Source organism: Gopherus evgoodei, chromosome 5, assembly GCF_007399415.2.
Source record: "Gopherus evgoodei ecotype Sinaloan lineage chromosome 5, rGopEvg1_v1.p, whole genome shotgun sequence".
In the NCBI taxonomy this organism is placed as follows: Eukaryota; Metazoa; Chordata; order Testudines; family Testudinidae; genus Gopherus; species Gopherus evgoodei.
The window spans coordinates 77,113,591-77,257,769 of NC_044326.1; the positions used below are offsets into that span (position 1 = coordinate 77,113,591).

At 41.3% G+C, this 144,179-nt stretch overlaps 1 protein-coding gene across 1 annotated transcript; it reads left to right on the forward strand.

The window, feature by feature from the left end:
• The first annotated feature begins 32,103 nt into the window (after positions 1–32,103).
• Positions 32,104–98,200, forward strand: NAF1 (nuclear assembly factor 1 ribonucleoprotein). The gene is made up of 9 exons (XM_030564273.1): positions 32,104–32,294; positions 32,508–32,597; positions 38,405–38,546; positions 52,735–52,831; positions 68,777–68,859; positions 74,542–74,702; positions 84,984–85,035; positions 92,474–92,579; positions 97,420–98,200. Exons 1-9 carry the CDS (start codon positions 32,176–32,178, stop codon positions 97,872–97,874), a joined length of 1,305 nt encoding a protein of 434 aa, XP_030420133.1. The 5' UTR covers positions 32,104–32,175; the 3' UTR covers positions 97,875–98,200.
• Positions 98,201–144,179: the final 45,979 nt, after the last annotated feature.

Sequence of the window (144,179 nt, forward strand, 5' to 3'; positions counted from 1 at the left end):
TTCCCTTGTGTGTTCCTGCCCTAGGTGCCTCTGTCTGTGGAGTATGAAACTGGAGGGTGGAAGTGATTTTTCTCTCCCTACTTAACTTTGCTTTTTGAATAGCTAACACTTGTCTAAAATTCTAAGTTTTCTGTGTGTAATTGAATCTTCTTCTTCTTCTGTAAACAGCATTTGAATTAAGAGTGAGAATTTATTCTTCCATGGTACATTAACCTCATTCGTTTTCCACTAATCCATTAGCAATAAAGCACCCTATCAGTATTTGAACTTAGTTATTTCTATACTCAAACTGGCTGTGTTACAGGCAGGGTAGGCAGTCTTTACTCAATTACTGTAAATACTCTTCTGATGTTAAATTTGCCACCAGTAACTAGCTGACCTCATCAGGAAAGGTATTGCTCAAATATATTTCCACTGAGTAAGCAACTAGATGAAGCTGTTAAACAAAAGCAATCACATTCATTTTATTTTAGGGTTCTTTAAAATAAAGATGTTTCGTATATGGGAAATGTCAAAATGTTGTAAAAGCTCCTAAGCACACATTAAAACAATGAAGAGATAAAAACAAGGGTGAAAATATTGCCTGACTCATTAAAAAAAAAAACAAAACAAGCCTAAAATAGGTGTTAAGATGTATGATTAACTTGTTTACAGCTAATTTAGACATTACATTGTTTCTGCCATTTTAATATCATCTCATAATTTGGTTCAAAGCTTTTCTGTAAGTTGATTTTGGACATCCAGGGAAAAAAAATATAACAAAAGTAACACTAGCTAAGACATTTCTGAGAAACATGAACATCTAAACATTCATCCAGGGAAACAAGACTTCAGTGTCTCCAAATGCAACACAAGTGTTTTATACAAAATAAACTGTGCTGTTGTGCCTTCTACACTATAAAGGAAATGATGATGGTTATGGCAACAGGCTACACCATTTTTCATAAATGAAGGCTAAGATCCTTGGGTGGTGTAAATGGTTGATTTATACCAGCTGAAGATCAGGCCCTAAATACCTAGACATTTTAGGGGCATTACCACTGGTGATACTTCACAAGTTCAAAGATGCAGTTGGAAATTCAAATCCCAACAGGAAATGGCTTCCAGCAACATTTGTTGTGCACTAACTATTATATTAAGAGTCTGGAATTCCAGAGACCACCCAATATCAAAGATAAATTTACATAATAGGCCAAAGGTGTAACGCAAAAGGGATAATATGTGGTTTATAGTTATAAAGAAATAATGCCATAAATAATACATTTGGTCATACTGTTCTTATCATGTATTTTCTTTATCCAACTGTAGATTAATATAGCCAATACATGCTTTAAATTCACTGCTCCTGATTCCTGTATTTTTGTTTCTCTCTCCTTTCACTCGCTTTTTAAAAATCATTCTTTTCTCTTTTAGTAAATGACTATCAGTTCAGATGTTTTTGCGTCTCTTCCTGTTATTGTAACTTCAACAAGAAACAATCCTTCCAGCAATATGATATTGTCGTAGAAATTGAATACAATGATATTTTCCTGGTATATAAATACAAAGGAAATTATATACAATTATATATGATTCAATATTCTGGAATATATCAGAAAAATAGGTTCAATAATTCAAAATATTGGCTGCAGCAATTTCTTGTCAACACAGAAATAGTACATTATATTTTAACAATATTAAATAGAAAGGTTTTTATTTTTTTAAATTTGTGGAAGATTTGACATTTCTGTCCCATCTATTAAGAAATGAAAAAGATCTCAGTCTGCTTTTCTGAGTCCTTTAGAGAGGCCTGTGTGTAAATCATCAGCATACATGTGGTAGTTAAAATCATAAAAGCACTCCAGCCTAGTATATATACAAAGATAAGAGAAACAGACTGAATGCAACTTGCTAGCACAAATGTGGCTCTTCATTGCCCTCTAGGGGTTAGACTGAATTTAAAATGTTGTGAGGCCACAACTGCCTCTATCTAGAGCAGGGGTTCTCAAACTTCATTGCACCGTGACCCACTTCTGACAAAAAAAATTACTACATGACCTGGAGGAGGGAGGGTGACACTGAAGCCTGACCCTGCCTAAGCCATGCTGCTCTGGGTGGTGGGGCCAAAGCCCCAATGCCCTGGGCAGGGGGGCCAAAGCCTAAGCCCAAGGGCTTCAGCCCCAGGCAAGGGGCCTGTAACCTGAGCCCCTCCACCCAGGCTGAAGCCCTCAGGCTTTGGCTTCAGCCTTGGGTGGTGAAGTTTGGGCTTCAGCTTTGGCCCCGGGACCCAAGAAGTCTAAGCCAGCCCTGGTGACACCATTAAGATGTGATCATGACCCACTTTAGGAGCAGGGCATCTGGGATTTCTGTGGGTATCCGGTGATTCTGGGTTGGCTATCACAGGAGGACACTTTGAATGGACTTAGGGGTGCATTTACTCTCAACCGTCAGGGGTGGTATAGCACCACGAAGAGTGCTTGAGTGTCTGACAGGCTGGGCTGGCTGAACTAGTGAGCTAACACCCAGTTTGCCCAGGCAAGACTCCTTCACGCAGGAGGCAAGTGGCAACAAGGAGACTCTCAGCCATGGGTGCCCTGAGAATCAACACAGAACTGCCCCCCTTTTCCTCCCCCCAAAAGACAACAACAAATCACACTACCAAAAGAAGACACTCTGCTGCACACCCTTCTCCCCCTTGGCAGAGAATGAGAGAACAAACTCATCACTTCAGTTTTGCCAACCTCAATAGATCAAAAATCATAGACTCATAGACTTTAAGGTCAGAAGGGACCATTATGATGATCTAGTCTGACCCCCTGCACAATGCAGGCCACATAATCTCACCTACCCACTCTTTTAGCAACCCCCTAACCTATGTCTGAGTTATGAAGTCCTCAAATCATGGTTTAAAGACTTCAAGATGCAGAGAATCCTCCAGTAAGTGACCCGTGCCCCAAGTGAGACCAGTCCAAACCTAGTGAGACTTTTCTTAAAGTCTCATTTATGTTTTTTGGTACTAAGTGGTTAATATTCCTTTTTTACTAAAAAAATTCATTTCCCTCATCTCTAAATCATTGCCCTCTAGGCCTCATCCTCACCATTGATAAACATAGACCTGACTATTTTAACAGTGTAATAATGAAGGGCCCTTGAGAGAGCAGTCCTGGAATGAAAGTGACATCCTTCAGTGTGACTTCAAGCTGTGGTGTCATTATCTCAGGAAAGTGAGGAGATAGAAACTTCCCCTAAAAGAACAAAAGAGTCCCAAGGACAAAAGGTAGGAAAGTCATTTACACAACTGCACAGAATTCCATTTTCACCTATGTCACTTGCATATAGACTCCATCAGTGAAAGACATCACAGCTTTCCGTGTCCAACAAGATGTTGAAGTAATGAAAGCAAAGGAAAAAATTCACCTCCTTCTGAGGTTTTTCACTCAATGCTCAAATTGAGCAATACTTCCAGATAGAAATTTGTTCCTACTTGCAGATCCCCTAGCTGAAGAGGATAAACAATGCCACCTAATTTTTGAAGCATTTAAAGATGTGTTAAGTGTTGTAAGATTGTGATTTAACCTCTGTACAGTATATACTGTACAAATCCTGACAAAGGCAAATGCCAGACTATTGCAGAATCCATTAGTGGGCTACAAAAAAATTCATAGCTGATAGCACCCTGAAAAGAAGGGTCTTCATTTATGTGGATAAGACAATCAGTCAGTGCTAGCCTGAATATCTTGGGTCAAGAAGTACTTGATTTCCTCAGTTTCCACAAAAAAAAAACATGAAAATGCCACTGAGAATATATATGCAGAAAACAAGTGAAATCTGTAGGCATGGTAATGAGACCCAATGCCCTGCCCTCACAGAGAGGAGGAGTTGAGGTGATGCAACTGAACACCCTTCACCAACCTTACAGGGCTAAGTGATATTGTAAAGATATACACTTTTTTTCTGTTATTTCGGGACTGGATCATTGGATCCTGATCATTGTGACACTGAGCATCAGAACACTCACCTTGCAGGTGCCTAGACAAATCTCTGGAACAGTATTGGGATTAACAAAGCCTGAGTTAGGTACATAGGCTCCTAAGACAATGAAGAGGGAAAGGCAGGCATGTAAAAATGTGATCCCCAGAGCACACATCTGAAAGATTGCTATTCAAATCCTCTCTCCTCATCAGACAGAGGGGGAAATTGAAGTGGGGTTCTTTCACCTCCTGAGTACCCTAATCACTAGGCTAAAGGTTATAAGGGAACTCATCCTCCTCTGGCTGTTTTGGGAGGAGTTAAGTGTCCTCTGAGCACACCTAATAGATCAGGTCCCACATCCCACATGAGATAGGTGGAGGAGTGCTTATTTCCCCCCATTCCTGAATCTTGCTGGGGCTTTAGGCTCCTGGATGCCTAGTCAGAGAACAGTGTACATGCCTAGAGGCAGAAACATAGGTGCCAAGGGAACTTTTCCAGTGAAATACATTGAGTGAGTTCAGGTGCCTACAGGGTTAGGTGGCAGCCAAGCAAGGGTTTTGTGGATTGTAGTGGTTCCTACATCTGGTGTTTAGGCATCTAAGTACCTAGGTGGATCCAGGTCAATGTCACAAGACCCTTGAATGAGTTATGAGACCAAAATCAGAAATGGAATTGGAAAACAAAACAAGAGGAGAGGCTCAGTAATGTCCCCTCATTTTGCATACCCATACGGCACACATGTTTTTCCTTGAAATTGAGTAATCTGAAGAATTAGTATGGGGCTACATAAAAGAATCATACAAATATGTGATTGGTTGTTCTATCAAAAGCCTCAGTGATGTTGACAAGATGTACTCAAGGTTGTGATAAAGTGTTAGACTATACTCTCCGGGTGCTTCAATTCTGTGAACATTTATTGGAGACAGGAAACCATAACTGACTCCTTCCACAGCCCATATCTTATTTAATGAGCCAAGAAATCAAACATGACAGATGTCAAGTAACTAAATTACAGCATCGACCTTTGCAATACAAAGGCTTCCTGTCAAAGTTTAATAGGCTATTAATCCAAGAAAATTCATCCTTCAGGAAGTGACTGCCTTGACCCCCAGTTCAATAAAATATTGTGCAGAGCCCTTGTCCACAGCAACTATGGACAGCAACTATGGATATCATACACATTGCAGAAGTCAACAGACATCAGTTTGATGAAGAAAGCTTTCAGCCACTGTCATAGTTATTTGCTGCTGATTACAGTCATAAAATGGATTCTTTCAGTTTCTGATTTTTCAAAATGGGGACAGGGAGAAAGTATGGAAATACTTCTTGGCCTTAGGGAGAGAATGATACCTGAAATTTTCTTTGATGCTGAATGGTTATTAGAGCTATATATCCTCAATTAACATGAGTCATACTGCTTGAGATCATTATAGAGAGAGAGAGACATGAACGTTTCATTTTACCTTTTCTTAGATAGCTAGAGAGTCATGTGTGGATATCACTTTTACTTATCTGCTGGGTAGTCATGACTGATCTGAAGAGGAACATACCTAGAAAATCATTACACCAGCTGTCAAGCATTTGAAGAAAAGTGTTTCAGCAAAGGAAATATATAATGACCAGAAATTTACTCTGCAAGAAAGTAAGACTGGAGATAGCTGTTCATTACAAAACCAGCAAACTTTCTAAAAGATCCAAAAGTGTGTGTTGGATTGAGCTATTACTTTCTGGGATACTATACTGGCATTTCTCTGATGGCCCAGATTAGTTTCTGCAAAATATAAACTTACTTACCTGGTTTGAGATATAGAAATGAAAAAGTGCTATATAAGCTAAATATTATTAAATTGATATATTATGTTTCTAACTCTTATAATTTCAGACACAGTACTCTGAATGCAGACCACTAAGGTGTTTTTACAGGCGAATGCAACACCCCCTGAGATCAAAGATTGGGACTATGCCAACTCTGCACAGCCAGACAGAAACAATGAGTGAAATCTCAATTCCCACTCACTTCAATAGGGCTAGCATTTCACTTAATAGCTGTATATGTGGAAAGTCCCGTTACTGACAGTAAACCTAAGAACACAGGCTTTATGGAAGGGACTGAATCAGTGTTTTGGGAACACGAACTCCTCCCACACCAACCTGGAGCCACTTGCAGGCACCTGAAGCACCTTCTCAGGCAGTCCACAGCTATAGGCTAGATATGACAGAACAGCTTCATCCTGGTTTACCAGCATGAAGGTGGCTGCCAAGTCCTCTTGCCTAGCCTTTCCATAAATGGTCCCATTTGTGCAGCAGAACTACAGTGATATCAGTAAAGTATAGGCCTGGATGGAACAAACACTTGCATACACCAAGAAACAGTACAAGTTTCAATAAGTAGTATTGCCTATTTTTTGTCTTCCTTGAACAGAAATGTCCAAGAAGCACAGTATTTGAAAACATTAAAATACTGTATATAAATACTGCCTTACTCCAAAATTGAGATTCAGTGGTGTAAATTCATATAGCTTCTAAATTAATTAACTTGAGTTCAGGAAAACTCAGCATTTTATCTGTGAAGATAAGAAACATTAGTAGTAATTGGTGAAATTATGTTCTCAACATGCTTCACATATGACTTCACCACTTGGATTATTAGTCTGAAGAAATGCCAAATGTTCACTGTTGAATCTGACATTTCTGGAATGGAAAACTGAATCTATCCTCTATATTCATTCTTTCCACATTTCTGAGTACCATATTAGTGCATTTTAATGTAAAAAAGAAAAGAATGTCTGAAAAAAAAATCCAGTTCTTACTAACTGTGAGATGTAAATAAAAGATATAGTAGCATAAAATTAAAAATCAGCTAGGAGTACCTCGGTAAGGAATTGTTGCATTGGCTAACCAACTGTTTGCAAAACAGCAAATGGCGTTGGTAATACTGCCAAATTATTTTATCCTAGTCAGTGTCATCAAAGAAATAAACACACACACACAACTTTGTACTGATTTATTAAAAGTATAAATCGAAAAGTACATTTATTATACCATGTAATACCAGATGATAAAAATAAATTTAATACAGCAATGATTAAACAGAAGTGGCAATAAAGAGATAAATCAAACAAATTATTTGCTTTTTGTTATTGGTTACCCTGATTATCCTTCAGCAGTCTTTCTGGCATTTGATTTCTGTGCTCTGTGCATGAAGGCTACAAAGATTAAGCAGAACATAAATTAAGAAAAAGATAGGTATGCAAATAATATGGTTGCAGATAGAAGTAACAGCAAGAGAAAATACCTGCTTTGTAGTCATATTCCAAATTTTCTCAACCGTTTTTTCTCCTTTATTAAACTACCTTTTTTATTTTATATTTCAGTGGCTATTATACACTGTAAAGACAATTCTATTGCTTGATTATATTTCCATTTTGTATAACATCTGTAGGGACCTGTCCTGCTTTCCTTGATTTTAGTGGTATAGGATCAAGGCATAGAATAATTGAGTAATAGTAACACTCAATCTACTACAGTAATATGGGATATTGGACTGATTTTTCTCTCTCGCAAGAGTGAGTAGAATTTCCAGGATGCTAAATTTTTATTTGAGTCACTTTTCAGGTAGAATCACATTTTAATGAAAATGTATTTAATTTAAATGTAACTGTATTAGAAATACAATTTCATCTGAACTATTCTAAAAGACTCTTCTGATAGGCCCATATATAACTCTTTGGCCTAAGTATCTGGGGCTTTCTTTCTTTTTCTTTTTTGCATGTGATACTAGATGGAATTAAGGTGCTGCATTTTGATCATTTGTTGGTGATCTGAATCAATGTTCCCTCTAACTTTTCAGGTAGCTGATCAAGCCTTCATGCCCTCAGAGACATAATTTTACTGAACAACCATGAAAACAAATCACAAAAAATGAATGGGCAAAATTTGTAAATATTACTAGTACTTTTCTGAGCTATATTTTTTTTATTAATCAGTTGGATTTGGCTTTTACTATGACCACAGGGAATGGTTTCATATGTCAGCATCCCTATTAAACTAACATTTAAATCATCTACATTGCCCACTACTCCAATGTCACTGCTTCTCCCTCATCACATCTCCTCTTAATAGCCACAATCCAGTAATTTACTATTTCTTCCTCCAAATATTATCAGTCTCTGCCTCATGTCATATTTTGCTGTCACTTCTCTTTGTCTCCCCCGACCCATTTCCCTTTCGCCGATGGTTCATTTTCTCTCCATCTGCTGCAATCAATGCCTCCCCCCTTCTTGTCAGTCACTTATGCCTCATTGCCCTGTGGAAGTTCCCCCAGTTCCAACCTGTACTGACAGAATTGATTCTCTGTAAGAGAATGAGATTTCCAATCTTTCATCCTTTATTCTTCCAGTCATTGCTAAGAGCTTTTCTAAGCAGTACTCCCTGTCTACTTGCTATAGAGAAAAGAAGTAACTAATACCTATAAAGAGCTAGAGGTGGTCTATATATAAAGTTTGATAGTACTGAAGGCTGGGAAGTCGGATCAAGGATACTGCTTGCCTACAAAACAAGGTCAGTGCAGGCTGAAGATACAAGGAAGGGGAGTTTCAGACAGTGGCTCTGCTTGTGTACTTGGAGCAGCAGATAGCATCCCAGGCTTCTTGTTCTTCAAGAAGTCTTCCATCTCTAAAGCTCTTCTTCTGCCCTGGAGCTGCAGAAATAGTGCAGATATGCATGCTGCCTTCATGTGTGTGTAAGTAACTATTGTGAGTATACCCTGTTTCCACCCCATAAACATTTGTGGAAATGAGGTGCTGAAACTCTCCCAATGAACAAAAATTCCCAAGTGGACTGAAAATGAATGAGCTACTCTGGATTATGTTTCCCTTTAATATATTGAATTACTTCAGTAAGTAAACCAAATTAAGAAAATTATAGGCATCGTTCAGTTTTTCCAGTGACATTAATGAGTTTTAAAGTTCAGGGTATCTTTGTCTTGCCATAAAATAAATAATGCCTTTTCCCTTGATGAAATTAAATTCAACTTGATTACCAAAGGGGTCAGCAGTGGTGGCAAAATCCATTGCCTCCACTTTTTTTTTGTTTTCTATTTGCAGCTTCTGATTCTTTAAAGTGTCTTGCTTTTCAGACACTTCCCCCCTCCCTCCAAAAACAAAAGAAATTAAGTGTTCTGGTGCCACTGGGGATCAGAGGATTTATTATAGTTATTACTATAACTGTTTTGAAGAGCAAATGGCATGCTGTATCCTCAGCCAGTTGTAGATTCTGTAAGTTTGGCAGTTGCATTCTTAGGTACAGAAAACTCCAGTAATCAAATCTGAAAGTCAGCTGGGCATGGATCTCTGAGCTTAAGTCTGAAAACAGAAAGGGCACAATCTTCTTGTCAGACATAGATTGGAAAAGACAGGGTGTTTTTTTGTGACCATGGCTGTTTGGGTTTTCAGAAACATTGCACAGGACAAGTGAACATACATAAAACTCAAGAGACCAGGATGAAGTTATAATGGACCCAGATGACAATCAATTAAAAAAATGTTGCAGTGTGGTCAGTTGTCTGATCAATTACAGGTCCCAGCATGACACCTAATGATCATGTTCACATACTACCATACTCCAGTGCATTTAGTGTGTGCTAACTATAGCATTTAATCCGATGTGAGAGTGAGATCACATGTCTCTTATGTTACAGAGCTAGCTGTATTTCTGTCCCCCTCTAGTCTCTCTGTATGATTCCCTCAGGTGTGTCAGGCCTCAGCTTTTTCCTTATGTTGGGTGTAATTACACAATTATCCCACTCTGAGTGGGCCACTGGACTAAAGTACCCTGTGTATCAACTGTGCTTACCCAGATGATCCAACTGGATTTGATATCAACCGTTCTTCCCTACGGGAGTATACAGTAGTTAAATAGATTTCTTAAAACAAAGTATATTTATTTTAACAGTAGGAACAAAGCATTTTAGAGAGAAAAGATATTAAAACAACAGTTTATATGCATGACTATCTTACCTAATGGCTTATCATGCTCTAATGATAACCTAGGCAAGCCTTACTTCTTTAGGTACCATAATGGGTGCGTGAACCTTAGTCTCGTTTCCATGAACAACCCTTCCCTTCTTTTGAGAAAGAGAGAGACCCTTTTTAAACCGCTGTAGTCCTTTTATTCTATGTTCCCAGGCAGTGGCCCTTCTGGACAAAATTAGTTTAGCAAGTGGGCTGAGAAGGAGGTAAAATTCTTACAGCACCCCAACTACAGAGCTCTGAATCTCTAATCCAAACTGTGGCAATTAACTTTTATAGCTCTAGAGATCCCCCATTCGATTCCTGATGTGTTGGCCAAGAGGGCAGCAGTCACACTAACAGTCTAGGCATTGTCCCTTAACAGCCCTCAAGTTTTTGGGGAGAAGAGGCTTTTCTCAAACCATTATGTTTTATTACTGTTGTTTTTTCTTACATCTCCCTATTAAATTAAACCAATATGCTCATACAATAAACATCCAGTTATTAATTGGATCAACATAGTATTCAGACATTAGTACAGAGAACCTCTGATTCTAGCACACCCTATGTTACTGAGCCAGATCCATCCCAGTGAGTGCAGTAAGATGCAAACTGCAACTCCCTATGCCAGCAAGACACAATGCTCTCCAGTGGAAATTTGTTCATAGAGGGCAGAAGGTATTTCTAGCCTCTGGGGTTAGATTGGAGAAGCAGTATTAATTTGGGACAAAGCTCCATAGGATCTCACTAGTAAAGGCTGCTGAAGAGGTTCACTAAATCACAGCATCTCCCCAACTGCCTTGTCCAGCTGTCCCAGCCTAACACAGCACAGTTTTGAGCTGTGCTTGAATCCCTTCACGCCCTGGCAGAGAGTAGATTATGGCTGTTTTATGTGGATGCAAAGTCCTTTGCACAACTTTCCAGTGATGGGGTCCTGCATCCTGATTTATATCAGCAGAAGTGAGCATAAACTGGGGAGAATCCAATCAGCTGTAGTGCAGAAAGCTGTGTGATATGGTGCTAAATCAGAAGCAGTCTCTTTTTGACATTATGAATATCCTCCTTCATTAGTAGTAAAAGATCCTTGCCACTCTCTCAGTGGATCAGTTTTTATCAATGATAGGTAATTTTGTCAATTTCATCAAAGGTCTCTGAAGCAGTTTTTAATTATTCATAATTTATGCAGAGATGATGTGAGAGGCCTTGAGACCTGGAATACAATTTGATATTTTGTATTGCATGATGTAAGTGTGAACAAACAAGAAATAAACTCATTTCTATAAGCATTCTGTTATTGAAGAATGCTGTGTTTAGAACAGTGAACTGTGTTCAAAAAAAACGGCCTTCCATATGAACAAATCTGAACTCCAAAACTATACTGACAGTTTCTTGTTCAGTTTATGCATGGTTTTTGTCAGTTATATTCAATGTTGTCAATGGAAAAGGAATTTGGTTTCTTGTCCCCATTTGGAAGTACAAAACTGATGCTTGCTTCAAAACTATAAGCAGAGTATCACGGGAGAAATGTATTTGAAATCCTAGATCAAAACAAATCAGTTCACTTTAACAACAGCCCTGCTTGTTTAAACATACCATACTGTTTCACACTCTTGTCCACCTCTGCTGTAATCATGGCATACATGATAGGCAGGTTTTTCAAGGATTGCCATGTTGAAGAATACCCAGAAATAATCTTAGTTACAGTCTTGTGCTGAGGATTCCAAAATTGCATCTATCGTAATTGGCAAGGAATTAGGGAGATAATGCTTTTGTGGTTAAGGAACTGGCCAGGAGCTAGGAAACTTGATTTCTACTACCATTCTTCCAGGGATATCTTGTGTGACCTAGTGTGAGTCATTTAACTTTTCTGTGCCAAAGTTTCCTAATTTGTATGGGGATAATACTCAATTATCTCCTTGGATAAAAGAATTGTATATCCACACAAGTGAACTCCTATCCATATCGATGAAATCTGTTTTGTTTCCAGAGTCAATCTCAGCTTGGTTTGTCTCTTTTATTTGTCGTGGCAGCTCTTTTCAGTGTAAGTTTGCCATTCTGCTCTTAACAATACTGACTTTTTCATATCAACTAAAGAGAGAGGGTTAGATTTTTCAAATGGCAGCCTCCATTTGTGCATGCACAATTTTGAAAGAGGAAATCCAAGGTTAAATTTGACATTCTGGGTCTCATTTTCAATGGGACAGGACTGACATTTGTGGTTTCATGACTTTGAAGACTCTCATACCTACATGTGCACTTTCTGTGCACAGTCCTCTGTATACACACACAATGAGATTTGTGCAGGCAAAAAATTTGTCATCTGAAAGTGTAAGGGAGTGCAAGGGAGTGTACAGAAACATGCATACTGGAATATGTATATGCAAACCCAGGGTAGAGAACAGGGTGAAACACAGCCACCCTCCCTTTAAAAATTAGAGCTAGGGAATGTCAGATATAACCTTGGAGTTCCTATTTTGTTGCTTTTTATGCTCCAGAATCTTAATATTAAAAAAGAGGGTTTAAAATATATAAATGATGTACAAGTACAAGATGAGGGGAATGGGCTGGCAAGAACCTATCACACTTGTATAGGGAGGCAGAAAGTTAAGTAGGTAGTCAAGTCTGTAATCTGTGTTCAATTTCCAGCTCTATCAGAGACTTTAGACCATGTCCAGCCTCTGTTCTGCCTACCTCCATTCTCCTATAACTCTTCTCCTGGCCAGGGCAAACCCACTAACCACAGCCACTTCCCTCTATCTCTCCTATGCTATCTTATCTGTGGAGTGGTCTTTCTGTCATTGTTTGATGGGGTCTGCAGGTGTGTGGCATATATCTGAGCTAATGAGTGTCATTGAGCTAAATCTAATAATTTCTGTCTATTGAGTTAGATACGTCTGAGGCACGACTAAGGGTATTTCTTTGGTGCAGTTAGCTCTAGTTATCTACATTTGAGTTATCATCTTGAGTTAGCCTTGCCCCAGTGTGAGCAGTCACATTGTAAACTAACACTTGAGCTGCACAGATTGTTGGCGTTAGCAACACACAGCAGCTGCAGCCCCACCATATTATTAGCTCAAGAATCAGCAGCATTACATATCAACCCGTGCCCCCAACAGGCTAGCTAGTGCAAGTTTAAAGCATCAATTAATATGAGCTAGAGACTCTTGTGTCTGGACAGGAGTCAGGTTAGGGGCAACACTGCAGTGCAGAAAGCTCTTAAGCAGCAGCACCTACTGAGGACATGGTACCTTCGTTAGGATATTTGAAAGTGCCAGGTCAGCAGCAAGGCCCTTAAACATAGACTCATAGACTCATAGACTTTAGGACTGGAAGGGACCTCGAGAGGTCATCGAGTCCAGTCCCCTGCCCTCTTGGCAGGACCAAATACTGTCTAGACCATCCCTAATAGACATTTATCTAACCTACTCTTAAATATCTCCAGCGATGGAGATTCCACAACTTCCCTAGGCAATCTATTCCAGTGTTTAACTACCCTGACAGTTAGGAACTTTTTCCTAATGTCCAACCTAAATCTCCCTTGCTGCAGTTTAAGCCCATTGCTTCTTGTTCTATCATTGGAGGCTAAGGTGAACAAGTTTTCTCCCTCCTCCTGATGACACCCTTTTAGATACCTGAAAACTGATATCAGGTCCCCTCTCAGTCTTCTCTTTTCCAAACTAAATAAACCCAATTCCTTCAGCCTTCCTTCATAGGTCATGTTCTCAAGACCTTTAATCATTCTTGTTGCTCTTCTCTGGACCCTCTCCAATTTCTCCACATCTTTCTTGAAATGCGGTGCCCAGAACTGGACACAATACTCCAGTTGAGGCCTAACCAGCGCAGAGTAAAGCGGAAGAATGACTTCTCGTGTCTTGTTTACAACACACCTGTTAATGCATCCCAGAATCACGTTTGCTTTATTTGCAACAGTATCACACTGTTCACTCATATTAAGCTTGTGGTCCACTATGACCCCTAGATCTCTTTCTGCCATACTCCTTCCTAGACAGTCTCTTCCCATTCTGTATGTGTGAAACTGATTGTTCCTTCCTAAGTGGAGCACTTTGCATTTATCTTTATTGAACTTCGTCCTGTTTACCTCAGACCATTTCTCCAATTTGTCCAGATCATTTTGAATTTTGACCCTGTCCTCCAGAGCAGTTGCAATCCCTCCCAGTTTGGTATCGTCCGCAAACTTAATAAGCGTACTTTCTATGCCAACATCTAAATCGTTGATGAAGATATTGAACAGAACCGGTCCCAAAACAGACCCCTGCGGAACCCCACTTGTTATACCTTTCCAGCAGGATTGGGAGCCATTAACAACTACTCTCTGAGTACGGTTATCCAGCCAGTTATGCTGGATAGTAGCCCCATCTAAATTGTACTTTCCTAGCTTATCTATAAGAATATCATGCGAAACTGTATCAAATGCCTTACTAAAGTCTAGGTATATCACATCCACCGCTTCTCCCTTATCCACAAGGCTCGTTATCCTATCAAAGAACGTTATCAGATTAGTTTGACACGATTTGTTCTTTACAAATCCATGCTGGCTATTCCCTATCACCTTACCACCTTCCAAGTGTTTGCAGATGATTTCTTTGATTACCTGCTCCATTATCTTCCCTGGCACAGAAGTTAAACTAACTGGTCTGTAGTTTCCTGGGTTGTTTTTATTTCCCTTTTTATAGATGGGCACTATATTTGCCCCCTTCCAGTCTTCTGGAATCTCCCCCGTCTCCCATGATTTCCCAAAGATAATAGCTAGAGGCTCAGATACCTCCTCTATTAACTCCTTGAGTATTCTAGGATGCATTTCATCAGGCCCTGGTGACTTACAGGCATCTAACTTTTCTAAGTGCTTTTTTACTTGCTCTTTCCTTATTTTCTCTTCTAAACCTACCCTCTTCCCGTAAGCATTCACTATACTAGACATTCCTTCAGACTTCTCAGTGAAGACCGAAACAAAGAAGTCATTAAGCATCTCTGCCATTTCCAAGTCTCCCGTTACTGTTACCCCCTCCTCATTGAGCAGTGGGCCTACCCTGTCCTTAGTCTTCCTCTTGCTTCTAATGTATTGATAAAAAGTCTTCTTGTTTCCCTTTATTCCCATAGCTAGTTTGAGTTCATTCTGTGCCTTTGCTTTTCTAATCTTGCCTCTGCATTCCTGTGTTATTTGCCTATATTCATCTTTCGTGATCTGACCTAGTTTCCATTTTTGATATGCCGCCTTTTTATTTTGTAGGTCACGCAAGATCTCAAGGGTAAGCCAAGGTCGTCTTTTGCCACATTTTCTATCTTTCCTAACCATCGGAATAACTTGCTTCTGGGCCCTTAATAGCGTCCCTTTGAAAAACTGCCAACTTTCCTCAGTTGTTTTTCCCCTCAGTCTTAATTCCCATGGGACCTTGCCTATCAGCTCTTTGAGCTTACCAAAATCCGCCTTCCTGAAATCCATTGTCTCTATTCTGCTGTACTCCTTTCTACCCTTCCTTAGAATTGCAAATTCTATGATTTCATGATCACTTTCACCCAAGCTTCCTTCTACTTTTAAATTCTCAACAAGTTCCTCCCTGTTGGTTAAAATCAAGTCTAGAACAGCTTCCCCCCTAGTAGCTTTTTCAATTTTCTGAAATAAAAAGTTGTCTGCAATGCAGTCCAGGAACTTATTGGATAGTCTGTGCCCCGCGGTGTTATTTTCCCAACATATATCTGGATAGTTGAAGTCCCCCATCACCACCAAATCTTGGGCTTTGGATGATTTTGTTAGTTGTTTGAAAAAAGCCTCATCCACCTCTTCCGCCTGATTAGGTGGCCTGTAGTAGACTCCCAGCACGACATCACCTGTGTTTTTTACCCCTTTTAGCCTAACCCAGAGACTCTCCACCCTTCCGTCTCCTATGTCCATCTCCACCTCAGTCCAAGTGTGTACATTTTTAATATATAAGGCAACACCTCCTCCCTTTTTCCCCTGTCTATCCTTCCTGAGCAAACTATACCCATCCACACCAACATTCCAGTCGTGTGTATTATCCCACCAAGTTTCAGTAATGCCAATAATGTCATAGTTGTATTTATTTATTAGCACTTCCAGTTCTTCCTGCTTATTACCCATACTTCTTGCATTTGTATAAAGGCATCTAAGATACTGGTTTGATCTTGCCTCCCAGCTTCGCCCTGACCCTCCTTCCTCTCTGCCATTATAGCCCGTGCTCCCTCCTGTTTCCAACCCATCTCCCAGGTCTTGTTCCCCACTTACCTGTGGGCTTTGCTCACCTGTCCCCGTCGAACCTAGTTTAAAGCCCTCCTTACTAGGTTAGCCAGTCTGTGCGCAAATAAGGCCTTTCCCCGCTTCGAAAGGTGAACGCCATCTGTTCCTAGCAGTCCTTCCTCAAATAGCATCCCGTGGTCGAGGAAGCCAAAGCCCTCCTGGCGACACCATGTTCGCAGCCAGGCATTCACCTCCACGATGCATCTGTTTCTGCCCGGACCCCTACCTTCAACAGGAAGAATCGAAGAGAATACCACCTGCGCTCCAAACTCCTTAACCCGTACTCCCAGAGCCCTGTAGTCACTCTTGATCTGCTCAGCGTCACACCTCGCAGTATCATTTGTGCCCACATGGATGAGTAGCATGGGATAGTAGTCAGAAGGCCAGATAATCCTCGACAAAGCCTCTGTAACATCTCGGATACGGGCCCCTGGCAGGCAGCATACCTCCTGGGATGAACGGTCAGGGCGACAGATGGGTGTCTCTTGTCTCTTGCTCTTGTTCTGGCCCTTTCCTCCCTGCTATGCACTCAGGACCTCCCTGCTATGCACTCGAAGACACTATGAGTGGCCAGAAAAAAAAAACTTCTAGTTACCCAAAATACCAATTTCACATGTGAAGACTCTTGAAATTTCTGGCCAAAATACATATAGAATTGAGTAAGGAATTAAACCAATTTTGTAGATGCAGTTTACAAGCTTGATAACTGATAAAACAGTACTTATATTGGCATGAATAAAAAGACTAGATACAAATCATAACTGGGAAAAGTTTAATAGAACCTACTAGAAGAGATGATAAATGAACTGTACGTTCCATGAGAATAGCTGGGGAATTAGTATGCCAGTGAATGGATGTAAAATTGTTATAAAAGAAATAGTCTGTAGGGAGCTCAATCATCAAAAAATTACTGGTTGTGTTTGGAAGGATAAAGAAAATGATGAACATTTCAAAAATAAATCCTAGAGGAACTTTTTTTGTTTCTTCCAAATTTGAAAGCAGATGTTTTGAAAGATGTTTTCTGTAGCTAGAAGATCAAGCTCTCTGTTTATGTTTTCTTTTATCTAGTTATCAGAAAAGGATTTCATATATAGAAACAACAAACAAACTTGAAGTTTTAGAACAGGTGACAAAATGCTGTATAGTAACTTTTAAATTTGTTTCAGAACAAGATATTTTAACTTTGCAAGCCATAATATTGATATAGCAGGAAAGATGAAATGTTGGCATGAAAAACAATTTATATAAGTAAAAATTGACTTCTTAATATCCTGGCAAAACATAAGGACTATGGATGACTGATAAAAATATGACTGCAAGAGAAATATTAATTGGAATGCAAAACAATGATGAAATTAAAGTGTTCAATAACAATACAGAATGTGTCTTTCATTTTCACTATTGCTTTTTTCTACTTTTTCTCTTCACACACATAATATAGCATATTAATCCCAAGGAAATTTGCAGTCTTGAGGTTTAAGATGAGATTTTTAACTGGTTCCTAAAGTGTACAGAAAAAAATTAATCCAGCATCATAACAACAATACATTGCAATTTTTATGGTGTCACTTTTAACTTCAAAAGTATTATGGACTCAAGCAGCCAGAACTCCCTCATCAGCTTTTGGCAGGAACTGATAAAGTAAGTGTCAAAAACAGCTTCCTGGAGCTTCAACAGAAGGAATTGCACATGGCAGAAAACAGGCCTGAAATCATTTCTAGTCCTATCTTAACAGATGGTATTGGATCACAGTACCAAGAAGAACATGCATCAAATGTTAAGACTGTGAAAACTAGTATTGTAATTAATGGCAATGTTTTACTGAATATATGTAACAATTTGAAAATGTTCTTGATGGACATGATGATCTATGATATGACCTAGAAGACAGCTGTCTTCCCTGCCATCCGAGAAGGGAGATAGAAAGAAGTGAGAGCACTATGAGCAGGACCAGCCATAAGGATTCCTGTTCTCACTCTTGCTCTACCAAAGCAGATTCCACTCACTCTCCTCTGGGCTGGAGGGAGGTGGCAAGAGCTGGCAGGGGTTTCATGGACAGGAGGAGTCATGAAGGTGCCATGCCCAGAAGTTTCAGCTCCACCTTAGAACACGTTGACTAGACTAGGCAACTTCTGATTAGCAGATTTTTCTTACGTTGTCCCCCACACAGTGTAATTGTGATTGTGTTTACTTTATCTGGCAAGGGAGAGAATGGGTAAGATGAGGCACTCAAATACATTGGAAGAGAGAGGGAAATGGTTCATACTTGGGCTGTCAATTAAACGCAATTAATGCATATGATTAACGCAAAACAAATCAGATTTTAAAAAGTCAAGATTAATCAATTTTAACTGCACTGTTAAACCATAATAGAATACCAATTTTAATTTATTATAAATATTTTTGGATGGTTTTCTACATTTTCAACTATATTGATTTCAATTACAACACAGAATACAAAGTGTACAGTGCTTACTTTATATTATTATTTTTATTACAAATATTTGTAATAAAAATACAAGTCCACTCAGTTCTACTTCTTGGTCAGCCAATCGCTAAAACAGTTTGTTTATATTTATGGGAGATAGTACTGTCACTTCTTATTTACAATGTCACTTGAAAGTGAGAATAGGAGTTAGCATGGCACTGTTGTAACCAGTGTTGCAAGATGTTTATGTGCCAGATATGCTAACAATTTGTGTGCCTCTCCATGCTTCGACTTGTAGGCTCTAAAGTTTTACATTGTTTTGTTTTTGAGTGCAGAATGGTAGATCACAATCCTGTCCTTCAAATATAAAAATGAATATCCAGTGTTTGAAATTAAACGTGTTAAATAATAGATTGATATACAGCTGATTTTATAAACTCTGTATAGACATCAACGATTGTTAATATTAAAATTTAAAATAATAAAATATTTTCTGCCTGTTTCACAGGTTAATGAAAATATCATCTGATACATTCTTATTGTGAATCAAGGTTCACTAATACTCCCTTAACATAAAAAAATCAGTATGCTCCATGTAATTAAGGCTTTTGAAAACATATTTTTTCCAGTTGGTACAATGTCTGCTTTCATATTTTCTGCCATTCTCCCAAAACAAAAGCAAAAAAGAACAGTAGAGGAAAAACTCAGTAAAATAAAAGCAAAGAATTGTTTTTGTAAACATATTTATGCAAAATTTACCTACTCTATCTAAAAGAAACTGAAATTGCATTATCTTTCCATTGCAATAGAGGATGGAGAATAAAATAGGCATGTGAGCTATACTGTCTCAGCTGTTCATATTAAATATTTCTCTTTTTATCCTAGAACATGTTAGTGCTTGCATTGCTGCTTTGCAGATTGTTTCAATTTCTGCCTTTGTTGAACGGACGCTGATGTTTATTATGTATAATGCCTTTCAGAACCATTATTCTAAGAGAAGCCCTATGTTCACACTAAATAGTCTTCTGATTTGAAGATTCTCCAATTTGAGAGAGATTCCATTTACTCAAAATGAAGAATTCTATGGGAAATGATAATTTTCTCAAAATGGAGGAAACTTCTATAGTACAACAAATGTGATTGCTATAGGATGATCTCAAAATACTTTTACATGGCATATATAGGGAAGGTATGTGTGACATGTTGGAACCCTTAGGAAGACATCTGATATTCTGAGATACCACTGAGCATAGCTGTTTTGCCAGTATGGGCCCCCTTTAACCTGTCTTCCTCAGCCAGGCTATTAAAGCCTCCTCTAACACACACACAGGTAGGACCATATCCAACTGCAGATTGGCTCTGGGAAGACTCATCTTAAGGGACTTTCTTCAGCACTCAGGTGTTCACCTCCCTTGAAATGCAGACCCAGAGGTATATTATGAAATCCCCCTCCTCCCTTAATGTAGAGGAAGGTATGCACAACATCTCTCCTGTCTGCCCCACCTCATTAGAAATTACAGAAACTGGGTTATATTATAAACAAAACAAATGTTGTTAACTAAAAAAGGCAGATTTTAAGTGGTAAAAGGGGTAGCAAACAGAACAATGCAGATTAGTAAGCAAATGAAACCAAACACACAAACTAAGCTAGTTTCGCTAAAGAAATTGGTTACAATTAGTATTTCTTACCCTAGATCAGGGGTCGGCAACCTTTCAGAAGTGGTGTGCCGATTCTTCATTTATTCACTCTAATCTAAGGTTTCGCGTGCTGGTAATACATTTTAATGTTTTTTAGAAGGTCTCTCTCTACAAGTCTATATATTATATAACTAAGCTAGTGTTATATTGTAAAATAAACAAGGTTTTCAAAATGTTTAAGAAGCTTCATTTAAAATGTTGATTTTATGCCGTTGGCCGGCTCAGCCCGCTGCTGGTCTGGGGTTTTGTTCATCTAGGCTGGCAGTGGGCTGAGTGGGGCCTGTGGCTGGGACCCCAGCTGGGAAGGGTCTGGCAGCCAGAACCCCAGACTGGCAGCGGGCTGTGCGGGGCTAGCAGCTGGGACCCCAGACTGAAAGTGGGTTGAGCGGCTCAGCCCACTGCCACTCAGGGGTTCCATCTGCTGGCTCCTGAGTGGGGGTGCAGGAGATCCCATTTGGTGCTCAGGGTGGGGATGGGGATGTGCGGGGTGCATGAGATGTGTGTGTGGGGGGGGGCTGGAGATGTAGGAGGTGTAAGAATCAGGGCAGAGGGCTAGGCACATGTGAGGGGGGTGCAGGTGTCAAGGTAGGGGGGCTGGGTATGTGTGTGGGTGCCAGAGTCAGGGTTGGGGTCTTGGGTGAAAGAGTCAGCAGAGAGCTAGATGGTACAGGGCTCAGGGCAGGGGCCTGGGTGTGTGTGGGGGTGCAGGGCTCAGGGCAGAGGTCTGGGTGTGTGTGGGGGTCAGGGCTCAGGGCAGAGGGCTGGGTGACTGCCCCCCCCGAACTCCCAACCCCCCTCGCTCCTTGTCCCAACTACCTCCTCTTGGGACCCCACCTCCTAGCTAAGCCTCCCTGCCCCTTGTCCCCTGACTGCCACCCAGGACCCTACCCCCTACCTGTCACCTGACTGCCCCAACCCTTATCCACATCCCCACACCCAGACAGAACCCCCTGGACTCCCATATCTGTCTAACCGCTCCCCGCCCCCTGACAGGACCCTCAGAACTCTGGACCCATACAATGCCCCTCTGCTCCCTGCTTGCCCATCCCCTCTCCACGCCCCTACCTCCTGATAGCACCCCCGAACTCCCTACCCCCCCAGCTCCTTGTCCCTTGACCATCCCCTCCAGAGACCCCTCCTCCCTAACTTCCCCCCCAGGACCCTCCTTGTCCTCTGTCTCCTGACTGCCCTGAACCCTATCTACCCCCTACCCCCTAACAGACCCCGGGACTTCCATGCCCATTCCAACTCCCCTGCTCCCTGATTGCCCCCTCCAGAGACCCCTGCCCCTAACCACCCCCCCATCCAACCCACCCTGCTCCCTGTTCCCTGACTGCCCCCCCCCGGACCCCTTCCCAGCTGGGTTCCCGCTGATCCGGAGGTTCCCGCTGATCCAGAGCCCTGCCGCCGCGTGCACAGTGCTCTGAGGGGCGGGGCGGGGTGGGGCTGCATGCGGCGGCGGGGCTCCGGATGACCAGGGAGCGTGTTTTCCTCCCCACGGAGCGAAACGCTGCCCCACGGGAGCACACAGCCCTGACCCCCAGAGCGCTGTACGCAGCAGCAGGGCTCCAGGGGAAGGCAGGGGAGGGGCCAGCGGCTTGCTGTGCTCGGCCCAGCGCTCCAGCCATGGAGTGCAGACCCTGCAGCTTGCCGCGTCCGCAGGATTTTTAATGGCACCCTGGGGTCCCGGCAGGCCCCAGGGTGCCATTAAAAATTGGCTCGTGTACCATTGGTTGCCGACCCCTGCCCTAGATATTGTTGCAGACAGATTACAGAAAGTCTTGAAAGGCTGCTGCACTGGTCTCCCTCTTGAGACCTCAGATATTATTACTCACAAGCAAGACAACCTTCCATCTTGGGTTCAACTCTTCTCCCCCCAGTTCAGTTTTTGCTTCCAGGTCTTTTTCAGTGTCTCTTTGGGTGGAAAGCAGAGGAGAAGCATGATGATGTCACTCTTCTGCCTTACATAGCTCTTGTGTAAGGCAGGAACCCATTGTCTTCAAGAGGAAAACCACTGGCATTCCAAAAGGGGAAGAGGGATATCCAGCACCAGGTGACTTGGAACCATGTGTCTGCAAGGCTGTGGCAGCCATTGCTTGTAGGTTGTCTCCTGTGTCCACAGGAAGGCTAAGCTCTTTCACAGTTCATTGTTTCTGCTAATGGCCCATTAGCCCTGTCTGGCTTTTCCACTGTTGTATGTGAAGGGCTGGTTGGGGTTGACACCCAAGTAACACATTTAAAATACAGATACACAGTTAATATTCCTAACTTCAGATACAGAAATGATACAGGCATACAAATTGGATAATCACATTTAGTACATCATAACCTTTTCAGTTATATCTTACATGAGCCATCTTACATAAAGTACATATCAGTTATGTCATATTCATACCCTAAGTATAATTTCATAAGGAATATGTACATATGCATATTTTCATAAGGAATATGGACTGGAATGTCACAGTATGATTCATAAGAAGCTTAAAAATCATGTAGTGCTTTGCCCGAACAAGAACTGCATGACAGGAATCAGTGTTTTATTATTATTATGATATTTATATTTAGCAGGGAACTTGTTTGCACCTAATTAGCTCCTAGCTTGGAATAATTTTCTGAATTGTCTCTGAATTATGGCTGGGGAATTAAACTTGATGTTCCAGGCTGTTGTCTAGCATGGCTCTTCTTAGGGTAACAACTGGGTGTGGTGCTGCAGGGCTTTGGAGTCCCTTCCATGGATTTACCAAAAACGCAAACTGAAATAACAGAAATTCCATCATGTGGCATAATACTGATACCTCGATAGGTCATCAGCAGGCATGTAACATTTAGATCCATCTCTAACCATTGCCACTTGAACCAATGGATAGGACTGATGGGAGTAGTAGTTTGTCAGTCTCTGTGGGCCAGTGGCAGTGGGGGATTGGATACTTTGCCAGCAGAGTTCACAGATAATTGCTATCAGCAGAGGAATAATGAAATCTGCATATCTTAGGTTTCATTACAGAATCTAGAGGCAAGTGTGATCCAGGAGGCACTGTTTCCTCTGCCCCAAGCTTGTCCCCCCTGCCCTGCCCTGTCCCATCTAGCTTGACCTTTTCCCAGTCCTGTCTCTTTTCCACACAGGCTCTTTGTCCAGTCACATTCTCTTCACCTCACATAGTCTATCTTCATTCTCCAAGTTTTTCATCCAAGTTCCAATCTTCTTGATTCGCAAATCCCAGTCTCAGCCCCAAACTTCACCTCCTTGTCTCATTGCCAGGCAATCTCAGTTCACACCCTCCCAACTCTTCATTAGATCTCTCTCACCTAACCTAGACTCAAGTCACCTCTTCCACATCCACATTTCCTGTCATCTCTGGCTCCAAATCCCAATCTCCCTCTCCAGGATCCTTCCCCAATTTCACTGTCTTCCTTCTCCTTCCTTCTCCCCTTTCCCCCAGACTCCTTGTCCCATTCTCTTTGCCCCCTCAGTCCCATTCTTCCCACCATTTCTCAGTCCCAATTTCTATCCTTGGCTCCCATTTCACTTCATTTAATCACCCACTCAATCTCAGTATCCCCTCTCAAGTTCCTTCTCTCACTTCCAGGTTTTCCTGGGTCTTATTCTTGTATCCTCAGCATTAAATCAGGTACTTATCTCCTCCAGACTGCCTGGGACAAGCAGGGAAGCACTAAGAGCACAGGACAGACAGTCTACCTGGTCTCAGTTCAGGTGCCTGCATAGGTGCTGGAACTAGGGATACTGGAGATGGCTTGAAGTGGTTTCTATCATATACAGGGTTTACAGTTTGGTTCAATGGCTCTCAGAACCCCCTCTATAAATTTGTTCCAGCACTCATCAGTGCTTGGATCCAGACCTGGACAAAGCACAGCGCATGGCAGCACAGAGATTTGTAGGAAAAAAGCCTGCTCAGTTCCAGGTTTGAATATGCCCAATGCAGATGAAATCTTAGTGGAATTTAGCTGCTAAAATGACAGAAGCCTCTACCGAGCATATGGAATTTTTCAAAGGCTTATAACCTGGCCAAATTTTGATGGATTTTCACAGAGATGGTAAAAGGCACATCCCTGACACAAAGGCCATCTTCCTACCCATACCAAATTTCATGTTCCTATTTCAAAGCATGGGGTTGCCAGAGTTCTTCGAAGAAAAAGTGCTAGAATTATTTCACATGGGAAAAGCAATGGATTTTCCCTAGTCTCTTCTCTGGAAACAACTGACTGGCTGACATTTTCCAAAAAGATTCTGCTTGAAGCTGACATGACAGAAAATTTCAGCCCAAACAGTGAAGTGTAGCAAAGTTATACACAACTGAAAACCGGATTTCATAAAGGGAAATGTCAAGCAAACATAATTGTCAGTACTACCAGTCCCACTGTAAGAAGGGAATTGTTCTCAGGAAACATAGTGGCTACCTTGTATGCTTTATGCTTTCTGTTATATTTTTGAGCTTGGGGTGTATAAAATTGCATGGAAGGATTGCAGCTAGAGACATCTATCAAGCTGATGTTAGTTTGGGTTGAACCAGAATCCCTGCAATAACTCTTACCTAGAGGCCAAAGATGCTGCTGACTTGTGTTCCAACCTGAACCTCTGAACTTCCTCTCTTGCTGGTTTGCCGTAGCCCTGCTACAGTCACTGTTCGCTCTTAGGCGCCAATCCTGCAAAGGCTTGCTTAACTCTTAAATTAAGTGTGTGCATAAGTCTTTGCAGGACTGGGGCCTTAGCAGGATCCTGACTTTCATCAATCTTCTGTGCTTGTACCTCCCTATTTCTGTCATTCTTTCTTAATTTCATGTAATTAAAATGAGATGAAAACATATGTCATAACCAGATAGTTAAGGGTTAATAGAACAGGAGTACTTTATCTCTCTTTTGACTGTAAAGGGTTAACAAGATCAGTGAGTCTGGCTGTCACTTGACCAGAGGACCAATCAGGGGACAGGATACTTTCAAATCTTGAGGGAGGGAAGTTTTTGTGTGTGCTGTTAGAATTTGGTTGTTGTTCACTCTGGGGGCTCAGAGGGACCAGACGTGCAATCAGGTTTCTCTCCAGTCTCTCTGATACAGGCTCTTATATGTCCAGAATAGTAAGTACTAGGTAGATAAGATGAGTTAGGCTTTTGTTTGTTTTCTTTATTTGCAAATATGTATTTGGCTGGAAGGTGTTCAAATGTGTATTTTGCTGAAAGGATTTTAATTTGTACTTATATACTTAGGCTGGGAGGGTATTCCCAGTGTCTATAGATGAAAGACCCTGTAACATATTCCATCTTAAATTTACAAAGATAATTTTTACTGTTTTTTCCTTCTTTAATTAAAATTTTTTCTTCTTTAAGAGCCTGATTGTTTTTTTTTATTCTGGTGTGAGACCCCAGGGGACTGGGTCTGGATTCACCAGGGAATTGGTGGGGAGAAAGGAGGGAAGGGGGAGAGAAAGGTTAATTTCTCTCTGTGTCAGGATTACTTTCTCTCTCAGGGAGAGTCTGGGAGGGGGAGAGAGAAGGTGAATTTTCCTCTCTGTTTAAAGATTCAAGGAGTTTGAATCACAGTGATCTTCCAGGGTAACCCAGGGAGGGGAAGCCTGGGAGAGGCAACGGTGGAGGAAAGGGTTTACTTGTGTTAAGATCCAGAGGGTCTGGGTCTTGGGGGTCCCCGGACAAGGTTTTGGGGGGACCAGAGTGTACCAGGCACAGTAATTCCTGGTTGGTGGCAGCGCTACAGGTTCTAAGCTGGTAATTGAGCTTAGAGGTATTCATGCTGGTACCCCATCTTTTGGACGCTAAGGTTCAGAGTGGGGGTTTATACCAGGACACTATATCACTAGTGAGATTTAAAATATATTCTTTTTGGTGACAGTTGACCATTTATTTTTGAGACATTGACTGTGCAACTATGAAGAGCTGTTAACATTTAATATTGTTGTTAATGTGTAATAATTATATTTCACAAGTGCCCAGGGACTTGTGAGGGTTGAAATGAAACCTTATTACGATTGATGCAATACAAACAGAGAGGCAGATACAGTTCCTGTTCCAAAGAATTTACAAAATAATATTAAATCTGAAGTAATATTTAACAGTGGCCCTATTCTAGTTAAATGGTACATACAAATTTCAGGTAAATATACTACAGTGAAATAATGGTGCATTATCCTACAAACATTTACTCAGGGGCTTAACTTTATATGGGGAATTAGTCCTATTATTTCCATGGAACTACTCACTTGAGTAAAATTAAGTGCATAAGTGTTTGATAGCTCAGGGCCAAAATTCTGACTTCATCTACAAGAGAATAAAAATATACCTATAATGGTAAACCCTCCTGCATACTGTGGTAATAGGTCACAGTTTGGCATTGTTAAAGATGTTGTGGTATTGATTAGACTTTAGCGAGTAATCCGTTACGGGGAGTACTTATACATTTGAAATTAATTTTAATCACAGGAAATGTTTTTGGTGCTGTTCTGTCAGCCCCTTACCTGAGCCATAAGAAATACTAACATGAATGGTGAATTCCTCATATCTCCAGCATCATTCAAGATTTGATTTAAAAAGAAATAATCTCCATAATGGCAGGTTTATGCCTACCCAAAACATTAGGAATGGTCCCTATGTTTGTTCTGTCATGTAAGTAAATACAGCTAATGAAAATAAAACTTATCATTTACTACTTTAAATAAATTATGAAATACAGTAAACATTGAAATTAAGAATTAATTAAGCAAACATCATTTTTAAAATGATAAACTGAAAACTATTATTCATATTGGTAGAGCAAATTAGAGATGGTAATAACTAATTGAATATAAACATTGACTGTACCTTTGCCCAATAGATTAACAATATTGCAGTGTTTTTCTTAATTTCATGTGGCGATAATGCCCTATTTTAATATAGGGCCCAATCCTGTAAAGTACTAAACCAGGCCAATAACAAACTACAATCTTTAATAAAATAGCACAAGCGTTTCTTAACTTTCTACCGACATTGTCATCTTGTCCAATACTTCTCCTTTTGAGAGGCTATACTTGGTTCTGTAACCTACTCAAGCTGTTGGGCATGATAGTTGTGAAAGATGCTCTGTGCTTTGTAAGACTGGGCCCTACCCTTTGGGATAGAAACTGTTTGTTCTGTGTCTATACAGCACTTAGCGCAATAGAGTCCAGATCCATGACTGGGGCACCTAGGTGTATGACAGTAATTCAAATTAATAATAAATCCAAAGCATATTTCCTACTAATTATAGTGGGCACAGTTTGATGGGATGGTGGAACAGGGGTGGGATGGATGGTGAGGGCTAGCACCTCTGCAATGGAAATATTGCGGGGGCTGATCTATGTTTCTATTCCTGTGCATCATTCCCTGTAAACTACACATACATGTTAGGGGTGGAAGTGAGAGTGAAAGCTGGAGGGTCTGGAGTGGCCACCGGGGTACCTGAGATCAGACTGGGGCGCAGGTAGAAACTCTCCTTGCTGAGTCTCAGTAGCTTACCTCACCCCTCCAAAGAGCACCCATCCCACTTCCACTCCTGTCCCTGACTCCACTGCTTCCCATGCAGAGGCCTCTGCCCTCCATTCACAGGCAGCTTTTGCTGCCTCTATGGCTTCAGCCCATAGTTAGCTCCCTGTCAGCAAACTAACTGTACTTCCATGTAATCACTTAGGACAACAAAAATTATTAGGGGTATGGAACGGCTTCCGTATGAGGAGAGATTAATAAAACTGGGACTTTTCAGCTTGGAAAAGAGACGACTAAGTGGAGATATGATAGAGGTCTATAAAATCATGACTAGTGTGGAGAAAGTAAATAAGGAAGTGTTATTTACTCCTTCTCATAACACAAGAACTAGGGGTCACCAAATGAAATTAATAGGCAGCAGGTTTAAAACAAACAAAGGGAAGTATTTTTTTACACTACGCACAGTCAATCTGTGGAACTCCTTGCCAGAGGATGTTGTGAAGGTCAAGACTACAACAGGGCTCAAAAAAGAACTAGATAAATTCAGGAAGGATAGATCCATCAATGGTTATTAGCCAGGATGGGTAGGGATGGTGTCACTAGCCTCTGTTTGCCAGAAGCTGAAAATGGGCGACAGGGGATGGATCACTTGATGATTACATGTTCTGTTCATTCCCTCTGGGGCACCTAGCATTGGCCACTGTCGGAAGATAGGATACTGGGCTAGATGGACCTTTGGTCTGAGCCAGTATGGCAGTTCTTATGTTCTTAAACAAATCACAAGTCACATGGCTTCTAAGGGTACATCTACACTTGCAAGTGGACACAGGTACATATGAGTGCCCTGCTAGAGGGGCACTTCATACTTATTCAATGTGTCCATATATGCCTTTCCAGGCATGGGTATATGCTGTGCATGGACACGTACCTGCATCCTTTGCAGCAGGCAACAGTAGAATTATGAATTCTGGGGTGGTATCCCAGAATCCTTTGCATCATAGGCGACACTCTGGGAACAGCCTTGCTGCATGTTGCAGGTACCCTAAGATGTTTTCACACATTTTGGTAACAGCAGCTTCTGCTTATCTCACTCTTCTTCCAAACTACTTTGGAAACATGACGTGTGAAGATTTGTTTCTACTACTGCTTGTGAGACAAATGTTCCAGAGGTCCAGTACCGGACGCTGGAAGCATTTGCTCTAGAGAATTTTGAGTTGCTAAAGACAGCTGTCCAAGTTGAAAAATGAAAGTCCAATGGCATCCTATGGAAAAGCTAGCTTGAATGCTGGAATTGGAACCCACAGTGGACTGTCTCTTTGGGTCCCAGAGACCCAGAATGGTGTGGTGGGACTACATTGTCTAGAAAACCTGGGATGCCAACCAGTGGCTGCAGAACATCAGGATGAAGAAGCATATCTTTCTAGAGTTGGGCGAGGAGCTTGCATCAAACCTCCAGTGCCAGAAGTGTGTGGTCATCACTGGTTGGAAGCTTGCAGCACCTAACAGCTACCAATCAGTTGCAAAACAGTTTGGTGTTGGGAAAGTCAACTGCAGGGACAGTGGCTGTAGAGGTGTACAAGGCTATCATAGAATCATAGGACTGGAATGGACTTCAAGAGGTCATCTAGTCCAGTCCCCTGCACACATGGCAGTACTAAGTATTATCTAAACCATCCATGCTAGGTGTTTGTCTAATCTCTTCTTAACAATCTCCAGTGATGGAGATTCCACAACCTCCCTAAGCAATTTATTCCAGTGCTTAACCACCCTGACAGCTAGGAAGTTTTTCCTAATGTCCAACCTAAACCTCCTTTGCTGCAATTTAAGCCCATTGCTTCTTGTCCTATCCTCAGAGGTTAAGAAGATCAATTTTTCTCACTCCTCCTTGTAACAACCTTTTATGTACTTGAAAACTATTATGTCCCCTCTCAATCTACTGTTTTCCAGATTAAACAAACCCAGTTTTGTCAATCTGCCCTCATAGGTCATGTTTTCTAGACCTTTAATCATTTTTGTTGCTCTTCTCTGGACTTTCTCCAATTTGTCCTTATCTTTCCTGCCCAGAGCTGGACACAATATTCCAGTTGAGGCCTACTCAGTGCAGAGTAGAGCAAAAGAATTACGTCTCATATCTTGCTTACAACATTCCTGCTAATATATGCCAGAATGATGTTCGCTTTTTTTTGCAAGAGTGTTACACTGTTGACTCATCACTAATAGGTGATCTTCCAATAGGTGGCTGCTATCACCAGTATCCCTGAAATAATAGCACAATTTCAGAGGATGGGATTGCCGAACTGTGCTGGAACCATTGTCAGAACACACATCCTCAGTCTTTTCCCACTGAAAGAGGCCTGTGAATACCTAACTGACAGTTACTATTCACTTGTTCTCCAAGTGGACCACAGGGGTCAGTTTATGAATGCCAACATTGGACCCGTGGGAAAAGTCCATGATGCCAGGGTGCTCAAGGAGTTGGGACTGTATCACAGAGGCAATAAGGGACTTTTTTCCCTCAGAAAAAATGTTGTGTATGGTGCTTCTGTGCTGACCTTTATTTTGGGCAACCCTGCTCCTACCTGGCTAATGAAGCTATACTCCAATATTGATGACGCAAAGAAAAGGGAATTCAACCACAGATGGAGTAGCTGCAGAAGGGTGGGGCAGTATACCTGTAGGCATCTGAAAGCTCATTGGCGATGCCTCCAGAAACAGCTGGATGCCAATTTGGCCAGGATGTTTGGATTATAGCAGTTGCTTATGTTTTGCACATCTGTGAATGCAAAGGACAAGACTTGCACAGCAAGTGGTCACAGGACAGATCTAGACATATTGGAGGACTGGAACAAAAGAAATCTGATGAGGTTCAACAAGGACAAGTGCAGAGTTCTGCCTGTAGGATGGAAGAATCCCATGCATCGCTACAGGCTGGGGCCTGACTGCCTAAGCAGGAGTTCTGCAGAAAAGGACCTGGGGATTACAGTGGACAAGAAGCTGGATATGAGTTAGCAGTGTGCCCTTGTTGTCAAGAAGGCCAATGGCATATTGGGCTGTACTTGTATGTGTACTTGCAGCTTTGGCTACGGGCTCAAGGACCTTTATACCTTCTTTGGGTAAGAGACAGGTAGCAAAGGAGAGCAATGCAGTGTGCCCATGGCCCTGGAGGCCTATCATTGCCTGTGAGCTGATCTACACACCTCAACCCTGTTGTTGGGGGTGGGGGGGGCAAGGCTCCTAGTAACTGGCAATATGACGTGGGGTTAAAAGTTTACATTCTCAGGCCAATGATTGCCCTCGGATTCCCCCTCGGGCTAATCAGTATGTTCCTTTGAAGCTAGCATGAGTTCATGTGATCATTTATTATTTTCCTTTTGTTCCTTTGTTTATGGTATAAGATGTAATTAACCAAAGGGGGTCTGTAGTGTGGGTAGAGGATGTAGTTAATTAAAGGATCGGGTAGTTAATGAATTGTAAATGATCAAGTGTAGCACCTGTGAACATCTCTATAAACGAGTATATAAGATAGGGAAAAGGATAGGAATGTGTGCATGATTTGAGATTTGTATCTCCCTGCACCTTATTTGATTTCAAATAAAGCTTCTCCACTCCGGTGTGGTCATTGGGGATACGCACACTGAGCAAATGAACCTCAACTGCTGCCCCCTGCAACACTGTCAACACTGCACTGTGAGGTGGGTACATGACCATGGCACAGGGTGGGCACATATGCACCAACTCCCCTCATGCTGTGTAGGCTGACCAGACAGCAAGTGTAAAAAATTGGGACAGGGGGTGGAGGATAACAGGAGCCTACATAAGAAAAAGCTCCCAATATTGGGACTGTCCCTATAAAATCGGGACATCTGGTTACCCGAGCTGCTGTGCCATGGCTCTGCACCCACCCGACAGTGCAGTGTGAGGGGGTCGAGCGTGCTCCTTTTACGCACGTCACTCTCCGCTCCCAAAGCATGGCGGAGACTATGTGGGCCCACTTCAAAGTCCTATCTCTACTTGGGCCGCTGCCGCTGCCGCTGCCTCCGCCACAAGAACCCAGGAAAGTGGGAGGAGGAAGAAGACGAAGAACTGCCCTCCTCAAGTAGCAGCTTCTTGCGGGCTCTAGTTTCACTATTTTTTTGCACATGCGCACACAGAAAACAATAAGGCCGGGCGAATTGGAACGCGAGCCCGCCCGCGGACGGGATGCGCATGCGCATTGGCGCCGCTGACGCTGCCAGGAGAGTAGTTCCAGCCCCTTGCGCACGTGTAGAGGAAGTCGGAAAGAGTGTTTGGAGGGGGCGGGGCTGAGAGCGTGGCTGGTTGCCGCGCGGTGTTGCAGCGGGCGCGGGGAGATGGAGGTGGTTGAACAGCTGGAGACCCTGAAGTTTGATAACGGACGGGCTCCAGGGAGTCCCAGCACGGCGGGGCCGCAGCCGGGGCCGGAGGAGCCCGCGGGCGGGGAGGAGCCGGGGCCGAAGCCGGAGGAGCCCGCGGGCGGGGAGGAGCCGGGGCCGGGGCTGGAGCCGGAGGAGCCCGTGGGCGGCGAGGAGACGGGGCCGGGGCCGGAGGAGCCCGCGGGCGGCGAGGGGCCGGGGCCGGAGCCGGAGCCGGAGGAGCCCGCGGGCGGCGAGGAGACGGGGCCGGGGCCGGGGCCGGAGGAGCCCGCGGGCGGCGAGGAGACGGCCCAAGCCTCGGTGCCTGCGGCTAGAGGAGTCCCCGGCGCCCAAGGCCCGCAGGAGGAGCAGCCAGGGGAGAGCAGTGCCGACTCGGTCAGGTGCGTAGCCCAGTCTCGTTCCCTCCGCTCCCTGCTCCTCGTCCCTGTGCCGGCCGCTGGTGGCGTTCACAGCGCCGGTCACTTTCGGGTTTGGCAGGAACAGTCGCGAAACTGAGCGGAGGCTTTGTCAGTTTCAGCCTTGAGCGGCTTGGGGAAGCGCTGACTAGCAGAGCCCTGGGCCTGCCAGTCTCCACCATCAGCAAAATACCATTGCCCCATTCATGTGTATTTCAGAGATTATGGTTATACTGGCTTTCTCCCCCAGCAGCCCTCTGGGTGTACTCTTGTGCCTTGTCCTCGCAGTTGTTGCCTTTCCTATGGAAAGGGAAGAGAACTAAGCATTACTTGCTGAAAATGTGAAAATTCAATCAACCTACAATTCAAGGCAGGTTGTTAACTATCAAGGTTATTGGTATCAATTGTCTTTTTAAGCCAAACCCCAATCTCTACTTTTTGTGGGGTGGGGGTGTGGATGGGGAGTCATAATTTTAACAATGGGCCCTCAACCACTGTACCAGTGTCTTTTGCACTAGTATTGGTGGATCATGGTGAACAAATTTGAAAGAGTTGATGTAGGGGACTTCTAACTTACATAGCTATGCTGAAGCCATAGTGAAGGGTAAAAATGTATCTAGTCCAGGCTTGCAGAACTGTTCTTTGGGGTATGAAAGATAAGTGAGAACAGACTTGCTTTGTAAGTACAGATGTGAGCAGTAGTACGTTGGTGAGAGCCACAAAGTAGATGGAAGATTCCTAAGTCAGATCAAACTGACTTGAATCCTTCTATAGCATCACTATCAGGAGATAAACATGCTATCCTGTTGGTTTTGTATGCCAGGGTCCTGAGCATGCTTGAGGAGCTGTAACTTACTAACTACAAGATTCAGACTTGGGTACAGTCATGAGTAATGTTTCTCTCTCTCTCCATCCCATCCTGGTGTACAAAGACTTGGCCTCAGTTGTTCATGCCTCTTGGCTGGACTACAGCAATGCAATATACCTGGGCATGAAGCCTTTGGCACTCTAGGAAACACTATGTAGAACAAAATGTTGCCGTGCATATCCTCAACATCACAGCAGACCTCATCATAGCTCTCTGCAGTTACTTCCCATGTAATTTTGAGTCAAGGTCTCAGGCCTTATCTTTAGAGCACTGTATGGGTCCAAAATCTCTAAAACACCACCTAAAAGCCCGAGACAAGGACTGTGGTTAACAGTTACCTTCTCTTGCATAATGGAACTAACAACAACAAGAATAAAAGTTCTGTGTCCCTCACAGAAATGATTCTCAAGGGATGGTCCAAGACACTGGAATGAGTTCCCCTCCCTCAAATGAAGGATCATCACAGCCCTCGTCACTTTGTATCTGAAGCGTAAGGCCCATTTCTTTGACTTGCCTTTTCTAATATAAAAACATAAGAACAGGTATAGTCTTAAAGGTATGTTATTTAAAAACAAACAAACAAACAAACAAAAAAACCTACCAAAACAAGACATTCCTCAACACATTCTTTTCCCTCTGGGGAGAGGATGAGAGACCAGTGACAGATGTGTAATTATGTTTCTTAATGCAACACTGAAAGGTGCTCAGATACCATGGCGATGAGTGTGATATAAAAACTAACATTTGATTATATCTGGTAAAGGTTAATGCAGAAGTTAAGGGTCCGTTATTAAAAGAAAAATACCTTAAGTAAGTGGTGGGTCGGGTTTTGCTCAAGAAGTCATCTCTTGACACCAAAAAACTTGACTACGTGTATGTCTTGAATCTATCCTTGGGTGAGGTGAGGCAAGGGAGACAGAGAAGGCCCTTGCATTGCAGGTGTGGCTTCATCTGGATTCCTCCGACTTCCAAGCTTGTGTCTCTGGTGTCAAGTATTGGGTATGGCATAAAGAGATTTAGTATCGTTTGGTTATGTTTACATTAATGTGTAGGGTGACCATATTTCCCTATGCTGAATACAGGACACCGGGTAAAATTACTCTTATTCAAGTGAGTTCAACGGCGATCAATCATAACTATGCAGTACAAACGTTCAAATTGATGTCAAGTTGACTGAGCCCCCTGTTAAAAAGAAATACTACATAGCTGAATTATTGTTATTTACCTTATCTTTAAGGCTTTAGGGTTCACACAGGGAGTAATCTCTCTGGTACAGCTCTCTTAAACAGATTCGGAGGAGGGGCGGAGTTGACTGACCTGACCTTCCCTTCCCTTCCCTGCCCGGAGCTCTCCACCCTCCATGCCTGGCTGGGCCCCTGGGACAGACCCTCCTCACCTGGTACCTGGCACCACATCTTCCTGAGGCTATATATGTCCCCCCCTCCCCAATTTCTGCCAGGGTTCCCACCAGAATGTGGCCGGCAGCAGCCTTTCACACTGGGAGGGTGTTAACAGATGGGAGCTGCTTCCATCTGCAGGGCAGGAGGAGGGGAAGGGATGATCTGGCCCCTGTCTTTGCGGAGTTCATCTCTTCCGTCCCCACCCATGTGGCTGGAAGCAGTTTCTGTCCCTTCCTGCCTGCACAGTGTCAAAAGGCAGCTTAACACCTCCAGGTTGCTGCTGGCCACTGACATAACCCATCCACGTCCTGTCCCCTGGCTACAGCACAGACAGGAAGGGGTTAAGCCCTAGGGATGCATTGTGCACCAGGGCCCAAGGAATCCCAGCCAGAGGTATGGATCAGCATGGGAGGGTGCCTATGGGATGGAGCAGCCCCACGCTCCCTGGGGCAGGACCTGGGTAGGGGGACAGGTGAAGAGGGTGCTGTGGAGCCTGCAGGGTCGGGGTGCAAACAGGCTGGAAATTGCTTCCCCCTCACCACTCCAGAGCCTAGCTGAGGTGCGGAGAGTCTACCCTATGCCAGTGCTGTGCGGCGCTTTAGCACATGGAGGGCTTGGCTCCTCCTGGCCAGGGTCCCGGCCTAAAGGGTCTTGGGTTTTCCTGGGGTGGCAGCCCAGCCAGATGCAGCGGGGAAGGAAGAAGCCCGCTGGCAAGGCTGTTGGTGAGCTGAGAGCTCCGACCAGGGGCTGGTTCTCCTCAAATCTCTGGAAGCAGGATGCACCCCACCGGGAAGGATATGGAAAAGCAGCGGGGCTGGGAGGGATGTGTGAAGGAGTAAAGAAGGGAGAGGACAGCAAGAGAGGCAGCATTTAAAAGGCCTATGGGTGAGCAGCAGAGTCGACGTGTAACTGTCAGCCACCTGGAACCTGCCTGCACTCACCAGCCACCGCAGCTCACAGCACGCAGCAAGTGGGACGAGGCTCTGCTGGCATGCAGCGGGGGCTGTGCTGATGGACAACAGGGGGAGCATCTGCTCCTGTGTGCTGCAGCTTTGCCCTGCCACCAGCCTTGCACACCCACACCCATCCTCTGCCACTGGAACCCCCTCTTCCCCTCCCCCTCATCACTGGTGAACGGGCATCTGGCTGGCGAGCAGGGATCCGGCCAGTAGCAGGACCCACCATTATTGAGGGGAGGAAAGACAGAAAATATGGGACAGTTTGCTCGTTTTTAAGAAAAATCGGGACACCTGCAGGAGGGCTTAAATACGTGACTGTCCCTTTAAAAATGGGAAGTTTGGTCACCCTGTTCATGTTCCCCAGCAGCAATGATGCAGCTATGGTGCTGAAGTGTAGACACTTACTCAGTGATGGAAGGGATTTTTCCATCTCTGTTGTAAGTTAACTTCCTGAAGAGGCGGTAGCTAGATCAATGGAAGAATTCTTTTTTGACCTAGCTGTTTCTGTGGTGGGGGGACCTAACTACATTGTGCAGGGTATGAATTTTTTCATGACCTTCACTGATGAAGGTAGATCGATCTATTTATTACATATAGTCTGGGCCTTAGTTGAGCTTTATCATATCTTTTGTTACTCTTGACTGAGGTGTTGCTGATATGTTTGAATTAGGTTGGTTCTGCAGTGACTTTTTTCTTTCCTTTTTGAAGAAACTTGGAGGATTGATATTGCTAATCCTCCTTTAAGGCTCTATAATAACTTCCTAGAGATTCCGTTTTGTTACTCTCCTTTTAGTATATGCAAGGGTGGCTCCAGGCCCCAGCATGCCAAGTGCGTGCTTGGGGTGGCATGTCGCTGGGGGCGCTCTGCCGGTCGCTGGGAGGGCAGCAGGCAGGGTGCCTTTGGTGGCATGCCTGCGGAGGGTCCGCTGGTCCTGCGGCTCTGGTGGACCTCCTGCAGGCATGCCTACATAGAGTCTGCTGGTCCCACGGCTCCACTGAGCCGTGGGACCAGCGAACCCTCCACAGGCACACCTGCGGGAGGTCCACCGGAGCCGCGGGACCGGCGACCGGCAGAGGGCCCCCCGCGGCATGCCATCGTGCTAGGTGCGGCAAAATGTCTAGAGCCGCCCCTGAGTATATGGTTGGGAAAGTGCAAAGAGTCCTAAGATGTAGTACCATAGTTTTCTGCTGATACATTGCTCTGTCTCTTCTATCAGATCTGGATGATAGATTTTGAGAATGCAATGAAACTGGGCTTTGAGAGAGTTGAGTGAAGCGGAAGTTGGAAAAGGTAATTTGGGTGGAGAAGTAATTTGGACAATTGCTGATTACAGTTGATTGCTCTCCCTAGTAGCAGACCTTGCCATGTTCAGACATACCTTTCCAACCTGCAGGACAGAGTACTGCAGTGAATTCAGGGCCATCTTTGAAGATGGCTCACAAACTTTAATATAGAACGTGAGAGCCTGTCTGCTCAGTGAACACGAGAACTTCCATACTGGGTCAGGACAATGGTCCATCTAGCCCAGTATCCTGTTTTCTGACCGTGGCCAATGCCAAATTCTTCAGGGGAAATGAACAGAATAGGCAATCATCAGGTGTTCTATCCTCTGTCATCCACTCCCAGCTTCTGGCAAACAGGCTAGGGACACTCAGAGCGTGGTATTGCATCCCTGGCCGGAAGCCACTGATGGACCTATCCTCCATGAACTTATTTAGTTCTTTACTATTATAGTTTTGGCCTTCACAACATCCCCTGGCAACGAGTTCCAGAGATTGACTGTGTTGTGTGAAGTACTTCCTTTTGACTGCTTCTGTGTGCAAGTCAAGGTGTTGCTTCTTACCTATAAAGCCTACTGGTTTAGAACTTGGCTACCTTAAATACCTCTTGTGCCTGGTGACAGATAAAATTGTTAAATCTCTAAATGCGTAATTGCAGGGAAGAAAGAGACCATTTTCAAGTGGTTGTCATTGACTGTGAAACTTGTTCCTTATATGTAAAGGCTAGGAATTATTTACCTTCAGAGCTTAGTGCAAAATGTGTCTTTTAGAGCAAGTGTTTGCTTGTCTGGGCTAGACTCCATGTTAATGTTTTTGTTGGTTGTACAGTAATGATAGCTGTGTACTCTGTAGCAGACAGTTTAAACTAATAAGTTTAATTTTGTCATATGCTCAGGTGACATGGCAATGGGCACGCAAAACACCTCCACATAAATTTAATTTTTCTGTAAGCACAGTATCTTTGCATAAAATAAGTGTGTGTGTGTGTATGTATTTTATTTACAATTATTACTTTTATTACAGTGGTGTTCAGGAAGCCAAGTAAAATGGGGCCTCAGTCAGGACTATGTAAACACTCATAGACCCAATAAGCTTACAGTCTAAGAAAGTTGATGGGTTTTGTTCCATTGCTGGTAACTGGCCTAATCTTGTGTTGTGCCCTTATTTGAGTTATTCATGGATAATAGATTAAAGGATAATCCTTGTCTTTTATTTTACTGTAGCATAGGAGTTTTCTTACAAAAAGACACAAATGTTTATAACTCCTGTTTTTGTCTTCTGCAGTGATACGGATTCTGATAGTTCATCTTCTGTCTCCTCTTCTTCATGTTCTCTTTCAATTGGATCTGTTGAATGTGATAGTCAGCAAAATGGAAACGATAACACATCTTACCATGTTAAAACAAAAGATGAATTGCCTCTTGAAGTAAGTATGTTATGAAAGCTTTCCAACATTTTCCAGTTATCGTGTTAAATATATTTAACTTAATATATTTACAGCTTTTGTAAAATCACTTTTTAAAATAAAATGATCAGTGGGTTTATGGCTCTCACTTGCTGATTAGTTGATTATTTGAGATTTAGTTGTAAGTGGTGCATAGGATCTGGTCCAACAGGTGAATATAGCTGAACCACTCAGTAATAGAAACCATCATGTAATAAAATGGATCCCCCCCTCTAAGGAGAAAAAACCCAATGAAATCCACCACAGTGGGATTCAGCTACAAAAAGGAGATCTACACAAAAACGGGGAGGCTAGTTAATGGAAATTAAAAGGAGTGGTCACTAGTGAAATGCCTGCAAACTGCATGGAAACTTTAAAAAACCATAATGGAGGCTCAAACTATATGTATACCCCAAATAATTAAAAAAAGAAAAACAGTAAAAGGACCAAAAAATGCTACCATGGTGAAATAGAGTAAAAAAGGTGGTTAGAAATAAAAAGACATCTTTTAAAAATTGGAAGTGAAATCCTACTAAGGAAAAGAGAAACGAACATAAACTCTGGCAAGTCAAGAGTAGAAGTATAATTAGGCAGGTTAAAAGAGAATTCGAAAAGCAACTAGCAAAAGAAATAAACCAGCAGCATTACTTTTTTAAGTGCATAAAAATCAGGAAGTCTGCTAAACAATCAGTAGGGCCACTGGAAAATCAAAATGATAAATGAACACTCATGAAAGGCAAGGCTGTTATAGAGAAGCTAAATTAATTCTTTGCATATGTCTTTGATGTAGAAGATGTGAGGGAGATTACCATACCTGAGCCATTCTCTTTTAGTGACAGAGTTGAGGAATTGTCACAGATTGTGGTGTCAGGAGAGGTGGTTTTGGAACAAATTAATAAACCATAACAAGTCACCGGGACCAGATGGTATTCACAAAGGGTTCTGAAGGAACTCATATGCAAATACAGAACTATTTATTATAGTAACCTGTCACTTAAATCAGACTCTGTACCAGATAACTGGAAGATAGCTAATGTAGTGTGGATTTAAAAAATGCTCCAGAGGTGATCCTGGCAATTATAGGCTGGCAAGACTAACTTCAGTACGGGTCAGATTGCTTGAAACTATAGTAAAAAAACCAAAATTATCAGAGGCATAGATGAATACAATATACTGGGGAAATGTAAATCAAAGTTATGCCTCACCGATGTATTAGAATTCGTTGAGGGGGTCAACAAACGTGGACAAGGGTGATCCAGTGGACTTAGTGTACTTAGACTTTCAGAAGGCCTTTGACAAGGTCCTTTACCAAAGACTTTTAAGCAGTGTAAGCAGTCATAGGATAAGAGGGAAGGTCCTCTTGTGGATCAATAACTGGTTAAAAGGTAGGAAACAAAGGGTAGGAATAAATGATCAATTTCAGAATGGAGAGAGGTAAATAGTACAGTCCCCCAAGAATCTGTACTGGGATCTGTGCTATTCAACATACTGATAAGTGGTCTGGAAAAAAGGGTAAACAGTGAGGTGACAAAGTTTGTAGACCACACCAATTTATTCAAGATAGTTAAGTTCAAAGTTGTCTGTGAAGAGTTATAAAGAGATCTCACTAAAGTGGGTGACTAGGTAAGAAAATGACAGAATTCCGTGTTGACAAGTGCAAAGTAATGCACACTGAAAAAACAATTCCAACTGTACATACAAAAGGATGTGGCTTAAAATAGCTGTTTAGCAGTCAAGTAAGATCTTGGAGTCATTGTGGATAGTTCTCTGAAAACATCCACTTACTATACAATGGCAGTTAAAGAGCTAACAGAAATAATGAATATAAAGAACCATTAGGAAAAGGATTGATAGTCAGAAAATATTATTATGCCACTGTATAAATCTATGCTACACCCACAGCTTGAATACCGCATGCAGTTCTGGTCACCCCATCTCAGAAAAGATGCATTAGAATTGGAAAAAGTACAGAGAATGGCAAGAAAAATTATTAAGGTATGGAGCAGCCTCCATATGAGGAGAGATTTAAAAGACTTTGACTTTTCGTCTTGGAAAAGATGTCTATGGGCGATATAATAGAGGTCTACAAAATCCTGAATGATGTGGAGAAAGTGAATAAGGAAACGTTATTTACTCTTTCACATAACACAAGAATCAGGACTTGAAACAAACCTAAGGAAATACTTTTTCAGACAGTGTACAGCCAACCTGTGGAACTCATTGATAGGAGACGTTGCGAAGGCCAAAAGTATAACTGGATTTTAAGAAGATTTAGATAAGCTCATAGAGGATATGTCCCTCAAGAAGGTCAGGGATGCAACCCCATGCTCTGGGTGTCTCTAAGCCTCTGTTTTCCAGAAGGTGAGACTAGATACATCTTGCAATAATTGTCCTGTTTTGTTCATTCCCTCTGAGGCATCTGACACCAGCCACTGTCAGAAGGCATGAAAGTGGGCTAGATGGACCATTGGTCTGAGCTAGTATGTTCGTACTTATTTGTTTTTTCACTTCACAATTAGTCAGACATAGACAGACTTGTTAGATGAAATATAGACTACTTATAATTAGCATTCAGTATAAATTACAAGCTTGTTTATTTCAGAATTTTCAGAGACATTTTAGTGTATTACATAAGATCATCATAGGAGAAGTTCACACAACTCAAAATGTGTGTGTATATATATTTTCTGTTCATAGTTGAATTAGGTCCATTAGAAGGCTCTCTAAAGCAATTTGTCACTAATCAGGAAGTATTAGTGGTTTTCTTCATCTTCTGTTTCATGCAGATTTCCCTGTTTTGTTTTGTTTTGTTTTGTTTTTAATTTAAATCTTTCTTTCAAATGTGAGACTCGTAAACTTAAATGTATTCTGTAAGCTTCACAAATTATTTTAAAATGTTTGTAGAGCTTATCAAACCTTGGAAAAGTACGTTTTGGCCCTCCCAAATGTCTTGGCTCTTCTTAAGCTCTCAAAGGATTTAAAGATTATGCTGACCATTCCTGCTTCTCACTTCATATTAATGAGAATTGTCTGGTGGGTAACAAAACTTGTTATTGATTTTTATATTTTGGTGTGTGCTTGCAATTACAGTTCTGTTCTAAGTACTGCAGATGAAACATCTTGATGTGAATCTAATTGTTCCTTTCTTTGCTCCTGGGTTTCATACATGGTGCAAACTCATTAAATAGTTCTGTAATTATTACTCTCTATTTCAAGATAAGAACTAAATTCTAATTAAGATATTTAAAACTGGCTTCTTTCTGATAACATGAGGATGGGTAATTAGCCATAATCTGCTTTATATGAAGTAAGAATAAAAGGATTATAAAATAGTTTAATGCCATTATACAGATTGACGATATGCCCTCATCTATAATGCTATGTGCGGTAATAGTCAACTTATCACACAAAGAATACTACCGAATTAGAGAGTGTTAGAAAAGGGCAATGAAAATGATTGAACTTGTCAGGATTGTCTCTTTTAGAAAAGAGGCAAATAAGAGACATGATAGAAGTATGTAAAAAAAATGAAGCATCTAGAGATGGTAGATCAAGAGCTTCTGTTTTCCCGTTCTCAACACAAGAATGAGGGAATGGCTGGTGAAACTGAAAGGTGGCAAATTGGATACTGAAAAAGGGAAATGCTTTTTCACTTGATGCATATTTAGGCTGTGGAACTCAGTACTGCAGTGTGTCATTGAGTGCAAGAATTTATGTGGTTTGGAGGGATTGGATGACAATATGAATATTGAAGGCTTCCATCCACGCGCTGTATGTGGAAACCTGAGGAAAAAAACGGACCAGGGCGAGGCCTTCGAGGTCACCAGCAAGTGGTACTCCAGCAACCACTTCCTCCCTTCGGGCAGCTTCACCCGATTGGCCGACTGGCGCTTCATACACCGCGCCCGGCTGAATTGCGTCCCACTCAATGGAGCCATTCGCAACGAGGACCCGGACAAGCACTGCAGGAAGTGTGGGTACGCCATGGAGACCCTGTCCCACGTCCTGTGCAGCTGCAGGCCCCATGCCAGAGCCTAGCAGCTGCGCCACAACGCCGTCCAGGACCGCCTAGTGAAGGCCATCGCCCCGCACCTGGGAGAGATCGCTGTCAACCGCACCATCTCCGACACCGACAGCCCACTGCGCCCGGACATCGTCGTCACGGACAAGGACTGGAAAAAGATTATCCTCGTCGATGTGACAATCCCGTTCAAGAACAGGACCTCGGCTTTCCGTGAAGCCTGAGCCCGCAAACTTGAGAAATACGCTCCCTTGGCGGACGCCCTGCGGACAAAAGGCTGCGAGGTCTACACCGATGCTCTGATCATTGGGGCCCTGGGTGCCTGGGACCCCTGTAATGAACGTGTACTTCGCACCTGTGGGGTGGGCCGTCGCTACGCGTGGCTCATGAGACGCCTAATGGTTTCGGACACTATTCGATGGTCTAGAGACATTTACACAGAGCACATCACCGGCCACCGCCAATACCGAGTGTGAACCGGTGTGACTCTGTGAACCCACAAGGGGGAGGAAACTTGTGGACCTCCCCTGCTGGACTTTATCCCCTGAGCCCTGAACCCACCGAACCGAACTCCACCATGTGAAGGTCATCCTATCCCCTGTATGTATGAGCGATGTACCCCTACTGCTTCCTGACTGTATCTTGATCTCACCCACCGTACACCCCGCATTGGGAACATGGCAGACTGTATATGCTATGTGCTGTTCAATACCAAACTACTAGCATCCCCCTATACTCTGCATGCTACCCCCGATGATCAATAACTGACTTTTCAAACTCTCTGTATCGTTTATTTTTAAACATTTTCTAATAAACCTTTAACGCAGGCAAAGTACCTTGGAAGAAATAAATAGCTCATGCTTTAGGGCTTAAGCCAACTTCAAACTATTAAGGATTAGGAGGAGATCTTCATTGGGGCAGATTGTACCATGCCTTCCTACTATGTATGGCTTTTGCATCTTCCTTTGAAACAGCTGATGCTGGCCATTGTCAGAGACGGGATATTGGGCTAGAAAGGATTGGAATAGGATCTAGTATGGCAGATCCTATAATACTGTGGGTTTTATTGATGTCCTTTTGTGTATTGTGTTGGACTCCCCAAAATTCATGCCGATTCAATATATATATAAATTCTGCATAATCTTAAACACGGAAAAAGCATTTTAAAAGAATTTTTAAGCCTGTTGCCCTGTTCTTGTCCTATTGTTACCAGCTCATCTTGTGTGTATATAAGATAGTGTGCTTGCCTAGGGCACACTGAAGTATAGTGAGATGTATCAAGGACTGAGGACTAGCTTTAGTGTTCTCTACTTTTGAAGGGTTTTTTGTGTTTAGGACTTCACGCCATAAAAGCAAGGAAATTGAGTGATCGAGTCAAACAATGATAGGCTCTGTAGCTAAAGCAGTGGTCTATCTGGTTCTGTAATATTCCTGATGTACCTTCTGAGTGTTATTTTGTAAGCTGGTATTTACTTGCCCGTTGTGGTTAAATTTACCATTTACTACACTATTTAGCATTGAAGACCCATGAGCAACTTTGAAACATTAAGGATGTTTTACTCACTATGATATAGTCAACCACAAGCTTGGCAAGGCTGTGAAACCAAATGAGTACCTTATATGAGAACAGAACCATATTCATATCTCTATACAAACAGGGTTTTCATCCCACAAGCATTTTCATTTTAACATGAATTTTATATAATTCAACATTTCAATATAGATGAGCATCCGAGGATTTCACTTCCCAGTTTGAGCTCAGTATGAGAATTCTTGTTCATTTCTTTTGTAAGTCATGACTTAGTGCTGGTAAGAATTGCACAGAGAGGCTTGTAATGACTCCACTGTATTTGGAGGATTTTCTTGCCATGCTGTATTAAGAGGAGAACCTCACCAGACATTTAAATTGTTTTATTTAACTAAAACAACAACATTAAGTATTCTGGATTTTTTTCTTCAACAGCAAACATATAATATTTTAACAAAACAAACATGTGTCCCTCACTTCTCACATTTATCTCCAGGCTTCTTCTCCCTGTCCAGATCTATTCTACCCCCATCAATCTTCTATTCATTGAACTGTTTGAAACTTTGCACTTTTAGAGAGAGGTAAGGGATTGATTCTGTGTACACAAATTTTCTGAGGGACAGTAGGGTTGAGGTATGTTATTTCTCACTTCTATATATTTATTTAAAAACATTTTTGCTGTTAACAAGCATGTTACCTCTGGGGAGACACGTCCACAGTTTGAGAACTGCAAAACTAAGCATCTCCGATGGTACCTTCTAGGCTGAGCACCGAGTCCCATTGGGTAAATAGAAAGATTAACCTAAATAATCTATACAAAAGCCAGTGGAACCCCATAACAGTGGGTCCCTATTCCATGTACTATTGGAACTCATTTATAAAACTTTCTTAAATATTACATGAATATATTGTCTCATACTATAGATTTAGAATTTATAATCCCTATTCCATGATGAGCTATCTTTGAGCTATGATGTATCTTAATTAAAACTATCTTTAAATAGGTTTTTTCCTAGAAGTATTTTATCAAAAAATACGATTTAAATAAAAACTTTTTTTTTTTAAATCATTGTTTGTTTTTTATCCACCCTGATTGATACCAGCACCAGCAACCTCCTGCTCAACAGCAGCGGAGAGGAGATAGCTTCAAGTCCCATTGAAAAGGCAGACAAACCACATCTTTATCTTCTGCATCAGGCCTTAGATTTCAGGCTTGATGTGAGGCTCGAGCTGCAAACCTATCTTAATTTGTTGATGCTGTTTCTCCTTTCTTCTCCTCTTTCCCCCCTTTGGATCCTAGAAATAATACAAAGGAGTTATTCCTTACAGTTTTACACCATCCATTCCACCTCTGTTCAGGGACTCTTGGAAAGCTAAGAACAGAATTTAGTTTGCTCTTGGAAGTAGGTGCTATATAGACTGTTCAGAAGGGATTCTATTCCATATGCTTTCTGATTTCTGATGGAGGACTCTGACCCATCTTAGATCTGAGAAAGTTCAGCTCCTTCATCACAAAGTTTGTCGTCTGTCTGACACAAGCATCCATAATTCCTTCCCTATCCACCCAAAATTGATTTAGGGTTCTGTTTACAGGGTGTGTACCACATTGTTATGAGGCTTTCATATTGCAAATATTTTTGCTTCCTTATGGGAATAGATCACTAGCAGTACAGGGTCCTTCCCTTTGGTTTCTCTACTATTCTCATATACAGTATTTACAAAGTGTCCATCAGCGGTGGCAGCACATCTCAGATGATAGGCTATACATGGTGTGGAGAATAAGGGAGTTGTGTGTAATCTCCTATAAATATATGCACCTCAGTTTACCTGTTTGATATTATCCTGCCTGACTGCAAGGAGTTAAATTGAAGGAGGCTTTTTGTGGGGGAAACAAACAGGAAAATGAAATAATGACACACAAGGCTCATTAGTGAGACAGTGGCGGGGCTATGAAGTGGGGAATGCTCCTGCCTAGCTCTAGTCAGGCTGGCAAGGTTCACTTTTCCCAGGCCTGAGCCTAGGATCAAAGAGAATACAGATACCTTAAAGCAGAGGTTTTCAAACTGGGAGGTATGTACACCTGTGGGTGATTCACCAAGGTTATTAGGGTGGCATGATGACTTGATAGGCCTGAGCTGAAGGAGGAAGCTCTGAACAGGTGGTCTTCGCTACTAGGGCTAGGCTCCCTGCCCGTATTACATCCTCACTGGAGGAGGCTGATGGGATCTCTGAGCAAGTAGTTGAAGGTTGTACCCTGAGAGTACTGACTCTGCTACCAGACAGAGCCCCCTCCTGAGTGTGGCATCAGGACACACCATGTTGCCTACTTCCCTTGCTGAACAGAGCCTGCACAGAGGTGGATGGGATTATGCTGAAGGGTCAGGATGGGGGCTGTGTCTGGAAGGGGAGCCAGTACTCATGGGGTGCAGCCTTCTGCTCTTCTCCTGACCCCTGCCCTTCAGCACTACCCTGTTTGTTTCCCCTCCTCAGTGAGGAGTGAGACAAACAGGAAGCTGAGTCCTGGCTGCTGAAGCTGCCTGGCCACTGCAAGGAGCAGGCCTCCTCAACTACCATATGGTGAGCACCTGCCTACCTCCATTATGGCTCTCCCCTGGCACCCATCTCTCGCTCCCTGCAAAAAATATTTTTTTGGAAGGAAATGGGGAGAGGAGTGCATGAGACATGAATCTCTGAAGGGAAGCTCACCCCCCCCCAAAAAAAAAATAATAAAAAGCATGGAAAACTGCCTTAAAGATATTGGCAATAAGGAAGAAATGAGTGGATATTCAGAAGCTGTCTGGAGGGAGGCCGTGACAGAGAGACCGAGGCCATGTCTACACTAGCAAGCTTACAGTGTCTCAGCAGTGCTACTGTAAAATGGTTCCTGTAGCTGGTTTATGCTGGTAGGAGAGAACTCTCCTGTCAACATAATAAAACCACTTCAAGAAGGGGCGGTAGCTATGTAGGTGGAAGAAACTCTCCCACCTACATTGTGTTGTGCACACTACCACTTATGCAGGCGAAACTTGTCACTCAAGGGTGAGTTATTTTTTTCACACCCCTGAGCGACAAGTTTTGCCGACATAAGTGGTAGTGTAGACATTGCCTTAGAAATTCCCAGAAACTTCAGTAGTCAGGGTCTCCCCCAACTCAGAGTTGGAGGTAACTGGCTGAAAGTGTGTGTATAAAAGCTTTCAAGGAAACATGACAACATTGGTAAAACCTATGTCTATAGGACTTTTTGTTTCAATCGTTTGTTTTAGGTGTTATGTACCTCTGGGTGAATGAATAATTAGTTTTGAAGATTGTTTTTGAGTCATTTTAATCAGCTATTGTCACAGGCTCCCAGAGGAAAAGGGCTTATAGGTGCCAAACATAGTAGGTCCTGTTGGGTTAGCATCTTTGTTAAAAGGGAAGACCCAGCCTGAGTGCTTGAACTGCACGGGTTTTCCCATGGGAAGGGGGATAAAGGAAGCCAGGCCTCCCACCTGTAGGATGTTCTCAAGACGGTTTAAAGGGGGTCTGAAGTGCAGCTTTCCCTGTAACTGTGACACCCTGTATACCCCTATTTAGAAGTCTATCCAGGAATATGAGTCGCATATGCTACCTTTTTGAGAAACTGACCCAGAATAAATTGGTGGGAGGGGGGGAAGCTCTTACACTCAAATTCTCCTTCACTGGGTGATTCTGGATTTTCAAGCAGGAAGAGCCTTCCATACAGAGGAACCCTTCCTGAAAATTCAGACAGCAATAATTAGATGTCAAGAGAACTCCAACTAGACAGCAGTGTTCTTCCTCAGACCTAATAGCCTCAGCTACATACGTAACCCCAATGCACAGCTCAAGAAGAGAGCTCTGCAATATTGGCAAGCAGAACATCAGCCAAGTTGAAATTGACTCTCCCAAGAGAAGCTCTCCTATCTCTTTCATGGTACAACATCCTGAAAGGAGTAACTTTAAACTCCATAGCTTCATCAGCAACCCAGTTTGGGATGGAGAATCCCACTTCAGCAATCTAACAATTCATGATAATGGGAACCATTTGGAAAAGAAGCTATATGCACACAGTGTACTCGAATTGGAAGCAATTAACTGGATGCTAAAGTCTTTCCTCCTCACTTGCAGGCCAAGCTACTTCAAGTTGTTCTGGACAACACATCAGTGATGTACAATGTGAGCAAAGAGAAGCTTCTCCGCCCAACTGTGCAAGGAAGCTGTGGGATTATGGGACTGATGCATTCGTTACTTTTACTCCATAGTTGGCAAAGAAGATAAGGTAGTAGATTAGCTGGGTAGTGACAGAAGAGAACTGCATGAATAGTCTCTAAAGACGTCATTGATAGATGAGAGCTTTGCCTTGGGTTATCTGGAAATCTGTTCACAACCAGGCCCAACTCCATATGTCTGAGGTTCTGCTTGAGAGCAGAAGCAGACATCAGTCTATTTTAGATATTTCCTCTCATCTAAAGAAAACATATATTGAAGATAGCTAGACTCTACTCTCTCATTTGGGATTAGATAATATTCCATAGTGCCAAAGATGGCTTTGTGCCTTAGAGATATTTCTACTGTAGAAATTTATAGAGCAGCTCTGTGGAACTGTGTTTGCACTTTTACTAAACACTATGCAGTAGACCTGGCATACAGGTCAGTTGCTCAGTTTGGTAGAGTGGTTCTTCAGTCCCTGTTTAGTTAGGGCTCTTTTCCAACTTTCTCAGATGACAGTACTTCTTCCCAAACTATCCCATGTGTTGGGAATATGAAGAGGGTACTACCACAAAGTAGAAATGATGGTTACCTGTACCTGAAATTCTTTGCACATTCACATTCCCTGCCTACGTTTCTCTTCCCTGGAGTCCTAAGTACAGTTTTGGACCTAAGGAGGCAAAGGAAGGAACTCAGGCAACTGAAGCACCATTCTCCTTAATTCTCAGAAAATGCAAGAAAAAGAGTAGGAGAGGACATGAGCACTGCAATGGGCACTGCTGTGAAATGTTCCATTGTCCCATGAGTGGGAATGTTCAGGATCCATTGTGAAGAACTCTGGGTGCAACAGAGTAACCTTCAGATGGTATCTGTCCCGAGGAGTTTAGTATCCAACTAAAAACGTTTGAATGTGGTAGGGGTGGGAAGGAGAATTGAGGCCTAGAAGCCCTCAACCTGCAACTGTAGAACATAGCTTGTCAATGGCAAATTGCTGGAGTTTGAGTCCTGAAGAACTGTACTCTTTCCAAGATCGAGAGCTTGTCTGCCCAGACTGAGGATGCCTCCAAGAAGCTATTGAGGAATATATTAAGCTATTTTTTTTGTTAGTTATTTAGGGATATGAGAACCAATAAAAAGGATAGTTAAATATTGGAAGTCTAGAGACAATCTGGCTAATTTTCTATCCCTATCCTGTCTAAGGCCAATCCTGAATCATTTCTTTTTCCACATTAATTTGGCCAATTTAATTTTTCATATGTGGTCCGAGGCTGCTATTAAATGTCAAGCTAATATGTTCTGGTTCCAAACCTTTGTACCTTTTTGCATAACTAAAAGTAAGAGTAAAGCTTTCCAGATCCCTCACTTTTTTTGTATTTGCTCAGCCAAGACCCTGCATATTTTATGAGAGTCTATAAAGTAATCATTGGCTTTGGTCTGTTATCCCTGAAGTACGTTTTGTATACCCGAAGCCCTCCTAAAAGCATAGTCTTTACTAATATAAAAATTCAGTGAAAATGGGAACCTTTGTTAGCTCTAAGTTTAGAATAGTATGACATGATATCTCAGGATAGGGGAGATGATAGTGTTGGATGTGGTACTATATACAACTGCCAAAGTGTCTAATGGTGTTGATGCAAGAGAAGCACTGTAGTTATACAAAACCCCTCACTCCACTGTTCAGATGCAAATTTATTCCAATAATTAACATGTCTGAAAAGTGGCACAAAAATTGTAAATTTAGGCCCGTTTCTGGTTGCATTGGGGAGGTATAATATCAAAATTGTTTATCTTAGTGTACGGTTTTTAATACTCTGGGGTTTCCTGATTGTGGAGAGCAAAAATAACAAAAATTAAGCTAGTACTTTGACAGAATACATTGGATTCAAGGATGAGTGAACTAACGTGTAAATTATCTTAACACCGTAAGAGAAGAGGTCTGTATCAAACTTAAAGGAGTATAAGAAGAAGTTACACATGGTATCTTCCTGACAATATCAATGCAATACAATAAAATGGGATGATGAGGTTAGTTAATACTGAATATTTTTAAGTTTTGTATGCTAATAGTTTTAGAGAAAAATTTGAAGGGTAGTGGTGGTTGCTGTACCTTGATGGGTCTTTCAACTTTTTGTTACATACTGTGAAACTTAGGGCATGCTTATGCTGCATTCAGGAGATGTGATTGCAGACTGGTGGCTGGATAGGGTAGCTCTGCCCATAGAGGACCTATGGGTACATAATTCAGTGGCTGCTGCCTGTGCTGCTATAGCTTCATGATTATTGTTACTCAAGCTAGCTTTGATCTAGCTAGATCAAGACTGTGCTGGGTATGTCTACATATGCTACAGTCACATCTGTGGACCGCAGTATAGATATAACATTAGATAGATACAAAGCAGTACACGTAATATACATACAGGGCCGGCTCTAGGTTTTTTGCCACCCCAAGCAAAAAAAAATTTGCCTCCCCTCCCCCTTTTTTTGTGTGTGGCTTTTATACATTTTACACATAGGCAGCACCGGAACGTCATTTTCATTTTTGTCCTGGCATTTTAGCCCTATAATCACTGGCACCAACGCAACACGGAAATTGGCATGAATGGCGCCAATAGGGCGGCACAGTACACACAAGTAATCGTTAACACATTTACACACATTCCCATTATGAGTGACCGTGTCATACCATGTGACACAATATTTTTCATGTCACACTCCTGTCGCACCACTGTACTTGGATGTAGGTAAGGTGCTAGTCATTGAGGCGCGAGAAGCTGGGGGACACACTGGACCCAGCCCTGTCTGGAGTTTTCCTAGCGCTGAGACCGCACAGCTGGGAGCCCGAGAGGCATGCAATGGAGAGAGCTCTGGGGCTGGGCTTTGGCCAAGGAAGAGGCACTGGGCTGGCTGGACGGATGCTGCCCCTCTCTGACCGGTCGTTCGCAGGAGGACACTCCAGGCACCAGAGCGCTGTGCGGGGCTTGAGAGGGATGTTGCAGCCTCTGGGGCTCCAGCAGACAGAAGTTTCCCGGGTGTCCCGGGGACCATCCTGCCCAGCCTGGCACTTACCGCAAATTTGGCCTGAGGACTCGTCTCTCGCTGCTCCTGCTGCTGAGGGTTGGGGCTGCTGCTGGATCTCAGCCCCGGTCATCCTTGCCTCGGCCCTGGCATGAGTTCGGCTCAGCCCGGGGTGCTGCTCCCCTCCCTTCCCAAGGCAGGAGATGGCACAGCGGGGAGGAGGCGACGGCGGGGACAAACAGAGGAGAAGCCTGCAGCTGGCGCTGGAGGAGTGTCCCGCCCAGCCACCATGTTCCACCTCCGCCTCCACCTCCTGTGCTCCGTGGCAGGGGCAGAGCTGTCCTACCGGCTCCCACCTGAGGGGGAGTAGCTGCTGCCTACGGGGATACACTCTTCACTGAGCTGGCTTCCCCTGCCCCACTGCACGGCCCCGGTGGCACCCAGTCAGAGCAACAGGCGGTCAGGATCCAGCCCAGGATGCTGCCTCAGGTCGAAGCTGGGGCCCCAGCATTATGCCGCCCCTGGTAATTTGCCGCCCCAAGCACCTGCTTGTTTTGCTGGTGCCTAGAGCTGCCCCTGTATACATATGTATCTTTGTGGGGGCAAGGATGAGGGGGAACCTAAAAAATATTTTAAATGTTCTCATAGGCTGTTTTATTGTGTGCTGGACAACAGCTCAGACATCTTCTTACTAAAGACTTACTAATTTATTGCAGTACTAGTATCCTATATAATTCAAAATTTTTTAGATTTAATACGCTCTTCTCCATGCTTTTATATCAGATACTTAATCTCTGCTGTGCTGCATTTAATACCATTTTTGTCTGCTGCTACAGAAATATTTTCCAGTGTTTGTACATGGATATGATTATATAATCATCTAAAAGTTCATGTCAGAAAGTGAAGTTTAAAACCAAATTTCTCTCAACTGTTCAAGTATCTTCTTTGAGTAAAACTGACATAGATGTAATGTAGAGGTAGCTAAGAGTCCTGTGGCATCTTATGTCACATGCATCCGACGAAGTGGGTATTCACCCACGAAAGCTCATGCTCCAATATGTCTGGTAGTCTATAAGGTGCCACAGGACTCTTGGCTGCTTTTACAGATCCAGACTAACGCGGCTACCCCTCTGTTAGATGTAATGGATATAGATGCAGCAGTGCTGTGACATGGAAGTATTTAAAAAATCAGTAAAATAACATTTTCCAGATGTAATTTCAGCTCTGTTTAACAACTTTGTTTCTATTCCATTCATTAGAATGAATTATTACTAGAATTTAGCCATATTTTTTTTTCTTGAACTGCAAAAGTGAAATGTTTAAAATCATACTCTGCTAGCCATTGAGGAATGTCTAACCACAAAGTATTATATTTTGAAAATTAATTACTCTTATATTAGCGGGGACCACCTCCTGTTGAAGATTTGACAATAATTCTGCCTGAGGATGTTGAGCTGAAGCCCTTTGGGACAGTTTCAAGCATTATTGAGCAGTTGGGTAAGCAAGATATAGTTCTCTTATTTTGTTTAAATGAAAGTACATTTTTATATATATATATGTGTGTGTGTGTGTGTGTGTATTCATATTCATGATGATTGGAACCACTTGGAAAAGAAGCTACATATTGGTGTACTAGAATTGAAGGATAAGGCAGTCCTCCATTTCCTTTGACTTCATGCTCTTGCAGAATGTAAAGGAAAAGAAGCTAGGGCATCGAATGCAAACTGTTTTACGGAACAGATAAAAATTGTATTAAAGCTAATGTTAAATTATGTAATACACAGCTAATGTTAAATTATGTAATACACGAGTGTCTGTATGTCTGGGATTAGTACTTAGATTATCCACAAATACAGAGTTTGTTTTTAAAAGTCATATGATATATAGAGTACATAATCAGCAATAATCCAAATTTAGGTGAATAAATTTAAAAGTAGAGTTGATATTAGCATCTAAGTATTCAGGTACATCACTTTTGAGAAGTTGTACAGAGATTTTATGGAGGAAGGCAAAATATATCAATGTGTGGAGATTGTTCCTCAGTAATTGAGAATTGGGGTAGAATTACTTGTGCTGAATGCCCCTCTGTGACTATTGGATGGTTGAGTCACTGTCTGAGTTAATGTGAAAGTGCCATCAAGAGCTGAATAGAATCTGCATATGAATGGAGAATCTGGACAAGACCCTGAGTTTCTCTTTGTATGTCTACCCAGCAAAAGAAAAATCCTGCAGGGTGAGAGAGTCCCAGAGCCTGCGCTCCAGACTGAGCTTGGAAGTCTACACAGCAACAAAACAGCAGGTTTGTCTTTGCTGTGTAGACATACCATGATTCTCAAACTTTTGTACTGGTGACCCCTTTCACATAGCAAGTCTTTGTGTGACCTCCCTTATAAATTAAAAACACTTTTAAATATATGTAACACCATTATTAATGCTGGAGACAAAGTGAGGCTTGGGGTGGATGCTGACAGCTCGCAACCCCCCACATAATAACCTCATGACCCCCTGAGAGGTCCCGACCCCTAGTTTGAGAATCCCAACATACTCTCAGTGACGGAACAGTAACACTTAATTGGGAAGCCAAAGAAGGTTGACCAAGTGAACACAGCATGATTACAGCACTAGACAAAGAAATGAGGTGTCAAGTGGCTGTGTTTTTTGTGAAAGGTTTAAAATGAGAACTTTTTCTCTGATTTGGAAGAAGTTATTTAAATATCTTAATTACAAAAATATTTGAGATGTAAATATTTGATTTTCCTGTAAACATTTAAAAAACCTTCAGAAAATTTTTTAGTCCCACATGTTATATTTAAATTGCGTTAGGCTTTGTCTGCATTGCCACTTTACAGCGCTGAAACTTTCTCGCTCAGGGATATAAAAAACCCACTTCCCTGAGCGATGCAAGTTTCAGCACTGTAAAGTGGCAATGCAGACAGTGCACCAGCACTGGGAGCTACTCCCCTTTTGAGGGCGTGTTTTTTTTGTTTTTTTTAACAGTGCTGGGAAAGCTCTCCCAGCACTGGTGCCACAACTACACAGCTACGTTAAAGCAAAGTAGTTGGTACTAAAGACATACCCTTAAAGGTATATAGGATGATGGAGGAAAGCCTTCAACGTTTTATAGCAATGCAGGCCAGAACGCTTTCTCCTCTCTCCTTCAGTATATAGTAATAGAGAAACCACCTTGTTTCTCCCACAGTGCTTGCACTATGCATTTGTTCATCCTTTTCACATTTTTTACTTACGTTGTTCCTGGCACCTTGACTCAGGTGTTGGTTAAGAGTGCCAGCAGCCATAGGATAGAGCAGGGATAGACAACCTATGGCACGCATACCGAAGGCGGCACATGAGCTGATTTTCAGTGGCACTCACACTGCCTGGGTCCTGGCCACTGGTCCGGGGGGGCTCTGCATTTTAATTTAATTTTAAGTGAAGCTTCTTAAACATTTTTAAAACCTTATTTACTTTACATACAGCAATAGTTTATACATATAGTATAGACTTATAGAAAGAGACCTTCTAAAGATGTTAAAATGTATTACTGGCATGCGAAACTTTAAATTAGAGTGAATAAATGAAGACTCGACACACCACTTCTGAAAGGTTGCCAACCCCTGGGATAGAGCATGACTAAAGTGCAGAAGTTTCATGTTTGCGCTGGTTGCAGGTTGAGCCCAGGTGGGATTGTGTGAAGTATAGTGGACAAAAGCATAGATACAGGCAGTATATATTAAAGGGATATTTCAGATCCACATAGATCCCAAATGTAGATCTTGTGAAATCATGCTTCTATAGCACATGACATTAAAAGAAATGTTTCCATGAAATTTTGTTTAAAAAACTAACTTAAAGCTTATTTGTGGGAGTACATTATTCCTTAAAAAATATTTCGGACCTAATTGTTGCACAAGCCTGTCACCTTCGAGAACCAGGAATTGAAACTCATTTTAAACAAGCTTGAAATTGACTACTAGTTTCTTTTTGTTCCTTTGAGTGAAATCCAAAAAATAAATTAGATAACTTAAAATGTATTTGAATCTAAATTTTTGTTGGTAAAATAGGGAAGGAAATCTGCTGTGTGTTTTCTTTTTAAATGAATTTGAATCTGACAACCTCTTTAATTTGGTTCCAAATAGAAGTTACTGGGAGAAAGGAAGGAGTTGTTCATACAGTCCCCTTGCATTTTCTAGCTGTTCAAAGGAGTCAGAATGAATCTTGGGAGAAAGTTGAGTTCAGTTATCCTCACTTGGAAGGATAGTAACCATGATACAGATCCTCTGGAAGTAAAAGGAATAAAGTAGGGCCTAATCGCTTTTCCTCAGTCACTTATTTCCTGAGGATCATTTATATTTAGTTGTGTACATGAAATTTTAAGAGACTGAGGTTGTATCTACAGTTTTGTCGGTATGATTTATGTCAGAGGTGTGAAAAAACACACCCCTGAGTGACAGGTTACACTGACAGACGTGTCGGTGTGAACAGCACTATGTCAGTGCGAGACACTCTCCTGCCAATGTAGCTGCGGCCGCCGCTCGTTGGAAGTGGTTTAATTATGTGGATGGGAGTGCTCTCTCCTGTTGGCATAGAGAGGCTACATGGGAGATCTTACAGTGGTGAAGCTGCATTGGTGGTTCAGCTGTGCCACTGTAAGCTCTTTAGTGTAGATGGGGCCTGACTTTACAGGCTTGAAAAATATGGCCTAATTTTTATAGTCCTTATGACTTCAAAGGAACCTTCCAAATGTAAACCAGTGCAGGGATAGGTGGTATATTCCTGAGGCCCTGTCTACACTGACAAGTTTCTGCACAGTAAATCAGTTTTCTGCTCTGTAACTCCCAAGGTGTACACACCGCCATGCCACTTAATGTGCAGAAACTGCGCAGTTGTAGCGCTTTAAAAAAACCACCCCAACGAGAGACGTACAGCTTTCTGCGCTGGGGCTACAGCACTGTGGTGTCAGTGTAGACTCCGTGGTCAATTACGGTGCTGTGATTAGCCTCCGAGAGTTGTCCCACAATGCCTGTTCTCGCCTCTCTGGTCATCAGTTTGAACTCTACTGCCCTGCCCTCAGGTGACCAACCATCAGTCCAACCCTGTAAATTCCTTTGGAATTTTGAAAGTTCCCTTCCTGTTTGATCGTTGATGCATGTAGTGGTCTCAGCACATGTTTCCAGGTGGCCATGCCTGCTGCACGCACCAGGCAATCCCCCTCTTGGAGCAATGCCAAGCTGCTGGACCTCATCAGCATTTGGGGAAAGGGAACTGTCCAGTCCCAGTTGTGCTCCAGCTGTTGGAATTATGATTCCTATGGAAAGATTTCACGGTGCATAACAGAAAGAGGCATGACCAGGACACATTGCAATGCAGGGTCAAAGTGAAGGAGCTGTGGAATGCCTACGACAAGACATGGGAGGCAAACTACTGCTCCGGTAATGCACCCACAAGCTGCCAGTTCTACAGAGTGCTGGACACAATACTTGGTGGCGACCTCACCTCCACTGCGAAGACCACTGTGGATACTCCGGTGGCTCACATGCCAACTGAGAGTGAACTAAGCCAGGAGGAGGAAATCTTGGATGCGGAGGTGGAGGGAGACCCAGAGGCAGAGGATGACTCAGAGGTGCATGCAGCCAGGAGATGTTTGCTACCCTGGAGGAGATTAGCCAGTCACAGCTGTCGGATATTAGCGAAGCAGAAACAGAAGAGGAGTCCCCTGGTAAGTGGGTTTGATTTTGGGAATTGCTGAAGCAAGTTGTTAGGGGCAAGAGGGTTGCGGAAAGCAGGCTTGTCTCCCACCACATGCCTACTCTGAGTGACGGAACAGGCTGTTGATTGATTCCCTCACTTCACAGGAGTCTCCCTTAGAGATCTCCAGGAAACACTCAAGATACTGGGCAATCTACTGGTTCTTTGGCAGAGCTGCTTTATTTCTTGCCCCATTAGCGGTAACTTTCCTGTATCACTGTGCCAGCACTGGGAGGAGGACAGAGGGGGGGATACCATTGCTGCACACCAGTGAGCCATATAGGGGCCAGGGTGGAAGCTGCAGGCTTGGAGAAGACCTTCCCTTGATTCCCTGCTCACCCTCAGCAGCAAGATATTGTTTATAAGGATCATGTCCTGTGGAAAGAGTGGGGACAGGAATGATTGCCACCCCCCCCCCCCGTCCTGTTTTCCCCAAGAGCCATGTGCCCAGTGTACAGCAGGGTCGGGGAAGAGTGATTTACCCGGCTCTGCAGCTACTCATCATTTTGGGGGTTTTGTGGCTTATGAGTGCTTGCCTGGCATCAGCCAGTTAGTGACAGGTGTGTGAGTGCAAACTGTGTTTTAAATCATTGAATTAATGTTCTCTGTGTTGAAAACAACGTTGCTTCTTTAAAACGTTGTGTTTAAACTTCACAGAGATGACCTTGAGAGCCCAGCCTCCATCTTTGTTACCAGTTGCTAAATGGCTGTGCAGAATTAGAAAGCGTTCAAGAAGAACTAAGGAGGAGTTTCTGCTTGAGGTTATGATGCATTCCACTGCCGAGAAACAGGAATTGAAGGAGTGGCAGGATAGCGAGAAGAGGGACTGAAAGGAGAACGCGGCACGCCAGAATGAAGCCACTTAGCGGCTCTTAAAGGTTATGAAGCGCCAAGCAGACATTCTCCAAGCAATACTACCTCTTCAAACCAAGCAGCTCCGTGCATGCTCGCCCGCCCTCCCCTGCAGCTGCTGTTGCAAAACTCTTTCCCGTGCCCACCCCCAAGCCCCCCGACACTGCCAACACACTGTTACCAACCTCCTGGCTCCAGTGTGTACCCTCTGCATTCCACTCCTCCCCCCTCACAGTCCAGCACTGAGGACTCCGACTACCCACTGCACTCAACACCTGCCCTCTGCAGTTTGGTCCTTCTGTAGTACAGTATCTGCTGCATTGTACTCCAAAGGAGAAGAATATGGTCAGGACAGACCAAGATATGATCCCTAGACATACACCTGTAGCCATCCTGGGACCCTTCCTCCTCTTGGGACCTTCCTTTCCCCCATCCCCATCCCTGCTGATGTGTGGTAGTTTTAAATTGTTTGTTTGTTTGAGTCTTTCCTCTGGTTGTCTTTTAATAAAAGAATTGTGTTGGTTTGAAAGCAATCTTTATTCTATTAATAGAAAGCGAAAAGAGCCCTGCAAAGCAACAGAATTGTGTTAAACCCACTTATTTCTGCACCAATCGACTTCTAGCATTTACAAGCATAGCAACAAATATTAGTGGCTTTCAGCTTCAAATTGCTACCTCAAGGCATCCCTGATCCTTGAGGCCCCATGCAGTGCCCCTGTAGTAGTCCTGTTCTCTGGCTGTTCAGGGCTCTGTTGACCAGCATGCGGCTTGCTCTCACTAACATGTTACAAATGGTAGTGGAGTTACTCCTTAAACTACAAAGTCAAGAGGAATGCAACATTGATCTTACCATGCTTAGTAGCTACAACACGAGATTCCTTGTGGCATTCACAGAGGTGCTGACTACAGTGGAACACCGCTTTTGGGCTTGGGGAACAAGCACTGGGTGGTGGGATCACATTGTGATGCACGTCTGGGATGACGAGCAGTGGCTGCAGAACTTCTGGATGAGGAAAGCAACGTTCATGGCACTGTGTGATGAGCTCGTCCCATGCCCTGAGTCTGCAGACTACCTTATGTAATAGTTGTGAGGTGTGAACTGGCCCAGTAATTTCAATTGATTGTCAGTTCTGAAACATTATAATGGCAATGTGAGTCAACTGTTTCAATTATCACTTTAGCCATTAGCATTTCATGTAATTTAGGCAAAGTATTGTGGTATAAAGAATTGGAATCGGGAGTCCTGGGTTCTCATCTCTGCTACTGACCTGCTGTGAGGCATGGGCAGGTCACTACCTCTCTGCACCTCTGTTTTCCTTTCCCTTTATTCTCTGGGAATGGGCTTTCTCCCTGTGGCCTTACCGTCAGTTGGTTTGTTTATCCCACAATCTCAAACTGTACTCCTTCCTTTTGGATACTAATGTCTGCATGTTCTCTTCCACACTAGCAAAACCTCCAACTTCATATTGTCTACAATGTAACAATGCATCATAAATACAAAAATCTATCGTGCACTGGAAAGTAAAATATAGTCATATTTAAAGGGATTGGAGTAACCCTTTCAGTGTGCGAGGCCCCAAGGGACCATACTTTTTTCATGCAACCCCCTGATTCGGAGTCTGAACTCTTAGGCTGCAGCACACCCTGCTTACTGTAGCTTTCAACAGCAAGCTCAACTGAAATGAGACTCCTGAGAGAGGCTGTACCTTCTGAAAGCAATGCAATCAGCAAAGTATGTGCAGTTGAAGCAGGCAGCCTTTTCAAAACAAGATGGCATTTATTAGTCAACTGGAATAGAACATATGGCAGACATTAGGTGAGCAAGTCTAAGGTTAAAACCAACTCTAAGTTAGAGTCCATATTGGTAGGACCAATGGTCCCAAGATTTCATTCTCTTTTGAGTTCTATGTTGTCTCCCAGTATTTGTCTCTGGATATGTCTACATTGCAATGTAAGCCCATGCTTGAGCCTGGGCTCCAGCCTGACTCTTCTTGCATCTGCACTGCAGTTGTGCTAATGTAGGGTTTGGATCCAGGGTCGCAGGACCATGCAGGGCTGAGTGGTCTTCACTCGAGTCAAGCCAGGATACAGGGTCCAAGCCCTATTGCTTTGCAGTGTATACGCAGCCCTGCTTGACTGAGGTCCCGGGAGTTAGTCAGAGTTAGCCAGTATTTCACAATTCCATGGGATAACTGCCTTCGTCCCTGCCTTGGTCTTGCCATGAGGGCAGGGGACTGGACTCGATGACCTCTCGAGGTCCCTTCCAGTCCTAGAGTCTGAGTCCCCTCTGTCCCAAGAATCTGCAATCCACTCTATTGAAAACAAAAAGCCACCCTCACTTTGCAAACGGCAGCAGCTCACGACAGCATTACTCATTTTTTTCTGATCATCAGTCTGTAAGCACACTGTCAGAGAGCCTTCTGGGTTTGCAATGGAAAGTGAACCGATCAAACCTTTTGCAAAGCAAGCTGCTTCATGGCCATGAGAGCACAACCAGATTTTGGTGAATCTCCGGCATGAGGCCAGTAAAATTGTGGACTTCAGCAAAAGCACCAAGTCTGACTATGCGTACCAGAAGATAGCTTAAAGTGGCAGCTCTGCAGATTTTTTGGACAAGTGATCAGTGCAGGGAGCTTATTAAGAGGCTGAAGAGTGAGTACTGGAAGACCAGGGACAAGAACCGAACCTCAGGCAACTTAACAACATGATGCCCATTTTATGATGTCTTTTGGGTTTTGGATGCTGCACCAGCACAGAGCTAATTCTGCTTCATGACGACCTGGTCAGCAGGGGTATCCCCTGCTGGCCCCTGAATGCAACTTGGGAACCAGCAGCAGGCTCTCAGTCAGCAGTTTGAATTGACTCTCTTTCAGTGGAAAAAAGTCCCAGAGCAGGCTGTGGATCAGGATCAACAGCAAATTCTCCGACCCTACTTGGAAGAACTGTTTTCTTTCCACCTTTTCCAACCCCTGACAAGGAAAAGCCCACTGACAAACCTGCAGAGAACCTGGTGGAGACAGAAGCTACCCCAGAGGCCAGTAAGTGTGACTCATATAAAAGTTTATTATTATATTAATGGAGAGATTTCTGCTGTAAGAAGCAATGCAAAAATAAGGCCTGGCTACTGGCATTCAGTTACTAATCTGTAACAGCACCTAGATGTCTTCATTGTCTCCCCCCCCCCCCTCCCCCCAAGGAGTTCAAAATGGTGACTTGGAATTTCAAATGTTTGTAGACAGCTGAAAAGGTTATTTTAACTATGTGACTGATGTCTGCTAGGGTCATTCTTGTTTTCCTTTCAGTAGTAAGAAGTTTGCCACTCTTTAATCACTCCTCCTGGGTCTACTGAGCCACTTGTGAAACAGTGAACTCAGTGTGTGTGTTTGGGAAACAATATTCTATTTCCAAATCTAGTCCATTCAGTTAAAGGTAATCCATGCAGTCTGCGGGTCACAAAATCATGTCTCCAAAGTGTGAGTGTAGTGTTGTTTGTTTTCCCCTCAGAACTGTGCCGGATATGGGGTGGAGAAAAACTGCAGATTTCAGCGTGTTTGCATGCAGCACATAACAGCTTGCACTGTTATTGAGCTAACACAGCATCGTGTTAATTCCCTCGTAGATTCTGACCCAATCCTGGCTGCTAATAGCTGCAAACTTTTCCTGAAGCAGGAACTCCAGATAGTTACCTACATTGTGGGGAAAGGCATATTTTCCAGGCCCCACCCCCATACCGCTGACCAATCCACTCCACTCACAAGTGTGCTGTTCAGTCACTATTTGTTTGAATACATGAGCTGTATACATCTACCAGCTTGGAATAACATCTCCATCTGCCAATAGAGCACTGCAAAATCAGTTGTCTTCCAAAATACGAAAGGCTTGAAATGTCAGAAAAAGCCTTTTCCAGCAAAGGCACTATACCTCTTTCTGCCTCCTGAATATGGCACTTATAATTTTTTTTGAAACAAAAAAATGATAGTTTTAAACTGACCACTATTTCTGCACTTCACACTGCAATTAACAAGGCTATGTCCGGAGACAGTATGAGGACTGAAGTACCCCCCTCACAATATGTGTTGGTTCGCTTTAGAAATGTTGTTTGTCCTTCAGATTCCACAATCATTAGTTCTTTGCTCCTCCACAGAGCTAGTTTAGCCAGCAACCCTCTTGTTTCTTTGTCCTATTTCAGGACCCTCAAGCTATATTGCCTGCTGTTCTTTGGAAACTCGATCCCTGGCCCAATGTATCTTCATGGACGATTCCAAAAGGAAGCGTTTCCACTATGATGTTATGGTTGGTGCTCTTGAGAGGGTAAACCCGCAGGTCCAGTACCAGAAGAGAAGGAATGAAAGACTGGAACAAAGGCATGCTGACAGGCGGCAGGAAAGACTAAGGCTCGCTGCCCAAGTGGAAGACCAGTTTCAGTGACGGAGCAAGCACTTGCAAAACTGTTCTTGGAACAGGAATGGTATCTAAGGGAAGAGGACAGAGCTCAACAGAAAGAACTGTTTCAGCAAGTCCTGTCCATGGCATGATCACCCTGCAACATACCTGCAGTAGCTTGAATATCTCCATGTTGGGGCAGCTTGTGCATTCAGGAGTCATGAGGTGTGGGGCAGGACAGCTACACTCCACGCAGCCTTCCTTCTTCAATCCCTTTCCAGTGGAAACCTCCACCGACCGCCTCTGCTGCCAAGAGAGGGGAAAATATGTAAAGAAGGGAAAGGAGAATGTGGGGACATGTAGAAATAGATTGTGTTGGGCATTAACTATTTCCTGCCCTCTTTTGTGTGTGTGGTTTTATAATGGCAGCTGGCCTGCCCAAGACTGAGTGTCTTAATATTTTAAGACATGTTTACAAATAAAGCATGTTATGTTTTTAAGAGAGTTTATTGCTGTCACTGCATTACATGTTGCAATCATGATTTGAGTTAATACAGCTAAAAACATGTTCAGGAGCAATTAAGTGTTAGTGAGGAAGCAGTGTTCCTCTATTTAGCTAGGTACAGCGATTCATATTTCAATAAATATAGTCTGTACAGCCATTCTGCTACCCCCTCCCCCTCACCAAATTCATTATTTGTGTCACTGACTTATATTGCATGGTAATCAAGCTCACTTCCCTCCAAGCACATTTATACAGGTACTATTCCCCCTCTTCCATTGGGACATTAAAGTCCATAATGTGAGAACAGAAAGCACCCCTGACTTCTGCTTCCCAGGTGCAACCAGGTCCTGCAGTGGTAGTTGAGGGTTATGTTCCAGTGTACCCTTGCTCTCCTAGGTCTGTTCAGGGGGAAATAGCTCACCTCTGGCTTCACAAAGGTTGTGAAGAGCACAGCAAGTGACAGTAATGTGGACAGTTTTGACATTGGTATCCAAATGGATTTGTGGACACCTCCAATGTGATTTTAATATGCCAAAAGCACCTTCAATAGCCATTCTAAAGCTGCTAATTAAACCTTTTTGCCAGGGCCTCTGAAATAAGGGTACAGTTTGGCATTGTGAACTTTTTCTGGATAGCCCATGTTGACATTCATAAAAATGCCTTTATGGTCTACTTGTGCTTGTATAACAATGGAGTAGTACCTTTTGCGATGTATATACTTGTGTAATCCTTGAGAAGGGAAATCTATGGGCACATGAGTCCCCTCAGTAGCCCTAGCATAGTTAGGAAACCCCATTCTGTCAAAATCAGAAAATTTCTGAGGAGTATCTTTAATGTCCATCTCCTTGGGGTAAACCAGACACCTGATTGCCTCAGAAACCTCCGCCACCACCTTGCCCACCGTCGACTTTCCAAACTGGTTGGCAGTGGACCTATAGCAGTTGGGTAATTGGCTTCCAGACAGGTATAGCACTTTTGGGTGCATTACTGGAGCAGTGGTTTGCCTCCCACGGCTTGTGGTAGGCGTTACACAGCTCCTTCACTTTGATCCTGAACTGCAGTGTTTCCTCGTCATGGCCCCTTTCTGTCATGCATTGTGAAATCTGTCCATAGGTACCATAATTCCTATGGCTGGAACACAGCTGGGACTGGACAGCCTCCTCTCCCCAAATGCTGATGAGGCGCAGCAGCTTGACGTTGCCCCAAGCAGGGGATCACCTGGAAAGATGCGCTGAGATCACTACAAGCATCACCAAGCAGACAGGAAAGGGACTTTCAAAAATTTCCAAGGAATTTAAGAGGTGGGGCTTACAGTTGGTCACCTGAGGGCAGGGCAGTAGAGTTCAAACGGATGACCAGAGAGGCGAGAACAGGCATTGTGGGACAGCTCCTGGATACCAATTGCAGTGTTGTAATCGACCAGGGTTTCTACACTGGCACCGCAGCACTGTACCCCTGGTGCAGAAAGCTGTACCCCTCTTGTTGGGGTGTGGGTTTTTTTTTTTTTTTTGTTTTGTTTTTGTTTTTTTTTACAGCTCTGTAGCTGTGCAGTTTCTGCACACTAAGTGGCTTGGCAGTGTGTACGCCTCTGGAGTTACGCTGCAGAAAGCTGCTTTACTGCGCAGAGACGTGCCAGTTTAGACAAGACCTAAGTGATCAAGAGACTACACTAATGGTGATGAGACAATGAGAATGTCTAATTGAGCATTATGCTGTCTCGAGGGGACAATTTACCTTTGAGTCTGGATTTAGTATTCCTTAATGTTGTGCCCAAGAGGCCCACTGAGTTTCTGTGGGCCAGCAACTGTCAACGCTAATTTCTGCTAGAATAAAGGAACAGGCTTTAAATTCTTCTGTGCAGTAAAGCAGCAAAAATAAACAAAACCCTTGAATACAGTCAACTCTTTTTTAAAAGAAACTACAAAAGGAATAAATTTACATTTCCTCAGAGATGAAAATACATTAAAAATGTAATTAAAAGAATCCAGTGGACTTATTTCCTGTCTACCAAACTATGTGTTCAAAACAGCAGAATTTTTTGTGTATGTGTTTAAAGGAACAGGTATGTTAGAACAATGACTTTGAAGCAGTTTTTATAATGTATTAATATTTGAGAGAGCTTGTCCTGTCTGCATAGTCCTTCCCCTAGAGGGGCTAGTGTCCCACCATCCTAAATAACTCTTTAAAGGAAATGCTATAAATCCAGTTCCAGGAAACTTTTTTCCTCATTTATTCTAGTTGTCTTAATTTTAGCCTTTAGGCTATCTGCTTCCAATTCTTAGAAACAAATAATCCCAGATGCCTTTTGAGGTGGTTCTATCAGAATCATAAATGTTCTAGAACAGATTACCATAATCAGTGTTCTTTTTTTTTTTTTTTTAAAAAAAAAGCTACTGCTCAGTGCATGTTCAATTATGCCACTCTAGTAAGCTCCCATCAATTATGGAGTATTATAGCTCTCCGTCAGGAATCTAATCACTTTACAATTAGCTTTAGCAGCAGCACTGTGTGGAAACAATAAAGCTTCCATATTTATAGCGACAACGTAATGTTAAGGTATAACCTCCATGCCATAGTGTTTTGGCACATCTGAGCTTCCCTTCTGACAAGTCTAGTTCTTTGCTGGAAGGGAGGATTACCACAATGCAGGATATTGGGATGACCTTTTTAAAAGGCTGAAAAAAGATGGTAGCATTATTTTAAAAAATGTACTGATAGCTGAGATGTACTGACTCAGTAGAAACAAAATACAGATGTATCTGCAGTTTGGTTTTCAAAGGATAACTTAATTGTTGGTCATAAGCATTAACACAAACACCAGAGAGAGAATTTGGCCTAGACCTATGTCCATTTCTGCAGAGCACTACTTTCCTACAGGCAGCCGCCCCTCTTTTATTCCCATGCAGCAAGTTTCTAGCACTTAACTGCTGTGCACCTTCTCTTCTGCAAATGCTCCAGCAACCTTCCTCTTCACTGCGGACAAGGCAGTGCCTTTCACATCTGTTCGTACTGAGTCATTTAACTGTTTTGTTCAATCTTATAACAAGAAGTGACAATCCTGAAGCCAATGGCACTTATACATAATTTAAAACATACAAAGTTAATAATTTTTCAAGTAGATGCAGTCGTGTGTTCCACTTTGATGTGGGTGTGCTCAGTAGACTGAAGCTGGAGAATTTTGCCTAGCAGTACCTGTAGGAAGCAGTTCTCAAGCCACATGGAGACTAACATCATATTTTAGCAGCTATGTTCAAATTTTATAACTTAGGGCCCTACCAAATTCACAGTCCATTTTGGTCAATTTCAGTCATGGGATTTTAAAAATCATTAATTTCTTGATTTCAGCTATTTAAATCTGGAATTAATTGTAATTGTAGAGAACCTGACTGAAAAAAGAGTTGTGGGGTGGTCGCAAGGTTATTATAGTGGGGGTTGCAGTATTGGTACCCTTAGTTATGTGGTGCTGCTGGCTGAGAGCCCAGCTCTGAAGGCAGAGCTGCCACCATTAGCAGGGTAGAAGTAAGGATGGCATGTATGGTATTGCCAAACTTACTTCTGCGCTGCTGCCTGCAGAGCTGGGCCTTCAGTCAACAGCCACTACTCTCCAGCAGCCCAGCTCAGAAGGCAGCTGCGGAGAAGTAAGGGTGCTGCTGCTGGCAGGATGCTGCCTTCAGAGCGGGGTACCTGGCAGCGCAGAAGTAAGGGTGGCAGTAGCGTGACCCTGTGCAACTCCCTTTCAGGTCAGGACTCCCAATTTGAGCAATGCTGGTCTCCCCCCTGAAATCTTTATAGTATAGAGTAAAAGCACACAAAAGTCCAGATTTCATGGTCTGTGAATTTGGTAGGGCCCTACTAAATATATATTATAAACTATAGTGGCAGTTGGTGGTGACACTTATACTTAGATTGAAGAGCACTTAATTATAAAAGATTCTTGTGCCTCTTTTAGAGAAGCCGTTAACACAGAGGTGGGCGAACTACGGCCTGCGGGCCACATCTGGCCCACGGGACCATCCCTGCCCACCACCTGAGCTCCCAGCTAGGGAAGTTAGCCCCCGGCCTCTCCCCTGCTGTCCTCCCTCCCCCACAGGCTCAGTTCACTGGGTCCCCAGCGCTCTGGCCTGCTGCTCCTACCGGGCAGCGTGACGGTATGGCTGGCTCCGGCATGGTAAGAGGGTGGGGAGTGGCGGTTCCCAGGGGGAAATCGGGGACAGGGAGGATGGGGCAGACATTCGGGGGGGTGGGGTCAGGGAACTGGGGGTTGGATAGGCATGGGAGTCCCAGGGGGCCAGTCAGGGACAGGGAGTGGGGGGTGGGGAAGGTTGGATGGGTCGGGGTTTCTGGGGGGGACACTCAGGTGGTTGGATAGGCAGGGGGCCTGTCAGGGGGGACTGTGGATGGGGTTGGGGCAGTCGGGGGACAGGGAGAAGAGGAGATGGATAGGGGTGGGGTTCCGGGTGGGGGGGGCAGTTGGGGAGGAGGTCCTGGGAAGGGGCACTCTGGGGACAAGGAGCAGAGGGGGTGGTTGGATGGGTCTGGGATTCTGAGGGGACAGTCAGGGGACAGAAAGTGGGAGGGGGCAGATGGGGGCGGGGCAGGCTGTTTGGGGAGGCACAGGCTTCCCTACCCGGCCCTCCATATACTTTTGCAACCCCAATGTGGCCCTCGGGGCAAAAAGTTTGCCCACCTTTGTGTTAACACATCTGCTGCCAGGTGATGCAGTTGGTCCTGTCATTCAAACTGAGTATAATACGTTTGGGGAAGGTTTTTAAAATTGTAAATAATGGCTTTAAAATAGTTATAAATATCTTGATAATACATACAGTAGCCATTCTTTGACGTTAGCAGTGCAGGTGTGCTCAAGTATTTTCACTTCAGCTAAGCTTCAAAGGCCCAGTATCTTTGAAGCAAGAACAAACTAACTTTATAGAGAAGCTAACAACTTTTGCTGTGTTCATGGAACTGGTATGTCTTGTTTCTTTTAAACTCTGTATGACAATTTGGGCTGGGGAAAGAAGGTGGAGGTTGAGTGCAGTGCAATTGTTGTCCATTTAATCTGGAATATTTGTTCAGTTCATTCTGATATGGGATTTATAACTGTAGTTAGCCAAACTGTTTTATTTAAAACAAACAAAAAATTACCCAAAACAAACTCGTCTCCACCCACCCAACAATCCAACACACTTTAGCATATTTCAGAGACCCATAGTCCAGGACATAACTTCAGTCTTAAGAATGACTGCATCCAAATGTAAATCTAAACCAGCAAACCACTTTCTCTACAAACTTGACAGGTTCAATTATACTTAGTGATAACTAGTGACTTGTTACTTTTTCATATGATCCCACTGTCTTCATTTGAAAGACAAGAAACTTTCAGGGGATCCACATTATGTTTTGGGCCAGAAGGCAAGTTTTGCCTATCTATGATGCCCCCTAGTATGTGAAACTGTTCTCTTTCCCCTTTCTTCTGTTCCTTCTATTTCTATCTGAATTAATTTCTTCTCACTTTCCTCCCTCCCCTATGAAGGTCAAATATAAATATTGGTCCTGTACATAACTTTTCCTTTTCTTCCTACCTAGAATCTCCATCAATGTGTCATTCTTGCAGTATTTCAAGAGAGGTTTTATTATATAACCTTGGAATTATTGTGCTTTCTTGGGTTTCTTGGCTGTCTATTAAAATAACAAAAATGTATTTTGATATATGTGTAAAGGTGAAACTTTATTTGAAAAATAGTTGAGTGTGTGTGTGTGTATATGTGTGTGTGTGTGTATATATATAATATATATATATATATGACAAGTGTGCATCGTGTCTCATCCACAAATTTTATTACTTAAAGCCGTTTCATAATTAAACATGCTCTTTATTATTTGCAATTACTGCTTTTTGTTAAAATAATTTGGTAAATACGTTTAAAGGTTAATATATTTTAAATCTTCTTGTATTTTAGTAATAATTGAGTCTCTGAAAGGCCTACCTCCAGTAAATGAGGAAAGCATCATTTTTAAAGGAGATCGGCATGCAGCAGGAAAGGTGTGTGTGAAACAAAAACTATTATATTGTATTGCAGTTTGTTCTGTAAAATAATATTTGCTAGGCTACTTTGATAGCTCTGTTTAGTTTAGAGTGTGACTTTTTGTGTATTTTTTTTAACACCTAACCTGTGTATCTTACATTTAACAGAAGGTATATGTAATACTAGAATAATTAACCATACTTCTAGTACTTTCAAGGAAAAAAGTCTTAGTTTTTTATAAAACTGAGTTTTCAATAAGACACTTCAGAGGTATACTTGTAAATGAAAATATTTCTTAAAAGGACACAAACTTCAAATCATATATATATATATATATATATATATATATATATATATATATGAATATTTTACCTTCTCTTACAAGTTACATTCAACATAACTGTAAATGAAACATCGCAGTTTTTTTTGTTTTATTTTGTGCATTTGACAGCATTTCTCAAACTAGGGTCTGTGAGGGTACTCCAGGGGCTCAGCGAGTCATGTCTGGGACCACCAGCCCTGCTGGTCAACTCTTCCCCCTCCCTCCCAGCTCCTCCTGCATGCTATGGAATATCTGTTCAGCGGCGTGCAGGAGGCACTGGAAAGAGTGGGGACAGGGTGTGTTCGGGGGAGGGGGCGATAAGAGGAGGGGCAGAAGGGGAGTGGGGTCTTGGCAGAAGGTGTGGGGTAGGGGCGAGGCCTGGCATTGAGTGGGGGCCTTGGGGGTCTACAAAAGATTTTAAATAAAAATTGGGATACTCAGGTTGCTAAAGTTTGAGAACTGCTGCTCTATTGTCATTTTCACTGTAGTCCATTTCCCCCTCTTGTTTATGTGGAAATTGGATAGGAATGGGGGAGAAGCATTCCCCCCCAAAAAAAAAAGAAAAGAAAAGGTTTGAAAATTGCAAACATTGACTTTTTTATTATGGGGTTGCACCAGTGAAGCGTTCTCATTTTATTTTAAAGTGACTAGATTTCAAGATTTTTGTCCTTTAAAGAATTACAGGACAAGACAAGAGTTTCTGCTGTGGTTTGATTTCAGGCATGTAAACATTATCTAAAAGTTATCTCTTTGGGCAGTGAACAGGTATTGTGCAGGGAACTAGGAAAAGTTTGAAGAGAGTAGGATCTACTCCTAAACTGTAGGAAAGGTATGGGGTGTTTTTAGATCTCTGCTACTGTTTTAACCTTGGGTTAATGTTATGTTGTTCAGGTATAATCAGATATATTATCTGAGAAAATTGGCTAATAAATATCAGTTGTTTATGAAGGGTGATTTACAGGGCTTTCTCCCTGGAAAATTTCAAAAATCTGATGCAAACAATGAAGGTGGGTGTTTGGGTTTTTGTTTTTTTTTCTTAATTTTTTTTTTATAATGGAAAGAGTTAGGCTGCTTCTGGCTCCTGCTATAATAGTCTGTATAAATTAAGACTGAATGAACATTTCCTATTTAAAAATAAAATAGTGAAACCTCTTTATCAACACTTAGTATTGACATTTAACTACTAGCAAGCTAACTGTATGATTTTAGGAATGTGAGTCTTTGTGTAGTCAGGAACTATCTGCAGCTCTCTTCAGAGTAGATATCCCAACATTGGTCAACAACTTTTCAGAAGGCAAGTTCCTGGTCATAGGAAAGAAAATGTGGCAGAAGGGTCAATAGGATGTTGTTTCCAGCAGTCTGTTGAGTCAACTGCCTGTGGAATAATGGACTGACACATGCAAAGGAGGAGGAGTTTTTGTATGTTTTCTTAAATAGAAAACAAACCTATACTTGGTGCAGGGGTGTGTGCGAGAGGTGAGGTTTCAGGGTACAAGTTCCAAGTGCTTGATTCTAAGGGTCTGCCTTGGCTTTAGAATTTAGAATTGGCTGACAGCTCCTATAAAATTTATACCAATGGTGTAGGGGCTTTGATGGATGTCACATGATTAGCAGAGCTACAGCTTTTCAGTAGGATGGGGAAAAGAGATTGTGCTCTCTTGAGCTGGGTGGGAAATGGTTTTCCCATGAGATTTCAGAAACTTTTCTACTCTGCAACAGGACAAAATTAAGACCTTTCAAATGTATAATAAAAAGTGAGAGATCTCTTCTCCACCCTCCCCTAGTCCCATGTGAGTGCCATAATGACTATAATCAGCCTGTCTCTCTGGCCCACTGAACATAGAATTATTTATACAACATGGGATAAATTGTGGACTTGAATCTGGGCCTCTCAGATCACAGGTGAGTGTCCTAACAACCAGGCTATTGGCTTTTCTGGTGTGGGATTTTCTGTGTGGTTTAAACCAGAAAATCCATCCTAGAGTTGAGAAAAATTCCCAACAAAAAGTTTCCTTAAAACAGATATGTTTCATTTTCCGAAGGAAAAACTGATGTTGAAAAAAATTCTCGACCAGCTGTTGTAATAGTGCCTTCCAGCTTAGAGTGTATGCTATGCACTCCCCTTTTCTGGCTAGCATTTATAGTGCTCTGGTACCTTCTTGCTCCTCTCCAAACCTTTGCAGAAACTATCACTATTAGGGGCACTAGTTCTTTGGAGTTCTTCTGTTTGGTAAGTCAAAGGATTTCTGTCATGCCTAACCCCTGGCATGGTTCTTGTAATCTCACTTCCTTACTATAGCTTTGTTTCTAGACACGTGGCCAGGTGCTTCTCCACTAAATTTCAGTATGATCCACCTGCTTATCAAGACTTCATTCAGACTTCAGTTTTTCCTAAGAACTCAGTGAAAACTTAGAAGCCATCTAATTGCAGAACAAATTTAAGTAGGGTTTTTAGATTAAATTGTACTTTTCCCCTATATTTGATACCTACCTGAAAAGAAAATTTATATCAATTTTTTTTACACAAGGAAGGAAATGGTTCTTGAAAAATACTTTCTTTAAAAATTGCTACCTTCCAATTGAATAGTAACAATTTGTGGCTGTATCTGATAGAAGTTAGAAATGAAAAATCCCAAGAGTCTGTAAAATAAGTTTCCATTTTGCTTGCATACTTTAAGTATTAAAATGTTTCTGTACATTGTATACTGTCTGTACAGTGAAGGCTTTCTCTGGGTTGAACAAGCAACAAAGTGTAAAAGAAGGAGATTTTTACAGCCTGTTATTTCTTATCAAGATAGTGGTTGTCTACAGTCTGAAGCTGATTATCTTAACTGCAGATTTTGAAAAATCAGTTGACTCATTATGAGAAATGTTTCAGATTACATGCAGGCTGTTTGAATTATATTTAAAAAATGGATTACTTATCTAAATTATATATTTTAGATCAGTAAAATGATAAATTAGATTAAAAAGGAATATGAGCATGATACTTGGTTTATTACAAATCACTCAGTGCTGTAAAGCTGTGTGGTAACTTGCAAATGTAGGCAATTACACAATACATAGTGAACCTATAGGGACACATTCCCTGGTCCAAAGAGTTCCCAGTATAAAGACTAATTGCACAAACACAGCAGTACAAGTGAGGGATTCAGTGTGGATGTTAAAAAGGGAGGAAGGGTTCCTTGAAGAAGTGAATTTTAGGCAGGAGTAGTAAGTTTTTGGTAGAAAAAGACAGGGAGAATGTTCCAGGTATAGGCCCACCAAATTCATGGCCACGAAAAACATATCACGGACTGTGAAATCTGGTATTCTGTATACTTTTACCCTATACTATAAAAGTACCCTATACTGTATGGTAAAAATATACAAAAGTATACAACGCTGCATTCAGAGCTGGACAGCAGCTGCTGCTGTCTAGCTGCCCAACTCTGAAGGCAGCACAGAAATAAGGGTGACAATACTATGACTCCCTTACAATAGCCTTGCAACTCCCAGTTTGAGAAATGCAGAGTCTTAAAGGCTTTGTGTTTATATTTTGCTGTTTTTAAATACGTATTCATGTTTTATTACAACACCATGAAATTTAAGATTTAAATATTTGAAACTGTGAAGTTCAAGATTTTTAAAATGCTATGACTGAAATTTATGAAAATGGACCATGAATTTGGTAGGGGCCTGGGTATAGAAGACTGTGTGATAGGGCAATTTCCTGTCCTATCCCAGGGAGACCTTACTGAATTAAGCTTCAGTATCTTTGGGGTACTTTGTATTAAATGAATAGCTTATATCAATGGTTCTCAACCAGGGGTCCATGGCCCACTGGGGTGCCCTAAACAGGTTTCAGGGGCGTCTGCCAAGCATGGCCGGCATTAGACTTGCTGTGGCCCAGAGCAGAAAGCTGAAGCCCTACCGTCTGGGATTCCAAGCCCTGTCACCCAGGGCTGAAGCCAAAGCCTGGGCCATTTAGCTTCACAGGCCCACCTGTGGTGTGGGGCCCTGGGCAATTGCCCTTCTTGCTACCCCCTAATGCTGGCCCTGCCTTTTATATGTAGAAAACAGTTGCTGGGCACCTTGGAGTTTTTATAGCATGTTGGGGAGGCCTCAGAAAGAAAAAGTTTGAGAACCCCTGGTATATATATTATTGTGAACCAGGATTGTGTGTAACATTTTGAGGGGGGGAGAAGTGAGACCTGGGGATTCAAAGGACTATACTGAACAATGTGCTAGACAAAAATGGGCTTTTGGAACAGAAAGTGTTAAGTGGTTTTCCTGCGGAATGTCTGGTGGGGTGGGGGTGAATGCAAATTCCCCACCTCTGATTATGCAAAAAACTCCATACTTTAGAATCTATGGCATGAGGAGTGGGTCATTGTTTGCCGATCACCTGTTACATGAGATCAAGGTAAAGTAAAGAGCAGTATAAAGGAAAGGCAGAACTACTTGTGGTGATTGTGGTTCTGAATCTAAGATACGCGTGAACTGATAACGCATGGGGAAAGCTAATTGTGGGTTTTGAAGGACTGATACCTACAGAGACTGGAGCTGGGGTGATCTCTAGTAAGCTTTTTAGCATGCTTATAGGTTCTTTTAGTGTATTCTCTGTAATGCTTTCACCTTAAGAATGAATGTGCTTTCTTAGAAAACTGTATTGTAACTTGCAACTGTGGGCAATTACACTGTTCATAACCTCTGGAAGAAAGCAAAGTGTAGATGCTGGCCCTTTGGGAGTCCAGCTTGCTAGAAATAGCACAGTGTAGGGAGGGAACTTTGCAGCCTGTGGGGGAAAAAAAGACCCATTCAGGAAGGATAGAGATGTGGCTCTCTGTCTAAGAAAGGTGACTGAGGATCTAGTAATGTAGAGTGGTTGCCCTTGGTAGACCATGGAGGGGAAATATAAGTGCCTTGCCCTGAACTTTGACAAGCAACATGACCAAAGAGAGGAGACCAAAGAGTAATAAAGGAAAGCAAAGAGGTAACAAGGCAAAAGGACAGGGAGGAGCAGAGGGAGTCAAAGCGGTAGAAGAGGATAATGAAAGATGGGTGGAGGCAAGGCTATGTTGGCAAGGATGAGGAGTTCGCATTTGGTGAGAGACTGCTACTGGCGCGGTGGTGACAAGGTTAGATATGGAAAGAAGAAAATTATTTTTTAGCAGTGATATTTGCAGAAGACAGACATAACTGTCAAACAACTCAAAAAAAAGTCTGATCACAAAATCTCAACATGCAAAAATTAATTATTTGATGTGATTATTTTAATGTTTAGTTAATGTTGTCTTGATAATAACCAATAATGTTTACGTTTAAAATTTCACAGTTGTCTTTCTCTTTGGAAATTGTTTCTTCAGGTAAATTATGATTTTTTTTTTCCTTTCAGATATATGAGATATTTGGTCCTGTTTTGCATCCCTTCTATGTGTTACTATTTAACAGCCCTGAGCATATTGAAGCAAAAGGTATTAATATCCAAGATACCGTGTATTTTGCGCCATCAGTAGAGGACTTCACCCAGTATATATTCACAGAGAAACTAAAACAGTGAGTATCTAACTTATTTAAAATATTAGTATTATATATATTGTAATGTAGCTAAACGAAGCACAGTATCTTAAACTGGCCAGGATAGGAACAAAAAAAATAGGTAAAAATTTGGCACTACCAACTTTGACAAAGAGAATCTAATTTTCTCTGCATGTACTTTTGTTTAAAAACTACAAAAAAATCCCAGCAAAACTCTTTCAGAAATTCACAGCCATGCTGTAATGACAAAGTTATACATATACACTTCTATCCCGATATAATGCCACCCGATATAACACGAATTCAGATATAACATGGTAAAGCAGCGCTCCGAGGGGGCGGGGCTGCGCATTCCAGTGGATCAAATCAAGTTTGATATAACGCGGTAAGATTTTTTTGGCTCCCGAGGACAGCATTATATTGAGGTAGAGGTGTAGTAGTGTAGAAAGATAGTTATTAGAGGAACATATGTAATCTTCAAGCTTCTAAGTGTTTGAGCAATTACTGAAACTTAAATTATTGTTAAAACAACCTAAAATACATAACCAGACTTCCAGTCTTCCCATGTCACTATTTTATCTGAAATAGTTTCATTTTATTGTAATTGGCACAATTTCTGCAATGCCTGCCACCCCTTTTCTTTGTAATGTATTTTATTTTCTTTCTTCCACAAATGAAAGTTTTTTCTTCTGTCCTAAGAGACTCTACCACCATTATAAAAATCCCTCTGACACTGATTTTTTTATTCCAGATGTGATGTTATACTATAAAATTTATTGTCTAGCATTATGACAAAATAGCACATCTGCAACTGTAGTTAATATTACACAACTCAGATTGCATCTATGTGCTGCAAGTGGAGGGGAGGATGGTCATATAGAGTAGCAGCACATTGTCTGATGTAGCCCATAGTTATCTGCCAGGCTATAGGACTGGCTTTGCATTCTTTTCATCCTGCATCAGCAGATCTCTCAGTGTATCTGGGTATGCTGAGACTTATGATTGTGACCTGAGAATCAGAGCTCCAGGTACAGCTAGCTTTGGTCTCTTGTAAGTTGAGCTCCTCTGCAGCCAGCATTGATGATTGACAACAATTATAATGCTCCAGGTCCTGCTCCTGACTAGATAATTGTAGCTTCTCAAAAAGGAACACCTTGAAGATTAGGATCATAAGGGAAGCTATGATCTCTTTTGAAAATGTATCCTATATTCAGCCCATATTGAACAAAGTAAAGTTTCAGTGTTTTATGCATAAACCTCACTTTGTTTTGTTAACTAGTACACCAGAGGAAAGTAGATGTTCAGTTAATAATGTTTTTAATGAATTATAATCACCTGCTAAAAAGGAAAATACAATTGTCTGAAACATGAAGTCCAATCTAGAGTATAATTTTAAGATTTATTGTTACATAATATTTCTGATAAGTCAGCCTTTTGATGGACTTATAAATCTTAAGAATAAAGGCCAGAGTTCAAAAATCAAAGAATTATTACCCCTTCTTGCAGAAGGCTATTTAGTATCTCTATTCATGTGAACTGTGTTGTGGTATACTGAGAAGAAAAGCCTGGCTCAGAAGTAGAATGACAAGTTTGTCATTGTTTCCCTGTCTGGCTTATAGCAAGGTTTGAGTATTGTGGGTAATCAGCATGGTTGCTAAGTGTCATGTAATGACCTGCCAGAGCTACAGGTTCCCTTTGATACTTCGCTCTGGTATTTCTGACAGACATTTGTTTTCTTAGAAGAAATTCTGGGGGTGGAGGGTGAGGACGAGAGATGTTTTTGTTCCTCTGACATCAAAGGCAAGAATTACATGCCATCATTAAAGCAATTTGGCAGTCTGCTGCTGCTCAGGAATAATCAGTTTTGCGCATACACAAGAAAAAGCAGGTTTCTCCTCCTAAGTGTTTGTATTTCATCATTGTTGGTTCTGAGTGCCTCACAATTATTAATAGATTTTATCCCCCCAATTCCTGTGTGATGCAGGGGAGTGCTGTCTATGGTTTTACAGAGGGGGGGATTGAGACACATGGTACCTACAATGATTTGCCCAAGCTCACATGGATAGTCTGTTGCTGGAGGAGGAACTGAACCAATATCTCACGAGTTCCAGTGCAATGCCATAATCTGTGAACTATATTGTAAGCACTTGATCAGAGTATGAGATGTGTGCTGCTATGAGAATATTAACTCCCCTTTATTCTTACTGCACGTTGTATCTGCTTAATATGTGTATCTCAGCAGAAATGTACTTAGCAATAATTGTCTGTTTTCTTCTTCTTCTCTTTATTGTCTTCCTTCTCTCTTGAGGAATGCTTGTTAGGTGACGAGTCCCTTAAAAGATTTTTCTTGTTGATTGAGGTAGAAATAGAAGGGATTACTGTGTCTGACTTCCAACCAGTTGGAATTGTAGATTCTTGCTGCCTGGCTTCCTTGTTGGTGGAGCCATGATACTTAATGCTACAATGAGGGAAGAATAGTGCAAGTAGAATTGTTAGTCAATTTTCCCCTTGATATCCATTATGCAGCTGCTATTAGATACTTTCGAGGTAGTATACATATGCACTTCAGTTATTTCTATTTACAAGTTTTAAGTAACAAAATTGTGGTCAGAAAAGCTTATTATATTACTTTTGGACAGATTGCTACACCAGATGTTTAGTATTATGGTAGCTGAAACAATTTTTCTGAAACTGTCATTTTCAGTTAAAACCCAGTTGCTATCTTGAATATAATTGACATTTGGGCTTAATGATTAGCATGGGCTCATTAGTGCTGCCTTTGACAGCCTCAGGAACCTTTGAGAAAGCTGACAGATGCTTGGATTTGTCTGAATAATTTTCAAATTAAATCTTCAGAAATTCCAGTTTATTTACTAATTTTCAAGACAAACTCCAGAGAAGCATTCACTGATAAGAGCCGTGTAGAACTATCCATTGTTGCTTTTTGATGACCTCCACTATTTACATATGTATTGTTTTAGATTGCCATAGGGCCTCTCTTCTGTTTGTTCTTGGGACCAAAATTTCACCAGTCTCTTCAGCAGTACCCAACAATAATAGTATTTTTCCAAATTTATTTTGTTTTTTATTCCTATAGAATCTGGATGCATTCAGTTAATACATAAGAAAATAAATTTGGGCTCAGTTCTTCCCTTTTTCGGGACAGACCCATGAGAGGAAACCTCATAGAGATCCCTCATGTAGCTCCCATATATGTTATTTCAGAGTTGGGGGTAGGAGCTGGAAAAGACTTCAGAGCCTCTCCTTAAAACTGTTGGATCCCCAGTAGGCTGGGCCAGTCCAACAGAGGCACTGGCTCTAGGCCTTCAGTGGGAAGTCCCACTCCCTAGCCTAATGGCCTCTATTAGCTGCACTGCCAGGGACTTCCCCTGGCAACAACTGCCTCTAGGAAGGCTGAGGAGGATACAGAGAAGATGTACTATCTTTTATCCAATTTCTATGGAGTTGGAGAAGAATGATGTCCATTTCTTCCACCTCTTCCCAGCCCAGATCCCAGGTGTAGAGAGGAGATGCTATCACAGAGGAGCCTTGTGGGAGATCTGTCCACAGAGGATCTCACTCCATATATGCATTGAAAGGGAATATTATGGTCCATAGAATTTGCGTAAGTCAAATAAAACCCATTTCAGAGAACTCAGTTGCCATTGATGCATTAAATAGATTGATACTTTCTAATAAATACTAAAAGTGGGTTTTAATATCTAAAATAAGTAGATTCCTCATTCGGAAGTGATAAGAACTATCAATATTAGTACATATTTTTTGTGTATCTAATCAATCAACTTGAGTACCTTAGTGCTCTTCCTCAATCTGTCCATCATAGATATACTTACTGTGAGGATCACAACAGGCTTCATGGCAATCATAGATGGAGTAGTTCTCTAGAACACATTTTGTCTGGTGAGTTTTTTGTTGTAAGCTTAATTTCGTAACTCAAGCCCTAAACAATTTAAGTTAGATATATCAACCAAACGTAGATTAAAAAGTAAATAAAATAAAACACCCTTTTACTTTTTGACTGTGTTCCAAAATATAACTTTTTATCCTCATTACAAGATGACACTTGTTTCCCTCACTCTTTTCTACTTTTTCCCCTAAAAAAAAGTTACCAGGTTTTTCGTGTTTTATGTGCTTTGAATATAGATTCTGTTAGTTTCAAGTTAACTACACTTTTGACCCCCTCTATGATCTCCTCAAACTATACTTTCTTAGATCTCAGGCCTTGAGCAGTAACTTCTCTCTGGGCAGAGGCATGCACCCCGCCTTCTCTAGACTGGAGTTCAAGGCTTATAGGCCTCCTGCACTTCAATGTGATTATTCCAGCAGGCCTGACCAAAGTCCAGCACCTGCACTTTGCGTTCTCTAAGGGTTATGAATAGCGTAGGCAAGTAGTTACAAGTAACAAAACAGCTCTTTCAAAGTAGAGTACATTTTATTTTGGGATAAAAGCCTTACAGAGAATATATATAAAACAATGAAATGGTCTAAACGCTACATTAAATTTACCAGCATCTCCCCGTAAGTCCTGTGGAGACCGTGGCAGGTTCCAGTCCTTTGAACCCTTTTTCAGTGTTTGGCCCCTACTTGGACAAAAGTCATGTCAATTTGTTGAATCAAAATAAAGGATCCCCTTCTGTCAATTCAAGCTGGCTCTTTATACCCCAAAAGCCTTTGTACCAAAGTCTTCTGAAACAATTGGTAAAATTAGGTAAAATTAATCATTGTCCCTTCTCCCAAGGGAAACTTCAGTCACTTGTGCATAATTAGTTTTGATATTTTGCAGTAATCACCCCCTAACAATTCCAGATTCCACAGCGAGCCGGGAACACAAGTATATTTAACACTTTAACATTTTCTGATACAAAGATCTATGAATATTCCATGGGTCCATATCTGGCCCATCTCAGGGTAATAGTCTTTGAAGTTTTCATGCTGTCAATGGCTGGCACACACCATACAGATAACATTCATAATGTTAAATGTAAACACAAAGATATGCCTTTCTCAATATATCTGTCACAGATGCTATAAGAAAATGCAGACTTTTAGGCAGTGTCTTGCTGGAGGGCAACCTGCTGTTTCCCTGAACCATTGGATAGTATAGTTTGTGTATTTTAATGTACATATTTGAAAACTGGAAAAAAATTCTCATAATTTGTTCGTATAGTGCTGCAAACGTATGGAAGCCCCACTAGTGGCTCCATAGTTGGAGTTGAGTTTTTTACTCTTAAATAATTTTATGTATGAAGAATTCAGTGTATCTTCTGCAAAATTATAGTGCTTAGTCTTTGGGTACAAAATAAACTTTATGACAATTGGCAAATAAATCCAAGTTAAAGTTTACTTTAAAAATAGATCCACTAAGAAACTTAGCACCATGTGTTAGACAACTGTTGTGTCCTGAGGGATCTTAATAAAGGAACTGTTCAAACTCTTCAGGCTTCCCATATAGTTATAACTTACAGTTCATTGGCTACCTTTAAAGAAGTTTTACAGGATTAAAAGTCTTTTTTTTCCTTTATTCTTCATAACAGAAAGTTTCTCCTTCAGCGGGTCCTGATAAATTGTTATTACAGAAAACTATTAAACATCACCCTCTTTCAAAATGATTGACATCATATAGCTCACAAGAACAGTGAAGTTAGAGTTGCCATTAGAAATAAGTCCTTTATGAAAATGGCCACTATCTCCTATTGTTCCTAACGAGAATGAAGCCTAGATGCTTGAGGAAAGATTGTGACTCCTGACACATTCTACCTTCCCTCAGTTATCTTGGCTTTTGCTTGAGGAAAAAAATTGGAAGTCAAATGTTTTCGGAAACAAATATCTTCTAATTTGAGGCTACAAACACTATTGTGTATGAATCTTAATTGTATGGTTACTGCATAGGATGAGGTTAAGGTGCCTTAATTGTGTATTTTCACATCTTACTGTGTTTGGATCTCTCTTAAATGGAACCTTAATGTTGAATTTCTTGGGTTTGTAATGCTTGTTGTTGAGACAATTACATCTTTTTTACCATTTGTTTACACATGTACTTTACCTTAAGGAGTTCATTATATTCGTTGTATTATCTGGGACTATAAGAAGATTACACAGTTTGGCTTTTTAAAGACTTTGAAGGGTGACCACGTTTGCTATGAGAAGTTATAATGGCAGATGCAATTTCAAATGAGTTCCTAACAAAGCAAGTACTAACGATTCAATACACAAAGTGAAATTTGGTTAAAATTAGATTTTTAGATGCTAGGAATCAAGCTTACCTAGTGTTCTGAATCCCTAACGTGAACTGGTAGTACACTTCTGGTGAAATAATTCATGAAATTTGGATGCTTGAGCCAGTTTTGTTTTGATCTTAAATCTTTGAAGTACAGTATGTACTCAGTCATAAGCCGATTCATTTATAAGCTGATCTCCCCTCCCCTCCCCGATAAATAAGTAAAAATGGAAAATTTTTATGACCCATTCATAAGCTGACTCTATAATTCAGGGGCAGCAAACTTTGGCTCCCAGGCCATGAGGATAAGCCACTGGCGGGCCAAGATGGTTTGTTTACCTTGAGCGTCTGCAGGCATGGAGGTAAACCTAAGTAAACAAAGTGTCCGGGCGTACCAGCTGCTTACCCTGGTGGTCTGGGACATCAACTGGTGGGGATTTTTTTTGGGGGGGGGGGAGGAGAAGCTGGGGGTCAGGTGAGTAACCCCTGTGACCACCCCCCACATGACCCTACCCCTAGCCCAGACCCCCACACTCTCCCCAACCCATCCCTTCCCACCGTATCTGGGGAGGGCCAGGGGAGGATGTCTCTGACCTGGCTGGAGCTGCTCTGGCAGGCTGGGCAGCGCAGCCACAGCATGTTCCAGCGGGTTGGGCCAGGCAGCATGGCTGCAGCCTGCCAGCCCTGGAGCTGCAGCTGCTTCAGAGGCTGGGGGAGAGCAGCATGTCCAGAAGCGGAGAGACTTTGGCCCCACCTCTTCCCTTCTGGCTGTGCTGCCTCTCCTTGCTCCCTCTGTTGTGGGGGTGAGGGGGCTGTGTCCCACCTCTCCCTCTCTGTACCCGTTCATAAGCCGACTTCCTTCTCTGGTGCTTCCCTTTTTTACTAAAAAAATCGGCTTATGAATGAGTATATACGGTAGTCATTTTCATTATCTGCTCCATCTTGATAGAAGACATCTCCCTCTTTAATGTTAGTTTTGTAGAGTTCAAGGCCAGAGGGAACCATCTGACCTCCTGCACATCACTGGCCATTAAATTTAATCCAGATACACCGATATCTTTTACATCTGTTTCTTCCTTATCAAGAGTTTGAATTCATCTTCTCAGTTTTGAAACTAGCTTTTATTTACTTCTTAGATAATAAATAATACTTAACACTTACATGGTGGTTTACATTTACAAAGTGCTATAAAATATAACTAGTTTATCTTTCACAATATCTCTGTGAAGTAGGTAATTATGCATTCTTATCCACAGTTTATAGATAGAGACGCTGAGACAGCAGAGTGGTTCAGTGACTTCACCAGGCAATATGGTGAGGCACTGTCAAAGCTGGGTTCAGAACTCTAAGGTATTTGATTAGGTGAAATCCACTGAGTAATGTTGCGTTGGGAACTTACTAGTCTATCTTAATTCTCCTGTGGGAATTTGAGTTTTAAGATTGCTTGCAGCCACTAATACAGCTTTAAATGTATCCATATGCTTTGATTCCAGGCTAGATTAGGCTATACTAAATGTGAGGGAAGGCAAAGGCAAGCCAAGACAAAAGGGATCATTTTAAATGTTTAGAAGTTTAAAAGGGAAAACCCAAAACCGTAGCTAGAAAGTAAATAATACAGGATATTATCAACTACTTATAATAATGAACTGTAAGTTAACAACACATTAACTTCTGTGAGCTTGTGCACACTTGCTTGCTTTGTACAGTTAACACCAAATGCATCATTAACAATTACTCTTCAGAGAAGAATCAACTTTTCCTCTCCTTCATTGTAAGTCCAGCTCCACTCTTGCTGTCCTGTCTTTTGCTTCTCTTCAACTTGTAGTGCTTGTTAAATTTGTTGTTCCTGTGGTTGTATTTCTTTTCACTGAGTTTATCCACAGGCATAGGCTTCTTCACTTTAGTGTCCCCTTACTTCTCCATTATGTGCATTTGAACTGTGTATACTTTCAACAGATGTTCAGACAAGCTATTCTCTGTTCATTTACTTCAGATCAGTGGTAGGCAACCTGCGGCCTATCAGGGTAATCTGCTGGCGGGCTGTGAGACAGTTTGTTTATATTGTCCAACTGCAGGCATGGCTGCTTGCAGCTCCCAGTGACCACAGTTCACCGTTCCCGGCCACTGGGAGCTGCAGGAAGCGGTGCGGTCTGTTGTTGTTTTTTTTTTGGAAAAGAACCTGAAATGTGTGTCCCAGGAAATATTCTTAAGAACATTTAGAAGAAGGAAGGAATTCCTACAACTCTGTATTTGCACTCAAAATGTATAGATTCTGCAGTATATGCATTCCTAGAGTAACAGAATTATCAGTCTTTAAAGACAAGACCAACTCAGTAAGAGGTAAACAAACAAGTGGCCACTATGGCCCTCATTACATATAATAATAATCACCAGGCTGTACCCTACTTTAACTTCCTCCTTCCGCGTACCCTTGCTTTCCACAGAGCGCAGAGACTGTTCATTCTGTGTGCCACCTGTGGGCCAAATGCACCGAGAATGGCAGGGAAGGTTAGGAGGAGATGGGACATAATGGTATATTGGAGAGTTTGAAGGGGCGTATCTGTGAGCATGCTCTATGCAAACTGGAGAATTCTACTTTTCTGAGATAGCATTCCTTCCATAGCACAATTTGAGGCAATGTAACTGACCCATCTCAATTTGGTGCTGTGACTTAAAGGGATAATAGAACTGTAACACTGCTTTCTAGAAATCACTGTTGTACTTTGCACAAGCCATGGCTTACCACTGAAATAGAACACTAGCATAAACAAATTTCTTAGCAAATATCCTGGTATTTCAGATCAAAGCATTTTTTTTTTAACTATTTGTAAGAAATGTGGAGAAAGATATTTTCACCATTTTAAAAATAAAAGGCTTGCTTAAACTTTCTCTCCAACATCATGATTTAAGTTTACCATATAGTGTTGTTTTCACAAATGGATGGTAGTACAATTTAACTTTCATACCTGCTAATTTGCAGAAAACTGACAAGTGGAAATTCAGGGACGATCGTCAAGTTGACCGTTTTTTCATTTGCTTTTTATGTTGATATCTTTGGGGTTCTTTACAGACTTTTGAGTGAAGTTTAACTCAGGACTGGTAATTGTTCGTCTTCTGTGTTAAGCAAGAAGTGTTTACCTTTGTTTCCTTAAGCCATCTTTCTATTGTGCCAATAAGTAAACTGCAGAGAAAACCTGCTACAACAGTGGAATGAATTCTCCAGCTAGTGGTGGATGTGGGTGTGAGGGGTTTCTAATAACAGAAAGGGGAATGAGACAAAAGTGATAGCAAGACGAAAGTGTGGTCATTGTGGTTTGGGGAAAAGAGGGAGTGTATATGTAACTCACATACTTTCTGGGTGTGGTGCTCTGTCCCATCTAGTGGCACCAAGACCACTGAGAGAGAGAGATTAATGAGTCTGTTCTACAGCCTTAGCTAACAAGCCAGTTGGCTTTTACCTCATGCAGTAGAGGCTCATGCACTAAGCTCTCAGTTTCAATCCTGCCTGGCATCTGTCGGCGGTACACAATGGTAAGCACAAACCAGAAGTGGCAATACGGAGGAGGATGAGTTGATTGGATACAGGGCCATAAGTAAGAAGAACCTCCTTTTAACATTAGCTATTCCTCCGAACTATGCTGTGCCATTGTCAAAACAGATCCTTAGGAAGGAGAATGGCCATACAACAGGTACTCGAGTTTACTGTAACAATTTGGCTTTAAAAAAATATTTGAAAAAGTACTCAGCCAAAGCTTAATATTAACTATGTGAAGCCTTCACTTTTCACTCAAAGTAGGAGCATTGTAGAAATGGTGTGTAGTAACTGCATGATCTATCGAGCTGTGAAATATATTTCTAACTAGTTAGAAACTGTTTTAAAGAAGAGCTTAAAATTCACTTACATTTTATTCAAGGTGCCACAGCTGCCTATCTGTTATCTTAGTGTTGTTTTTTGTAAAGTCATTACTTTAGATTAAGTCACAGAATTAGGAATCTCTTGTTAACCACTTAATTAGATTGCTATTAAAAGCTTCTCAATATCTTTGTGTCCAATCTTTTAGGGAAAAAGGGTCTGATGCATCATGGAAGCATGACCAGGAGCCACCACCTGAGGTAAGTTTTAGTGGATCACTTGGTATCCACTTTGAATTTGCCTTTAGTGCCTATGGAGAAGATATCTCATCCAGTGTTCATGGGGCTACCTCCCCATGTCTTTACCAATCCTTGCTGGTGTGCTCCAGCGTGGTAAGACATCTTGGACCACTCTTGCTTTTTGTCTATAGCCAAGAAAGCAAACAAATTATATCAAATATCTTTGGAGGGGATCCATACACACTCTGTATCTAATTCACTGATAGTAGCTGCTGCTAGTAGCAGGTTGAAGTATGGACAGGCACATTCTACCTCTGCTGATAGAAAGGGAAAGAAGATTAATTCTCTAGGAAGAAAAATGTTCTTTTCTTCCTCTCTTGGTATTAGGGTGGCAAATTACCAAGCTGTTGTGGCCTGTTATCAATTCCAAAGATGGCACTGTGTGTGCAGGATTTGCTGGATGACAAAAGGAAACTGGCAAATGCAATCCTAACCGAGATTCAAATTGTGGCAAAGCACAGTCTCTGGACTTCATTTGACACCTTGAACTCTTTTGCTAGAGCATTGGCGTCTACTGCTTTTCCGAGGAGACATGCTTAGCTTTGTTTCTCTTCTTTGTCTCGGTGCTAGAATTAAAATGGAAGATGACCCCTTGGAAGGGGATAGTGTTCTCAGTGAAAAGATGGATGAGTTGCTGAAGGAGACAAGATTGATGACCTGGTCTTTGGGCTTGATTTCTTCTATTAGGAATAGACCTTTTACTCCTCCTTTCTGTTTTCAGACAGTATTATCTGCAGTCATCTTTGGGTTGTCAAATACCCATCATCATGTCAAATACATCAACAGCATGAGCAGAGTATGTCATTTTAGAGCCAGCATAAAAAGTATAGTATTTTTTTATTTATTTTTTAATCGAGGTCAAAACCTAAGCAGTCTGCTACCTCTCCATCATCTTTGTTGCACACCAACCTTGAGATTTGATGCAAGTATCAAGTGACCAGAACTAATCAGCAAGGACCCTTCGCTTCCTCAGTTTGGAGATAGGCTAGCCCATTTTATCAGCAAATGAAGGCTTACTATATTGGAGGAATAGGTCCTAGAAATTATAGAAACCACTATGCCATTCAGTTTGAAAACTTCTCAGTTTCCCCTGCCCTTTTCTTTTCACCAAACTGTCTCATGAGGTTATTCTACTTTGAGAAGTGCAGAAATTACTTCTCATAAGGGCTGTAATGAAGGTATCCAAACACCTGAGATATCAGGAGTTTTATTCAGGTTACTTTCTGGCATAGAAGTAGTAGTGGAGTGGTTCATTTAATTTTAAATCTAAGAAGCCTGTAAAATTGTATTTGGAAATTTCGGTTATATACATTAACTCTTGCCTCCACTTTCAGTCATAGATTGGTCTGTGACTCTTGATTTAAAGAACATATTTTCATAAATATCATAGAATCATAGAAGGTTAAGGTTGGAAGAGACCTCAGAATGTCATCTAGTCCAATCCCCTGCTCAAAGCAGGACCAATCCCAACTAAATCATCCCAGGCAGGGCTTTGTCAAGTTGGGCATTAAAAACCGCTAAGGATGAGATTCCACCACCTCCCTAGGTAACCATTCCAGTGGTTCACCACTCTCCTAGTGAAATAGTGTTTCCTCCCCCACTGCAACTTGAGACCATTGCTTCTGTCATCTGCCACCACTTAGAACAGCCTAGCTCCATCCTCTTTGGAATCCCCCTTCAGGTAGTTGAAGGCTTCTATCAGATCCCCCCTCACTCTTCTCTTTTGCAGACTAAACAACCGCAGTTCCCTCAGCCTCTCCTCATAAGTCATGTGCCCCAGCCCCCTAATCATTTTTGTTGCCCTCCGTTGGACTCTTTCCAATTTGTCTACATCCTTTCTGTAGTGGGGGACCCAAAACTGGATGCAGTACTCCAGATGTGGCCTCACCAGTGCTGAATAGAGGGGAATAATCACTTCTCTCGATCTGCTGGCAGTACTCCTACTATTTCAGCCCAATATGCCATTGCTCTTCTTGGCAACAAGGGTACACTGTTGATTCATATCCAGCTACTCATCCACTGTAATCTCCAGGTCCTTTTCTGCAGAACTGCTGCTTAGCCTGTCCCCAACCTAGAGCAGTGCATGGGATTCTTCCATCCTAAGTGCAGGACAGTGCACTTGTCCTTGTTGAACCTCATCAGATTTCTTGAACCTCATCCAATTTGTCTAGGTCACTCTGGACCCTATCTTGCTGAGGGTGCAGTCCATCCCATCATCCAGATCATTAATGAAGATGTTGAACAAAACCAGCCCCACGACTGACCCCTGAGGCACTCCACTTGATCCTGGCTGCCAACTAGACATCAAGCTGTTGATCACTGCCCATTGAGCCCAATGGTATAGCCATCTTTCTATCCACCTTATAGTCCATTCATTCAAGCCATACTGTTTTAACTTGCTAGCAAGAATACTGTTGGAGACCATATCAAAACTTTGTTAAAGTCAAGGTATATCATGTGCACTTCTTTCCCCATATCCACAGAGCCAGTTTGACAATCATTTGACAATGATTGAAAGTACCTTCATTTTGTGGCAGCAGAATACCATTTCCATGACCAGGTGCTGCCATTTGGCCTGCCCATAGCACCAAGAGTTTTTACTAATTGCCGCTCTGTGGTAGCAGCTCAATTGAGAATGCAGGGTATTTTTGATTGCTCTTATTTGGATGATTAGCTATTGAAGGCTGACATTTGCATGGATTTATTAAGCCTTATTGCTTTTACAACCACCTTTTCCTCAGACATGGGATAAATTCTAAATGTCAAAAGAATCAAATCTCTGTCCAACGCAGAATTTTATTCATAGGTTCTATATTTGACTCAGTAGCCTGGAAAGCCTTTCTACCAGAGGACAGAATTTTTAAAAGATATTGCAATATATTTTAAACATTCAGATATGCAAGTTCGCAGATAACACTAAGATACTAATCTTTTCTCTGGGTTTCATGGCAGCTACTATTTACATGTCTCAGAACGAGACCGGTATAGCATTGGATATCCTGAGTATACAAACAAATCTGGACAATCTTCAAATGTTCATCATGCCTTGAGACATTCTGGACATGTTGACGTGGTAGTCAGTAAACATTTTCAGAGGTATCCAGTTCAGTCTCCAGTTGTTGGTGACTGTAACTTCATGTGTGTCAATAGTTGTTCGGTGAGGTGAAGGGTGCATCTGAACCAACTTAAAGTTTGAGGTCACTGGACTTTTCAAGAGGAGAGGCTTGCACATTGTGTTGGACTTGAGCCATTTGTCTGGCCCGCAGATCATTCCTCCCTCACTTGGAAGGTTTCTGCAACTAGTTCTGCTGTGTGTTATGCCAACAAATGTGGGTGCTCACCCTGCTAAGCTATGTGCAGAGGTGATCAGGTTATGGGACTGATGCATTCTTTGTGACATTTATCCAGTGGTCCTGCATTTAGCAGGACAGAACATGATTGCAGATTATTTCAATAGAGACAGTTCTCAAATGTATGAATGGTCGTTCAAGGATCAATTGATTCAGAGCATATTTACCAGTTGGGGTCAGCAAGACATGGACCTGTTCACTGTGAGCTTCAATGAAAAGTTTTGCCCTTTCTGTTCAAGTGCAGACAGGAACAGTCAATCCATATCAGATGCTTTCATTCTACACTAAGGAAAAGGGTCATCTGTATGCTCTACCCCCCCATCCCCCGTGCCCTTTGATTCAGAAGGCAGTGAGAAAGATAAGTCAGGATAGAGTAGAGATGCTTCTGGTTGCTCTGGCTTGGTGGTATCTGCAGTGGTTTATGGATCCCCTTCAGCTGTTCAATGGGGCCTTTGTACATCTTCCTCTGTCTCCAGATCTGTCTCAGCAAGTGGGCAGGATTCTTCATCCAGACCAGCAGTGCTTTCACCTGATGGCCTGGGTAATCGGACTCTGGCTCTTGAACAGACATGTTCCTCGTTGGTTTAGGATATACTGCTTAATTGTAGAAAGAGATCTACTAGAATGTGTTACCATTTGAAATGGACCACATTTGTGGCTTGGATGAAGGGAAAGTCTGATTCTCCTGTCTCAGCTACCATACCTTTTAGAACATTTAATGCACCTTAAAAGCTGAACTTTCAAATAGATCTCTGCTTACCAATTTTTTAGTAGATGGTAGATGGCTGCTTGTGCATAATATCGTTAAGAAGTTTATGAAAGGGCAATGCATTTTGCATTCACCCTCTGAGAAATCTTGTCCCTCCTTGGGATCTTAATTTGATTTTAGTTACACTCGAGAAGCCACCTTTTGAATCCTTGGATGAGTGTTCCTTATTATTTGTCATTTAAAATGGAATTCATTATTGTCATAGCAGCAGCCAAAAGGGTGAGTGAATTAAATGTCTTGATGGCTGATCCACCTTTTATGTCCTTTCATAAATATAAGGTGGTTCTTAGGACTGATCCCAGGTTTTTGCCAAAAGTGGCTTCTGGTTTTCGTATCAGACAATTAATTTGATGGTATTTTTTTCCCAAAGCTACACATTAATAAGAGTGATCTGTTTTACATACTTTGGAAGTAAGAGCTCTTGCATATTTAGTTAGAACTAAAAGCTTTTGACAGTCATCTAGGTTATTCAAGTTTTACGCTAAGAATCACATGGGTTATACAGTTATTCCCAGACTATTTCTAGATGGATTAAAATGTACTGTTGAATGTTACGCATTAGCAGAAATTCCTGTGCCTGCGACAGTACAATCTCATTCCACTAGAGCTGTGGTAGCTTCTATTCTTTACCTTAAGCAAGTGTCTGTTACTGAAATTTGCAGGGCTGCAACCAGGAGTTCTGTACACACTTTTGCTAAGTATTACTCCCGATTTGGCCTCAAGGTTTGAAGCTAGATTTGGTAGAATGGTATTTCAGTCTCTGTGCAGTTAGGACTATGTTCCCTCCTCCAGGTTATTTTCAGCACTGCTTATCAAACTGCCAATAAATGGAGGCTGCCAGGTGGAGCATAGCCATGACTATGTATGGAACCGGGGTGAGCTGGGGCCAGGTCGCTCACTGCTGCCAGCACCAGGCCCTCTGGCAGGCCACCCTGGACCTTGCATCCCCCTGAAGTGCAGAGCCCCCCAAAGTGCTGTAAGCCCAAACATTGGTGGAGCCAGCCCACGTTCATAAATATTGGTGGAGCATGGGCACCAGGGACCCATATAACTCACCACCTTAATACTTAATGCTTCTTTATTGGCAAGTTCGTAATTTTCAAGTAGGCCTGGATTAACCATAAACTCAATTGTCCCATGCCTTGGGCCCCCATCTGGGCAGTTAAGCCACACAGCTTTTTCTAGCAAACTCTGAGATTGGTCCATTTTCTGCAATGCTAAGGGGAAGTTGTTGCAGTTTTTCCATAAGGTAATTCTTACAGAGCATTAAGTGAAACAAAAAAATTAGCTGCAGGAGGTGCCTTAGTTGTTCTAGGAGGGGAGCAAAGTTTATACAAGGTATTTTTTTCCAGTCATGAACTTAAGTTTCTGAAAAGTTTTTTTTCAATAATAAACATTATATTGGCATATACTTCATGACCTTTATGGTTCACTAATGAGTGTAATACAACAATTCTGAATATAGCTATTTGCTGTTCTGCATTATATTTTTAATGATTTTTTTTTTTAAATCCAAGCATTTCAGCAGTGTGTTAGCTCACTGCCTTTAATAGAAACAGGTGCCCATTTTGTTTTTCTGTACTTACTAATATGGGTTCTTAGTATAGCAGCAAAATAATTTTGGCTTCGTTATGGTTTTGTTTTGTTTCGTCTTTTGAGTCCAAAACAGAGGAGCAAGTTCTCAAAGAACTAATCACACCACAAGACTTCGTCATAGAGTGTGGGTGGATGCTGTGACTTTTTACTGAGTAATATTAATCTTAAATGAATTGTGTTAGCCAGAATTCCAAATGCTGCATAGCCAAGCTAAATCAGAACACAAATGTTGCAAAAATATTGAATGCATTATAATAGTGGCAAATGGTCTTTAAAGATCAATATTCTTTAAAATAAAGAAGCGTTTTCCTCTTATTACTCCAGCTTTCAGCAAGCAAGTGTTCTGACCACCACTATGCAGGTTTAAAATTTACTATTGTTGTGAAACTTCTATTGTATAAAATGTGTATATTTTATATTCTGTACTTCTGCATAATGAATTCAAGTAAGAGGCATTAAGTTAAAATGTATTTTGTTTTTTTGGTGTTGATTAGCACTATTCACAAAAAATATTTTATGTATTGGATTATTTTTCAACCTTGACTTGTCATAATGAGTGCTTCACAATCACTCTGTCCTCTGTGTAAATGGTTAATTTCTCACTACAGCCTCTAGGCAGTTGAATAATTAGAAGGATCAGATTTTTAAAGGCGTTTAGATGCCCATTGATTTCCATGAGTTAATTGCCTAAATACCTTTAAAATTTGAGCCAAAGTGCCCTTTATTTTTAATCAATATTTTTGTTTAGTAGCTGGGAATTTGTTGGAGTGAAGGAAGAAAAGAAGAAAAATTAATGTTGTTTCTCCATCCCCTGATATGAGGATTTATGGCATGTGCTATGTTGGATTGAGATTCACTTAATCTGCACATGGGTCTGTTAGGACAAAGTGTTCAGCAAGTGATGATCAGTTACTTACAAGTAGGAAGCTCATCAGGATGATCCCATCACAATCACCTCCAACACTGGACAATACAAAGTCAACCTCCCTTTGTTACACAAACTTATTTATAGCTTTATCTTTTCTTATATGTTTTAGTCTCTCATTTCTATGTTAACTTTTCTTCTTCATCATTACAAGTTCAAGTGGATCTTTTTTAGCTTTTTTAGATACTTTATCTGTTCTTTTTCTCATAAACATGATTAATGTGCAATTTCTTACGCATGCACAATTCAACTTATGCTTACGCTGTTAAATGCTATCAGACAAACTCTTAAAATTCACAGTACATTTCTATCAGGCCTAAATATGCCTTTACTGCCAATATACTGTAGAGGGTTTTTCTGGCCAGTTCAGATTTTGGAATGATGAATTATTAGCTGTGTGATAACTGGCTTACCCTGTTATTCATTAACTTCTAATGAGTAAAAATACATTGTAGGCAGCATCCAGTAGCTATTAACAATACTACATATATGTTTTTATACACATATATAGTTAGTTATAACATCCAAAAAACTAAGTTAAGCATTCAGAAGTTAGGAAACGATAGAATTAAAGTTGCCTGTGAAACCTTAATTTTAATCCCTTGTGCATATATATTATGATACAGTCTGTAATTGCTTGATCAAACTATTTTCCAAAGGACCTCTGTAAGATATTCTAAAAGTTAAAATGTCTAATTTTAAATGTATAACAACTTTTTGATAACTTTTCTAAATAATATCTTTTTCTACTTTTCTAAGGCCTTAGATTTCAGTGATGATGAAACAGAGAGGCAGAGAAAACAAAAGAAAAAGAAAGCTCCGAATCAAGAAAGAAAGAAACCCAAATCAGAAGTGAATGAATCAAGTGAGTAAATATCATAGAGAAAATAAATGGTTTAACCTCAATCCCTCAGACCAAGTCTGAAAAGCATAGTGATAGAGATTTCTTTAAATTTCATACTGGTTTAATATTGGAGCTTTGGTACATTTCATCATGAAATCTTTCATTTTTTAAAAAAGTTGTAATTAAAAACACATAAGGACACATCCCTTAAACTTGCACTATTTGATATAGATAAACACACTAATACGTTTTTGAGGAGATTATTGTTGTGCTAAATTATCACTTTTTTCTATGTAAATATGCATAACTTATCAACTATCAGCAGTACATATAATGAATATTCTAAATTGTCAATTTACCTACTATCCAAAAATGAAAAAAAGTAAATCTGCTGGTCTAGTGTGCTTGTTAAAACATGGTTAGGAATGGAATTCAGTTCTTTACTCCATAGCTGACAGTAGCTGAGAACACATTGGGGACAGCTGTCATGAACTCTCACAAAAGGAGTAATGACTCATTAGTGACCCTGTCTAGAGAACATGTATCAAAACTGACAGACTGCATGGGAGATGCATCACAGCCACCTTGGCTGGAAGGACATAGTTGCCTCAGTGCAGAGCCATTGAATAGAGAGAGAAGACCCTACCCACTAAATGAAAACATTTAATCTTGGTGAAGCACTCAGTTCATCATTTACAGTAACCCCTCACTTAATGTTGTCCTAGTTAATGTTGTTTTGTTGTTCGGTTGCTGACCTGTTAGAGAACATACTCCTTTAAAGTCCTGCAGTGTTCCCTTATTACGTTGTATGTCCCCCCCTTCCCCCGTTCTGCCTGCCTGGCACTCCTGCCGGATAGTGGGGTGGGGGTGCAGGGGGCTTGCTCTGTTCTGCCCACCGGACATTTCAGCCAGGGAGTAGGGAAGTCCCCACCCCACTGCCCAGCAGGAGTGCTGGGCTGGTGGACCGGGGCAAGCCCCTGTGCCCCGGTCCTGCTCCCCAGCAGCAGTGCCAGGTGGGCACAATGGGGTAAGCCCTCTTCCCCCTCATCCCACTCCTGGCAGGAGCCCCAGGTGGATGGAACAAGGCAAGCCCTGCACTCCGACCCCACTCCCTGTCTGGAATGCCTGGTGAGTGGAGCAGGGCAAGCCCCCATACCCCGATCTCGCTAGGCCACTGCCTCGACTAAGCTTCACAATCCGTACAGTATTAAATTGTTAGTATAAAATTATTTAAAACTTATCCTGTATATGTATATAATATATTTTATCTGGCAAAAAAAATTTCTCTGGAACCTAACCCCTCCCTCTCCATTTACATTAACCCAGTAAGTGTACATAGTCTGGCAAGGATTCTGGTGTAACTGAAATTTAAATAATCTCATTTCTTTACTGGAAAAATGGAAGATCTGTTATATGTTGATGTATCTGCACAAATGTCACAAACACACCAAAGTTTATTAGAATAGTCTAACCCTTAAACCATTGGCAAGAGTTGTTCTTGATGCATTAGTCTAGTGGTGGCCTGGAATTTGCAAGAGTTCACTATTGTTTTTCTTTTTTGGTTTTGAGTCTGAAAGCCAAATACATACATAACTCACTAAACTGGAACAAAGAATTGCTATCAGATGAGCTTAAATATTTACATATTAAATGAGAATTTTATTATGAACTAAAAATATTAGTTTGCTTAAGTATTACATTGTCTGGAAGATTATATATATACTTAATATTAAATTTGCATGTGTGTGCAAATACTACATAAGTGTACATGTTTAGATTGAATAAATGGGCCGAAAGAGTCAAAGCTGTTAACATAACTCGGTTAGTGTTCAACAATAAATATTTTAAACCAGGTTCAGTGCTTAGTAGACAGAGATCTCAACCTGCTTAGTGCCATGGTGAATGCCATTAAAAATCCTACTAACCTTTTATTAAAGATACAGAAATGAAGGAAAATCAGTTAAAGCAATTAAAATGTTGTAAGGCTTTCATATTAACAACATCCCCTGTTCTCTTCTCCTGAGCTGACGAGAATTTTTAGGCCAAAATCCTTGTTTGACAATCTTTTAGATGATATCCAAGAAAGTAAAGCTGTCCTTTTTGGGAAAAAGAGAGGTAATGAGATGTGATAGGCTGGGACTATTATTGCTGCTGCTGTTAAAGTCGATCTTGTTTTCTAAGAAGATGTAAGACAAAAACACAAAAGGGGAGAGAAGAAAAACAAAGATGGAAAATGCAGCTTCTGTCCCTGATGTTGACTTTCACTTGCAACCTCCCCTCTGGAAATACACAGTCTTTTCAGCCACTCCAAGCCTTGGCAACAGCATTGGGCTGTTCAGGGCATTGCTGTAAGTTGCCTCTTTCTGGTCATGGGCTTATAGCAGTGTTACAAAATATGCAGTCTTGTTTTTTATTAGACAGAAGGCAAAAGAAGAGGCATAGAAGAGGCAGGAAGTAAGGTGGGGAAAGAAAAGGATATATAGGCGCGTTAAGTAGTTGGCAAAGTCTAACATCCCCGGAAGTATTCAGGATTCAACTGGAGCTGGTGATGTCATCTAGCGTGCTCTCTCTTTCTCTGTCTCAGTTTGTCTTTCAAGTTCAGGATAAAGAAGTTCTGGGATCCCAGGAGACCTTTGGAATGGCAGCCATGATGGGAAGCTTGTTTCAGTCTCTTTTGGCAATCAGTTGCTGCTTTTGCTAATTTTTCTTTTAAAAGTCTTGTTTTTAAGGACCCCAAAAGGGAGGTTTGGATGGAATAGTCCATTCTTTCATTATTTTTGTTCACCAATTGTTAGGCTTTGTTTCCAAAACACCAATTTTGGCCTATTGATTTTCAGTTCCACACTTTTCTTGTTTACCAAGCATGATTTTAACATAGTCTTTGAGTTATATCACTAGGTCTTTTTATTGGGACTAATTGAGATTTTCTGTTTTTGCTTCTGCACCTTTTCATGTAAACATTTATTGTTATAGATTGTGACCTCTTATGAATTCACTCACTTTTTTTTTTTTAAAGTTGAGCTCATAATTAACCTGTAGTCTCAGTTATTACAACAGTAGGAATGTCAATAAAAATGTAAATTCCCCAGATGTCTACTGCTGAATCTTGTGAATATTTTATGACCAAAGACATCCTGATAATTTTCCTTTCGGTGGAATAGTAAGCTCAGTTTTTCAAATGTACGTGCTTTTAAAATGATCTTCCACAGTAAGTCAAAATACCTTTTAATTAAGGGCTCCATGACATGTTTTTTGTTATCATAAAAATCGAAATCCTGATTAAGCCTCATATGTGCTTACTCTGATAAACTAAATAATTAGAGTTAATATAGAGGATATCCTTTGACACTACCTTGCATGAGACATATAAAATTTAAATGGTAAAATCAAGATTTGTCATGCTGCTGTTGATACATTGTGTAGTCAATTGCTTGACCACACTTTGGTTTGATATGAAATGTATTCAAGAGGCCAAATAACCATTTTCAGTCAGGTTCACTGCTAAAGAATATTAGTTTCAGGGAAACTGTCTTGTGCAGGTGTTGTTAAATTCAACATACACACAAGGTGTGCTCCCAAAGTCACACATTTTAACCAGGAGTGTTTATCATCCTATAAATGATATTGCAAGTTACAAAACTTTTTACATAGCATTAAAATCCACCAGTTTGTCTCAGTTCTTCAACTTGTTGTTCTGTTCCGTCCTTATTCTTATTCTGGATACTAGTATTTTAGATACTGGTTCATGAAGGTACCTCCTCAGCTTGTACCATGTCAGAACATTAATGTATTTTCTCTTTGGTACTTTTCTTGTGTTCTAATGCCAAAGATGAGTTTAGCTTTGTAAAGTGATACTTAACGTACGTGAACAGGCTTATAAAAAGACATAGGTCAAAACAGACCCTGTAACTGCTAGGAAAAAAATATATATATAAAAAATATTATATTGATACTGTATGCTTATTGCATATTAATATATGTGGAATCAATAATTCACATTGATAATGTGATATAATTATAATTAGCCTTGCATATATTGGTCAACTCTATGCATAAATATTGTGTCTTGGCATATTATCTGACCAAAATGTGGTGGTGTTTTTTTTAACAGCTACAGGCAAATTATTGGTTGTTTATTAGGTAATCCAGTACCAGTAATCTTAGCAGTGTTCAGTGGAGTTAAAATCTGAAAACTCCTGCACAGAATGAGAACACAACTTTTACATCTTCAGCTTTATATTTTTTTCTATTTAAAACAAACTCTTAAATTTTATTGTAAAGAAAACTTTAGAGTGTGCTATTCATAATTTGAGTATCCCGATGGTAAATAAACCAGTGAGCATGCTGGAAGGGGGGGAAAGTTTGTTTCTTCTTTTTACTACTAATTTTCAAGCCTTCAAATCCTACAAGAAAAACCCACTAAATATCACTGTTATTTCAGCAGTGTTCAAAAACAAACAAACAAACAAAAAACACCACCCCAAAAAACAAACAAACAAAACCCTAAACCTAATGGAGTTCATTTAACATTTTCTGTACAAATGGTAACTTGACCACACTAATCACACAAAATTTACTAATTTCAGATGTTTAAAAGATACCTTACAGTTCATATGCTTTATTTTTTCATCATTTTAAAAACACAAATAGGTCAGCTGATAAACATAATCTAGTCCTGGTTTTGAGTTTGTTTAAATGTGGGTTGCATACTTTTATGTTTAATTATTAGATTTTAAAGAGGAAGAGAAGACCACCTGTTTTGTCAGACTTTTAGACTAAGCTGTTTTAAATATAGTCCAAGTTTTAAAATTTGAATATTAATTCTAAAAAAAAAAAGGTAATTCTGTGGCTATTTTTTAAGGTGAGAATAATGAAGTTCAACATCAGCCTGTGCAAAAGCCTACTTCAAATTATTCAAGAGGATATCGTGGCAGAGAATTTAACCCTGGCTTCTCAAGGGACAGGTTTCCTCACCCATCTGTTAATCCAAGCTTCTCAAGACCACAACTAAGACCTCCGCACTTGTACTCTTTAGATCACAGGCTACATCAAGATTCTGCAATGTTTCCACAGCCTCATAGACCAAAAAATCCCATGATGCTGCAGTATCCTTTTCCTCCTCCAGGATTTGGAGCTGTTGGTAATGAGATGCATCACTTTCCACCCCCCAATCCAAACATGATGTGGACAGGGCCCAACATGTACTCTAACATTTATAGTCCACCATTCCCATTCCCCCCGCCCCCTCCTCCGCCCCCACCCCCCCCACCTGCTTCTCCAAATGGTCATCCATCTCAGTTTGGACCTCACAGTTAGATGAGTATTTTCATGACTGAGCGTACAATGAGTGGCAGATCTTGGAAAACTATGGCTTTCCTACCTACAAACCCCCGTATGTTTTGTGATTGCTATTTACATTTTATATGAGGGAGCTTAAATTATGTAGAAGAACAGACTAAATCCAAAGTTCTAATGCTAAATAGATACAGCCTTATGCAGCAATATCAGACATACAAAGACTGGTGTTTCTTTTGATAAGCCCATCTTTAAAAAACTGAAATATATTGAATAATGATTTAACTTTGATATGTAGTAAGTTTGAAGCATTCCAAGAATTAATAAACACTATTTTTACATTGTAACTGTCTAGATGTGTTTTTGTAACGGGCAGGACATTAAACAGTGGAGGGGAGAGGAGCCCAGCATCCCGCTGCTATGATAGTCCAGGCAGTACAGAATTTTTTCTTTAGACATGAAAGGGGGGGACTGATGGAGTTCAGCCCCCAGTTTCTGTGATGAGGACGGTTACCAGCCGTTCTGGACCATCTGCCGGGAATAACCGGGAGTCATTCCTATTTTTACCCAGGCGCCCCCGGCCGACCTCACCTGAGGCCAGCCAGGAGCACTCACGGCATGATGATGAGGACGGCTACCAGTCCTACTGCACTGTGCCATCTGCCACCAGGGAAGGGAGGGGAGAGGATGCTGCTGTTCAGTGCCCCAGCACCGCATCTACCAGCAGCATGCAGTAGACATATGGAGACACTGAAAAAAGTCAAGAAATGATTTTTTTCCCTTTTCTTTCACAGGGCAGGGAGGGGAAGTAAATTGTCTGGGGTGGTTCAGGGTATATCGTCAATGTGTTTGACCCTACAGGCATTGGGAGCTCAGCCAAGAATGCAAATACTTTTCAGAGACTGCGGGGACTGTGGGATAACTGGAGTCCTCAGTCCCCCTCTGCCCCTTCCTCCATGAGTGTCCATTTGATTCTTTGGCTTTCCGTTACACTTGTCACACAGCACTGTGCTGTGGACTCTGTATCATAGCCTGGAGATTTTTTTCAAATGCATTGGCATTTCATCTTCTGTAATGGAGCTCTGATAGAACAGATTTGTCTCCCCATACAGTGATCAGATCCAGTATCTCCCGTACGGTCCATGCTGGAGCTCTTTTTGGATTTGGGACTGCATTGCCACCCGTGCTGGTCAGAGCTGCACACTGGGCAAATAGGAAATGCAATTCAAAAGTTCCTGGGGCTTTTCCTGTCTATCTGGCCAATGCATCCGAGTTCAGATTGCTTTCCAGAGCAGTCACAGTGGTGCACTGTGAGATACCACCCGGAGTCCAATATTGTCGATTTGCGGCCACACTAACCCTAATCCGATATGGTAATTCCGATTTCAGCGCTACTCCTCTCATCGGGGAGGAGTACAGAAACTGGTTTAAAGAGCCCTTTATATCGATATAAAGGGCCTCGTTGTGTGGATGGGTGCAGCATTAAATCGGTTTAACGCTGCTAAAATCGATATAAATGCATAGTGTAGACCAGGCCTGAAACTGTGACAGGTTAGTCCCTGCTAAAACAAGAGTCTTTATATTCTGTTTCTGAGCTGATTTGCAATTGAACTGTTTTGTAAACATATATTGAGCCAAATTTTTCTTCTCATGTCTGAAGTAACTGTAAATCTTGAGTAACTTGCTGAGTGAGCCACTCTGGTTAATCAGGTAACTAGCTATTCTGGGGATAGAATTGGACTCACTAGGTTACCTGCATTATGAAATTAATATAAAAATTGTATGAGAACAAAACTATACTTAAGGAATTTAAGATAACCTTTACTTAGGTATATTAGGAAGTAAATCTTTTAGGCTAGAAACTTCAGGGAACCATATGTCATAAACAGATAGTTAAGGGTTAATGTCTCTTACCTGTAAAGGGTTAACAAACAGGGACCCCAAACACCTGACCAGAGGACCAATCAAAAGACAAGATACTTTCAAATCTCATGGGAGGGAAGCCTTTGTTTGTGGGTTTTGGGTTTGGCTTTGTTCTCTCTGGGTCCTGGATGGGGCTAGAGGTGCAACCAGGTTTCTGCCACTCTCCCTGCTACAGTCTCTTATCTATTCAGAATTGTGAGTAAGAAAAGGCGGTCATAGTCTTTTAATTTTTTTTTTCATTTACATATGTGTACTTGCTGGAAGTAGCTTAAATTGTGTTTCTGCTGGAGAAAGTTTCTTTCTGTTTATAGTTGAAAGACCCTGTAATTTTTTACCATCTAAAGTACAGAGATAAACCTTTACTTTTTTCTTTCTTTCTTATTAAAAGTTTTGCTTTTAAGACCTGTTTAATTTTTTTCTCCTAGTTAAGGTTCAAGGGAGTTGATGGGGAGAAGGGAAGGATAAATTTTCTCTTTGTGTTATATTCACGCAGCTTGTATTGCCTCTGGGTGAGGGGGAAGGTAACACTCCTCTCGGTGTGGTGATTCAAAAAGTTGAATCAGGCGATCTCCTAGTGTTCCCAGAGTGGGAAGGAGCTGGGAGGAAATGGCTTATTTCCCTTTGTTGTGAGACTCAAGGAATCTGGGTCTTGGGGTCCCCTGGGAAGGTTTTGGGGGGACCAGAGGGTATCAGGCCCTAAAAATTCCTGATTGGTGGCAGCCTATCAGATCTAAGCTGGTAATTAAGCTTAGGGGAATTCATGCTAATACCAATATTTTGGACGCTAAGGTCCAGAATTGGGAATTATACTTGACACCATATTATAAGGAAACAGGGCCTGCATTAGAGGCAGTCTCAGGGCAACCTAATGTGTGCATCTGGCCTGTAGTGGGCTGCCTAATTGGCTACACTGTCTAATTGGTTGGGAGGTTCAGCAGATAAGCTTTTTAGCCCAGCAGCAGTTTAGCTTCTGCTCAAAACAATCACCAACAGCTGTGATAGCTCTTGATCCTGCCTTGTTCTCTTATTGAATTAGCTTTAATACTTTTGGAGTCCATTGTATTAAAATGAATTGTGTATGAGTTATTGTGGAATTGCATGTAACTTCTATAAGAGATCGACTAATTCAATCAAGAAGATGTTAGGAACTTCAAAGGGCCTTTTGGAACAATACATGTAAAGTGACTTTACTAGGATTTCCTGGGTGATGTAAGGAGAATGCAAATGATCCACTTTGAATCCACCTTTTTGAAGCTATGCCCCAGTGAGGAAAATCCATTGTTTACTAATTGATCTGGAGTTTCCAGGAGCACGTGCAGACCTCTGAACAGTATCAAGGATGGACTAAATATGTTCTGAAAGTGCTTGTTCTGAGTGGAAGGAGGGAACTGCAGGTGCTGTTGCCCTGAGCTGTGACAAATTGATTAACCTATTCCCACAAATAAGGAAATCCATGTGACAATTTACCCCCCCAGGCTGGGGTGCCACCTGATGTACTGGAGTACCTCCTTGCCCGCCTGTTCGACCAGCCTGAGCTCCCTTACACTGTCTTGCTGAGCCAGGCCCTCAAGCCTCCTCCAGCACACACACAAATAGGGGCACACCCAGCTGCAGAAAGAGAGACACTGAAATCAGCTCTGCATGGGAAGACGCAGCTAGGGAATTGCCCAGAACTCAAGTGCACTCCCTCTCTGGAGTGTAAACCCAAAATTGTAATGTGCTGCACAGAAAACTCTACAGTGTTAGCTCATTAAATTCGCTTTCTCCCTTAATGTGGAGGAAGATATGCACAGCTTTTTGCTCCCAGTTCTGAATTCCACAAACTGGTTTAGAGAAAACAAAAACAAGTTTATTAACTACAAAAGAGAGATTTTAAGTGATTATAAGAGATAGCAAACTGATCAAAGCAGATTATGGAACAAATACAATAAACACACAAACTAAGCTTAATACATTAAAGAAACTTGTTACAAGTAGTAATTTCTCCCCCTAAATGTTTTCAGCATTTCTTTCACAGCCAGACACTTTTTCCAACCTAGGCTCAGTTCTTCTCCCCCATTTTGTCTTTGTTTCATCCTGGGTGGGGATTCAGTGAAGAATGAACCCCGATTAGCTAGGATTTACCTATGGTGGGAATCTTTTGTTTCCCAGTTTGAAACCCACTCCCTATTAGTGGAAAAATACTAGTAGTCCAAGATGGAGTCCAGTACCAGGTGACATGATCACATGACCCTGCAATGTCAAAGCAGTCATGAGTCAAAGGTTGTTTGCAGCATCCCAGGAAGCTTCTCAGGAAGGTGGAAGATTAGCATCTTCAAAGTCCTATTCTCCCTAATGGCCCATCCAGGCTGATTGCATTTTGTCTAGTGTGCACTCCCCAGGTATAAACCCACTTGTAAGTGTTATATAGTAAATATTCCTAAGTTCAGATACAGAAATGATACATGCATACAAATAGAATAACAATAATCAGTAAATCATAACCTTTCCAACAATACCTCACTTGACCCATCTTGCATAAAATGCATCTTAGTTATGCGATATTCATATCATAACAATATCTCTATGAAGAATGTGGGGCGTTGTGTCACAACCCACTCCTGTATTGGATTTGAACTTAGTTCTTAACTGCCTCATGAACTCTCCATTTGATCCACTAGCTAATTGCTCTATGCTACACTTATTTAAGAAAACAATATTTTTTGGTAGCCATAATGTCCACAGAGTTGGAGAACTGGGGACATGAATGGCAGACACATTCTTACAGTTTTCTTTTAGAAAAAGGTTTCCTCATGTACACATCTTAAATTTTTAACCCAAAATATCCTCTAATTTCCACATCAATTATGTTATATATCTTCTCGTGTTTTTTCCAAAGATTCAGCACTCTAGGCTGGAATCTACCCTGGATGCTAGAAGGGAGTTAGCCTTCTATTTGAACAGAACCATATGGCTTATAGTGCCTCGGAGACTGTTTGTTTCATTTGCAGAGAGATTAAAAGCTTACAATTTCCACCTAAAGGCTTTCAAAATGGATTTCTGGCTGTATCCTTACTTGTTAAGAGGCTACTAATGTTAAGCGTCCTTTAAGAATGCGACAGCTTATTTCACTAGATCCCAATCCACCTCCATGGCATGGGTGAAAGATATGCCAGTGACTGAAATTTGCAAAGCTGGGCATTTTTTCATGCTTTCTCAAAACACTATGCCCATGTACAGCCTCTAGGCCAGATCATCAGTCTTGCATCTGGCTCCAAAGTTCGCTTCTACAGCTAATGCTTGGGAGCCACCTGAAGTGGCACTCATAGGGACACAACTTGAGGAAGGAGAGGTTACTTGCCTTGTCCTTCCAGATGTGTCTTCCTATGGGTGCCTCCACTACTTGCCCTCCACTTCAGTCTCTCATCTGTCATTTCACAGTGTAGAAGGAACCAAGGATAGTTCATCCAAGCAACTGTGTATATCCTAGGTACCACACACAAGGAGGTGTAGAGCTTGAGTGTAGGCCAAATGGGCACTGCTACTGAAAATCTCTGATTAAAGGTATGTTGTGTACCCCCAGGAGCACACACCATGAAGAACTCCAGTTACTTCAGAAGGTGAGTAACTATTCCTTCTCAGCCTTCTGGTCTCCCCATTTTCTTCCCTTTCTCCTGCTCCACAAAGAAAACAAAATCTGTGCCTGATAGGCAAATACCTTCTTACAACTCTGCTAAATAGCCCTGGCTTGCTGATCTGGACAAATTTCCCCAGGTTTCCGTTCTTCTCTCTTCAGAAACAATACTTCCCCTAGCATTTTGTTGTTGTTCCAGTTATTAATGAACTTATACTGCACAGTAACAGGTAAGATCATCAAGTGTTTGAAGGCCCTTCCAAAATATTTAGGCACTACAGAATGAGTAGGTATATAGACGTCTTGAATGTCTTTGGTTTTGGAAGTTAAACTAACCTTGGGGGTATGCTTTTAAACATTTTAAGTTTGTTAATATTCATGATTACTGTAAAAAGACATTGCACTGACTGAGCTACAGAACATGACAGAATTAGAGCTACATGTTTTATCTTCTGTCACTAATGTGCCAGAAGATTTCAACAAATCGGTTTTAAAATTGTAGCATGTCAAAATATTGCTAGTTTATTTTTTGGGGGGTGGGGTGGGTTAATTCTCTACCTGGCTATAGAACTAGACTTTCAAGCAAAAATAAGTTTGCGGCATTGGTTTGTTACCCCAGATATCTGTGTAGAATAATGAGGTGACATATACAACAGGTTTTACTGCTACCAGCAGCTATCAACTGGGAGAATTAGAAATCTGTGTGCCTCGCATCCATGTTGCATTGAAATAAAGGATAGAAGGAATATAACCTTAAACAGAAAAGATTTATTAAGGGATAGATGCAATGGGGAAGATTCACTATGGGGAACACTACAAATATAACTATCCATGAATAGATTCCAGTAAGGGGAGCATAAAGCCCAGGCTCTTAAACTCTCCCTTGGCTAAACTAATAAATGCCCAAAAATAATTACTGTCTCTCTTCTAATTGTAGATGGAGGACACCAGCAATGGATGGTCCATCTTAGGATCCCTGGAACATTGGAGGATCTGGCTCTCTTACTGCCAAAGCAGGAGATCAACAGAGCTGAGCTGATGGCAAGTCTTCACTGGATCCTTTGGTGGATTACAGGAATCAGGTAAGTATCATAGTCCTTGACAGATGTTAGTAGCCAAAGTCTTGATCCAATGCCATGCAAAGAACCTGGACGTGCCTGCCTCGATGGTGGACAGCCCCTGCATCACCACTGACAGTCCCTTTATATGCTCTCTGTGGTGTGCCTTTCTGAGGCACACACTGATAGGCCCTGCCCTCAACCAGTTCCAGACAGTTCTCAGTCCCTCAAGTTCTGCCTGGAAGCAGAGTTTTGGTGAGAAAATGCCATGAAGAAGGGCACCAAGATGGAGTTGAAACCCTCCCTAACATATACGCCATCTTGCATTTTTAATCTCCATTTTGAATTGAAGCAACATTCCTAACAGAATATAATCATGTACCAAAACCACCTTAAAGGTCCATCTTTGTTTCATAATGGTTTTGGTTATACTTTTCTTAAGAAATTGTGTCCCACCTTTAATGAAACCTACTGGAGGAGCAGAACTTACCAATTTTTCATATCTGGGATGCTGAATTCATTTGTGAAAGCACAGTGCCATGACCTATGGCAAATTAGATGCTTAAGATCTACTTATTTTTCCTTTCCTCCTTTCTTCTGTGAGCAATTGGTAGAAAGTGAATATTTGTAGCTGCTCCTAGTAGCTGGTTCCTTTCTGCAGATTTTCCCCTCAAGACTGCATATGACAGGGGAAGGGAAGGCAACACCTGGGTCCTAGTTTCCCCAGAATCTGCAGGGGAGTACCTCTGCACAGTTCTAGATTTTGGGATACTGGGGAAGTGGTGACACCAGTGCGTCCCGTAGTGCAGCAGTACATGCTTTTGGGTGCTTGTGTTGGTTGGAGTCTCTGGCTGATTCATGTCTCCTGATTTCTTGAACAACAGTCACTACCTTAGAACTGTCTTTGTACTCTGCAGGCATGCAGGAGTACACAAAAAGGTGCTTATGTTCCTGCAATCACATTTTTTGTTAAACCAAGATGCCAATTATACATGAATTGCAGCCAGACTCTCCTTTCAAGGCAAATGGCAAGTAGATGAAATGCACATTAAGACCAGTGATTTCCAAGAGGGTCAGAATTAGAGTAACTATGGTCCCTGGACAGAAGGAGAGGCAAGAAGTTTTTAATTACTTCAGTGCTGTCCACCGTATAATCTGTGAGCACACAATGGCACTTGTAAAGTAGTTCCTAAGGTTAGTGGAAAGCTTAGAGTGCAGAAACACCTCTGTATCAAAAACATACAAATAAAGCTGATAACATACAATAATTAAAGGAACAGAGTGCCTGTATGACATCTAACTCTCTAATTAATTCATACTGTCCATGAAACTCAGCCTCTGCCTGCCAGCACTAACTTGGTTGAAGGTTTGCATCTCTGATAGTATTAAAGGTCTAGAAAACATGACCTATGAGGGAAGATTGAAAAAATTGAGTTTGTTTAGTCTGGAGAAGAGAAGATTAAGAGAGGACATAAGTTTTCAAGTACATAAAGGGTTGTTACAAGGAGGAAGGAGAGAGAAATTTCTCCTTAACCTCTAAGGATAGGACAAGAAGCAATGGGCTTAAATTGCAGTAAGGGCAGTTTAAGTTGGACATTAGGAAAAACTTTCTATCAGGGTGACTAAGCACTGGAATAAATTGCCTATGGATGTTGGGAAATCTCTGTCACTGGAGATTTTTAAGAGCAGGTTGTACAAACACCTGTCAGGGGTGGTCTAGATAATACTTAGTCCTGCCTTGAGTGCAGGGGACTGGACTAGATGACCTTGAGGTCCCTTCCAGTCCTATGATTCTAGTGTGTTTGCTGTGCTCACATAGTTCACTCTGCTTGTGCATTCTGTCCCTTTCCCTTCTCTGCCCTCTCTATTTAGCTCTGTCTACACTACAGCTTATGCTGGCATAATTTGTCATTCAAGAGTGTCAATAAACCACCATGACGTAAGTTACACCGGCATAAGCACTCATGAGCACAGGGCTATGTCAATGGGAGAGCTTCTCCCATCGGCATAGAGTCTTCAACACGTGCTGCAGCAGCATAGCTGTATCGGTACAACTGTGCTGCTGCAGTGCTATACATATAGATGTGGCCTAGGTTGTAAGCTCTTTGGGGCAGGAACTAACATAATAGGATCCCATTCTTTGTTGGTCAACTAGGCATTGCCCTAATAAACATGATTAATAATAACTTAAGACAATCAGAAATATGGTGCCTCATTTCCTGTGTCTTTTTCAGAAAGGTTCATAAGCTTTTTGTCATCATCAGTACTAGACTGCAGAAAAAGGGTTTTGATGCTAACACCATCAGGCTTTTATTTGTTGTAAATAAGAGCTACCACTGTGCAGTTATCTTAGGACATGGCTTGATCAGCACTGCTACACCAAAAGAAGAGAGATGGGGTGAAATGCATTGTTATGTTTAAAGCCATTGGAAAAAACATGATGGGTCATAAGAAGGAACATAAAACCGTGGGATAAATCTTTTAGAAAGTAAAGAGGCAGATGTTCAGAGAAAGATGAAGTGTTTTTTCACATCTTTGAAAATAATCTTAAAAATGCTTTTTTTATGTTTATACATGTGAAAAATGAGCATTGGGTTAGAAGAAAAAAACAGATTTCTGCAGTAGCTCAGATGGAATAACTCTTCAGTGTTAAGGCAATAGTTTTCTAAAATATCCAAAACGTTCCTTTTTTAGGTGATGAAGTGTAAGTAGTATTTACAGTATGCTTCCAGGTCCATTCTTCACACAGTTTTGAAAGGCTACTTCTGAGTAGAGCAGAGTGAATACTGGATTTTTCAGTTTTCTGGCAATACCAAAATAATAATAATGAATAATTCAGGTTGAATCAAAAACAATTTTCCCCAGCAAATCAAAGTCAGAAAAATCTTCAGTTGAGTTGAAATCAAACATTGCATTTTGTCCTGACAAAAAAAGATTTGTTTCCAAGGCAGACATTTTTATAAAAGCAAAGGACTAGATTCATAAAGTGTTGTGGAGGAAGAGGAGACCCTCCGTTATAACCAGTTGCCTAGTGGTTAGGCTACTTTCCTGGGATGTAGGGAAATCCAGCTTCAGTTTCCCACCTCTGCCTGATCTGGTGAAAAGATACAAACTTGGGGCTTTCACATTATATGACACTGTTCTTGCCACTAGAATATAGGATGTTCTGGTGTGGGGGATCCCTCTCAATCTCTCCTGATGAAACAGTTCCACTGTACCTAAATAACCTAGTAGTTATTTGAGTAGGATTTGAACTTTGGTCTCCCACATCCTTAAAGAAAAATCATGTCCTGACTTTTTAGAGATGTAAACTGCACACACAAGCTCCTCTGAAAATTAGTCCATTTCTTTCTTTCTTTGTTCTTAGTGAAGGTCCATTCAACCATTTTTACTGGAATACAGTACCCGGTCTAGTCATTTTATATTTGAGATGGGAATCCTACAGTAACAGGCTTATGCAGTGTTAAACTTTTTAGGCTGACATTTCCACATTTATCACCAAGCAGTTGGAACAGATTTACAATAAAACCTCTCAATAATAGTACTCTTTCACTCAGTGAGACATAATTAGAGCAGGTTGGGAATTTTTAACCCAAACTTTGGTTTTTGGTTGGAAAATGCTGCTTCATCAGACTAAAGATATTTTGGCAGCAATGTATTAGTTTTCATAAAACTTTTATCAAAAAAGTTTCTCAGGTCCAGGATCGAATTTCAAGAGACTGATCTGTCCCAGACTAGTCAATACCCCTTTGGTTGGGATGTCAGAGACCCATGCACAAGTCTGCTTTATTTGGCAAAACTGAGACAGTATTGTCATTGAGCTATTGGCTATTCTGTGGTGGGGATACATCTTTTTTTAATGAAAAATGATGAAAGGTACCTTTGTTTTGCATCAGAAGGAAATCAGTCTTTGAAAGCTTGAAACTTTTCACAAAACAGAATTCTTGTTTTCTTGCTAGCCCTAATAATAATGTTGCAGGAATAACTTAACTTGTCAGAAAAACTAGCCAGTTGAACAATCTGTTAAGGGAGGTGGTGGAATTGCCACCAATGGAGAGATGCAACGAACAACTAACAACCCATCTAACATATTGATAAGGGATAATAATCAGGATTTTCATAAGTATGAAGAGTGTCCACTCTGACAGGTTGGATCACAGAAACCTCCTTGGGCTTGCCAACTGATATGCCAAGACTACTGCCCCTGTTTTCCCTGCCAGCTTGGGACTCCAGCACCCTGTATTGTTGAGCCAGACACGCCAGTCTGCTCAAGCCCAGACCAAGGGTCTGAACCATGTGCCCCAAAGCTGCAGACTTAACTGATAGCAACTTAAGAAGCGTTCCTGTCTTTAACACTCAGATGCCCAACTCCCAATGGGGTCTAAACCCCAAATAAACCCATTTTACCCTATATAAAACTTATGCAGGGTAAACTCATAAATTGTTTGCCCTCTATAACACTGATAGAGAGAGATGCACAGCTGTTTGGGTTAATTAATAAGTAAAAAGTGATTTTATTAAATACAGAAAGTAGGAGTTGAATGGTTCCAAGTAGTAATAGACAGAACAATGTGGATTACCACGGAAAATAAAATAGAACACGCAAGTCTATGTCTAAGAAAACTGAATACAGGAAAAAACCTCACCCAGTAAGCTTCCTTTTACAGACTAGTCCCCTGCTAGTCTGGGTCCAGCAATCACTCACACCCCCTGTAGTTACTGTCCTTTGTTCCAGTTTCTTTCAGGTATCCTTGGGGGTGGAGTGGCTATCCCTTGAGCAAGCTGAAGACAAAATGGAGGGGTCTCCCATGGGCTTAAATAGACCTTCTCTTGTGAGTGGAGACCCTTCCCCTTTCCTATGCAATGTCTAGCTTCAAGATGGAGTTTTGGAGTCACATGGGCAAGTCTCATGTCCAGTTTTTACAGGCAGCAGCCATTGCTTACCTGCTACCTTGAATGTCCTCATGTAGACTTCTTATGTGGATTGGAACCTTGCAGGATCCATTGTCCCTTAAGTGCTTCTTGAGTGGGCACTTAATTTACACTTTCCTTTCTCAAGAAGCTGACCATATGCTTTACAAAGACTACTTGAAAATCAAGCCAGTACACAGCCAATATTTATAACTTCGAATACAAAAATAATACATGCATACAAATAGGATTAATAAATTCAGTAGATCATAACCTTTACAGAGATATGTTACATGGCATATGTCACATAAAACATTCTAGTTATGTCATATATACATTCATAAGCATATTTCTATAAAGCCTTATGGGGGGCACTGTCACATCCACATCCAGAGTTGATTGTGGTTGTTTCTAACAGGAAGCCAAGCAGTACTTTATTTCATTAGAATCCCACACCTAGCAGCTGGATTTGCTATTTGTGTCCTACATACTGTAATATTATTACCCAGCATTCTTTTGGTCTACAGACAACCACTCCAGTGTACTGGCCACTAAGGAGCTTTCCCCTTCAGCTGAATGGTATGGGAAACATACATAACGCCTGAGTGATTAAATATACTCCTTTGATAAATGGTGGGGCAGAGCACCCTTTTATGGACACCCAGCCAGCCAGTTAGATATAAAGTCCCTCTTGGTGGCTGTTCTCTGCTTGTTTTACCTGTAAAGGGCCAAAAAGTCTCCCAGCATAGGTAAAAGAAAAGGGGTCAATGGGACAGCTAGAACTTTTTAAAATTGAAAACAAGACTCCCCTTTGTGTGGTGTTGTTCTCCGGAGAGTGGAGACACAGAGCAGCAATGCTGTAAGCAGCTATAAAACCAAGTATGAAAAAGCATTAATTCATACCTCAAACCTACTTATCTGAAACCCCAGATCTGTAAGGAAATCAGGGAATGTTTAGAAAGATGCTATTAGGATTATTTCTTACTGACTTGTGGACTCTTCTGTGCTAATCCTAGATGCTTTTGTTTTGCTTGTAACCTTTAAGCTGAACCTCAAGAAAGCTATTTTGATGCTTAATTTTAGTAATTTTTTTTAAAGGTCTATCAAAAAGCCTAAGTTCCAGATGTATTTTCTTTCTTTTGAGGTTTAATAAAATTTACCTTTAAGAACAGGATTGGATTTTTATGTCCCTAAGAGGCTTATGCATGTTCTTTAATTAGCTGGTGGCAACAGCTGATTTCCTTTGTTTTCTTTCTCAGCTTTTCCCCAAAGAGGGGCTGAAAGGGCTTAAGGATACCCCATAGGAAGGAATTCACAAGTGCGCCTTCCTGGGTGCGCAAAGGGGGTTTTGCACTTGGGTGGTGGCAGCATCTACCCATCCAAGATCAGAGAGAAGCTGTGACCTTGGGAGTTTAATACCAACCAGGACTGGCCAGTATTAATTGTTAAAATCCTTGTGGGCCCCCACCTTCTGCACTTGAAGTGCCAGAGTGGGGAATCAGCCACTCATCTAAGGCATTATGGGTTTTTGCCGTATATTTAATTGTGGGTGTAACTAACTATTTTAGTGAGCAAATAACTAAAATTTCTACCCATGGTAGTTACACTTACTGTGGTATTTTAACTGTTTATATATAGGAGGATGACATCTACTAGTTCTAAAGTGCCGAAGGACATGGTGACCAGAAATAAGAAGTTCATTTCACTAGCTACAGATAATATTTCCTTTGTTTACTAAATCAGCTAGTTTTTGATAAAACTTTCTTTTCTTATGTGCCCTGCACATTTAAGGTAGATTTCTTTAACTAGTTTAACTACATACATACATATACATATACATATACATATATATGTATATGTATATGTATATGTATATGTATGTATGTAGTTAAACTAGTTAAAGAAATCTACCTTAAATGTGCAGGGCACATAAGAAAAGAAAGTTTTATCAAAAACTAGCTGATTTAGTAAACAAAGGAAATATTATCTGTAGCTAGTGAAATGAACTTCTTATTTCTGGTCACCATGTCCTTCGGCACTTTAGAACTAGTAGATGTCATCCTCTCGCACCTCATTTTTATTCATAGATTGAAAGAGGAAGAGAATCTTCCCTGATTTTTCAACTCTCAGTTGATTACTTAACTTTGAATGATTAGTCATTGAACTAAACTAGTTGAATACACTAAAATGAAGAAATATTTTATCAGCACCTGTCAAAAATTGGTTTAGCACTTCAAAAAATTCTAGTGCCAAGGGCTTTGGCAGTGACATTTACCAGTTCTGTCTAAAATTTTGGAACAAGCTTAATATTATTTTAATTCATAGGTTACAAAGGCAGATGGGACAATTGTGATCATCTAGTCGGGCCTTCTGTGTAACACAAGAAATAGACCTGCCCCAAAACCATTATTTTTGAACTATATATCTTATATATCTTTTTAACTATATATATTTTTTTTTTTAAATCCAATCTTTATTTCCTATTTTTTCTAAGATTGAAAATTAACGTTAATGATCTAGGGAGCTCCCTAACCAGCTCTTTAGAAACTTTTGACTGCAAGTTATCCAGACCTGATTATTTAAAATTGTCTACTTTAGTGGCTGCTGTTTAACATCCTTCTGAGATGCTAGTAGAATGGAAATTATACCATCATCATATGATATTACTACATCATCTGGCTTTTCCCTCAAAACAGAAAAGAGATATTTCTTGAATACTTCTGCCTTTTCTGCATTATTATTGCTATATCTACCACTTCCATTTAGTAATGGAGCAATACTATTGTTAGGATACTTTTTGTTCTTAATCTACGTAAAACTCTTTGTCCCTAATACTGCCGGCTAGAGAGTTCTCTTAGTGTCTTTTTGCTTCCTTTATCAATTTTCTACAATTCCTAGCTTCAGATTTATAGTCATTCAATTCATTCATTATATATTGACTTCTTCTTTCTTCCATTTGTGCTTGCACACTCTCTCTCCATATATTGCTGCCTTCACTTCTCCTCTCAGCCATATCATTTTTTTAAACTATTACAGCCATCTTCCTTGAATGTGACTCTTTAGGCACCTGGTAAAATGCTCATAAACAATTCCCAATTATTCTTTTTTTTTTTTCTGTTTAAATTCTTCCTCCTAGCGGACTTGGCTCAATTGTTTTCAGCTTCTTGAAATTGGCTCTTTTAAGGCACCAAATATACATATTATTGGTTTGGACTTCATTCGATTTGCACATTACTAAAGTGATCATGTCAAGACCACTTGTACCTAAGCTACCACTAATTTTTAATTCTGTGACCAGTTCCTCTATATCTGTCAAAATAAGGTCTAGAATAGAGTTCTGCCATGCTGAATGCAACACTTTTGGGTTAGGAAATTAAGTCTTTTTGACTAGATTATAGTAAGTATGGCAATCTATGTTAAGGCCTAAACTTTCAAAAGCAGTGAATTTTAAAAAGTAAAATGTACTTAATTTAAAATAAATACTTTAAAGAAACAAACAAAAACTTCATCCACCCTGATCATGTTTTATAAATTCTTCTAAGTCTGTATCTCCAAAATGTCTTCTACAAAACACCTCACAGGCCACATATACAGACTTTGAAAAAAGTAAATTCCATTTCTAAGATCGTAGTGGTGAAAGTTTGCTTGAAATGGAAATGAGGTATGAACCTTAAATAGATTAATAGTTTTAGAGTTTAAGCCAGAAGGAACCATAGACTGATCTCCTGATTATTACAGGCCATTAAAACTCATCCAGGTATCCTTGTACAGAGCTCAATAACTTGTCCTTGATTAAAACTTATCTTCTGAAAAGGCTTGATCTGAAGACCTCAAAAGATGGAAAAAAGTAAAAATCTATGCCTTCCCTAGATAGTTTGTTTAAATGTTTTCTCCTCATGCTAAAAAAAAAAAAGTGCCTAATTTTTAATTTGCATATGTCTGACTTCAGTCTCCAGCCATTGATTCTTTTTATATATTCTTCCTCTAGATTAAGGGTCCCTTTAGTACCCAGTATTTTCTCAGTCTAGACTGATTCTTGCCTGCATATTTATACCTGCCTCTGGAAATTTCAACCACTCTGACGAAGTGGGTATTCACCCATGAAAGCTTATGCTCCAATACTTCTGTTAGTCTGTAAGGTGCCACAGGACTCTTTGTTGATATTTAGTACTCTAAATGCTCTTTATTAATCACAATATATGTCTCATTCACTCCACATTCATACCCCAAGCATACTGCACAAGAGTCCGAAGATCAGAATGAGGTCTCGATGGCCAGTTGAGATTCAGTCTGATTGCAAGGTATGGAGATGGTGTGGCACACCTCTTCATAAACGGGGCCCTGGATCGATGGATGACTCCACATTTCAGATATGTCAGGCATCATACAGTGTCATGCTCTCTTCTTTGTCAGTGTTTGATTTTGCAAAGGGACACATTTCTGTTTAGCCAAAGTGAGCAGAGATGCCTCGTGCTTGTGTGAACAGTGCAGATAACTTCTGCTATGTTTGTGGTGAAGTGACTTTTGCATCACAAATGTGCGGTATAACCACTATCACCTTTCTTTTGGCTGCAAAATTGGAGATCAGGACAAGAGGTGGGCCCCACACATATGCTGCAACACTTGTGCAACAAATCTTCGCCAGTGGTTGAACAGGAAAAGGAAGTCTATGCCTTTTGCAGTGCCAATGATTTGGAGAGAGCCAACAGATCATACCAGCAATTGTTACTTCTGCATGGTGCCTCCAGTTGGGAAAGGTGTGTCAAAGAAGAAAAAGTGGACTGTGCATTAGCCAAACATTCCATCAGCTATACGCCCAGTACCCCACGGAGAAGGACTGCCGGTTCCTGATGCACCAGAATCATTCTCACTTGAGTCAGACGAGGAAGAGGAAGAGGATGAAACTTCTGGTCCTGAACCATCAATGTCACAGGACCCACATTTCTCCCATCCTCCTCCTCTGAGCCACACCTCATAACACAAGGTGAACTGAATGACCTTGTCAGGGATTTGGAACTACCCAAGAGTAAGGCAGAGCTGTTGGGCTCCAGACTACAGCAGTGGAATCTCCTGGCAGGCTATCAGGGCAAATGGAGCCCATCAATGCTTGCAGACTATTGCTGGACAGTGACAAGAGATGCTCCAGTTAATGAATACAAGAGACAAGCCAAGAAGCGCCGAGTAGACACTGAATAGGACTAAACTATGTACATAATAGTTTTTTGCCTTTTGTTTCATAATAAATTTTATTTATATAACCCTTTTGCTGATTTTTAAAGTGTTACATAAACAGGAAAATATTATCATGTAAAGCAAGCATAAACGCATGAAAAGACCTAGGTTTACAATTTATTATTAAAACTCTACTATCTACATAGACATAAAATGTAAAAACTTAAATATCTTAGAAACAGTAGCCAATCAGTTGTTTTAATTGTCATATTGGAATTCAGCACATCAAAATACATAATAAATATCACATTTTATCTCTGAAGCAGACGACTTCTCAAAAATTGTAGACCAGTGTAATGCTTGTACTCCTCAATCCTCCAGCAGTACTCTCTCACTCTCAGCTCCGTGCGTCTCTTGCTCCCAGCTCCTCACACGTGCCTCTCACTGACTTACTGGGAAGCTTTTAACTAGTTCCAGCCAGCCCTTGATTGGCTATCGCCACTGCCTTCTAGAAAGATCTTAATTGGCCCCAGATGTCTTGATTAACCTGGAGCAACTGCCATTTAGTTACCATGGTACTAGAGATTTAGTTAGCCTGGGGCTAACATACCTGTTCCTTACTACTTTACTGTAGCCATCTGACCTTGCCCCATCACATGTGTTACAACATATACTGCTACATGTCCCAGTATACTCACTTCTCTCCTGTTTATACAATCAAGGATTGCATTAACCTGTTTTTAACCACAGTATTTTAGTAAGAGCTCATGTTGAATTGCTTGTCCACTGTGACCCCTAAATCTTTTTTTCAGATTCACTGCTTTCCAGGATACAATTTCCCATTCTGTAAATATGGCCTACATTCCTTTGTTTCTGCAAGTAAACTTTGCCTTTGGTTGTATTAAAACACATTTTGTTTGATCTTTCTATGTCTGTTGTGTCATCTGCAAGTTTTATCTCCAGTGATTGTAGAATTATTTCCAGCCCACTGATGAAATGTTGAATAGAATCAGTTCTGCTACCCATCCCTTCAGAACCTCCATAGAACCACCCCCATTCAATGATTCTCCTTTCACAACTACTATTTGAGATCTGTCAGTCTCTTCTTAATCCATTTAATGTGTGCTTTATGGATATTACATGGTGCTAAATTTTAATTAGAATGTCGTGTGGTACTGAATCAAATGCCTTACAGAAGTCTTAAGTATATTACACCTATCCTGTTACCTTTATCAACCAAACTTGTTGTTTCATCAAAGAATGAGATCAAGTTTGTTTGAGAAGCCCTATTTTCCATAAAACCACGTTGATTGGCATTATTTATGTTCCTATCCTTTAATTCTTTATAAATTGAGTCAGTACCAATAATAAAATTATTATTTTGCCTAGGACTGACAGCAGGCTAACTGGCCTATAGTTACTTCAGTCATCCCATTTGCCTTTTTTGAATATTGGCACAAAATTATCACTCTTCCAGTCATCTGCAATTCAAACTAGAGAGGCTGCTGTTTCTACATTATAGAAGGTGGGAATAGCCTAGTCTGAATTACTGAATTAAGCCTAGTTGTAATGGCTTAAATAAACATAAATTTTAATTTGTTGTTATTGTGAAGTTTCATAAGCCTCATGATGTGGATAGCTGAAATCTCCATACTGTGTTAAAAGTTGGGCTTGCTGTGGAAGCTAGTGACTAATTCTATTTTCATTCTATTTACTCATTCATTCACTGATTTAAAGGCTTGTTCTTCTATTACTTGTTTGAGAACTAAGGCTTATTGGAGTCTCAATTGCTGTCATTTTCTTCCATGGGGATAAAACATTTTGTGTAGTACAACTTTACTTTGAAAATAATTTAAAGAATAGTAAGAGAGCACCAAAAAAAGTAAATAAGATAAAATACAAGTTAAAAAATGTGACTTTGAGAATTACTTTTAATATCTGTAATTTAGCTCCTCATGGAGATTTTTTTTTCCTAAAGAGGAACCTTTTGGATCAAGCTGTGCACTCATGCTAATAGAAATGCTGGTGTCGCACAGCTGGAAATAATAAGTCTGGCAGTTTTTTTAAGTATAGCTATAATTACTGATTTACAGGTTCTCTCCCAGCGCCGTGTGTTCATCAAGGATGTTGTCTGTTGTTGTCTGTTAACTTTAATACTTAACACTACCTGACTAAAGTAATAAAGAAACTACATCTCTGCAAAGAGCAGTTAGTAAAGGTGTTTGCTGTTGCACTCAGTGGAAAATGTTGTATGGACTTACTGCAAGACACTAAAACTTCAGGTGATGATCTTTCATAGTAAATATACATTTCAGACAGCAGAATTAATGTTTTCTACTATACCAGAGTTACTTGAAGTTTCTGGAGGTTTATGCTCATCTACATATCAATGCAGCATAGTTTTGGCCTGATGAACGTGGAACCTTTGGCAGCCATGAAAGGCTATTTGTGATTTTATTGTTAATCTAAAATGATTCCAGTTTTTTATTTTGAATATGTGTACATAGATGCAGAACTGTGCATTAGCACTTTCTGTGCAATTGCGGGTGTGTAAAACAGGTGACAATCCATCAGAGTGGCTGAAGATTCACATTAACACAAAACCAGTGGCCCCACTATCCTACATGGGTAGTGATGAGGCACTGCACAGCAGAGTCTCCCACGGCCTCTGATTAGGGAGGTGGAATTAATCTTCCCAGTTATTTCATACTCCATCTACATAGAATGCAAATAGTCAGGCTCCTATGCTTGGAGTGAATATCTACCCTTAATGAACAACAGATAATTTGTTCCACTAGATGCTGAATCCTAAATCTAGCAATGAGGTTATGCTGGCTGAAGGAGCATAGCTGAAAAAGCTCAAACGTTAAGTATCCACATTTGCTTATAGCAAGTCTCTGCAAAGGCTGTTTGGTTTGTGTTCTTTGAATGGGGCATATGCAGTCAGCCTGTGGGTCTCATTACAAACCTAAAACAAATCTAGGAACTTCTCAGAGTTTAAAAATAAAATGCCAGTTAAACACAGACTAGGTTCCTTGGAGATTTCTGTGTGCAAGACTGATTCAGGAGATGTATACTTTCTCTAAAAAGGAGAAAAATGTCAGGTGCATATAATGATTGGGAAGAAGATTATCTGTTGAAACTATGTGTGAACTGGGTAGAATTTCATCTCTCTCTTGTGAGGAATTATGTGGAGATGCATTTGGAATTGGAAACTATGAAGTGGGAAAGAGAAAAATGACCAATTTTGTTTTAACAGCAATAAAAACAGTATACCTGTGTAAGAAGCTTACAGGCAAAAAGACATGAACTGGAATGCCTGGCCCTAGTTGAGGATATTGACAATTTATTTTTGTTCTTTCTCAAACAGCAGAATGATAAATCAATCAAAGGAATATTGTATTATCTAAATGTAAACTATACTGGAAGGACCAAGTAGGTCAAAGATGTGTGAGGAGTAGAGAGGACCATATGGTAGTATTTGAAGGGGTACAAGTCCCAAGTCAGAAAGACACACATATATTAGTAGGGTTATTCTATTGGCCACCAGATCAGGCAAATAAGGCTACAGGTCTAATGAAATTGGATTAACTGGTTATTTCACCTACTGTTAAACTGCCCAGATGGTGGGATAAACTTTAAAGAAATTGTACTTGGATCAGTTAGCAGTAAAATACAAAAGAGAAGCACCTGCTCTTTAATTAGCTTTCTCATTAAAAAGACAAACAAACAGCAAAAAAAAAAAAAATTTCTGTAATGGAAACTTGTCCAATATTTCATGAAAACTTGTGGAAGCAAATACTTGCTCAGACTAACATTCACAGAAAGCAAAAGGGGCAATAGATACCAGCAATGTGAATTTTTGTTTCTATTTAAATGGGTTTCACTAATATATTTTTTTTAGTGTGCACCTAGCTCTGCTTTTGACCTTAAAATTGCATGCATGTACAGATTGAATAATTTCATTTTTCCTTTTCATACTGTGGTATAGAGAAACCTACTGTACATTGTAACTAACTGTACTAGGATCAATGCTTCCCTGCATAAATGTAGCTACTGTTGTGAAGAGGGGTGTGGTATGTTATTGACCAGCAGACCAGTTCCTTTATTAGGAAGAAAATTCTGTATGGAAATAAGTTAACAAAATGTCCTACTACTCATTTGCTGCAGCCTGCAACTGCGCTGTGCTCCTTTTGTTTCTATTGCCCAGCCTACAGCATCTCATTGGAAAACCAGGCAACTGCAGCGAGACAGGATGGGTGGCATCTCTATTCTTCCTGGAGGACTTACTCTGTTGCACAAGTGGATCTTTTTATGTGGGGCATGAAATAGTGTTAGCAACTCCTGTGACATTTTTACAAGTGATGGGATTTCAGCAGAGGCTGGGGTCCCTCTAGCTTTGCCAGGACAAGCTCCAGCCCTCTAGCAAATCTGAGCCCTGCCTTGGTGCAGATGGCCTCCTTCTGCTTGGCCATCTGCTCCACTTGCCCATCTCCTGGGCCAGAGCAGCTGATCAGAGCTGCTATAGGTTGAATTCTCTCCCCTGCCCCTCCTCAATCGAACATTGTTCTCAAAGGAGGATGGAGGTAATTAATAGCCCACGAGCTTAGGGCAGCTCTTTTCCCTCCTTCCCATAGCCGTCCTGTGAGCAGGAACGCTGCATCTGCCTCTGCTTCTCCTCCATTTCCCTTGCAACAGCTGGCCTGGGAAGAGGCAAAGGGGAGTGAAGAAACTCAGAAGGAGCAGAGGTGAGGCTGGAGGGTTGAACTGATGTGGGAATGGGGGGCAAGGATTGATTCTGAGGATGAGAGCAGAATTAATTGCAGAGGCATGGGCAGAGGTATGAGTTAGAGCTCCTGTAGCATGGGCCAGCTAATCCCTCTCTCTCAACACATACACACCCAATGGGAGTGCACAAATCAAGAGAGAGTACAAAAACACTGCGTAACTTTTTTTAGGAAAAAAAATCAAACTCATGATTTTAATTTTTAATGTCGTGAGGTTGGTAATACTGAAAAGAAGCTCTGACTCCAGAGTGACCTGTCAGGCTACTCTTGCTCAGTTAATTCATTAATATATTTCATATTTCCTGACCACCTGAATGATGACTTTCATTTGGAGAAGCCAGATGTAAAATTCATTCAGAACTTGGTTCTTGATGATAAGCTTTTGACTAAAAATCCAGGGATAATGTAAATGGTAGTGTCACCTAGATACTGATGTGGCAGAAGAGCAGGGTTTTAGCAGAAAAAGGGCATAGGAATGTCTGTAAAAGGTTTAAGTTAAGGAGCCATTCCTGTTTTTCTTTTCTTGATCAAAATTTCATGCTTCTACCTGAAAGTCATGCTTGGCTGTTTGTATTCCATAGGGTATGATCCATTGCCAGGTTCAGAAAAATGTGGTTATTGTGAATCAATACTTAAAAAATAAAGTGTGTGGCTTTGGCTTAAATTGAATTATCTGACAGCACCAGCTACATAATGGAAGTGGATCTTACAGCTGGCATATCTTGCTGAAGCACTGGGCACTTGTAATGCTGACAAACCAGCCTGCATCAGCAAGAGCAACCATGGAAATTCATAGATTGCTCAAGGAATTACTGAAATATCAAGCCCTACAGCTAGCTGTATTTAGAATATCCCTTACTAGGTTGCCAGTGTGAGCAGTGTCATATTCCTAGATCCACCCAGCCAATGCCATATAGATATAGATAAATAAAAGGAGGTTTTGGTATTTGTATTAAGTTGAAAAGGACCCAGACGGACCTCAGATTGTGATTTTACACACACAGCCACCCCTACCTCCCATTTAATGTGCTTTCAATAGAGAAATGAGCAAGATAAATCTGATGATTTGAGTCCTTTCATTAGTACTTTATATGACCTATTGAGGAGTATGACATATGGGACCACCTCTGATAAAGCAAATAAAACACTAGTGGCAGTAGAAGTAATAGGGTCTTTTATCACCTGTTGTCTCGGCACAGCTCACTCAGCATTCAGCTTTTGCATCACCAGTTAAACCTGAACAGAAATCCCTTTTTTCCCCCCCTCTTCTTTCTTTTCCCTTCTAATATAGCTAATTTGATCAACTATGCAGACGCACAAGGCAGACAGACATGCATCAAACTAGTAATAAAACAACCCTGCAGTCTGTCTCAAAGCTTTACTGTTCCAACCAGTGCAGTATGTACAACCACCACATTTCACATTGGCTCATCTGGTCATCTTTACTGAACATTCACCCAAGTAAACTGGCACATAGCAGAGCCTCACAATAATAGCATATAGGGGCCAAGAATAAAGCCTTTTATCCATTCCCTGGAACTTTAGGATTTTGGATGAAAGTTATCCAGAGCAGTTGCAATATATTTGAGCCAAAGAAAACTGTCACCCCAGATAGGGAGAATAGTTATAGTGAGACCGGTGGCTCATGATAGTTCTATAACATCAGAAAGTGAGAGAGTTGGAGACTGGTTTTGTTCCTGGTGAATGAGCCCCCTCACACTTCTTCCCCTGTAGGTCTTCCCTCATGCTGCTGAAAGAGAGGGAGGGTGAAGAGGAATCTTTACTTCTTTCCCAGCAATCTCCAGGTGAAAGATGGAGAGAACCCTCTATTTAGGGAGCTCCACACCTAAGTGGTGAAGAGCTGGGATGCCATACTGCACACACACAATGTTGCTAGGAATAGAGAGGACACATTTCCTACCTTAGGGCCCTAACCTCCAGGCATGGGGAAAGGATTAGAGATTTCCTGGTGAAACCAACCTTGGAGGGAGAAAGAGGATTAATTCCCCCCACTCCCAAGCCATGGCACCCAATACCACTTAATAGGCCTAATCTCTCTCCCATCAGTGTCCCTGTTGCCTTTACCCATTGCCCCCCAAAGTGTTATGCTGTGATGGCCAGTTTCCTGCAACCCTTGCCCCCCTCCCCCACCCCACTGACTCCATCTTCACTTTCTGTGGGATTGGCATTGGTTGCAAGAGGAAAGCTTCTGCCCTTTTCTCCCACCTAGCACAAATGTACCATGATCTCCTACCAGTAATATATTATGAAGTTAGTCATTTGATGGAGATGGAGGGAAGATGTGCTCTGAGATCAGGGTGGCACTAAGAAACCAGTTTTCCCCAACATGAATAATTTCACTTCTAGTCCACTTAGTTTCTCTTTTCAATACAATTCTCTCTCTTTCTGAAATTGCTCTGGCAGCCCAGGTCTTCCCTATGCCAGCGCAGAGCAATACTATGGTGCTTTTAGAGTTTGAAACAGTAAGTAAAAAACAATTACTATAATCTGGCAGGAAATCGTTACTTCTTTCCTGGGCATGTTATTTAGGGTTTCCTGCCTTTATGAGTATTTGACTGTTTAGTATTTGTTTCAGTTGCTTCAGTATGATGAAAGAAGAAAGTCCTCTGGAAGATATGTAGCCAATAGAAGTTCCACGATGTTATGAAGCTTAGAGAAACCCTTGGAGAAACCTAAAGAATTTGGGTGTGACTGAAGGTGAAGCACTCAGACCATTAATCTGCTGCTATCAGAAGAGCCTTTTAGACAAATAACAAATAGCCTCCTACTCCTCCCATTGAAGGGGCGAGGGAAGGTTTTGCACACTCTTGTTTCAGACTCTGGTTCTTACAACAAAATAATTGTATATAAAGTTGAAATTAGCTTAGGCAGGGTGCTTAATATGCTGGAAGTTAAAAATGGTTGTTACAGGCCAGAAGAGTGACTATCCTTGTAGCAAAGTAATTATGGTTTATTTTTCCCATTTGCACAAGATAGGGTCGGCGAACCCTGTATATTTTAAATGGCATTGAAGATTCTATTTAAATTTTAATTCAGGCTGAATAAATTTAGTTGCTAAAGTTGTCTAAAATACTGAACTCTGGACTGTGAGTTGAATTGAATTCAAAATTCAGTTGGTTAGAATATTAAGCTCGCTTTGTTCAAATGGATAAAGATAGATTGAGGTTTTTTGGGGGGTCTTCATAATTTTCTTTTTATTCCATGCAGTATCTTAGAACTCATGCTACTCTTTCATTAAGTGAGACTTATTTTCCTGCACTCATGCTACAGTAATAGATAGTAAACTGCTGACGCTCCACATGTCCACTAGTACAACTTGCTAAATATCATACAAGAGGAAGAGAGTAAATGCTATGTCTTGTTAGAGACAGGTTTCTCCCCCCGCACTTTTTCTGGCTTTTGGATTTAATTTGCTGGTTAACTGAGGAGAAGAGTTACCTTTATCTGAATAGCTAAACAAAGAAGTTAATTCAATAAGTGAGAAGAGGACAAATGTACTGTATATCTGTTTAGAACACAGATCTGGAATTTGTACAGGAAAATTATCCACTTAAGGATTGTACACAGACCTGTACAATAGGAATGACAACACATTTTGCATGATCTTATGTGCACGTAAAGCTAGTGGATTCAAAATTAAGCTTTCGATGGTTAGTGTTCTTAAGCAACTTCTGGGCTTGTAAATCTTGTTTTATTTCCTGGTTCAAAATGCTAGTTACCTTCTGCCATCAGAAGATTTCCTTCTGTCTCAGACACTGGAAATCTTGAGATAGCTACTCTTTTACAAGATTTCTGTTCCTGTATTGCATGCAGTCTTGCTATTCAGGGGATAGGATACTCAGGCAGAACGGAGGAAGGACAAAGGAGACAAAAAGAGTAGGATATTTTAAAATAGAACAAATATTAGAGACTATATATGGGGGGAACAGTGACAGGAGATAAAATCTCTTTGCAAAACAGAGAGATAATATGTTAAATGCTACATATAAGAAACAATAACTTTTTTCAAAAAAAACAAAACAAAAAGACACCAAAGCAAAGTGGTTATATCTGAATGTTGAATACTATAAAATGGTGATGTTATATATTGCAATTGATGCCAAAAAAGACAGAACTTCACCACTTCTCTAACCACGTACGAGGAGCAAAAGATGGATAATGTTCTGAAATCAATATCTTTCCATTTCTGCCTTAATATGACCAGGCTAACTCATAATTCTAATCTGAGCTTTCCTTGTCTTTTATTTTTACTTTTTCATCTTGAGAAAGCTATGATGTACAGAAGAGAGATGTGGTTTGAGCATAGGATCAGCAGCTAGAAACCTGATTCTAATACTTTCATTAATACTGTTTCTGTGGCCTGAGAAAAGTAACTTAGGCTGAGATTTCTAAAGCAGTCTAAGTAAGTTAGATGCACATCTTCCTGGAAGTCTAATGGAAGACAAGTCAGTCTAGGGGGATTAAGATATCTTCTATTAGCCTTCCAGGAAGACTTGCATCTAAATCTGCTTTGAGGAATAATATGATTTACCTACAATGCCTGTGATAAATCTTGTAAGGATTAAATGTATGTAAATCATTTTGAAAATAAAAAAGCAATGCAAGTGCTGAATATTATTTTCTTGAATATTGCTGCAAATGAGAATACAGGACTTTATTTGCATCTGGAACATTCTTTCAATGTTTAGTTAAGTATTTTCTTTTTGAAAATCTATTGCCCATTGGCAATTCTATTTACCTTTGGATTGTGCCAATTGTTATATATACTGGTGCAGGCTTCTGACTGCTGAGTCTCACAACCAGTGTTTTAATCACAAGGCCATAGTTTGCCTTTCTGAAACCCCAGCCTCTTTCACTGTATAACCCTACCTCATTTCTTTACATCCTGTAGGGAAAAAAGTATGAAATCATATAGTTATAGACTATCTTAATGTATACATACACAAGGAAAGAATCAAGGTTACATGGCAATCTTAATCCTGGCATTTCCTAATATTTGAATTTCATATATTACAATACACACAGCATCAGATAAAAGTGAAAGTAAGTTTGTTAGCGCTGAACATTCCACTGTCTTTTGTGCTGGTTTAGGTATGCTCTGCACATGCCTACTGGATTGGGCCCCAAACTCAAGATAGGTGAGAGAATGCCTAGTTGGGAAGCCCTCTGGATCTTTGGCATTAGATTGCAAGCTGCTGAAGGGTGTTATGAGTTAAGTAACTGTGCACATCCCCAGATGCTGAAACTTGGGCACCTGAGGGACTTTACCAGTGGAAATTTAGGTATCTAGTGACTTTAGGCACCTACAGGCTTAGGTGGCATTGAGCAGGGGGATTGTGAATGCCAGTATCACCTAAAATGATGAGCAGTTAGGCATCTAAGTCCCACTTGTGAATGTAACTCTGTGTCTTTATTGTATTAAACCCTGGTCCTGCCAACAAGATCTTCACTCATGCAAATCATTTAAAGTCCCTTTAAAGTCAGTGGATCTAACTACATGCATAAGTTACATGCATTTGTACCTGTTTGCTGGACTGGGGCCCTCCTCATTGAGAATCAGTTTGCATACTCATAAGAAAGAGGAATAAAGACCCAAAGGGATGTGTAAGGTGGGAAGAACTCAATCAGGGCATAATCTTCACCTTTAGCTATGATGCTTGCAATCTAGGTAGATGAAAAGCATTGTCTTTATTTCTATGCCAGATTCTAAGCACATCTCACTTTTATCCCTCTGACTCTTCCCTGTGAAGTTAAAATAAATAAATAGGGTAGGTATCTATAAGTAATTAATCACTTATCCAAATAAACTATAATATTCTGTCTCAAACCATATATGGTTAGGTACAGAGCATAAAAAAGTAATAATTTCTTAACAATTGACTCTAAAGCAGACATAATGAAATAAAAGGAAATGTGTGGGTGGCAGAGGAGGAAGGGAACTAGTGAGGTTGATCTTTTAAGCTTTACCTAGTTTATAATTTTCAGAAGCTACCTAATGAGGGCAATGCCATTTTGCCATCCAGGGTGAGACAAAAAGATGTTTTAATTGTGTGTGTTTAGATGGGGGCTGGAAGGTGATATCAGCTGATGAGTAATCTCCATTCTGGGTAAACAGTGATCTTATATGTCAGTACGAATGTATGCATGATTTTAATAAATAAATGCTTTTTAGTTATTAATTCTGAACCAAGAATAGAATAATAAAGCAGACAACTAAGATTCATTGTTTTATATTAGGCAATCTCCTCTTTCCAGTATTATCTTCAACAGTAGCCTAGTAAAGATCACTGTTTCTTCTTTCAAGTGTTGGGGAATGGTTGTTCCCTCATTATTTTATTACTGACCTTGAACACTACTCTTTGTTCTCTTCTCCCATCTATTTTTATTTTTTCTGTGTAGGTTTTCGCTTTTATTCTCCCTTCCTTTTTCGGTCCTTAATTCAACCAAATTGCTGGGTGAATATACTTATTGGCTAATTTTGTTAACATTTTGTTCTTCTCAGTTAGCCAGCTCAGTTATTTCAGTTCTGCACCGGGGATCTGTGTCCCTGAGACATGTAAGAGGTTTCAGATTAATAGTAACAGTATCTAGAAGAGTTACAATACCCTGTCAGTTCCCCGAGCTCGGCAGAAGTCTTTGTTGTAAAGAATCAACTGTAGTACTAAAGCAAGCCATGAAACAGGAGAACCAGGTAAATAGCCAGAGACTCTAGTAGTTAGCTAATGTAGTCTATTAATCTACAGGTCCTTCAGGTAAGTTTCTACCTTAGCCATTAAGGGAAAACTGTAATGCTGGTCATCTTTTTCCTCTCAGAAAACAGTCAGCTAGAAATTAAAATACAACAGGTAAAGACTTCTAGTTCATTCCTTAGCTGTTCAGCACTGGGAGCCTTGTCCTATAGATTTTATATAGACCTTTAATATGACTTTTGCAGGGCATAAGATACCCTACTACAATTTTTGTAGCTCCTTGGCCTTCCCTCCAAAAAGAAGTTCCTAAGGGACTTGTTGCCAGATACAGAATGTGCACAATGATTCTCCTAAAAAGAAAAAAATCTGCCTAAGTTCTATGGATTTACCTTTTATCATATTCTGGAAAGACAAACAGGCAGAACTTAGAGTGCCCAAATTGATTTTCCAAGTCTTCAATGTTATTCTGTAAAGAATTTATTATTTTCTTCTGTGTGAAATTAGCATTCTGGGTTTCTAGTCATATATTTCAAATGAAGAGCTCTGTTCCTTTGCATTTTGAAAAGTTCATCTCTGCAAAGCACCTTGCAGTGACTCTGGTTTCAATTTCAGTTGTGTCTGTAGACAGCCTCTTAGAAAAGTGTGGATTTTATCATAGTAATAGTGTTGCTGCCATTCCACATGTTGCTTAGAAGTATGCCTGCAGACATAATGGAAATTAAAACCAGAGTACCATCTGCCAGATTTCCTAGGTAGACTTTAGATAACTTTGTTTTTCTGGGTAATCTCTGTATCTCTGGTTAGCTAGCCTGCACCGTGGCCATTCCTCTAGGGTTACTAGCTAATTTCATTTTGGCTAATGCTCTAAGCACTGGTTTAAATGGCACATGGAGCCATGTAAGGAGTTTAAATTCAAGACACATTCATCTTCTGTCAGTATTACTGGAAGGTGTCATTCCCTGCCCCCATCCATATATTTTAAGTAGCTCATCTAAATAGATAAACCTAACTCAATGAAAAAAAGGTGAGATCCCCACATTTATCCTGTCAGGTATCTCTCATATAAGCTGTTTCCCATCATTCTTTATATTATAATACAATAAGTGTATGGTACAAAATGACAAAAGTCAATTGTGTAAATATACACTAGAGAATAAGTGGCATGTTCCACTGTAAGTAATGCATAAAGTGACATAGACAGCTCAGGAAAAAAAGGAGATGGAAAGATACAGGAAGCCTGCTCCAGAAGGCAAGTATTAGAGAGAGAGGCTGTTGCACAAACAGGGGCGGCTCCAGGCCCCAGCATGCCAATTGGGGCGGCAAGCTGCGGGGGGCGCTCTGCCAGCGCCGTGAGGGTGACAGGCAGGCTGCCTCTGCATGAGGTCCACCGAAGCCATGGGACCACCCTCCACAGGCAAACCGCCAGAGGCAGCCTGCCTGCCATGCTTGGGATAGCAAAATTCCTAGAGCCGCCCCTGTGCACAAACAATAGAATGGTGGTAGACAGAGGAAACAGACAAATGTATGAATCTGGGCTGAGAGTAAAGAGAATCAGTATCCATGAGATATGCTGGAACACACCCAAGGATATTAGTTTTAGGAAGAACAGGAAGCTGGTGCAGGTGACTGATGATGGTAATAATATGATCATGCTTATGTAAATGAGAAAGCAGTAAGGCAGGAACCCAGGCGTACCTTCCACACTAGGTTTTTAGCCCATGGATTCTACAATAAAAAGTCAAGGTCTGCACAATCCTTAACCTTACTGCTGTATCTCTGGGGTGCTGCCTCCCATTCCTTCTCTCACCCTGACTGTGACTGCAGTCTGCCTCTCTCTGGAGTCCCCTTCTTTTCTCAGTTACTGGGTGTTATACAGTTCCTGTCTAGCTGAGCCCCATCTCTAATTAACACACATTACTCTCTGGCTCCTCCTCCACGTGCAGCCTAGGCAGTTAATTGGCCTACCTAGCCACCTTAATCCCTTCAGGCCTTCTGTGGAGCGGATACCACATCTCAGGGGGGAACAAGTGAGCAGAATATGTGCCGTGTTATGGAATGATGGAAGGTAGGTTGTATATGTAAAAGATCTGGGAGGAGGCAAACAACAGCATCAAGGTACTTGTAAATATCCCACTCATTTATTATTAATTACATAACAGCACCCAAAACTATGTTGGGCCCTTGTGGGATGTATGGTTCAGGAAATATAATGGAAAACTGACAAAGCTGTTTAGGCAGTGATTGTTTATTACAAAATAACTACCAGTAGTAATCCAGAAGAGGACCCTGCCCCTGTCTGAAATAAGTCATATACAGGAAGGGAGGAGGAGAGTACCTCCTTGACAGCATTAGAGCTTCCTCCATGTCAAGATTGCTTGTTTTTTCCCTTGTTACCCCCATGTCTACTCTCCCACTCATAACTTCTCTTTTGCCCCCACCACAGGATCTCTTCTTCCTGCCACTACCCCTTAAATCCCTGTCGGCCTTTTGCCCCTGTGTCTAACTAGGGTGACCAGACGTCCCGATTTTATCAGTACTGTCCCGATATTTGCTTGTTTATCCCGCTTCCCGACCAATATTCGGTTGGGACACTGGACAAACTAACACTTTTGCCCTACGCTCCGGCACACAGGCGAAGCCTGGAGGGGCACTCACCCCCCTGACTCTGCCCCCTATGTCCCCCAATGGATTCCTCCCGGGGATCAGCGTGGAGCGGGCAGGGCCTGGCGGGGGGCAGCACGGCCCAGGGGCGTGGGCTGCCAGAGACACTCTTTGGAGAGAGGCTGAGGGGGTGAGAATTGTCCCAGGTGGGGGGGCTGGCAGACAGGAGCGAGGAGCCAGTCGGGGTCCCCCGAACCAGTAAACTTCCCCATTGCTGCTGGGGAGCCCCGTGTCTCTCCCTCTTGGGAAGGAGCCACTGGAGTGCAGCCGAGTGGGAGAGGCACAGGGCGGGCTCCCCACCAGCAGCAGGATACACCAGATGTGCCTGGGCGGGCCGGGTGATGGGAGGCTCCGCGGAAAGGGCAGCGCGCATGGCCGGGGCGCTGTGTGCGATCCCGCGGCTTGGCCACCGTGAAACTGCTTTTTTTTTTTTTTTTTTTTTGCTTTCTCCCCCCTCCCCCACATCTCGATATTTCATCCCTGTGATCTGGTCACCCTATGTCTAACCTGCCTAACTACTACTGCCTCCTTCCAGCCTTCTGCACACACAAAACCGCTTAGCTCTCCTGCTCCACTCCTGGGCGTTTTGAAACTATTAGCCACAGCAAAGGAATCAGGGAATTGACTCATAATACAGACAGTCAAGAGCCATTGTTTCTGGGATCTGTCACTTGTGAAGATGACACAGAGCTTGCTTGGAGAGGGAAACTAAATATCCATGGCAAGACTCAGAGGGGTAGCCGTGTTAGTCTGTATCCACAAAAACAATAAGGAGTCCAGTGTTGTTTTCATGACAAGACTATTGACTTTAAAATGGACTCATGATATCACAGTTATCTCAGAAGGGATTTACAATCTCCTTCAACCTCTCCCAGAGCTGAACTCATCTGCCACTGCTCTGAATACCTGGTATTCTGAACTGCATGGGTCAGTTCACCACAAAAACACAAAGACAAAAGCTATGCATTCAGAGTGCATGTGATCAAAGGATCAAATAGCAACAATCTTCTCAGCCACACTGGGCCTAGTCAGAAAGATGGAAGAACTTGATAGCACATATGATGATATGGTATGATGAAAGGAGATACAGTACAAATCAACTTCAGAGACAATGCTGAAGTATACCATGTACAAAAACCTTGACAGAGACACCTTAGAATCTACTAGCTGCAGAGTTATTTAAATTCAGAGGACATCATTATCTAGTTGTCATGGACTATTTTTCCAGGCATATAGAAGGAATGTACTTGAAAGACATAACGTGGCAGTGTTACTGAGAAACTGAAGTGCAGTTTTGCTCATATTCCAGAACAACTAGTGAGGGATAATGGGCCATGATTCACTGAAGCAGAGTTTAAATCATTCTGAATGAAACATAATTGTGATCATATTAGTAGCAGTTCACATTACCCATAAGCAAATTGGGAGGCTGAGAGAGCCAAGAAAATCCTATCCAGGAAGATCCATTCCTTGCTCTTCTGAGTTACAGATCAATAGCAGCTACTGGATGATATAGTCCAGCACAGCTCCTGATGGGAAGATAATTCAAAACTGGTGAAAAGAACTGACAAACACTTTTACAGCAGATGTCATTCAGAGAACTGCGAGGCCTAGAACTGGATGATGATGTTCATATCAAAGTCGATGGAGAAAAAAGACAATTCCAGCTGTTATAAAGAAAAAAAAATCAGCACCAAGATCAAATGTGACCAAGACCAGCAATGGAAAGTTCAACAGAAACTCTTGACATCTACAGTTTTTCTCAGAGAGAACAATCATCAGAGTGACCTCTACAGGTGGCAGATGCATAACAAGAAGACAACTCAAGGATTCTGGACAGACCACAGTCAGTCATTGTAACTAATGGACTGCTAGATGACCAAATTGTTAGACGTTTGGGTCATATAATTAGAAAACCAGTATGATTCAGACACATATAACAGACTGGTCTGTACTGAACTTCAAAGACAGTGTGATAGTGTAAATATTGTAAATGGTAGGAATGTAGATCTTAAAAGGGGAGATGTAATAGAATGATAAACTGTATTATACTGTTCAGCCTCTAGGTGGCATTTTGTGTAAAAGACCTTGTTTAAACTAACCTCAGTCATATCTGAAAGAGTGGTTAAGGATCTTATGGTGAACACAACTGGTGTGTATAAGCAAGACAGAAGTACATGACAAACACTCACTCTGCTTCCCCCAGGCCTGCCCCATCTCTGTCTTCCTTTTCACTCTGACATTCCACCCAGCCCATAGGTGCGCTCTCCCTATTGGAAAGCTCCTAGAAGGGGAAGGGCTGAGTCCAGGGCTGGCTCCAGGCCACAGCACGTCAAGTGCGTGCTTGGGGCGGCACGCTGCGGGGGGTGCTCTTCCGGTTGCCCGGAGGGCGGCAGGCAGCTCCAGTGGACCTCCCGCAGGCTTCCCTGCAGAGGGTCCACTGGTCCCGCGGCTCCGGTGGAGCATCCTCAGACACGCCTGTGGGAGGTCCACCGGAGCCTTGGGACCAGCGAGCAGCAGAGCGCCCCCCCGCGGTGTGCCGCTGTGCTTGGGGCAGCGAAATTGCTAGAGCCTGTCCTGGCTGAGTCTGTATCCTCCCTCATTCCCTGGGTCCCCGATGGTGACAGCTGCTGTTCCCTGTCCTCTTTCCCCACATAGGTCTCCTGTTCCTCTCTCTCACCCCTGGCTCACTAGTGCCTCTAACCACTGATTCCTGACCTCTCTCTCTTCCAGCTGGCTTGATCACTGATCCCTCAGCTCATTTGGTCTCCAATTCCTCTCACATGGTTCCTCAGATCCCTGACCCCATTTCCCATCTCTTTCCCCTGCCCATCACTGAATGAGTGGTTGGTACAAGAGGCAGCAGGCATGAGCTGATTGCTGCTGAGCAGCTGGACTGGGCACCAGGTGTGCCTCTGTTTCCTTCTGGGATGAATGGGTTCTACAGAAGAGTGTCAGAGCCTGGGCTCCACCAGTGAAGTGCCAAGGGTGAGCAATGGGACCTACTATCCCCCGGTGAAGCGGCGGTGCCAGGTCCCCTGATTGCTCTGGCAGTCTCCCCTCTCTCAGCAGTCTATGCACTAGCTACACCCTGGCTTCCCCCCACCAGAGGGCAGCAGATCCTGCTGCTGCTGTTCTCCCCTACAGCTCCTGTCCCTACTGCTGGCCGTGCAGGGAGAAGTAGGGGACACAAGTCATAGTGCCCCAGTGCCTTTGAATAAGTCAGAATTGCGGTAGCCCCTAAAAGTAGACCTCCTGTCTAAGCCCTAGAGTGATTCACAAAACAGCACATCTAGGCACCTAAATCACAGTGGGCCTGATTTGGTACACATGCCTCTGGACTTGGTTCCATTCAAATCTGGTTGGAGGAGGAAGAGGTGGGAGTGGTGCCCAATTTATAGCCTAGTGGTTAAAGCACTTTCCTGGGCTGTCGATGATACATGTTCATTTCCCCCATCTTCCAGAGGTGGAGGGGTTTAAACTGGGGTTTCCAATTTTTTAGGAGAATTCTCTAAACACTGAGATATGGGATATTCTGTAGCACTCCCTCAGTCTTTCCCATTGAAGCTGTTCCACTGTAAATAATTAAATGGACATTGGGCCAGAGAACAAGACAGGGAATGACTCTGTAATCCAGTGGTTGTCTCTCACCTGGGAGATGGGAGACCCTGGGTCCACTCTCCTTACTCTGATCACTCTTTCATTATTTATCCACAGTGGAACAGCTTCAACAGGCCCCACATCGGAATATTCCATAGCTCAGTCCACTGGGATAAAATGGTTGGGTACCCTCCAACCATTCATGGATGGGTAGACACTTCCATGCAGTCTTGATGCCTATCTCTGCAAGAGGGACAGGGCTTAGCATACACCTCTCCAGTTGACCTCTTTCATTGGCTAGTTTAGGTGGCTCCCCACCTAGCATGCTAGTTTTTGTGGATCACATTCTTAGGGGGTCTATCTTTCCCAATTCTTTGTATGGAGAGCCTACGTGCCTAACTCTGCTTTGTGCAATACAATGTTGATCCTGTGATTTTTCTAGCAACCGAAAAGTTAGATGCTGTAATGCTCAGCTTTGAAACATCTAAACCCCTTTGTGGATCCCACCTGTAGTCTCTGCCCAAAGAACATAAATGCTAAGTAGAGAGCAAAGCATGGTGCAAACCGTTCTCCAGAATAAATAGTAAAGCCTACTCTTTTATCTCACAAGTGGGGCAGAGCTTCTGGTATTATACACAGTAGTATTGTATGGGAGACCATGAAAATGCCTGGATGTCACATGTGAAACTGCTTCTGATGAGTGCAATCTTTCCAGATTATTAACACATGTCAAACTGTCAACAACAATCAAGAAATGATAAGATGATTAATTCTCAGCCTTATTGCTACTGTTCCAGGAGAATTAATTGAATATTTATAGCACATCTTTGGATTCTTAGACTCATTCTGCTGGAATATATTACTGCATTTTACTCCATTAGTGTGATTATAAAAGAAGACATCTGACGAAGTGGGTATTCACCCACGAAAGCTCATGCTCCAAAACGTCTGTTAGTCTATAAGGTGCCACAGGAATCTTTGCTGCTTTTACAGTTCCAGACTAACACGGCTACCCCTCTGATACTTAAAAGAAGACAGTTTTTCACTCCAGAAGGAATCTTGTCTTCCTCTAGATGCAATTACAGTGCATAATGATTCAGAACACACTTGGCAGGTATTTTCTTGTTTTGACTCATAAAATCAAGCAGAGACCAAAGGCACTTCAAGCAGAATCAGCACTTAATATTACGTAAGCAGATATTCAGAATGTTCAGCTTTAAAAGTGGGGTCTTTTTGTCCAACAAAATGAAGAAAATCCACATTTTGCTAAATTTACTTGGCCACTTAGGGCACTGTTCTGCTTCCATTGACATCTATAAAAAAATTTCCATAAAACTCAGTGGGAGTAGGATCAAACAGTTTGTAATAAGTAAGAATTGTTTATGCTTAAGAAGACCGTGATTACTTATATTATTTTTAAAGTCTTTAAATATTGTTTTCAGATTCTCCTTCCCTCACCTTTCATCCTCCCACTTGTGTCAAAAAACTGTCGGTCAAAACAAAAATAAAAGATCAGATACGAACACAAGAAAGTAAAAGTTCTCCTTCCGCAGCATTTACAAAAAGCCTGAGAATTATATACAGGCTTTCCGACATGGTCCCAAAGCAGTTATTTACATCTCTATTAGAAAGACCAAATATGCCTATTAGATACAGACAAAGCTGCCCACACCCAGCCTCGCTTCCTAATACTGTACATTCAAAGTGCATTTCTTACTCTTATTGTTAATGTCACTTTGACACCTGTGAAATTTTTACAAAAACACGTAGATACCCAACAAAGTATAAATGAAAAAAATTTCAACAGATGAATATTTGCATTGTTTTCTAGCTATGTGAGTTTGTTAAATTTAAACAAGGATAATATTTTGCCTGAACGAGAGACCTAAAACTGCCTGAAGCATTTTATTTGCCTATACTTTGAATCTTTATACACATCCCTTTTTCTGTATATAGTTCATATTGTGTTTTAGCTGAGAGAGGCCCTGATCCAAAACCCATTGAAGTCCATTTACTTTAATGAGCTTTGGATAAAGCTCAGCATTTTTCATTTTTTTTATGTTAAGATTTTTCCCCATGTTTCAGACTCAGTGGTGTGTCTTAATTTCAAATCCTCCAAAGATGAGTTTGCCAGTCTCTTGACAGCCCTCACCTCCGCAGCATTTAATCAATTCTGCCATTTAAATGCTCAATATAGGAACTTATGTGTACAGTATCAGAATTGAGTAGTATCCCTAAGCCCTTTACTAGCCGTCTCTGACTTCTGTGTTTCAAAAGCCACTAGAAACCTGCCAGAGCAGCACCCCGTGTGTGTGTAGTTAGTTAGTAAACACAGATATTTGGACGCCAGCGTGTCTGTGTTCCTTCATTTTATGTTTGCGGTGTAAAGAACAAAAAACACAGTAATGGATACTAAGGGACTGCTCCTCCACTGCTGTAAATTGTCATTGTGCCATTGACTTCACCAGCACAATGGCAATTTTCTCCAGCTGAGGTTCTGCCTGCTTATTTCTAGCCACAGTAGACTGCTGTACAAATGTCTACTCTCTTCTTAGTGATGCTGCATGATTGTAAATACGGAAAGGTAGGAAAAGTTTTAATAGTTCAAACTTTATGTCTGGAAACAGAGAGGATAATATATGGTAATAGACAGGGTGTTAATACAGTGGTTCTCAAACTTTTTTACTAGTGACCCCTTTCACATAGCAAGCCTCTGAGTGCGACTCCCCTTATAAATTAAAAACATTTTTTATATATTTAACACCATGTAAATGCTGGAGGCAAAGTGGGCTTTGGGATGTAGGTTGACAGCTCACGACCCCCAGTTTGAGAACCCCTATGTTAATAGAATAAGAATAAAATGCTAAATCCAGTTAAAACACATTTTTACTGTTCACGTGTAATTACAGTTTTGAGGAGGTAATGTATACAACTAGTCCATTACTGTAAATCAGAATGGACAGATCTTGTTTTAACTGCTGTTGTGCTGTGAAGATGTGGTAATGGGTTGTTGTACTTTTTTTAATATTACACAAAGAAAGAAAAGGAAACTGTTTGTAAATATTATAAATTTTATGATGGTACTCATAAAAAACTTAATGGAGGCAAAAATCTGGGAAGTTTACAGACAGTATAAAACCAAAACACAAACTTTCCTACTTGATACATGCCTTTCATTTCATTTTGACTTAGGTTCCAAGCTCTAAAAGTCATAGGCGTCATTATGATTTATTCAGAAGCAACACACAGGTTCATCAAGAGATTAAAATAAAAAATCCTTTGCTTCACTTCAGTGCTTCATCCATTACCTGCAAAGAAAATCTCATCTTTCTTGTTAGGAAAAACACAAAACAACCACATAATGGATTTCTCCAGGACGTAAGAGTTTTATATGATACTTGATTAGTAAAGGCTGGAGGTTAGTGGAATAGATATTGTGATTTCTTACCCCCACCATTATTATTATAATACCTATGAAGCACGATAGTTGAATGAATCACTGAGTGGAATATGGGATAGGTATAATTTCAAGAAGAATCTGGTAATTGCAAAAGGAGAATTGCAGATATGAATATGTTGACATTTACATCTAGTACCTCATGCCTAGTGATGTTTTAGACAGCCTCAATTATGGGTTAATAGTTAGTGCTGCATCATAAATGCCTTATATACAGGAGACTAGAGCGTAAAAGATGTTGATTGACTTCACATAGTGTATATAGTATTGTTGTAGCCATTTCTGTCCCAGGATATTAGAGCAACAGTGTGGGTGAGGTAATGTCTTTTACTGGACCAACTTCTTTGATGAAAGAGACAAGCTTTTGTGCTTGCAAAGAGCTCTTCCTCAGGTCTGGGAAATGATCTCAGAGTGTCACAGCTAAATACAAGGTCCAAATAATAGTTTAGCATAAATAGTCAGCACATATTCTAAGGGACCATTCAAGGTGAACTGGCCCATTAACGTCCTTGTGCTCATAGGACAAAAAGGGGGATTAGTTTGTAATAAGCTACAAACCCAGTGTCTTTATCAAGACCATGATTTTTAGTGTCTAGCAAAGTTATGAATGTAATGTAACTATCACATAGTGGAGATCATTCAAGGGGAGCTAGGCATTTTGGATTATTCTGAGATTTTTAGTGAATACTTCAGTCACCCCAAGGCTTCTCATTAAACCACCACACAGGTAGCTTGAGGCCAGACGGGACCACGTAACAAGCTTCACTCACTGCTGAGGTGCCCTCTTGTAGCTGGGTCTGGAGATCGGCTTTTGTCCAGTCTAGTGCTCCCTTCCATCACTTGCTCACCCTGTGGTCTCTCTCACCAGGACTCAGGTTGCTCTCTCTTTGTGACTCAGCTCTCCGGCAAGTCACTGCGTAATTTCTCTCTTTTGGACAGTTGGTACAGAAAGATGTCAGTACTCCAGATGCTGCCTTCACCAGTCCTGCGCCACATCCTAGTGGCCGCTAGGAGAACTTGGGCCCACCTTCTACATTGATATCCAGCCATGGGACCCTATAACCAGCAGCCAAGGTCTGCACAGTCCTACTCCTTAGTGTTGTTTTCCTGGGCTACTTCCTACACAGAATTTCTTAGGCTTTTTCCTGCAACTTCTCTGGGCTGACCCTTCTTTCAGGGCCAGGATCCCTGGGCTTACTCTTCCCCCAGGGTTTCTCCTCACCACCTCTGCATGGCCAGAAAATGATGGCAGATTCTCTCTTTTTTTGCTCTCAACTTCCTGGCTTTATACTAAGCAACCTGCACCTGTCTATGAAGCTGGGCTTCATGATCATTTAAGTGTGGCTTTCCCTCCAGGTACAACCAGGTACCATAACTGGCCTCTTAGGCCCGCAAGGAGTTCATGTGGGCCTATCTGTGTACGCACCTCATCACAGACCATTAGATCATTGTGTTTGTCCCTCTGTGTAACAGATTAGGTTAGTTCTCACACTGTTGCTTGGACAGAATAGAGGCCGCCGGTGCACGATGTGCCTCCATGATGTTCTGTCCCGAGCCAAATCTGGCATAGTATGGGGTAGGATGCCTGTGAAGTACAGGTATCTGTTGACACTTTCTAGCCATCAAGGTTTAGGTTTTTTAAGGGGCCCTTTCTTACATGTTTTCATTGGGTCAAAGCCTAAGATGATTCTCACAGGGAAGTTCATAGACATTCAGAGCAGATGACCGTACCATCTTAAAGATGGGCAACTATTTCTGAGAACAAGACTTGTTTAGTTAGAAAATTGAGCTTTTCATTCTACTTGAATTCATACCATTTGACATTTTTCATCATTTGGAGGTGCTTTGTCTGAATGGTGTCCAGAAAGTGATGGGCAATGTTTCAGTTACATAGGTCAGAATACAGACTATGAAAGAAATATATAGCCTCACCTTTGTCTTTCTACTTATCAGCTATTCTTCTGTGGCTGCAGATTCTCTTAAATATCCTTTGGAGAACAGAGTCAATCCTAATGGGGAAAAAAGGCATTATTTTGCCATGTTGGAAATGAAAGGAAGCAAATGAGACTCTTGTAACTATTGTGGAATTGCTCTTCTATCCATCCCGGGAAAAGTTTTTGCTTCTGTCTTGTTGGCCCAAGCAGCTGATATCTAAAGGAGCAAGAGAAAACAACAACAGGCTGCCTTCACTTGTTGCTGGGAATCACTATGCTGACCTTGAAACTCACAGGCCTTCCTGACAAGCTCTGTGGAATGTTCTTTCTCCCATATGCTGACTCATCAAGTTACATCCTTTGAAATAGGGAAAGAACTATCATCTTCTCAATTAGATTAGGCACTTGACAAGGATGCCTTGCTGCCCCAGAACTCTTCAAGGCCTTCATAGACTATGTGCTTGACCAAACACTAAGTAAATACATTTTAGGCATATGCCTTGATGATAAGAACCTCACCAGTGTTGATTTTTCTGATGACATAGCATTAGTTGTCAAAACAATGGACAAGCTAGTTGTGGCACTTAAAGCCCTGGAAAGCTCAATGGCTGAAAATTAATTGGGGTAAAAATCAAAATTCTTCCAGTCAATGAACATTCTGCAGGTTTTAGCATCTTAATGGGTGACCACGCAGTCAGGATTGTTGGTGATTTTACCTCAGCCCTTTGTCAATAACATAGTTGGCACAGAGAACTTGAAGTCTGCACTGCAAAAAGCATCATCAGTAATGAGACATCTCTTCAAGACTGTCTTTTGCAAGCTGAACACTTTAGATAGACTAAAGCGTATAATTCCTTGGGAGACTAAACTACTGTGTCCCACAGGCAAAGAACAGGAGAGATCGGAGTGCCACCAATGCCTGAAGCCCATGCAGTGGCAGGGAATTGATTAGGTGACAGATGATCCTAGCAAAAGATTCATGCCCCAGGCTACAGAGGAAGGCATGAAACCCCGTACGTCCTTGCCAGTCTGATCTGGAGAAAATTCCTTCCATCTTCACTCATTTTTTCTCCCTGTTAATAACTACATTTTGAGACCTGTCAGTGAGCCAGTTTTGTGCCCTGTCTATGCCATATAATGCAAATTTTCAATCAAAGTCCCATGCAGTACTAAATCAAATGACTTGGACAATCCAAGTATGCTGTGTCACCACAGTTGCCTTTTTCTTATCAAGAAGAAACACATTTGTTTGACAAGACCTACTTGCCATGAGGCCATGCTGACTGGTAGTAATTATATATTTATCCTTTAATTCTTTGTTGATGGTCTTGAATTAACTGTTCTATTGTTTTACATGAGATTGATGTCATGCATTCTGATTTATTTTTCCCTGTGACATCCATTTTAACCTTTTTCTAAATATTAGAACTACATTGACAGTCCTCCAATCCTTTGGAATTATCCCAGTTTTCCAAAATATGTTAAATTGACATTTGTAGTTTGTAGAACTCAGCTAGCTCCTTTAAGGCTCTTCAGTGTCAGTTAACTGTGCTATATTGATTTGAAAATGTTTAATTTTAGCAGATACTACCTCACATATTCTTTTGATACTTTCTATTTCATTCCTAACCTCATGTGAAATAGAAATTGAAATGCTTCATTTCAAATGCAGAACAGAATTATCTGTTGAACAGTTCTGCCTTTTCTACATCACTATTGACTGTTTTACCATCTGCATCTAGCAATGGCCGTATACATGATCTAGCATTTTTGTTTTTTTTTTTTAAGTGCCTTTGTCTTTAGCCCTGCTGACTATTGGTAGTTCATTGATTCCTTTAGCTTCCCTTATCAGTCACCTACGTTTTAGAACTTGTAGCTTATATTAATTGCTTTTTGTGCAACCTCTTTTCCATCCTTTGTATTTTGACCTCCATCCTTTATATATCCACTTCCATGTCTCCTTTTAACCAAGATGTCTTTTTTTGCCATCAGTGGTGAGAATTGTAATCAATGTTTGCTTAAATTTGTAGGATTAACATTAAATATACTAGGGAAGAATTTTTTTTTCTACAATTATTAGGTGAATTTAGTTCTTCTAAAAGCTGCTGCACTGATAGCTCCGGAGATTGTCATCTTTCTATTTCAGATCCATGTACAGTTCATACACTGAAAGCTTCTCTCTCTAATAAACACTCATGACTTGGTGAGCCACCTTTATGGCTAAGGTTTAATTCAATCTCCAGGTCCATTCCATATGGTGTCTATTGAGACTGACAGCAAAGTTATGATGATGGTTTTTGTGATGTAGATGTTAATACAATTTTAACTGAATTAAAATGCCATTTGACATTGAAAGTTATCATTTAATAGCAATTTACTGTTCAATCAAAATGTGCTCAATTAAAATCAGTGACATAGAAGTGGTAGGGCTGTGATCAGAAGATATGGGGTTAAATCCTGGCCCACTGAAGTCAGTGAAAGTTTTGCCATTGACTCCTATGTTCCTTTTCTGTGTTTACTATTCCAAAACTGTAGCCTTTTCATCTCGTAGCCTTAAAAAAGTCATTTATATTTTGACTTCATTCCATGCTATTTTCTGACTGTTATAATTGACATTAATGTAAAGTTTTCTGATTCCAGGATCTCAGTGTAACAGCTTTCAGTGTTGCCAAGCAACAAGTAGTTTAAGATCATATTCCTCAATCACTGACATATAAAACTACCTCTTTTTAGTAAATAGTCTGAGTATTGAGCACACATTCTGTACTTGTCCAGCTTCACTGTACGTTAGACCATTTCAACAGAGACTGAGCTACAGGTCTTTAGCTATTTGGATAATGATTCCTTGGATTCAATAATAGGAAGAAAATGTAATATCACCTCTTGCATTTCACAAATTCTTATAATTTGTAGTTTAGAAAGATGAATACAATGCCTTCTATTAAAGAATTATTCTTAAAATGCTCCCATTTATACGGTTGGACAAGATAGTTCTAGTTTTCACCAGCACAATACAACAGTCCCTGCCCCGTTGTGTCTTTGTATCTCAAGTCTGATTTGGAGAGCTACCTCAAGGATTTATAGTCTTCATGTTCATTCAGTCCTTGGACTTCCTGCTGAGGCTGGAAACAAAGGTGTCAGTTGTGTTGGTGCTGGGAATTTGCTGTGTGGTCAAACTGTTTTCTGGAATTTATTTTAATTTTTATTTTTTTTAAATCTATTCTTCTTTTTATGGTCTCATCATTTTCTATGCCTCCTGTCTCTCCCTATTAATAATGCAAAACAAACATGTTTGTGTTTCTTCTTGGCTCAATCCTTTGCAAAAGAAAATGAAACAAACCTTTTAAGTGTGATTCTAAATTTGTAAATCATAGAAATCAGTTTTAAGTGAAGTTTAGTGACTACTGTCTTCAGCTTTTTCCACGTGACCCTGCAAACTCCCCCCTTGGTTCTCAGTGAGCACTAGTTTAATTTCAACTGCTAGCAATGCAGGCAATGGCTTATTAACTTTAATTTCTTGCTTTCTGTAACAGGGGGCTTGCCCTTCAGGGCTGGAAACTAGTCATCCCTGATTATTGAAGAAGCAACATCTAGGAGGAATCAGGTGATTTTCCTTTTTTTTTTTTTAAAGCAGCAGGAACCTGCAAAAGAGGAATGCTCAAGAACCTGAGACTGGTAGGAGTGAGCAGGATCAAGTGAGAGTCAGATAGGGCCTGGGAGTGGCCCTCCAAATCAAGGAATGCCTGGGAGAAGGGAGAGAACCCTTTGTTTTGTGTGGATTTTTGGTTGCACTTTTTCTGGGATTTTGAGTTTTGTTTGGAGGTTATTTATATTAATAAACCAAATCCTCAAGGAGGCTATTTTTGAGCTTGTGATAAATAAAGCTTTCTTTGATGGACACCCAGCCAGTCAGTTAGCTGTAAAATGGTACAGCTGTTCTTTACTTGCTTTGCCTATAAAGGGTTAAAAAGTCCCCCAGGTAAAGAAAAGAAAATAGTTGGCACCTGACCAAAAGAGCCAATGGAAGGCTAGAGCTTTTTTAAATGGGGAAAGAAGCTTTCCCTTGGTCTCTGGGCTGCAGGGACACGGAACAGAGCTGCAGTGCTATAAACAGAAATGCTGTGTAAGGTTTGAACCAGATATGAAAAAGTATCTTCCATACCTAGAAGAAATAATTTGGATAGGGAATGTTTAATTAGATGCTATTGGGTTTATTTTTTATTTTGGCTTGTGGATCTCCTCTGTGCTAACCCATGATGCTTTTGTTTGCTTGTAACCTTTAAGCTGAACCCCACAAAAAGCTAGTTAGGGTGCTTAATTTTTGGAATTTCTCTTTTAAAATCTAGAAGATGCCTAAGTTCCAGATGTATTTTCTTTGTTTTAGTACAATTCACTTAACAAGGATTTGGATTTTTGGTGTCCTAAGAAGTTTGTACATGTTGTTTGATTAGCTGGTAACCATAGCTAATTTCCCTTGTTTTCTATCTCAGCTTTTCCTCAGAAGGGGGGTGAAAGGGCTTGAGGGTACCCCACAGGGAGGAATTCCTAAGTGCTCCTTCCTGGGTTGAAAGGGGGATTTTTGTGTTTGGGTGGTGGCAGCATTTACCAAACCAAGGTCAGAGAAGCTGTAACCTTGGAAGTGTAATACAAGCCTGGAGTTGCAAGTATTAATTTTTAAAATCCTTGTGGGCCTCCACCTTCTGCACTCAAGGTGCCAGAGTGGGGATTCAGCCTTAACAGACCTCAAAAAGCCTGGATAAAATTTTACTTGAACAGTTCACAAGGGTGCACTTGGGAGGTGGCTGGCCCTGTCATGCTTCCCTGTTCTAATGTGGTATTTTTTGTTGCCCTTAACAAAACAAAAAAACCCCAGCATAATAAAATGTTACTTAAGCGCACAGACGTTAAGGCCAGAAGAGACTATCATGATAATTTAATCTGACCTCCTGTCACAGAACCTTACCCACCCACCCTTGTAATAGACCAGAGGTTGTCAAACTTCATCGAACTGCGACCCCCTTCTGACAACGAAAATTACTACATGATCCAAGGAAGGGGGACTGCAGCTTGAGCCCGTTCAAACCCTGCTACCTCAGGTGGGAGAGGGAAAAGTCAAAGCCCCAGGGCTTCAGACTCAAGTGAGAGGCCTATAATCTGACCCCACCACCCGGGACTGAAGCCCTCGGGCTTTGGCTCTGGGAGGTGGAGCTCAGGCTTTTGCTGTGGCCTCAGGCTGTAGGTCTTGGGCTTCAGATTCGGCCCCAGCAAGTCCAAGCCAGCCCTGGTGACTCCATTAAAAGTTTGAGAACCGCTTTAATAGACCCATAACTTCTGGTTGAGTACTGAAGTCCTCAACTCATGATTTAAAGACTTCAATTATGGAGACTCCACCTTGATTGAACATGAATCTTTTACCCCTTTTTTGACCACTCCAGAAAAGACTAAATTTGCTACTTTTGCTTTATGTGCACATTATTTCAATCAGCTCCATAAAGAGACCATGTTCAGAGTTGTGGCAGAGGATGGATATAATGGTGGTGTTTGTACATTCAGGTCTGCTGAGGGTTGTGCAAAGAGGAGACATTCTTGGTCCCCTATTTCATTTATCTGCAGGATGGGTAACATTCTAGCACCTTTTCTTTCATTTACATGATTGACTGGTTGAAAATAGAATTTGGCTGAAGGTAGCAGATACTGATCTGCTTGTTGTATCGATCTCAAGAAAAGAAGGCTAGTTTTCTGTGGTGCACAATTTCTGGAACTTCACTTTGCTGGGTATTTTCAGCAACAGGCTCATGGTTAGGAATCGTAATTTTAGATTACTTTATTGACCTGATTAGTAATAAGTGTAAGATTATCTCTAAATATGCAGGTGTTCTAAAGTGTTATACCAGGGGTTGGCAACCTCTGGCACGTGGCTCACATCCAGGCCAGTTTGTTTACCTGACGCATCAGCAGGTTTGGCTGATCGCAGCCCCCACCGGCCGTGGTTCACCACTCCAGGCCAATGGGGGCTGCAGGAAGTGGTGCGGACTATGGGATATGCTGGCCATGGCTTCCCGCCGTTCCCATTGGCCTGGAGCAGCAAACTGCAGCCAGTGGGAGCTGCGACTGGCCGAACCTGCTGACGCAGCAGGTAAACAAACGGGCCCGGCCTGCCAGGGTGCTTACCCTGGCGAGCCGTGTGCCAGAGGTTGCTGACCCCTGTGTTATATGGTGGATGAGCCAGATATAAGTTGTTATGAAAATCTAGGCCCAGTTGTTGTTTAACAGTCTTGCTGCCTTGAACTTGTGATGTGATATTAACCTTTATTCTAAAGTAGTCAAGCTTATAGTTGCATATTTTCACCTGTCATTAAGTAGAAATAGTCATGAAACAACATGTGAGATTTGAATATCCCTACAGGTTGGATTCATACTTCATAAATGGCCTTTAAGATATAACTTTTTTTGTTTGTTAGATTAGTGGGAAGCATGTTATACCACAATAAACCAGAAAT

Coding starts and splice junctions, on each gene's coding strand:
- NAF1 (XM_030564273.1), top strand. CDS start 32,176: ATGGAGGTGGTTGAACAGCTGGAGACCCTGAAGTTTGATAACGGACGG. Junction 32,295..32,507: donor GCGGGCGGGGAGGAGCCGGG/GCCGAAGCCGGA, acceptor CGAGGAGACGGC/CCAAGCCTCGGTGCCTGCGG. Junction 38,547..52,734: donor AAGATGAATTGCCTCTTGAA/GTAAGTATGTTA, acceptor CTCTTATATTAG/CGGGGACCACCTCCTGTTGA.